General features: G+C 37.3%; 2 protein-coding genes across 2 annotated transcripts; both read left to right on the forward strand.

The window, feature by feature from the left end:
• Nucleotides 1-35729: 35729 nt before the first annotated feature.
• Nucleotides 35730-71301, forward strand: LOC113111667 (protoheme IX farnesyltransferase, mitochondrial-like). The gene is made up of 7 exons (XM_026276639.1): nt 35730-35850; nt 36550-36692; nt 37159-37435; nt 37934-38058; nt 61926-61996; nt 67670-67902; nt 70013-71301. The coding sequence occupies exons 1-7, from the start codon at nt 35793-35795 to the stop codon at nt 70414-70416; spliced, it is 1311 nt and encodes a 436-aa protein (XP_026132424.1). The 5' UTR covers nt 35730-35792; the 3' UTR covers nt 70417-71301.
• Nucleotides 71302-75702: 4401 nt separating this feature from the next.
• LOC113111668 (heparan sulfate glucosamine 3-O-sulfotransferase 3B1-like) lies at nt 75703-94430 on the forward strand. Its single transcript, XM_026276640.1, has 2 exons — nt 75703-76642; nt 92185-94430. The coding sequence occupies exons 1-2, from the start codon at nt 76065-76067 to the stop codon at nt 92801-92803; spliced, it is 1197 nt and encodes a 398-aa protein (XP_026132425.1). The 5' UTR covers nt 75703-76064; the 3' UTR covers nt 92804-94430.
• The last annotated feature ends 26112 nt before the right edge of the window (nt 94431-120542 follow it).

The raw sequence follows: 120542 nt of genomic DNA on the forward strand, positions 1-120542 counted from the left end.
TTTTTTTTTGTTTTTTTTTGTTTTCCTAATAAAACTTGTTTGTTCCACAGCCAAACCTTTTTGGTTTGCAGAACCCTCCAGTGGCATGTGTTTCTTGCCTGATCTGCAGTACAGCACTTGTTTTTGGTCTTATAACTCTTTGGCAAATGTGAGAAACGTGGCATTTGAAATAATGAAAAGCAAAAACCAATGCTGAATTGTGAATTTAACAGAGCATAAATCATGATATGAAAGGAAATTAAAAGACCCATACCTAACAATGCCAACTAAAGCACAAACAGTGACAGGGACACTTTGTTCTGTGGGTTTGGGAAAGTTATGATCACCATGCGTATTAAAGACATATGTGGTTACTGTAAAGGGCTTCTTACGATTGTTAAGCAGGCTGCAGAGAGAAGGGCTTAAATTAGCCTTAAACAGCCATTTTGGGTGATTTCCACTAGTCTATGCATTGAACATTAGAACATTTCTTGACATCCTATTTAATACACCCACACCTATGTTTACATTTGCAATGTGTCTGTTGATATGGCTTGAATGAATGAGGTCATAGATTGATGTATTTGTGTTTGAACTAAGCTTGTTTGTTCTCTTTTATCCTAGTGTTTGTATGAAGGGCTGGAACATTGTATGTTTTAGATTTGGACGTCTTGTGAACTCAGTCGTGTTGGTGTGTGCTCCTTATGTGGGTTGGGTTTTGTCTACATTGTGGAGGCCAAATGCACCCAGAAAGATAAAACCTGCAATCACCTACATGGGAAAGACCAACAGATGATTTTGATGAAAATGACATAGTAAACATAATTTCTTAATGAAAATCTTAAAATGCAGAAAGGTTTCTTTGAGAGTTTTTGGTGCGGTTAGGGGATGGGAAAAAAAAGTAGCTCACTATAAAAAAGAAAAAAAAAGTCCTCACTGGTGTACTTGTGTGTCCTGAATGTATACTTTAGTAAAGCCCTGTGAAGAAAATGGTCAATTTTTGTGCCCATCCTTATCTCCAGTCTCCCTGTAGAATCTTTATGCACAAAAAGCATTGCACTCAGGCAAAAACCACTCCACCTCTTGTGGCACAGAAATGCTCCGAAGATGTCAGCTCTCCCTAAACAATCGTAAAAGCTTTTCCATCAAAGCTGCTTTGTGTTGGGTCCAGCTTTCCCCCATCACTGTCAGCGATAGGGATGCATTATCTGTCTTCAGAGACTGTAAGGCATTTCTATTTCATTCATTGAAGTGTTAGAAACCTTTTTTTGTGCACTACAATTATTATATTTTTTCAGTTGGAAACTTACAAAACTTAAACCAAGGTCCTAAGTGGATAAACATTAGCTCATCAGCCCATTATCCCAGTATTTAAATGGGATAACAATTCATGGACATTTCATGCATTCATTTCATCTAATGATGTGCATGTTTGCCATTACATAGTGCCAGATTGTGACCAAAAAGCATTGGTGTACATTTTGTCAAGTCCTTAAGTAGGCCCACCAAACATCTTGTCAGTTGGCTATATATAAGATATTTAGAGCTGTAATAAGCTTTAATCCATCTAAATTTGCTTTTAGGAATAAGAAACTTTGGCCAGGACATGTGGAGCCTTTGGTTGATGTCTCCAAGACCTTAGGTGAATTATATGAAATCCTTCTGAACCAGACAGTGGCCAAGAAGAACAGAGATGACTGTCTACATTACTGATCCATTCTTGTGTAGTAAATTACATTCCTACGTCTTGTTCAAGCCAGCTAATCTCTTACATTTTGAATTAGTACACGTGTCGCTGACCTTTTGATCTGGCCAGTCAGGATGCAAGCAGCTCTCTGGTTACATTTGGAGGCCTTATGAGGGGCAACAACATGGTGTTTCAATCACAGCTTACCATTTTCAGGGTCTCCTTCCACTACAGTATGTGGTTTGTCTGAAAAGCTGTCAAGGAGTTAAAATGGAAAAGTGAAAAGGATTAGTGGCAGAGAAAAAAATGGACATTCGTCTGGATGAAGGAGGGACTGAACTGGAAATCACTGCACGCATTCGTCTTCTGATCTCATGAAACTTCCAGAGTGATTTCACAGTGTCCTGGTGCTGTTTTTGGACAGCAGTTGGAGCTTAGTGTCACATGGCAATTTTATTATGTACAGTATGGGAGCCTTTTGTTTTTAGAATATTGTTGATGGACAAATAACATGATAATTGTCTTTTTTTATTTTATTTTGTTGTACATGTCCTGATGAAAAGGTCTGTATAATGAATTTATATACTCCAGCCTGGTTTTTTTTCTGGTTTAGCTAGTGAACGATAGCCACCGGAGTAAGGCTCATAGGGCCACTGCTTTTCACGTTTACATGTTACCCTGAAGAGGATCATCAGGAAACATGGTGTTAGCTTCCACTTTTATTCTAATGATCCTCAGCTCTATATTTCTTTGTTGCGTGATGAAATATGTCAATCAAAAACTGGATGACTAGTTATTTCCTATTGCTAAATTCTGGAAAAAAAAAAATAATAATAATAAGAAAATAATAATAAATCTTGCTAGTTGAGACATTTTGTAGCCTGGTGGAGACACCAGCAGTCTTTGATATTGGTGATTATTTGTAATGAAAGCAAAAACTAATCTAAAACTAAATGTAAAAATAAAAATAAATGAGCATACATAATTAAAAATCTAATATCTTCAGCATATTGTACATCCCAAATATTTTCAGCACAGTTTCTTATTTAGCTTTCCATAAACTGGTTTATTTATCATGCATGGTCCAATTCTGCACAGCAATCTTTGGCACACACTGGCATATCTGGTCGTCATAGAGGAGATGAGAATAATTTATAAATGGCTGATGAATATGGAGGAGGACGAAAGGCCTGTCTTAGGAGGATAAATGTTCAGCAGTGGCTCAGTCAGAAGGACAGAGATGGCAATATGAAACCTCTTGAACCCTCTGTTCAGAACAACAAACTACCTTCAACCAGGCAAATGCTTAGAGATTAACATATGCACCGCAGATCCAAAGGAGCAATTTCATTTCATAAACTCAATCCGCCAGCTTGAGGATTTGCATGGCTAATTAGCCACACTGGCACTCTTTTTTTCTTCTATTCTTCTTTCCTTCTCTCTGCTTCTTCATCTATCCTAGTAAGAGTTATCCTCTGTTGTGATGGAAAAAGGAAAGAGCCGTACACTAAATTAAGCTTTCCTGTTATGTTAAAGATCCCATTACATATATGTTCACCCACTTATTTTCTGTATGTATTAATGTATAAGTGATGTGAATTGTCACAGTAGTTATAATTTCAATTTAATAGATTAATGATAGGTTAATGCAGATCGACTTCATCGAGTCATTTAGCTCACACTAGAACTCAATTATTATGAATTCATTATGAGGCATATGGATGCTAATTTCCAGTTAAATAGGCTGGAATATTACCTTTATAATGTATATTCCATTCAAAAAACCTTCAGAATATATATATATATATATATATATATATATATATATATATATATATATATAAGCAATAAGAAGTGGATACTTTGCTGAACCTAAGGCATTTCTAAGAGCTATTAAAGAAGCTTTATTTGTAGGAGTACTGGTCTGAAATGTACTCCACTTACAATCTCTTGATCTTCTCCATTTTCTCTTTTTTTCTCTCTCTTTTTTCAGATACAGAGATACAGAGTGAGCTGAAATGAGATGGAGAACATACCCATAATTACAAGTGAGGTTCATTTGAGTGCAGTATGCATTTACAGTATATGTATATCGCTCTGTAGATGGGATTACCCTCATAGCCCTGCATCCAATTAGATAAACTGCCTTTAATAATTCAACCTAACCCACCGTTCCAGAATAATGAGTGAGATAATGCTGCAGTATCTCAGACACAGATGTAATTTATTGCTGAGAGAGCAGCATTTATGGAGAATGTGATTTTCTACAGGCATAATGAGCATTCGGGAGTTCACCGCAAATGTTATGGACTTTATTCCTTTCGATGTGCAAAATGTTGCAGTGAGCTTCGTAAGTGCATTTAGATTAGATTGTTTTTAAAATTGGTTTATTGCAATAAGGTAATTGCTCAGATGAATCTGGTTGATAAAAAAAAACTTTTTTTCCCCTTGCTATTATTATTATTCTGTTGGACCAAACATTTATGATCATGATTGTAACCGAAGTAAATTACCCTGCCTATAAGGTCTTGCACAAAATATTTTGGCTTGACAAAGGAAACAATATTGGCTAGTTTGGTAGTGATAAAATGAGTAGTGAGAGAGCATTTTAATATCAGCAAAACTTTTAATTTACTTTTTTTCATGTCTTTTCATCTCTTTCTCTCGCTTTCCATGTCCTTGACTGTCTGGCTCCTCCTGTAAACAGCACAGGAATCACATTTTGGCATTCCTGAAACAACACTGGATTTGATTTTACAACCCAATTAAAGTCGAGCTGTAAATCAGTGGGGCAGTAGAGCCTTTTCCCCTTCATTCTCTTTTCCTTCCCCCCTCCTTTCGCTTAGCACCTCAGCAGAATTTAGTATCCCTGAAGGCTGTGAACCAATATCAGGACAGCTTATAAAAGCAACAGGACTGAGAACAGAGGCAGGACTGATGAGGGCGTTTACAGGGCAGCCAAGGATGCCACCCTTGAGGTTCCTAAATCACAAAGCTGTGATGGCTAGCAAGTGGCTGCATGGCTTTCGTCCATGGAGACTAGAACTCTAAATCTTGGATGAGACTATGTGCTTTCAGCTGCATCTAGAACTTTATAAGCAACATCAGTAGTTGTAGAGGTCATTTTAAATATCACTGTATGATAATTCCCTTCTGGATGAATACTATAAAATAGTCATATGTTGTATAACGCCAATGATTGCACTGCACTGTTTCCATGAGAATTATGCTTTTGATTTCTGTCCTACATACGACATGAATACTACTTACCAACTACTACTACTTACATTACAGAACATTATTTTTTGTCGTATATTTTGTACATTTGCATTCATTACAAGACATGATTTTAACTCTTGAACTGCACATTGTGTTAACATCCAGTTGGTAGAGAATTCAGATGGAATGATTGTAATTCAGATGAGTAATTGGTATATAAAATAAAGGTAATTGCAACTTTTTATCTCACAAAATGAATTGCTTGATATAAATTGATATAAATTTTGAGAGAAACAAAAGTTTTAATTTTGAAATAAAAAGTCACAATTATTTTTATTGTTATTATTATTAATATTATTATTTATTTATTTATTTTTATTTAATATTCTCTGGCAGAAATAAGCTTTACATAGTTTGTACTTTTCAAAATTACTTGTGGTACTTGAGTCTTTATTTATTCATTTTTATAATTATTATTTTATCAGAATCATTTTATTTTCAACAATTCTTTTTTTTTTTTTTTTTTTTGTAATTAACTGGTAATGAGGAATTTTTCTTGAGCACCAAGTTATCATATTAAAATGATTTCTAAAGAATCACATGATGCTTAAAATTCAGCTTTGGCGCTGCAAGAATAAATGATGTTTTAAAGGTCCAGTTTTTCCATGCTTTTTTGAAGCTTTGATTGTGTTTACAGTGTGCAATATAACATGTTCATATTTCGCGTGTAAAAAAACACAGTATTTTTCACACAATTCACCTATCTGTATACCGATGTCATAAAAACGGGCTGATGTCTTCCTTGTTCTATGAAGTCGGAAACCGAGTTAAACATAACTTGTAACCATTAATCTCCAAGTACAGTGTCCCTGGGAAGCCCAAACAAAGGTGATTGGACTCTGAAATGATAATAACAGAGTTTCGACGACATGGCGACAAACATAAACGCAACTCTTCCTCTTCTCCGTCGGAGCGCAACAAGACCACACCCCCTTTTTTGTGTATTCATGTGGGCAGAGGTTAGTCAAAAAACTGTTCTAGTGATGTCATTAATGGAGGAAGTAGAGGGCTGTAGTCCAAACTGGTCGTTTCGATGTCTGCGAATTCTGTTTGCTTGGCATTGAACTTTGAACTTTAGAATTTTACAGATATTATTTATATTCTAACAACAACATTACATACTAACTAAAGTTTGAAACGTGGGATCACAAAGAATGGGACCTTTAAAATATATAAAAATAGAAAAAGGTTATTTTATTTTGCCAAAATATTCCACAAGATTACCGTTTAACCAAACCCTGATTGGTACGTCAACTACTGCTAAACTTGACACTGGTAGAGCAATATTTTATCAAGCTTTTGGCTACAGAATCACATCCTATTTGGGGCAAGACCTGGACAGGAATCTCTATCAGTCTCGCCATGTGGGATTCAGCAGCCATGAATACTCCTGTGGCTTACTGATGTACAGTTTCCTCCAGCACACATCCGCTGCTAGATTAAACCATCTCGCTGTGTGGCGGTTGTTTTTTTTAACACAACACCCGTTGCTAAGACAGTAATTGCCTACTGTAATAAATCAAAGTCAATACAAGCGATTGTCATTTTTCATTAGCGCGACAACAGGTCAATGCGGGCTCACAGCTATTAGTCAGAAATGTTCTCTAATGGCATATCAATAACTCTGTGACACCTAGCGCACTGACTGACTGCATGATCTAAATTCCCTTTTCGTTTATAAAAGCCAGAATGAGCCTCATTTCATTTTAAGAAGAGGCGTGATGTGCATTAAAGCATTTGAAGTGAAAATCTCACCCTGGCATTCACTTAATTGCTTAGTTTATATAACAGAAACAGCGGGTGGAATTTAAATAGCTTGAACTCTATTTGGGAACACTGTCTTTTATACAAAAAGACAGCATATTCAACTGAAATTTGCTTATTTTCTTGTGGCCATTAATCTTTTACTTGTCATACACACACTCATATGCACAAACACTCATTATGAATACGCATCTGGCAATATGCTGTTCGTGACAAATGCGAGGAACACCTCGGATAGACAGTACGACAAAGTCAATTTGCCTGTATGAGACGTTTGAGAGGAATTAGGCCAATGCAGTCATTCTGCCCAGAGTGTTTGTCTTTAGACCCCAATGAATGAAGCCTCACAGCTCTTTTTGTTCTGGGTCTTTGTCATGTCATTAGAAGCTTTACAGATGGAGTAATGAGGAAAGGCAGCCCTTCAGTCCAATTCACAGTGCCAAGAAATTGCTTTTAGCCTTGGCGAATGATGTATACAGGCCTAAGATATCAAATCAGGTCTATGTTGTTGCTTAGTTAGGCGTTTTGTTGTAAATGACATGACTGGTAGCGATTAACTTGCTAATTATGCACTGGGAGGCTGCTAAACATCACATATGATGCCATCCGCTATGGAAAGTTTTTTTTTTTTTTTCTGTGTAATACCTTCATCTTGAAATATTTTTATGTGAGTTGCGTTCTGGCATTCGCTTGTCTTAATTTAACTCTTGATTTAATGTCTTTCGCAGACTTTGGGGCCGAGTATGACCATCAGGTCTTATGTGTAAAGCTCTGAGATCGGCACATTTGATGACTGTTACTTCTGACTTAAGCGGACACCAATTGATTGAGGTCTTTTGGGAATGGGAAGAATAACATTGTTTTTTACCCACCGCAGCTTAGGCCTCAATCAAGCAACAATTTGCACTTGGCACACCAGGTGAGCTGATCTTACAGACAAATAATGACGACTGTGATTAGGACCGAAGTTGAATTTAAAGCAGGCTGTCTCCATGACCTCTCGGTCTGAATATGACTCCACATTCCTCAGGCTGGAGGTTTGAAGAGCTCCTCTCTGTCCGTAGCTCTGCAGCAGTGAGATCTCTACACCTGGGTGCTGCGTACTTGTGACATGTTGACGCAGCTGTGGTTTCGGCTGAGAGTTTTAGATGGCAGGCACACCACAGTGAACTTGCACCTGTGAGATTCTGAGTAGATGTACAGTCTGAGTTCAGATCCTTTGACAGCTGGTCCATTCTATATTCGATTCCTGGTTACAGTGTCAAAAGCTGTTGTTGTCAAAGGCCAGGGTTTGTACTCGTATAGCACGTTTTACAATATATAAACGTTATATATATATATATATATATATATATATATATATATATATATATATATATATATATATATATATAGAACTTAAAGACAGTTGTAACACAACTGAAAAATAAAATAATCTTTTAAACGGCTGGAACATATGTAAACTTAATCATCAACAATCCCAATGCTATATTAAAGCACAGTAAAAGCTAAGCTAAGAATATTCCTCAAAAAAGAGATGGAGAGAGAATAAAAGTGATCCAAAGGGATCGCTCAGGACTAAAACTGAGCATCAACAAGTGCTCAGTGATTCAGAGGCACATCTCCCTGTGCAAAACCTATTAAGTAAAACATTTTCTGATCTCAGAACAGTAATAAATAAGTGGAAGAGTAGTGGAGGTCAGCCCTGAACCCAATAGGAACTACACTGATAATGCAGGAACATAAATCAGCGGAGCTTTCTCCAGGCTCTCTCATTCAACACATATGCCTCTAGTCAGTGAGGTCTCCTGGGACATCATGATTCGTTCCTCAGCTGTGGCCCCTCACCTGCTGGGTGGCAAGGCTCTTTAGTAAATCGTGTCGGCACGATGAGTCATTAGTGGGTGCTTTTCCTCTGTTGTCGGCATTATGGGATATTAAACATAGCTACTGGCCTCGGTGGGCGGAGACGCTGGGCACAACACATTACATTGGCCTGTCGTTATAGCTGTAATGACCATGGAGTTTTATGGTGCGGTGATATGAGGCAGTCAAGCCAGTAATGCTGGTAGCTTGATGTGGGCAAAAATGCTGAGATATAAAGTGTTTTCCAGATATTGAGAATAAAACTGAGAAGGTTATTCTACTATAACTGGGGGAAATACACACACACACACACACAGTATGTTGTCAAGAAATTAAATTAATTTATTCATTAATTAATGTTCTGTACATAAATTTGGGCTGAGAAATAACTCCCCAAAGGATGAAATCATTATTGTGTTACATGAGAAAAGTATTTCATAGAAAAAAAAAAAAAGTAGCTTATTAAATATTTAAGTATTTATTTAAATATTTATTTATTTTGAAAATGAAATTAAACTAAATGCACCAATAGGTGGCAGCAAGTCACAAAGTTAATGAGTGAATCATTCATTCAACCATTCAAATGATTCATTTAAATAGCTGATTCATTTAGAAGCACTGCAAATTACTGTCTTTATGAATGAGTCACTGAATCATTAGCTCACTCAGTTCATTTAAAAATGTGGATTTACGGCTGTGTTCCTCTGAGATGCACAACAGTTCCCCTGTGGCTTTGTTTGGAACTATGTTTATTTGTGAAATTGAACATAGACAAAGAAAAACAACACTCTTGATTGGGAGACATTACTTAACTACATTTCATATGAAATAAATATACAACAAAAACCCATACAATGGCATATTATTGTCCTCATATCTTGAATGTTATTGCATATAACCGCCTTCTAATAGGCTAATAGGAGAGAGAAAGTGTCACCCTTCATTGTAAAGAATAGGGATGCCATCTGTTAGCAGGACTCCTCTATGACAGGGCATTGTGTTTACAGCAATACAGAACAAAAGTGTTTATGCACTCGTCAATAATGCAAATCTGGGGTCAAGGAGTAATTGGCCTCTAATAAACCAGATGACTATCTTTTATTCCCCTCTGAGGATTAAACAAGCATTTTGCAGACTTTATAGCACAGCTGTGGCACGTCAGTTTGGGAATGCTTCTGGTTAAATTACGTAAGTTTGAGAAGCCTTTCCAATGTTTATAAAATGCAAAAAAATATAAATTGTGCATGAAATATCTGCCCTGGAGCAAGAATTATATATTCTTTGCTCTTTGCTAATTTTGTTTTATTGCTGTTATTTTTGATGACACGGCAAATTCCATCCACCTCAAACTTAATTAACTCCTATTGTGCCAGCCTTCCCAGGACAACAGGAGGAAATTAAACAAAACAACAGTAAAAGTCTCTGTATGCTTTATTTTTAGGCAGTGCCATTTCTGTTTGGACAAAACAGAATTCCTTCTCTCTGAACTTTACCACAGATGCCAGTCTGAAGCACAGCAGAGAGGTCGGATACAAAAATTACAAAACCATGTGGTAACAAACATATTATTTTCTATAATATGTGTTTTGGTGTAACAAGTGTCTGTTTATAATAACCAACAGCTTTTTTTTAACCATTAAATGATGGTATGGTCACTTGTAGTATTGCTTTATGCATATGAGAGACGGAGAGTGAATTTGTTTTAACCATGGGAAAGAACGATCTCAAATGAGATTTCTTTATTGTCTTGCAGAGAAAGACGTTTACTGATGTTTCCTGCTTCGCAAGGAAATTAACAGTAATTTGTGCCAGTATAATTTAATATTTTTCATATGAGTATGTGCTTTTGTCATTTGTTTTTGGATTTGTTTTTTAAATTTAGCTACTATAAATAAAAATGACATTTTACTTTACATTTATGACAGTTTTAGCAATTTTAGTACTTCATAGTTAACTTCACCCAAGGCAAGATTTCTACTTCTCATTTTTAAATGGAAGTTTTTCTTGTAATATTTATTTATATATTTTAAATTCAGCTTTATTTCAATTTATGGAAATGTTTTCCTTGTATCTAACATTAACAATGTTAAACGTCCTACTTTAATCTAATAGCTGTACTCTTAGAAAATTGTATTATAACCATATCTGAGACAAAGTTGACATTTTCAAACAGATGTTTTTTTGTAAATTATCATTTAAAAATCTCCTATGCTATAACTGAGCAATAGAATTTTCAAAAACGTTGTATTTTTAAAGGAAGTAAGTGTGTGTTAGTGACAGGCATCAACACCTTCCAACACCACAGTCAACTGTTCTTATTCCTGGAGGTAAATACAAATTCCCACAGGGGACATTTTAACCCCCGCTCTGTTGCTGGGACGTTTGCCAGCACTATCACACACAAAAGCCAGAGCTGTCCTCCTTGACCACACCATCCTCTTTAATGCATCTTCCCAAGGACACATGTTCAAAATCACAAAAACAACATGATTTTTTCCTTCTTCTCTGAATTTGTCTTTGTGCAGCTCCCATTCTCTCTTTATCTCCTCTGGTATTGTGCTCCTCAAAGGCAGCGAATGAAGATTAATGTGTTTGCTTTAATTAATATGTGCTAGCTGATTAGGAACAGGGAGGTACAGTCTTGTTCTTGGGCCGGGGTTTGAGGGAAGACGAGGTATGTGTGTGTGTGTGTGTGTGTTATAGAGGCAGACAGGTGGTGTTGATGGGGATGCCTGATTCAGTGTGCACCTTATTTGCATACACTTGCAGACAACCATCTGTGCTAATAGTCTCTGAGATGTCTCTATTAGGCTCTATGCCATGTGTCAGTGCCAGGAGAACCGCATCCATGCTATGCCAGTGTTGAACCGGCACTGGAGTCATTGTAGGCTCAAGCTGATGCCATCTAGTGATTGGTGGAGCTATGCGAAAGAAAATCTGATAATATTTCAAGAAAGTAGGGCAGTGGAATTAAAATCAATTCTCAAACCTATCGCTGAATCCCAGTTTGCAAGTTTATACTTAGTGTGCAAGGTATGATGGTAGAGTACATCCTTCTAAGTGCTTTTAATTTTTAGAAAAATACCCAATTGGGGTGCCATCCAGGCATATATTTTCAATAAATTATCATTTAAGGTACGCTTATCCTTGAGCTTGAAATGAACCTGTACTAAGTTCTGTAATGTGCTGTTCATGGTACCAGGAATCGGATATATATATAATTTATATATATATATATATATATATATATATATATATATATATATATATATATATATATATATATATATATATATATATATATATATATATATTTTTTTTTTTTTTTTATTTTTATTTTTATTTTTTTATTTTGGTGTGCGTGCAATGAATCATTTTAGGAAATAAACTAAAATCTATATAATAAAATGAAAACAAATATGTAAAAATAGCAAATTACACAATATTAATTCTCTCTCTCTCTCTCTCTCTCTCTCTCTCTCTCTATATATATATATATATATATATATATATATATATGTGTGTGTGTGTGTGTGTGTGTGTGTGTGTGTGTGTGTGATTAGTTACTCACCCAACACAATTACAGTTACGGAGAGAAAAAAAGTGTAATTAAATTAGTTACTCATGAAAATGTTAATGATTACAAAGGGGGTTACATCTGAAATTTATTGTATTGATATTTACTATTTCTTGTAATGCTTCTAAATCTGTACAGTATTTAAACTCAGAATGAGGTTCAGTAAAAGAGGTGCTAAAGTATGATTTTGTGGTGGCTATGCTTTGAAATTAGTATAATAACAATTCAAGTTGAAGGATTTTGAAATTCTGACAATAATAAGCATTACTGTAAAGTTAACCCTGCCTGCTTTAAATGTCTGAAAAGAATTAACAGTTGAAAACATATGTTAGAAATTAAGAAAAATGTATCAAAAAGTGTAGTTACAGTAATAAAGTAATTGAAATAGTTACACTACTTACTACTTTTTTAAAAGGATAACTTGTAATCTGTAACATTGCTTTCCAAAGTTACCTTTACAACACCCAGTTACCTTTACACTGGGAGGGGTGGAGGTACGGGTCTCCTTATATCCAAAGAATGGAAATTTGAACTTCAGCCATCATCTACAGGTACTGGTTCATTTGAATCACATGCCATTACTGTAACCCACCCTGTTAAAATTCACTTTGTGGTCATTTATCGGCCTCCAGGTCCACTGGGAAACTTCTTGGAGGAGTTGGATGTGCTGCTATCAAACTTTCCTGAAGATGGTACTCCTCTGGTACTGCTTGGTGACTTCAACATCCACTTAGATAAACCCCAGGCTGCTGACTTCAAAACTCTGCTCACCTCATTTGATCTCAAGCTAGTGTCCACTACAGCGACTCACAAATCGGGCAACCAACTTGACCTCATCTACACGCGCTGTTGCTCTGTGGACACCACTTCAGTTACTCCACTGCACACATCTGATCACTTCCTCATTACTGCTAACCTAGCACTTACTCCTGAAGTGGCACACACTCCAACGCAGGTCACCTTTCGACGGAACCTACGCTCACTCTCTCCATCTCACCTATCTGCTGTGGTTTCATCCTCTCTTCCACCATTCTCTCAGTTTTCTGCTCTGGACATTAACAGTGCTACGGACACTCTTTGCTCCACTTTAACATCCTGCTTGGACAACTTTTGCCCACTGTTGTCTAGACCAGCACGCACTGCCCCATCTGCCCCCTGGCTGTCCGAGGTTCTCCGTGAACATCGCTCTAAACTCAGGGCTGCAGAGAGGAAATGGCAGAAATCAAAAAACTCTATGGACCTCAGTGTGTATCAATCTCTCCTCTCTTCCTTCTCTGCAAATGTCTTCACAGCTAAAACATCCTACTACCACAACAAAATTAACAGCTGCTGGGATGCTCGGACACTCTTCAAGACTTTCTCTTCTCTTCTTAATCCGCCGCCTCCACCTCCTCCATCGACTCTTACAGCGGACGACTTTGCAGCTTTCTTCACAAATAAGACAAGATCCATCAGTGACCAATTCTCCACACCGCAGACTGAGGAAAACTTCACAATGACCGATGCACACTCTTTATCCTCCTTCTCCCCACTCTCAGAGATGGACGTCTCCAAAATTCTCATGTCCAATCATCCTACTACTTGTCCACTTGATCCTATCCCCACTCACCTCCTTCAAGCGATCTCTTCTTCAGTCATACCTTCACTTACTCACATTATCAACTCTTCTCTTCAATCTGGAACATTTCCCTTAGCATTCAAGCAGGCTCGGGTAAGCCCACTGCTCAAGAAACCATCTCTAAATCCAGCGCTTCTTGAAAACTACAGACCGGTATCCCTGCTTCCATTCATTGCAAAGACACTTGAGCGGGCTGTGTTCAACCAGCTTTCTATGTTCCTTGGACAGAACAACCTCCTGGACAGCAACCAATCTGGCTTCAAAAGTGGCCACTCAACTGAGACTGCTCTGCTCTCGGTTACTGAAGCCCTGCGACTAGCAAGAGCAGCTTCAAAATCCTCGGTACTCATCTTACTGGACCTGTCTGCTGCTTTTGACACTGTTAATCACAAGATTCTCCTGTCCACCCTCAGAAAGATGGGAATCTCTGGAACTGCTCTCCTGTGGGTTAAGTCCTACCTCTCTGACAGATCATTCAGTGTGTCTTGGAGGGGTGATGTTTCAAAGTCACACCACCTTGCTACTGGGGTTCCTCAAGGCTCAGTACTTGGACCACTTCTCTTCTCCATCTACATGACATCTTTAGGATCTGTCATTCAGAAGCATGGCTTTTCTTATCACTGCTATGCTGATGACACCCAACTCTACTTCTCATTCCAGCCTGATGACCCGACGGTAGCTGCTCGCATTTCAGCCTGTCTGAGTGACATTTCTAGCTGGATGAATGACCATCACCTTCAGCTTAACCTTACAAAGACTGAACTACTGGTGATTCCAGCTAACCAATTGATTCATCACAACTTCTCTATACAGCTAGGCTCGTCAACCATAACTCCTTCGAGGACAGCCAGAAACCTAGGAGTTGTGATGGATCATCAATTAAGCTTCACTGACCACATTGCTACAACGACCCGGTCCTGCAGGTTTGCCTTATACAACATTAGGAAGATTAGACCCTTCCTGTCAGAGCAAGCAACCCAACTTCTTGTCCAAGCTCTTGTTCTCTCTAGACTGGACTATTGTAATGCTCTCTTGGCGGGCCTTCCTGCATGTACTGTCAAGCCCCTGCAAATGATCCAGAATGCAGCAGCGAGGGTTGTCTTCAATGAGCCAAAAAAAGCTCATGTTACTCCTCTCCTCATCAGGTTACACTGGCTACCAGTAGCTGCTCGCATCAAATTCAAGGTACTGATGCTTGCCTACAAGACGACCACTGGCACGGCACCAACTTACCTAAACTCACTGGTTAAATCCTATGTGCCCTCAAGAAGTTTGCGTTCTGCAAGTGAACAACGCCTTGTGGTGCCATCCCAAAGAAATTCAAAATCACTCTCACGGACCTTTTCCTGGACTGTGCCCAGCTGGTGGAATGACCTCCCAATCTCAATTCGTACAGCTGAGTCTTTACTCATTTTCAAGAAACATCTAAAAACTCATCTTTTTCGCCTGCACCTAACCTACTAACACCAGTACTTTTCCTTTTCTTGTCTCTTTTTTCATTTAATAAAAGAAAAAAAAAAAAAAAAAAAAAAAAAAATTATTTATACCTGGCTATGCGTTCTATACTAGACTAACTGAGACTTGTCATGGCACTTGTATTCTGTTGTTGTTCTCTTGTTGACCTGACTGCTTCTATTGTTCTCATTTGTAAGTCGCTTTGGATAAAAGCGTCTGCTAAATGATTAAATGTAATGTAAATGTAAACACTGTATATGTACTGTATACATAGATCAGGGAATCATTTCCACTGCATTCTAACTTTGATCTATATTATGCAAATTGGAATATTTCTCATTTTAGATTTTTTTTTTCTTTCTTTTTTTTATAGTTGTGTTGGACTAGACAGGAAGCCTCTGGCAGACCTCAAGTAGGCCCTAATCCTTTGCTTCGGGCTAAACATGGAAAAAATACCAGTTTCACCACAAAGTTCTTTGTTTCAGTTCATCAAACAGTAATTAAATAACATTCATTTTCAGAGCTCATAGTATGCATGTCCGTTTTGGTCAAATGCATTTCACAACAACGCAGTCAGGCCAATTGGACATTCTCCAAGCCACACCAAACTCCAGCAAATGATTCTTATATTCTACACAAATTCCTCGAGCTTCACAAGCAGTCATCAACAGTGACATGCTGACGGCTTATGTGAACCCATTCAAAGGTTGCATCTGAGTGTTTGCGTTCCCAGCTGTGCACTGACAGGCGTTTTTCACCTGCGCAAAATCATAGAAATTGTCCAATTAGGTCCAATTATCAACCTGTAAAAATAGAATAAACTATGAATAAACACCCAAATAAATAATGAATCCTGCTGCAGGAAATGAAGGTTATTAGCTGTAATGATGTTCTGAACGCACTAGGAGTCCATCCATGAATGACAAGGAGAAGTGTTGTTTTGAAAGAAAAAAAAAAAACTGTATTAGTCAGATGTTCTGGGATGGGGATTAACTCTAGAAGGATGTTCAAAGACATTTGGGTTTCAAAAGACATTTTGTGGAGATTCTCTACAAACTCTTAAAGGAACAGGTCACCCAGAAATGATTTTATTTATTTTTTTCTCTCTAGAGCAAATTTTTTTTATTACTTTGAAAAAAAAAAAATGTCTCAGTATTTGTCTCCACAATCAAAGTCAGTGGTGTCCAGTGTCATTTTGGACCCTACCGTATGGACAAAAAACTGTTTTTGACAAAAACATTCTTTGTGTTTCACAGATGAAATTCATAAAGGTTTTGATACTTTTGCAATCCGCGTACATTTTCAAGCTCTGTATTCTTTCTATATGCAAACAATTGTCTCATTTGTTTGTTTTTTTTGTTTTTTGTTTTATATTGAAATTTAGGAGAAACATCTGAACCAAAACTTGATACATTAAAATAACATATGCTGTGAAAGAGCAACCCCTGAGAAACAGTGTACTGCAGCAAAGATATATCAGTCTTTTATGACTTCACTCTTAAGGTTTCCAAAAGTTTATTTTTTAATTTTTTAGTTTTCAGTGATGCCATAGAAGAGCCATTTCTGGTTCCCTAAAGAACCTTTCAGTCAGCAGTTCATAAAGAACCATTTTAATAACCAGAACAGCTTATTTCCACTATAAAAAAAAACCTTTGTCCCATTGAAAGTTTCAATGGATGTTCTTTGACCATCATTGCCAATAATGGACCTTTATTTTTAAGAGTGTACTTGCGACATCCAGCATATCTCGGTTCATCTTAGACAGATATGATGTATGACCTCCAGGAATGTCTCAGTGACTCTCGTTTTGTCAAAACAGCACTCACATTGTTTGACATTCCTCATTCACAGTAATGTTCATGCCCATATTCCACACGATTACATCAGGTTTCCTGCAGATGGACACTACTCCACCCATATCAGACCGATAAACATATAACCGCACAGTGCACGAAACATACTGTGTTGAAAACAAAAACGGGTGAGTTAAGCCATTATGTAAGCCATTAGACAAAATATAGATAAGTAGAGAAATGTACATGAGGGACGCCTGCCAATTTCATCCTTTGCACTTACTCTCAGATTTCCATCAGCTTTGTGAAAAACTACTTTTCTGCTGGAGCAACGTTAGTGTTTTAATACTTTGGAAATCGAGAAGGAATCTACAGTTGGGCCTAATCCTGAACCTTGGGGAGCAACGTAACAATGACTCCTAACTTTTGCGAGAAGATGACTGGAGGGCTGCATAAAAAAACTAGTCCATCTGAGATCAGCATTAAACATGGCATTGGGACCTGTGACTGTGTCCGCCAATCTAACACATCTCGGGGGTGAACATTTTTAAAGGACGGACACAACTTGACTGACTCATTGTTTTGATAGGGATTCTGGGGAGAGTTACATTGATTAAGAATTTGAAACACTGTACTTTGACTTAGCCAGTCCTGTGATTGGTAACAGTATGTGTCCGAAGAGAATATCGAAGCCAGTGTTTGTTATGCTAAATGTGAATCTTATCAGACCATCATATGAAATTAATTGTGAAAATATTTCTCTTCTGGATCAGTTTCATTTCTCACTGTAATATTAAGGAAACTGGGGAATTAGTGAATGTTTGTGGTGAGATATATATATACCTGTGGACCACCAAATGATAATCACTAGAGCAGTGTTATTTTAATATTATTTACATCCTGTTATAGTTTGTATTAATATTTTGGATTAGCTTTTGTTTTCATTTATGCTTTTCATTTTAATTTGTCAATTTGTTAAGCGTGTTTTTGTTGATTTGGATATTACCAATGTGATATCATTCTTCTCAGTCCCATTTTTATTTCAAACAACTGAAGCTTAAAGTGTCACATTTAAATAACTGACTATGTGATTAAATAAGTCTTGGTTGGCAATGCTGCTTTGTATTTGGTCATTTTGTCATTTCGTGGTGTTACGGGACAATGAGAGAGAATAGAGAAGATATCAAGAGCCCAATGGAAAGTATGGGTCATATTCATAACGCCAGAGTTATGGATTGTGTATGGCTGCAAATGCAACTCTGGGATCATTATCAGTGACTGAAAAAAATGTCTTATGATCCAATCAATCTCTCTCTCTCCTTCCAGCAAAACAGTTTGAATGCAATCAATGCTGTAACTCAAACTTCAGGACATGATTTTTAGCCCCCTTATTTGCTTGATTTGATTTATTAGAAAGCATAACATACTGTAATTCCTTTATAGTGAATCAAGCTTGAAAATAAATGAGGAGCCAGTGGCATTATGAAAATAAGGCTGCAAGATGTTATTTAAATCTTTTTTAAAAGAACAAGCAACAGTCTGTTTCCCGCCAGACGATTAAGATTCACCAACCCTAAAAATTAGGGTTATTTATATCATTAGGTCTTTCTTGATGATTTCTCCCCTGTTTCTCTTCCTTCTTTCCATCATTTTTGGAAATATCCCCTTCTTTCCTTCTCTCTTTGTCTACCACTTTCATTTGCAGGGGACAGAATGAAAAATGATGGTCAGACGCAGAGAGGACACAGGAGAGACAGTCAGCTAAAAGCAATTTCCTGTCAAAATCTGTCTGTCAGTTACAGTCAGCTGAAGGGCAAGTCGACAATAAATCATTAACATTAAACAGACAAGTGGCACTCTGATTAATCCTTCCATCCTCTTCACAGCAAGAACGAAAAGCACCAACAAAGCCATTCAGTCTTCTCCAAATTGCAAAGAGGAATTTCAAGAAGATTCAGCGATATATTGCAAATGAAGGTACGTATGTTGTGTATTGTAGGAAGGCAACCTATGTTGCATAACATGCTGGGATTGATTGAATAAAGGCACCAAACCTATATTATTTGAAATCAGATAATTTTAGTCTTCTATTGGACATAAATTTTACCTAGCATAAAAAGTAGCTTGTGATGTCTTTGTCTCACCCGTAAAATGGTGATTTTGGCTTGTCCCACCGTAGAGGTCATGAAATTATCAATTGTATGTTATCATAACAATAATATTATATGTGCAATAAATTTAGTTTTATTTCATTTTATTTTGTTAATTATGTTTAAACATATAGGTTGACGTATACACATAATTTTTCGGTTGTGTTTTGAGTGTTCATGCATAACAATGTTGTCTAGATAGGCGGCTTCCTAGGTTTTGAGAGCCAAAATCTGTACTATTTTCTCTCTCTCTCTCTCTCTCTCTCTCGCTCTCTCTCTGTGTGTGTGTTTGAATGAGAAACTTCAGAGGCACTTGAATTCCTTTGTCCGTTCCCCAGCCTCTGAGGTCTATAATGAGAGAGAATAAACACGGCTTTATCGCCAGGGAGGATTTAAACAGACAAGCACGGGAGGAGAGCTTAACGCTTCCAAGGACAAGAGGTGTTTCATTTTTCAGCTGATAATCATCCACCCATTTAGCATGTGTCACACAGCACACTAATCATCAATCACCTTTTAATGAACTGCACTGATCAATCGTTGTTTGTTTCAGAAAGCTTCCTTTATAATGGCCATCTCTTGATTTCTTTTGCGAATCATTTAGTAAGAGTGTGTCTGAATACGTGCATGTGTATATGTGTGCGTTTTGTGATTTTTCACATGAAAGCCCAAGGAGAATAGGCTTACCAAGTCTTCAGATTAATTGGACATTGTGGTCTTCCGGTGTCCTCCAAGAGGACGTTTTCTATCTCTATAACTGTCTACCAAAGAAGAATAAGCAATTTGCTTTCACAATAAAACGAGGGCTTATTTTTTCTCTCTCACCTAGACCACACACTAGAGCAAAAGCAAATAAGCATGATTGAATAATTACAGAGAGAGAGAGAGAGAGATGAGGGGGGAAAAATTAAATTATCATCTTAATTCCTTTACCCATGTGCTGACATTTTTCTCTGGCCAAAGGTCAGATAGTAATAAAAATGTCTGCTGACCTTCTGATGTGTCCAAATAACCATATGGCACCATAATAAACGTATCCACTTTATGGTGTCCAGACCCATAGAGGAGCAACAGAGGATTTTAAAAAGCAAAATCCTCCTCTCCACGCCAACCCATATGGTGCTCATCTATTTTATTTGCCTGCTCACTTCTTGATATATGAGAGGTATTAAACGTGACACCTGTGCTGAATGAGTAGTCCTCCATGGTCACGTTTAACCAAAGTTAAACACATTTCAGTTTATTCCCTGTTGTTGTTTGTAGCAGATGTGAGGCTGAGATTATCTTGAGGTTCAAGCCCACCCAGGCAGAACAATATCTGCACATTAGCCACGTCTTTCAGTCCAACCTAAACTCTGACAAACCAGCAACAATTAATAATGAAAACAGAAGAAGAACAACGACACTCGAGAGGTGTTCTTCTAAAATAGAAAGATAAGAAAGTGTAATTTTACAGTGAGATGAGTGTTTTTAGGTTTTTCTAAATGTGTTAATGTTTTGCATTGTTTAGTAACAAGTTTTTTTTTTATATTATATATATACATATTTTTGTTCTTTTGCAGGTGAGACCCCCAACCACCTGATTCCACCTGCTTTACTCAAGTTAATCAAGATTCATCCAGCATTTTTATTTTTACATTGTTTTATTTATTGAATATTCTGTTTTACTGATAAATACTGAAGAAAAATAATTGCAAATGCCATTTTAAAATGAAGAATTGACCAGTTTTATGGTTCAGATTTCTGTTGGCTCGGTGATCTAGCTAGTAAACCAGCAAACCCATATATGTATATATATATGTGTGTGTGTGTGTGTGTGTGCGCGCACTGATTTGGTGCCCCAGAATCATTTCTTATCAATGTTGAAAACATTTCTTTAATATTCTGTGCAAAACTTTTTTTCAGGGTTCTTTGAAAGTTCAAAAGAACATTATTTATTCAAAGAAGTCTTCTGTAATATTCTAACTGGCATCCTTGATCAATTCAATGCATCAACGCTGAATAAAAGTATTAATTTCTTTAAAATAATTTAATTTATCTTAATTAATTAAAATCCATATTTTGAGCGGTAGTGTACGGTATATATATTGTTAAATCTACATTAATATTTAGCTTTTTCGAAATAAAAAGTTCATACAGTATGTTCATCTTCGAAAAAAAAAAAAAAAAAAATACAATGAAAAAATGACATAACGTGTAGCAGAGATGGTATTGTTTCTGACAGTGGTTGAGGCGCCCTCTTTAAACCAGAGACTGATGTAAGAAGCAGTGAATCTCCTGTGGAGAATCTGACACAGGTCTTCCCTGAGGCCTCTCTTGGATTTCTATGGGAACTCTAGCTGTCAGAACTCGAAATTTGAAGTGCCTCAGTGCCACAGATGAGTTTCTCACATGCTGCTGTCAACAGAAATCCACCCTCACTCTCCACAATATCTCTACCATAGCCCTAACAAACTAGGGCTTCCTCTGATATCGGCTGAATGCCTTGAAAATTAAATTCACTCTTGTCACACAAGGCACTTAAGGCACTTTTTTTTTTTTTTAACACCCAAAGCTCTCTGCCAGATGCTTGCAGTCTCTGGTTTCATTGTAAAGAGTCTCAACATAAGGAGAGAATCACCTCAATGTACACCTTCGGCCATGGCAATGCCATTGAGAATGACAGCTCTTCCACAATGAGCTTGATAATACTCAAAGGAAGCGATTGTTTTCTAGGCTTCAGACAAGATGTTCCAGTACATGATGCATTGTGTCAGGATGCATAGAAATGGGGCAAACCGCTTTAGGGTTTGCTTAGGCACCGTGCCACGTTCTCAGTCTGCATCTTAAAAAGCAGGACACACTATCAATGTTATTCATTCATTCTCCCATCCTCTTGAAAAGCTTTTAAGGAGAAGGAAGCCAGTTTGGAAGACAGCCTGCCCGCACAATACTTAGAGGATTCCAGCTCGTCTTTGGAGGAAAGGTTCAGGGGCCGGTGTGGAGGGCTTCCGCTACGATTTTCAACCGCAGCAATGTAAGTTTCTCCATTTCCTTTTCACCAGCCCCACGCTAACCTTTTAATTAGCTCTGTGATTGGACCGTGGTAGATTCACTTGGATCAATGTAAAGAAGGGGCCACATTTTGGTTACATAAGCTATTAAAAAGGTTCAGGTAATTAGAAGAGTAGTAAAAGGTATATTGTCAATACTTGGAGAAGTGCAAAATAACATAATCAATCTGATTTCTATCTGCATTGTCAAAAATGCATAGAGTATGTTTACATTTCGATCAGCAGTTTGAGGAACTGGAATATGCAACCTTGGGTGAAGATTTCTGTGGCTTTTTCCGTCAATTTGGGTCAGGGAGTACGTCTCCAGGAATGATTGATACCATCACTCAAGGCAAAGGCAAAAAATACAAACTTTGGTAGCGTGAGAAAAGCATTCCTGGAGCTGGATAAATCAAACGGAGACATGCGGATGACAGATAGACCTTGTGCAGCAGGCAGAAGCTGAATCAGAGGCATGAAGCACGCACAAAACTGCTCGAACTCTTGTGTTGCGTGGAGCTCTGTCCTCTGGGAAGAGAGAGATGCGGCCCTTGGAGAGTGATTTCCTATACACACCAGTGGTGTGTGTCCATGTGGACCACACAGACAGCTAAAAAACTTGGTTGGTTCAGAGGCCCCTATGGTATAATATTCTTATTTCAGTGTAGAACAATGACTTTATAAGCATAGGTGTAGATTTGGGGTGAAACAGTTTTACAGTAATGTTTGTAAAATGTTCTGTTATTAAACTAAAACGAATAGACAAAAATTTGTTAAAAGAATGTGGAGATTTTTTAAATCGTGGAATAAAGTCCTTAATGCTCACCAAGGCTGTGTTTATTTGAAAAAAAATAAAGTAAAACAGCAATATTGTGAAATATTATTACAATGTACAGTTTCTTATTTTAATATATTTTAACATATAAATTACTTCTATGATGCAAAGCTAAATTTTCAACAGCCAATGCCCCATTCTCATTATACTTCAGACATTACTTTAAAGGGTTAGTTCACCCGAAAATTTAATCCTGTTATCATTTTATCATTTACTGTTGAACCCAAAAGAAGATATTTTGATTACCCATATTCTTCAAAATATCTTCTTTTGTGTTCAACAGAAAAAAAAGAAACTCCTTTAAGTTTGAAATAATCGGTGAGTAAATGATGACAATCATTTAATTTATGGGTGAACAATGCTCAACCCATTCATTATAATTATACAGGAAATGTTTTTTTATTTAATTTATTTTTTAGCTTTTTTTCTAAATAAATAAAAAAACAGCATATATTTTGATCCAGAATTTTTTAAATAACACCACAGATGTCATTATTGCTTTTGATCTATTCCATACAAGGTTTTTTCATGCTACCACCACCACTTCTTTTAAAACATTTCACCCTGACAGAGAATGATTGCATTACATTATTCAGACAATTAAAATAAAACATGGATAGGACATTTCAGTGCACAGATGTCCACAGGTGTCTACCAGGCCCGGCTGCCAGCCGTTTGTAATTTAAGGGCCACAGCATGTTTCAATTTCTGTTTAAATCAAATTAACCCAACATCTATTTTTAGCAGCCTTTATGAACATGCTGGTGGATCCACCAATTTCATTTTTTCTATTTCTTCCTCTCTTTAAGAATTTTAAGAGACGAATCTGAGATGAAGTCGATACTTTAATGAAACAAAACTGGGAAATCCATTACGTCTCCTGAGCAATGAAAGACCACCATTTGAGTGATAAAATGTTCCTCTGGGTAGGTCTAAGATGGAAAATAAGAAGTATGATTGTAGATGGCATGCAGATTAAGACAGAAAAGAATGAAAGATGCTAATGTTGACCTCAATCCTCAAGACTACTACCGATGCCAGAATGTGCTATATCACTTCAAAGACTTGTGCAGAAGTGCTTCGTCCAACAATTATCCCTCTCACTCAACGTCTATCTTTTGGTGTCATCATTGTTATTCCAGCTCAGTCTTGGAATGCAATGGTTTTTGTGGATGAACGATTTTACTACTGATCAAACTTTGCCAGAAACATCTGGGCCAGCGTAGCAAAACTGCCTCAATGGCAAACGGCTTTTGAGGATATGAAACAATATTTTGACTCTTCACATCATACTGTTTTATTTGACTCTAAAGTACTTAGTTTGAGCATGTAAATGCCTCAGAGATGGTCCTATTTAACAAACGATAATGATTATTCCAACCAGAACGAGGTAGGTTACGGCCAAGGCCTTATAAGTAAGGGCACCTATTCATTCAAATAGCTGAGCTCTTACAACTTCTGTGTTCACACGTTTTCTTCAGGCTTGTTTAATATTCTTAAGTTGTAGATAAACACTTGGCATAAGGAAGCTTTTCACTTCACTTGAGCAAGTAGCACCTAATTCCGAACAAACAGACAGTTATGTTCTCCCAGGTTGAGTTTCAAATGTTGACCTTTGACCTCTCGCTCTCTCTGACCTACAAGTAAATGTGTAGGCACACATGGGCTGTTTGAGTCCTGCGACAGGCTAGTTTTCTGACTGCTTGTGTTTATTATAACAAGTGCTGGAATTCAGCCTAATGAAGGTTTTTATTATCTATAAATAAGGTCAACTGGAGCCAAAGCGCAATGAGTGGAGCGTTTAAGAAGGACAACCAGCAGATGATTGACAAGAGCTGCTGGCACTTCTGACTGTTGTTCTAACATCTTAAAGTGATGGTAAGATGACAATGTTCTTTCACAGTTTACTTGTAGATTAGCATAGTGTGATTGGGAATAGATTTTTGACAGTTTGCTTGATACATCAACTGTTGTCCATATGTTTGCATGACTCATTGTTTGGAAATTTATATCAGCATGAATAGTGCTTTATACTTTAGAAAATTGTCCCAATCAACCAAATACAGACACATGGATAAAGGAGTTGTGTAAATAATATGACAAGACTGGGTCCAAAAGTCTGAATATCAGACTTTTAAAGTCTCATTCAAATGTGAAAAAGAACAACGCTTTAGAAATTAGACAATTTCACGAAAAATAAATTAAACATACACACACTATATATATATATATATATATATATATATAAACACTTAAAACTGAAAAAAGTTAAAGATTTTTTTGCATCAAAGAAAAATACATTAAATACTTTGCACTCAAATGTTATATTAAAACACGTACGCACGCACACACACACACACACACACACACACACACATACACACACACACACACACATTATATATATATATTAATAAAACTAATCATATGATTATATATATATATATATATATATATATATATATATATATATATATATATATATAGATAGATAGATAGATAGATAGATAGATAGATAGATAATTTCAATCTAAGTTGAATCTAATCTAATATATATGTATGTGTGTATGTATGTAGAATGAATATAAACCTATGAATATAAAACTAAACAAATATATTATACTTTTTAATGCTAATAAACAATTCTAGATGTCTCTGACAGAATATGTACATAAATCATAACTATACCTAAAATTGGGGATTTAGAACATTTCCTACATGTTTTTATAATGTCATATTTGGGTATACAAATCTCCAAACAACTTTCCCACCTTGACATGCAAACATATGGGCGACAGACGCACATCACATTAGAGCTTAATATAATGGGTAGCTGTAACCAAGTCTTTATAGAGGCATTGACTCCAGAGTCTTTCTAGATAGATGAAATCTGGTCCACAGCATTATTCATTCTTCAAAGAGACTGTAGCAACACCAGCTTTAGTCCTCTAGTCATGAACACCAGGGAGTAACCATGCTGCCACACTGATATCCATTATAGTTGAAGAGAGAGATAGTTAGCACATGGGAGAAACGGAAAGGGAGAGTGAGAAGGCAACACAGTGAGCCATAAAGTCTGATTCCAGCCACCTGTGCTCTTGTGCTCAGCTCATTCTTTCTGTGTGACACGCTGTGCGCAGATAATTTCGCTTATGCAAATGTTTTTTGTTAAAAGAAAATTATTGGGCATGCTTCAGAGAAATGAGCTGAAGAACAAAACAAAGGAGAAAAGAATGTAGAGAAGTTTAAATGAGAAAAAGTTGGAAGAATTATTGAAGTCTTTTGCATATCCACCTTTTCCCCATTATGCCAAACTGATGGCCTGGTAATTCAAGTCATGCACTGATGGGATTGGTGCGTTCTGTGCCACCGTGCTCCTTTATTGCACTCTGTCATTTTGGCACTTTTTAGTCAGGAAGGGGGTTGTGAAAGCAAACTGGAAAATTTGCATATAGGTCTAACAAAATCGAGGGCAGTAAATAACGTAGACCACCTACGGTTCAGTTAGAACCTTGTCTGTAATGACAATTTTTAGGCATTTCAGTCAATTGTTTTTTTGTTTGCTTTTTTATCTTTGGAATGTTAATATTACAGGATAGAGGGATGTTTGCTTTGTGCTTTGATATTGGTATAAGATTTATATAGTGACCCAACCAGTCTACACTAAACTATCCAGCCTTAAAATCTTTTCCATGCAACTTATTGTCCAAACTGGCCTAGACTGCAATAACTAAGCTGCTTGGTTTCCATTTCTGCATCTATATTCTGTGTAGCCCCATCCCTACTAAAATATCATTGGTCCAAAATCTTTCTCCATTCTACATAATATATGTCCTGATTGGTTGTGATTTTTCGTCATGCAGAATCTTCACTTTCTTACAAATTACTAGCCTGAATCTTCATCAAAACCTGACTTATACAGAACATGTTCCGTGATGAAAATCGTTTGCTGGTCCTAGAGCAACACTATCCAAAATCTTAAGCAAAACAACTCTCCTCAACTCTACAATCTGATTGCTTGGACTGTTATTCCAAGTTAAAAGTATACTCCATGGTTAAATCATGTTATTTCAAGCTAGTGTCATTTAAAAAGGTTACAGTTAAACATGTAGGGTATAGCAAGAGATATTAGCCAGAAAGGTCTGTTTAATATGCCTGCAAACCATCAGTGTAAGACACCATGTCTTTAATGTATCACAGCTGCTGGGAATCAGTCCTCACACACGACAGACAGTGACCTTGGTGTCTCATTAGTACGTTCGTTTAGTGTGTGCAATGATTAACAGTCCTGCTGGGGCCCTCCTGCCCATTGTGTCCGGCAGCCAAACTGCCTGAAGGATCTGACAAACACCAGGGACAGTGAGATCAACCGTCCCAATGTGACACTAACACACCTTCAAATATTAAAGCAATTTACACAATAATTACTATTCTGCCATTATTCACTAAACCTTCATGCCATTCCAAACCTGTATGATGTTATTTCTTCTTTGTAACAAAAAAAGTCAGATTTTGTAAAGTGAATTTCGGTTTGTTCATCACACAAAGCTATTAAATGACTTCAAAGGACTTAGCAAATATTGGTACAAGTCATTTGAACTACTTTTATGATACTTTTATGGTGCTTTTTTTGTCATTTTGGAGCTTGACAGTCTCCGTTTTTATTCACTTTCATTATATTTAAAAGAGGATGTTATTCACACATCTGTGCTTTTGTGTTCCACAGAATATGAGTTTGGAACAACATGAGGGTGAGTAAAAGATGACAGAAAAATAATATATTTAACATTATCTCTTTGATCTTTGATTTGGCCCATCATGCCATATCGCAAAAGACATCCCAAAAAACATGCCACTGGAGCATATCTTCATTTCTAATTTATTCTGTTTGTGCATTGAAATGTAAAGAATATAAGTGAATTTGATTTGACTTTTTTTATTTTATTTTTTACTTTTCATAGTGAAAAGTTTGGGCACCTCTGCTCTTGCATTGTATTTTCAGACCAAAGATGTCATGTTAGTGGACTTTGGAAAGACGATATTATTCACCACATGACTTGTGCTGGTTTCAATCTGGCACACAGACCTGAAACATCTGCTTGTTTTTGATATTGAAATTCTTAAGCGAAAAAGGCTGCACAACATCTACACAATCGAGTTGAATTTCACATCCCAAATCAATATAAAGTGCTTCAGATGCCTGACTGTGAAAGATATACAGTTACGGAGATGAAAACAGATGTCTCCATCAGCCAGACTGAGATAAGAATTAGTTTCTTGTCTGTTTTTATTGATAGGAAATTCGACAATTGCCTTATGTTTTAAAAACAGCAATAAATGTCAGAAAGGTTTGGACTTGCGTTTGAGTGCTTTTCAATGTGCTTCCCATCCCTTTAACTTCATTCATGACTAGCAGCATATTTTTTCCTGTCTACTATATGCATAATATATTTCTGTTTCCATTCACGTGTCTGTCACTCTATGTGTCCTAGGCTTAACAACAGGTCATATCCCAGGACGAGGCACAGGAAGAAGCCCCTTTCCTGTAACATAAACAGGATTATTTTAAATCAAATTTCACAGTTTTCTGAAGCAGAAAAGCATACTTGAAAAGCAGCTCTGCCTCAATAGGAAAGGAGAATGAAAGCGATATTGAAAAGAGTAAGAGGGAGAACTGTACTTTCATATCCACACAGAAATATGATGCGCCCCACTTTACAAATTGACTTCGAAGGCCACAGTTCTGCAGTATTTCTGAAGCCACCCGCCCCTCACTTTGAGGAATATACAGCTGAAATCCAGTTCTGCAAGGATGCTTCCTGATTTACGACGTGGAGGGATGGGATGGGTTCTCATCTGGGACTCCAGCCACTGCCGGACAGGAGATTTACGGGCACAATGACACCCCTGATTACTCTTGGACGCCGAGGAGAAATGGACACAGTTTGTTTTTCACCCCTTTCCGTCTTTAAGACCTGGACTGAGCATGGGCTTAGATTCGAGTCTCTGTCCCAAAGCAGCAGCTCCGGGGTTCGCTTATGGACACACACAGGCTAACTTGGACGAGCCCAAGTCGATAAATAACATATGCAGACTGATGGGAAACCCATACTGTATCTCCATCGACGAGAAATGCAGAGACATTGTCATGACCCCAGAAACCACACTTGCTCTAGGAGCCGTTCGACTCCATCCCTCTCGTTTTGACAAATTTGTGAGTCTTCCTGTGCGTTCTGTGGAGGCCAAACCGTGGACATCTAGAGTTCAGCCAAACCCAATACAGTCTGAAAACAAATGCTAGGGTTCAGCTGACCTCACGCTGGACTAAATGGCTTGATAGCTTTGTAAATACGGCTTCCGGCAAATGGATTCCCTTCTTTTTCTTTTACCAACAGCAAGAGCCCCACATCCATTAAGAAAGAAAAACGCAAAATTAAAGACAACGCTGCCTAACACTCTAACCCAGTCAATAAATCAGACAGAAACAATAAGTTGAAACCATAAATGCGGACTGGATTGAAGTCATTTTTCTTCACGTGGAAATTCTCAAGACATTTTCAATTTCATGCACGGCACAGAAACCATACAAAAGACATTTGTGTAATATAAGCAGGGAGGAACTCTTTTGATGACTGCGACAGGTCTGCGTTCCACCCAGCCCTATCCAAACAATGTGCCTGCCTGTCTGTCTGCTTGCCATGCGTCCTCAAAGGGACATGAAGTGTCTCATATACATTTGACACAAAGAACGGGTTATGTGACATAAACCAGATGGACTCTTCAGTAGGACCGACATTGTGGTTTCTCCAAGACCGCAGACTTGCTTGATCGCTCCACCCAGGGCCTGCTTGCTGGCAACTCACTTTCATTCGTCTTCTCACAAGTTTGGGTGAAAAGCTTTTGGGAAGCTTTGTAAGATTGATGATCCATGGCCAATTACTGGCTTAGCCACTGAGTCTCGCAAAGAAAGCATGAGCTCGGACGTAAACACATAGGACCAAGACATAGGGGCTGGGAATACCTGTGGCTCCACAATATGTAAGCCTTTCCCTAAAAAAAAAACTGTCTGGAATGTTCATCGCTCTTTTATAAAATCAAAGTATTATTCAAAGAATGTATACACAAAATTTAAATATGAACGATATTTTGATTTGAGAATGAGCGAATGCTTCAATATCAGTCAATACCAGGTAAGTCAATTTTACACATTTCTTAAAAAAAAAAAAAAGAATACTTTTATTCACTAAGGATGTGTTAAATTGATTAAAAGTGATGGTAAAGACGTATAATATTACAAAAGATTTCTTTTTCATATACATGTTGGTATTATAAACTTTATTAAGACTCCTTGGGGGAAAAAAATTATCACAATTGTCACAAAAATATTAAGTAGCACAACTATTAAGTGATTTCTGAAGGACACTGAACACTGGAGTAATGGCCGCTGAAAATTCGTTATAAATTCTAATAACATTTCATAGTATTCCTGTTTTTACTGTAATTTTGATCCAGCAATTGTAGCCTTAAGGGGCTTCGTGCATAAGAGACTTGTTTAAAAAAAACAACAACAACTTATGAACAGTGTATTATTTATTACTATTTTACGTTTTGGGTTACATTGACATAAAAAAAAAAAAAAAAAAAAAAAAAAAAAAAAAACTGTTTAGCAAAAAAAAAAAAAAAGTAAATGATAGCAATTTGTTATTTTTGGATGCACTACCCCTTTAACACTGCCTCTTTTTATCTATAGATGAGACTTCAAGACTATCTCTTAAAATAATCTCATTCCACAGCCTGATCCTGGTATTTCTGGATGGTGCCATCCCGAGTGAAGAAAGGAGGGGCGGCGCATCTGACGCCCCGTGGTTGACGAGCACCAGGGCGCCAGGCGAAAGCTTGTTAGACAAACTCTGACAACAAGACGCTGCCCTTGAAAATCAATTATAAACACAGGAGCTTCCCTGCATCTGTTTCTGCTCGCAGTTTTGTGGGGCTGTCTGTCTTGGATTTCGGTTTTATCCTCCCTCTCTTTGGGCAGCTTCCACGGCGGTTCAAACGGCCATCCCTGAAGGATTACTGCGAGTTTTAAACCCACAGGGACAGAGTGTGTAAATCATGAATGGGTGAGCAAGAGTGATGACAGGTCATGGCACCCGCTGCTTATTGGGATGAGCAGTTTATGGGAGCAGTTGGGGTGTTTCTCATTGCATCTGCTTTGCCCGGCCTCCTGTTTCCAGCAAGTAAACAATCATAAAAAATGGCTTTGACTGGTTAAAAAGGGGTGCAGACAAGTTTGTGAAGAGAAGTTATGGGTTCCCAATCTTTGAGGGTCCACTAATGACACTACCTGGGGTCCAGGTTACTTACAATTGTTTTAGCATGCCACCATTCAGTTGCACCAACTCATACCAAATCCTGTGCTGATTAACAGAAAAGAGTGAGTTTAGTTCAAAGCTACATAATTGAAATAAAGTAACCCAGGGAGGGTCTAAAGTAATTGTTCACAAATCTTTTACATTTACATTTAGACATTTAGCAGACACTTTTATCCAAAGCGACTTACAAATGAGGAGAGTGGAAGCAATCAAAATCAACAAAAGAGCAATGATATGCAAGTGCTATAATAAGCCTCAGTTAGCTTAACACAGAACACGTAGCAAGTTTTTTAATTATATAATAAATAAAATACAGAATAAAATAAAAACAGAGAATATAAAAAGAATAGAGCAAGCTAGTGTTAGAGGCCTTTTTTGCTTTTGTTAATTGTATAATAAATAAAAAGAAAACAGATAGAATACAAAAAGATTAGAAAACTTTAAAACAAAATTAAGAAAATAAACAGTAAATGGATAAAGTGCAAGTCAAAAATTGGTACTTTTTAAAAAAAAAATTATTTTAATTTTTTTGAATAGAATTAGAAAAGTAGTGAATTTGCAAAAAGCGGTGCAGAGTCAGTGGTAGATTTGTAGGCAAACATTAATGGCCTGAATTTTATGCGAGCAGCTTTGTAGCCAGTGCATATTGATAAACTGTGTGATGTGCATTCCTTTTGGCTCATTAAAAATTAATCTTGCTGCCACGTTCTGGATTAATTGTAAAGATTTTATAGAACTGGAAGACCTGCCAAGACAGCATAGCAATAATCCAGCCTGGACAGAACAAGAGCTTGAAAAAGGAGTTTTGAAGCATGTTCCGAAAGAAAAGGCCTGATCTTCTTGATGTTGAATAAAGCAAATCTGCAGGACCAGGCAGTTTTAGCAATGTGGTCTGAAAAGGCAGCTGAGCATCATTCATAACTCTGTTTTTGAAGGCATTATGGTTGATGCTGGATGGTGAACTTGTGATGAAACGATGGGTTCGATGGAACCACAAGAAAGAACCACCCTTTTAAACCCATATGACTATTTTCGAGTCGATGAAGGACAAAAAGAAGAATTTGTGTTAATTCAAATACGATGCTTTTAGACATCAAGTCTGGCATCAATGACATCAAATGTTTTCTTGTGCCTCATCATTGAGGTCAAACCTTATGTGACATCTTGAAAAATTATGTTACCCTGGACCACAAAACCAATCATAAGGGTCAATTTTTCAAAATTGAGATTTATACATCATGTGAACGCTGCATGAATAAGCTTTCTATTGATGTATGGGTAGTTAAAATAGAACCTAATTTTGCCAAATGGTCCAAATGAAGTTCTTAGCAATTCATAGTAGTTTCGATATCGGTTGGAAATTTTCAAAATATCTTCATAGAATGTGATCTTTACTTAATATCCTAATGATTTTTGGCATAAAATAAAAATCAATAATTTTGACCCATACAATGTATTTTTGGCTATTACTACTACTTTTTATGTATGTAATGTAAAGACCACTTTTATAATGGTTTATGCAGAGCTGTTATAGTTAACTAAAACTGCAACAATTAAAAATCTATTTTATTTAAATAAAGCAAAAAATATAAATCTAAATAGTAGATAAAAAAAAAAAACAAAAAAAAAAAAAAAACAATAACTTACCAACTTTGAAGACGCAACTGGGGGAAAAAATGTTATGGCTTACCGAAATAAAAGTAAATACAAATTGAAAACTAAAATTAAAATAATAAAAAAATGTTTATTTAAAATATTAATAGCATATATAAAGCCAAAATAGCATTCATTTTGTTAGTATGGACAAAACTAACCTTTTTTATGTTGTTTTGTGCTAAACAAATACATAACTGTGTTAGAAAGAGTTTGAAACAACAATGTAAAACATTAATAATGTAAAATATTAATAATGTGGTGATTTTACAAATCAAATAAGGCAAAATAAGTATAAAAATTGTCAATTAAAACTAAAATGTTTGGAAAAAAATATAATGAAGTAAAAATAATAAAATAGTGCATGACCCCGACAGAAACCCTTTAGGAAATTTCAGTCACAGTTCCTTTGTTCATGTGTCTTCTTTTCTCTCTCCTTGCCCTGAAAGAATGCTTACAGTCTATCTCAAGATGCTACATACTGACATGATGAAAGACCACCACAGTGGATGAGACCTCTGTCTGTGTGCTCTGAAAAGCGCCGTGTGTTAAGCAGATCCACCCAATCAGGCTGCATTGTTCTGAAGTCCTCCACACCATCTGCCTCTCAGGTTGGTCAAAGCTGAAAACCTTGTGCTGAGCAGGATGTGGAGGCATGTCTAGCTTTATGACTTCCCCATATCTATAGTCTTTACCCTATGGAGCATCTAATTCAATTATCACACACTTCTATATGACAATAGTCATTGTAGGTGTCTATTCTGAAGGCTGAGGGCAGCACTATAGAAGAACAAAGAGTGTGAGCATTCTTGATTAGCATCCTTGGTTACAAATGGCATTGGGGACACAGTGAGAACCATTACCACATGTTTACCATATTGTCTTTGCGAAGGCAGGTCACAGTCAACTCGAGTTGAATGTATAAAAGGAATAATGTCAGTTTTAAAATACATTCTGCAGTCTCTTCTCATAAATGATGAATATTTCTTGCTGATAATTGCAAGTGTCCAATCAGATTTGTCACTGCATGTGGAAATCTATTATAATAAACAAACAATTTTCTGATCTTATTTCCTCATACTCATTTTTTTTTCCATTCAATGCATTGTCAACAAGCACACAAATGATGTTATTCTTGGGGAATCAGATTACATGGATTGCTGCAAATCGTGGAGAAAAACAACAATGAATCCAACTGAATTACCCTGCTTTTTTTTCTGTACTTCATCACGAAAGGTCAAACAGTTTATTGTTATTAGTTCAGTTATAATAAAAAAAGATTTATTATTTATTTTAGTAATTCAATTACAGGCTATAATGAACTTATATCTTACCACAGTGAATATTTTAAACTTATTTTGATTATGTAAGCCAACCAAACCTGATATTTTTATATACTTGTATTTTTTTATTAGTTTTATTAGTATATATATATATATATATATATATATATATATATATATATATATATATATATATATAGCAGGACATTTTTGTCTGTTATTTAGTTATGATTGTATAGTCAAATCTAATTATTCAAAAACCCTGGCAATATCTACAAATTAAACTTCAAATTGTTTTTTGTATGATTGTGTCATACTGTGTTCAACTTTTTAGGGCACTGGTTTGAGCATATTGGGTCAAGATATATATTGTATGTACACATATGCACAACATTAAATAATTACATTAATAGAAAACCAAACTACACAAAAACAGTACATGTACACAAAAATGAGCTGCACTATTGTAAAGTGCTGCATTGTGATTTAGTATTTTCTTATAGTGTGATTTCAAGTCAGACAAAACCCACCAACACAACAGCATGCACCTCGAATCAAACCACTCTCAAAAAAGTTCACAGGGTCAAAGCTGCAATCTTGTTGCACAACTCCTGTCTGTGGGAGCCGAATGGAGCTGTTAGAACGTACCGCTGGGCATTGCTGACATTCATCAGAGCTCTGGATAGGGGAGCGAGATTAGATCATGTAATCTGCTAGGAGAAGATGGGAGGGCTGGCCAGGAAGTGGTCGTAATGAATGAGATGAATCAGGGAAATGGGTTTGGATAGCGGGTTTCAATCATCAGGCCTTTAATACTGGAGGAAGATGTTCAAGATCATCAAGAAATGTGTAGTTACTGATAAAATGGAAATTGATCTTATTAGGAGATCTTTAACAAACAATATGAACATCATCTGTGTTGCTTTTACAAAGTAGACTGAATCATCTTTCCATTTTTTTAAAAGGGTAATCAGATGTCGCAAACTACTCTGTATTGGAAATCATGAATCACATACAAGACATGCATTAAAATAGAAGAGCATTGCAGGTCTTGGTAGCTCATCTGTAGCCCATCTCCCAAAAAATTTATTTTTAGATTTTACATTATACATTTTTACATTTACATTTACAAAAAGTTTTTTTTTTTTTTTTCATAATTTTAAAGTTATTTAAGACACATACAGTAGAGTCTTGACTGAAATAAAGCTTTTGCACATTTTTATTGTTACTTTACAATAATATTTCTGAAAAAGGTTACAATAAGAATCTGTTAAATCAGAAAGCAATCCAATGTAACTCAAAATGCTCACACTGTGTGCTTTGCTTCGTGCGCGTGCTCGAGCGTTCCAGCAGGATATACGTCACAGGAAACACTTCTGTTCCCACAGCGAGATAAAGATGGCGCGCTGCAGTACGTGAAGGGGACTCAGCCGCAGCCGGTCGAACATGTACAAAACATCATGTAGTAGACTGACGGGAGTCTGGAAATGCCTTCCATGCGATGGTATTAATAACTATATCATGTTAATGAGGCATATGTGTGCTTTCGCTCGAGCCGTGCTGTTATTTTGTCATTTTGCTAGCCGGTTAGCCTAGCCAATGGAGCTCTACTGCTGCAGCATGACCTTAAAATAACATAACAACACAGTTTTCACGACGTGATCCGGTTTTAAAATGAATCCCGTAAATACATGCATTAACATAGATATACAGTTTATCTACTCTGATTTCTGCATATTGCTTGCGACAAATCATTTGACTTAAATTTCTCATTGTATGATCATGTAACGTTATATACATACGTGTGTGAGTGTCAGAGAGAGATTGATGTGCAAATATTGTTTATATTATTAAAAAAAAAAAAAAAAAATGTTGTATTGTGTCCATTGCAGGTGTCAGTTATGATATTGATGTCACTATGAAGTTGTCAGATATCTAGTAAATTGAGTGGAGTTTGCATAGTGATAGTGAAGCAGTTGTTATTTCTAATCGAACACTTTCAGATTCATGTAAATCCACGGTCTGACTTCAAAACTATTTTTTTATCGCTTTAAAAAATTACTCCAAAATGTATGTTGCTATACACATATATAACTTTAAAAGGCAGGTATGACCAGCTTTGACCTTTTTTTATGGCACCTCTTCTGTTTTTTTATCCTCTTCTGTTTTTCTCGGTATGAATTAATGTATTGTGTTGTTGAAGGTTTGGTTGGTGTCAGCGTGCAGCAGAAGCTTATTGCAAATGCGGCTAGGAGTCTGACGAGTGCCAGGAGTCTCATTCAGCTCTGCAGGAAAAATCAAGCAGAATGGATCACGTTCCAGCATCTCTGCTTTCTGAAGAGACAGGTATAAGAGGCTGAGAAGTGCTGCCTTTATGGATGCATAACCAGCATTACTGGCCAAGGCGATTCAGATCTAAAATGAGCTATATGTAGACATTATTGATATACTAATTATTATCTAGCATTTTTTTCTTATAATACTTTTGCAGGGGAATACTATTTCTATATTCATATTCTTTTAATCAGTTATTCCTTAGATTATTGCAAATTGCATTATGCAAATTCAAATTCCCTGTATCTTCCCATTTTAACTAGGGCTGCACGATAAATGGCATGCAATATTTAATGCGCATCTTGTCAGTAATTAGTGGTAAATCTCCATCACCTGCAGGCTTCCACATGGAGCAGCATTAACTACACAGAGCTGTTGTCCATGCGTTTTTATCGTGCAGCCCTAATTTTAACAGAATGAACTGATTAAATTGAAATCCATCAAATGTCATTGCCATATTTCTTCCCTCTTCCCCCAGTATGTGAAGAGCAGCAGCGGTCTTTGCCAGAGAGCGAGACCCAAGCAGGAGCATGTTGTCTCTGTGCTGGACGTTCGAGATGATTCGGTGGTCAGTCAGGTTCAGCAGATACCAGCCTTAAAGCCTGAACCAGGTACTGTGGTGCCACCATCTGACCCCACTGAACCAGAAGCGGCCAGGGCAGCCTGCTTGGAAGCCCGGCAATGGAAAGAGTTAAAGGTTGAATACAGTGATTTACCAGGGATTTACGCACGGCTCTCCAAACTTAAATTAACAGGTATATGTTTTATGTATTTTGTATAAATGAAAGTCATATTGTCATATTGACAATCATGAAGTTCATGGAAATTTAAATGTGATGCTTACTCTAAAAAAAAACACTGACTAATGATTAGATGATAATCATTTTAAAAAATAGTCTCTGCTCATTAAGTACGTAGTTTTAATCCTTTTAAATTTTCTTTAGCTTTTTCAGGAAAAAATTATATTGTATGTGATAAGCATTTCACTTATTGGTTCTGCATAATTAACTTGCATAATATGCTGGAAGTTATACTTTTGACTTTTAGTGATATGATAGCATAGTATTTATTGATGTCTAATAGCCTAATGACATGATAGGATGAATAACAGACACTCTTCTTTTTTCACTTTTATTTATTTGTTCATTCTTTTTAATATACTTGTGGCATTACATTTTTGCAGAAACTGCAGTTACCCTTTTAACGAAATCAATAAGCTAGTTTGTAACCTTGCGCTTTCTTTTTGTCCATAGCTCTTGTGGTTACGACGGCAGCTGCTGGCTTTGCAATGGCTCCGGTGCCCTTTGACCCTGTCACTTTTTTGATGGCTTCAGTCGGAACGTGTCTCTCCTCCTGTACAGCCAATTCCATCAATCAGGTCAGTCACCCCATGCACATTCATAAAATAACAGCACACTCAGCAGATCGTGACTGGACCAAACACATCAAATGAAGCCGAGTGACCTGACATCCAGATGGAACAAGCTAGCAAGTGTTAGACCACTTCATCGCCCGCACATGGGTGCATGTGTATATTAAAAAGCTGTGCATGTCTGATGTTGTGTACCTTTAGATCTGTGTGTAGATGTAGTTTTCTTTTGTATCGCAGACTTAATTTTAGGATAATAATTTCCCTGCTTCTTGACGATAAAGCATATTTTACCTATTTATTTTTAAATATTTTGTTTTTGTTAACGTTTAGTTTTCAATGCTAATTACAACATTATTCATTTATTTATATTTTTCTGTTACTGTAACAAAAACTGTTAAAACTAAAAAAGTATTTATAAAATATTTTTATATATTGTAGTATTACATTTTTTAAATAAAGAAATTAACTCTTTATTTTTTTTTTTGTAATTAACTTTTTGTTACTATGATAAAAGAATACTGTTGTAATGAATCATAATAAAAAATAAATGAGCCAGCTATAGAAGCATTATAGTAAGAAGGATTTGGAGGTAAAATGTGCTTTATCATCCTTAAAAGTTGCAGCTTCTAATAGACTTAATTCTAAAATGTATCAGTAATTTCTGAAAAAAATCTACTGAATTTTATAAAATTTGAGTTAGTGGTGTGTAGAATTGTTTATTTTTTATTTTTTGTAATCTAGATATTTGGCTAGAAGTGACCTTTACTTGCACACTAATAAAAATGTACTTGCATTGAAGCTTTTACCATGGTTTAAAAGTCATGATTGCACAAGTAGACATCTGACATCTAAAAAATGCGATGACCAGAGTTTGGCTAGATGTGTTGATGCAGGCCCAGGGCAGACCACACAGATCCAGTTGTAGATGGTTAGAAATGTATTACCCGCTAGTTTTGGTACTTAACCTCGACTCTGAACAAGCATTCCAGTCAGAGTAATTGCCTTCTTGGCGGTCTGTTGATTTTTCTATTGTTTTGGTTGTGTACAGCTAGATGGATGAAGTCTCATTGCAGTGTTGGCTTGACTTCAGTGAGTCCCGCAATGCCCAGCAGAGTTTCATTGTGTGTTACACAAACCCGGGACACAAACACTCGATATGTGCTCTCACTGTGTACTTTGTCGTTAGTTTAGAGGGAAAGAAAAGAAATCAGCACTTAAGTGAGCCAATTGTAGAGTCTTTTGCATTCCACTCCTGCTGTGTATCTAAAAAATACATTAGGCCAGATTAGCTGTGCCGCTCTGATGTTTTTCAAATGAAGACATTTGCCAAGCTAGAATGAGAAGAAATAGAGAGCGAGAGGCACGCGTTGCTACACTCTGGTTTGCTCCATTTTTAATCAGTTTTCTGCTCCAAGCGGAGTACGTTCTGTGCAGTTATGCTCTTCGTGACTCAGGAGTATTAGCCAAATTGAAGATTGTTACATCAGTTTGTTTTAAGGCCTGTGGCTTCTTGACCAATACCCAGACGCGGCCTGCAGTTTGTTGAAGTTGTGTTTGGTCATAATCACTCACACCACTGGGCTGAGTTCACCTGATGACCTGTTTTTAACATCAAGATCATATCATCGTACGCTTGGACCTTTTTCCTCTTTATTGGCATCTCTGCAGTGCTTTTACTCACTGCGTTGTTCTATTTTCTCGACCTCAATGTGTCTCATGCTGGTCGCCGTTTTTTTTTTTTTTTTAACATGAGGGCCTAGATGGTACAGAAACGAACAAGCAAATATTTGCTTCTCAGGTTGGGCATAAATGCCTTCAAACATTCAGATTATCTCATAGCCATTTCATGATTTATTTCTAACCTTTTTCTGATATGCCTGCATCAATAGAGGCGCGTATAGTTCACGTTTATGACTAGATTTGATCCACTTCTGCTTGATATATTTGATCATAAGTACAGTAAAATATTAAAATATGATTACAATTTAACTATAAATACAAGCTAAAATGCAACTTATACCTTTTATGAAAAAGCTTAATTTTAGCAGTCTTTCCAGTGTTGTCCCAATCCTTCAGAAAAAATGCTGGAAACATGTGCTGCGTAATTGTTTTATTAATTCATTCATTTATATTTTTATTTTCAGGATTTTTTTTATTGAATAAAAAGTTCAGTAGCATTTGTTTGAAATCAAATAATGAATTTTCAAGTTTTGATAATTCAGTTATTACAAGGTGCCAGAAGCATCTTGATGATTAGCATGCTGATTAACAGACTGTGCACCTTTGAATTGATGCTAAATTAGTAGTGCATTGATGACTTGGGGAAAACATGAGGGAAGAACTTATGCAATGTTTAAAGAAATCTTAGAGTTAAGAAGCCAACTCATTCTCCAAGTCATTTTTGAAGTTATAGAAATGGAGAAAAGGTTAAGTAGCTATAATTGGCATCTTTGCGCAAGTTAAAATCAGGGCTCTTAGAGTGCATTTAACAATGAAATGGATACAAGGTCTAAGAGGCTGAGGTAGCGGTTGAACGCGGTGCGAGTGAAGGCGGACAGATGGGCGCTCTGTAAATTTATTGCGTTTGATGTGCCGTCTTTGAAGTTTTAATTGAGCAGGAACAGTGAGCAGGGATGGAGTACTTAGAACAGGTTCATCAATCACGTGTGCTTTTCTATGCCAGAAAGCATGTTGAAACACGGGTATCAGATGCTAGTTTTGTTTAAGTGGAATTTGGATATTTCTAATGCATACTGTTAACTTCGCTCTGTACTGTTTAGATGGCCTTCTGAATTCTGCGAGTGTTTCTGAATGTTCAGTCTGAGACTAATAGGCTTTCTGTGGCTTCAGAGGACATTTAACCCATAGACAGTGGAGCTGTCTTTCTTGTGGCAAGCGGTTGGCATTTGCACGAAGTCTTCACTCCACACGTTACAGTAGGGACAGAGCCTGTGTCTGGATTCTCTGTCTCGCCTCCTACTCTGAGTTGTAGCTTGGTTTTGCGTGGTGGATGTGTACACATTTAACTTCAGCCATAGTAGTGCGTCATAGTAACCAGCAGGGGTGTGTGGGATGACCAAAATCATAATATGACTGTAACTGTATATATAGCAAGTATTTTTGCTGGATTTTTTTAAAATTATTGTTGCTAAAAATAGACATACTGTAATTTTTGATTATTAAGTGAATTACTTAATTTAATCTTATTTTTTTCCCCTCTTTTTGTGGAACATGGACTTCATGGACTATTATATTATATTATATTATATTATATTATATTATATTATATTATATTATATTATATTATATTATATTATATTATATTATTAACAAAGTTAAAAGCATTTGATCATTTATTTTATAATATATATATATTATTTTAATGTGTATATTTTATTATAATAACACAGTTAAAAATGAGAGACACAATACTTCTAATAATAAAATTTCTAAAGATACATCTTCTTTCTTGTCTTGGTTGTGATGACTCCCACTTTGTATTTTCTTAAAGGCTACTCAGTACATTTTACTTGGATTTAAAGTCCGGTCTACTTATTACAGGTCAGAAATATTGATGTTTTAGCAACACTTTTACCAGCTTTTATGTGCATTTATACGATCACACTGGCCAAAAATCATATGCATTCAATCTCGTAAATCAGATTGCCACCAAAATCATGAGTTTTAATCTAAAAGTCAACAGTGGTAAAATGTCACTTTGGATCTGCCTCAAGAAATAAATGTAATGCAGAGTTTATTGTTGTATTTGAAAGGGTGGTTTAAAATCCAAGTGTTGGATGTAAATTACTCTGGGTACCTGAGGGCAGATTTGTTTATGCTGTGCAAATAGAGTGCAACAGAATAACACAGATATTGTTTACAATCTTTCTCTTTGTTCCTGAAGCCTCAAGCGCTTTTTGAAGTCTTAGCTCTGTGTGCACGCAGAAACTGTGACGTGATTGTCATCGTATCCGCTAGCAGCTTGTACAAAGACAAATTCCTGGTGCGTGTACCCTTCTGACAGAGTTCTGCGTTACACATGGCTAATGAAAGCCATCCTGATTGGTGCCGTCTATGTGATGAACGCTGTTCTTTCTTAGTTAAGAGCAGCTTTGTTTTGGTTGTTTTCGTAGTAAACCCCGAGCAGCTGGTAGAACGCCGCCACAAATCACGAGCCATGTGGTCATTGTAGTTACTCTCTGATCTCATTCTTCAAGTCCTGACTCATCTTGTGTAATGTGACAGGTCTTGGGCACACCTATACCTGGCGGTGACTGATCTCCGCTCTTAACTCATCCTTTGGGTTTTTATAACTCTAGAGAGGAAAATAAAAGGATGATGTCCTTAGATGTGGTGCCAGTTTTTTTCTTCTCCCATTCTAAAGCATCCCTGCCACCCCCGTGCGGTTTTTCATGATCAAAGATGATGGTTTTAAACTGGTAGAGTCCACTAAACAAACAACAAACAAATCAAAGTTAAGGTGGATCCCTTTAAGCTTTGCTGCCTGTGGATTTGAACATCAAAGACCAAGCAGTTGATTTTTGGTACCTCAGGAGCCAGCCGAGTTCGTCTCTGTTTGTGTTTTCTTGTGACAGTGATGAGATTTACTTTGAGATGTGAACGACAGGCCTGGGATTCAGTGGCTGTAGCTTTTAGCCTTTGGTTCCTTTGAGTATTTCCTGAAGTCACATTGCAATTTTGTGGTTTCTTATTTCAGTGTAACCTTGTTTGGAAACTGTCAGGAATGCTGTAAAACCCCCGAATCCCCTAACAATGGCCAGCCAAAGTTGATACTGCATTCCGCCAAGGGACAGAATGTTCAGTTGTATATCTATATGTCACACAGTTACGTCTTTTGTAAGTTTGGATTTGGATCTTTCAAAACATTTACATTTTTAAAGGTACAGGGATTTCTGCACCACTAGTGGCACTAAAGAGAATTGCAGTAATAACTAACTTTTTTCTGAAGAAAATGGTTTGTGTTTGTCAAAGTGCTTGTCTAGTGGATGGACTGACAGGATGAGTTCCTTTATAATTACCTTAATTATCTTAATACTACCTTTCTAAAGTTTGGGGTTGGTAAAATTTGTAAAATGTTTTTTTTTTTTTTTTTTTTAAGTCTCTTATACTCATCAAGGAAGCATTCATTAAATTAACATTATATTAAAATAGTAATATTGTGAAATACCACATTTTAAAATAGCTAAATTTCTGTTTATTTATATATAGTTTTATTAAGGTGATAGCAAAGCAATATTTTTTTTTGACACATTATCCTTCAGAAATCATTCTTAAATCCTAATTTGCTGGTCAGGAAGCATTTATTATTATCATCAATGTTATAAACCATGACTTTTAATTTTTTTATTTTTTTTTATAGGTACATAACTTACTGATTCCAGACTTTTGAACAGTAGCATAAGAAAAAACGTTCATTTAAAATGACTTGCATTTCAGTCTATGTGTTTCAATCTAGGAATTGAACCCATGAACTTATTGTTACTTTGTACTGTTTTATATACAGTAATGCAGTCATTTCTTCCCCACATAGCATTAGCTGTGTCAGTGATTTTAACTCTATTTTCTACCACTGGTGTTCCAGAAGTTTCATACTTCACCATTTGAACAATGCTGCTTCAGTTTATGATAAAAACTTTAACCCAGCACACTCTGTAATGTCTTAATCTGCTGTTGTGATGATGTAGCATTGAGGTCAGCCTAAGTAGAGCTTCATGGGCGTTCTGTTGATCGCTATGAAAACTTTACTCTAAATTCCACTTCATTTGATAATTGACTCCAAAGAGGCTTTTTTCTCAAGCTAAAGGTTAGAAATCATCAGTCGGGTGAAGGGGCCACAGCAAAGAAAATAGTTCTTGTGCAGCCTCTTGCCAACAAGGACATTTTCCCACTGCCTTTTTTGTGAGGTGTCAGTGTTGTTTTTTGTAAATCCAGTCTTGGTATTTCAGGGGCGGTTTTGTGTCATATCTCCTGTTGGGATGGACGGGTGTGAGTGTGCGGTGGGTCGTCAGAGGATGACAAGCATCTGACAAGCCGAAGCAAAACACACCTAGCTCCTTGACCTCGTCTCTATGCCTCACCTCACTTTTGTTACCTGTCTTTTTTTATTACATGTTTTTGTCAACTAGTGGGTGGGTTGTCTGAGAGACAAGACAACTAGACAGTCTTAAGAAACCTTTTTTAAAGACTTATGGTGTGTTCACACCAGACATGAATGAAGCGTTCAATGAAACAAAATATTATATCAAACGGCATTGCCTCTTTTTTAATTTTAACATATTAATATATTATTTGAATAAAGACCAAAGATTATCTGTTAGATTTACCCAAAAACGAATTATCATTTGTTTAACCACTAGAACACTGTAGGGCAACCGGCAAATGTCAGAAGGACTAAGCCGAGTTGAGTGTGCTCTCGTTGATAACACGAGAACCGTGTTCCCACTGATAGTCTCCGAAATCTGCGAAAAACATTTTTAAATAGGCGCTGTCGTTATAAATAAACAGCATATTTGAGTTTAAAACAACTACATTCTCACCTGTTATACTTAAACTACATTTCAACATCTTTGTTTTGACATGATAACGGTAATATTTTAAATTATAAAAATAAATGGTGGTTGACATCACAATGCTGCATGAACTCAACTGGCAGAGGCCCCTCCCATGATGTGAATTCGCGACTTTTGTGAAGTTTATTTCACGCATGAATGCAGCAAATAAACTCAATGTTTAAGTGTCCACGTGCGAATAGCATAATTTACTTTTTTTATATTACTGTTAATATTATTACACTCCAATATTTTTAGAGTGCATGTTTATCAGATTTAATGTAAGTTTTGTTCATCATTTATAAGGGTAGGACAATTAATTCTTACCCAAAATATATAAATATATACTTAGACCAACAGAAGAAAGATGAAACATGTCAGGATTGTTAAGAATTATTCTGATGCTTTACAATAACGATTTTTAATCATCCTCTCTCTTTCTTGAACAAGTTTTAAGATCCAAGCAGAATAAAACCTGAGCATGATTCTTCTTGATTATTTAATCTTCTTAATAGCACTATCCCATCTCAGTAGATTAAATGTTGCTTTTGGACATTTTTGCAGTAATAATAATTATCTCTAAAACATTTAAACATGTTCATAGTCAATTCTGGAGTTTCCATGTTGAAATTATCTTGGATATTCGCTGCTGATATAAAATGATCTAAACCTCCAGGAGGTTCTGCACCTTCTACTTCATCTGAGGAGCTCTCTCTCGAGATATTCAGATGCAAATTTAAAAGCGTGACTTCGAGAAGCAGCATATCAAATCACCCTTTGAAGTAATTTATTGCTCTGGAAAACATTAATTCCTGTTGTGTTCTGCGTTTGATCAGGGATGTACAAGTGCTCAACATCTTTGTTTCTGCTTCCCGTAATAATGTTAATTGTAATAGTTCTCTGATTTTGTTAAAAAGATGATTTAAATTGGCTTGTCATTGTGTTTTTGTACCTATTCAGACCGATTCTCTTTTCTCTAATGAGGCCTGCTATGAAATTTTAATGCCTAATCTATAAAAAAAAAACGTCCTGGTTTGGGGACGACTTAACGTCATCAGATCAACAAGAGCAGGAGCCATCACATTGAAGCCAAGTAATCAAATCTCCATATCCGAAGAATGTTTTTCCACATAGTGTTGTCTGCAGATAGAGGAACTTAAAGGCCTCCGCTATCCCATGAGGCTTCTTGTTCTGACTGCAGGCATCTCGCCCTTAATCTTGGGTGACATAGACAGAAGAGTGATTGTCGCCTGCTTGTAGTTTCCATGCATTTTTAAAATCCATATTTGCATGCGTAGGGTGGCTGCTTCAGAAGCAATGTACTGTAACCGAGTGAGAGCGAGAGAGAAAATTGGAGAGAAATATTGGAACATAAAACTTGATCTCTGAGAGGAATGAACAGCTTTGTTTATGTCTTGATGACTATCATTAAAATCTAACGTTGATGTAGTCTCAAAATTGTTTTGCATATTGAAATTACCCTCTCAGAAACACATCTTGTATATCAGAATGCATTCCTTTCATAGCTTAAGGTTGCAACGCAACATTAAAAATAAAAAGTTGTGTGTGTGTGTGTGTATATGTTTTATTCCTGTGAAGGCAAAGCTGAATTTTCAGCTGCCATTACTCCAGACCCTAATCTTTTGGATCATAGTGTATATATTTGTGATTATATAAATGTGTGCAATCACATATTTATTTTATACCCACTACAGTTCACTTCTAGTTGAAGTCTAATCTCATATTAGCTGACAGCATCTTTTGAATCTTAACTTGGGCCACATTTCTAAAGTTTTGAGTTGTAATTCCTACCTCACTGGACACATCTGTTAAAGCTCTGGCGTTCTCGACAGCTCTTTTTGTCCCTCACGACCTTTGTTACCATCGTTCTTCACATTAGGGGTCCCACGCTGCTGTGCAGAACCTCTGGAGGAGACATAAGTTGTAACCAGATGCCCCCAAAGACATCGCTCCAGCCAGTCTCGTTTTAAAGCACCCCATCCTGTAGTTTTATCTGTTGTCCCATGAGATGCAGTGACAGATGATACATTTTCAAACAGGTTGCAAATTCCACTGGCATGACGACATTGTGGTCTGTAGTTTAATGCCATTGCATCCTCAAAGCAAGACCGGGTGGTACTTGAGAAACTCTTTAAAGATGTCCTGATTAGTTCTTTTTTGTTTTTGACATTTTGGAGTCTTAGCATGCACAAAAATTGACAGCTCTGTTTAGATTGCCCATGGTGTTCTCTTAGGGGTTCATGCTGTATTATATCAATTATTTATGAATCTTTTATTTCCGTCTGTAATCACATTAGTTCCACTGTACAATGTGACCAGCTCCTTGAAAGTGCATTCTTGCCATCACGACGAATGAGCGCTCGAAGCGAGACCACCTTTTTCGGAGATGAAAACGTGTCTAAGGAAGGAATTAACACCAAGGTGATCCTTGCATTTAATAGATGCTTAAATTGAGAGCCTGTTTAACACTCCTTCCTTAACAATAGGGATGAGTCACCTCGGCTTTCATTTCTGCCGTAAGCTTTGAATCCGTCGGGGAGGGTGGCGTGAAAAGACAGACTCTTAATCAGTGGGCGATCTCTGATCAGATGGCACGGTGGCACACAGGCTGTTCAATGGCCTATTTCACGGTGTTCAGGATAAGAATGAATATTTAAACAGAGGCTGGCGTTTAATAGTTAATTTTCCCCGGTCTCGGCGATCCGCAGGGTGTCAATCTATGTCAAACCCTTCACTATGGGAGGATATTATGCTTCAGGCTCTATACGAACACATGTGCTTGAGCTGTGGTATTGTTCTAGTAAATGTCAACCCCAAAACATGGTTTAGTCACAGGAAATTTAATACCGTAATTTGTTCACTAGTGAGGTTGGGTTTCATTTTCTTTTGCATATTGAAATTAGAGAAGCATATTAGGGATAGTCTACTGCAATTTGATGAAGATTATGAAGGTTGCGCATCATTTTTTACCTTTGCATGTCTTTTATTCTCTGAAGAAACACTCATTAGGGTGTATCGATATTACAGTTCTCTCCAAAAGGCCGATGCTCATTTTCATGATATTTCCAATATTACAAGTCAGTACCGGTACCTTTTTTTTTTCAAGAATAATTTTTCTCTCGCCAGGAAGCATGTGAATAAAATAACACATAATGTTACGGATCACGCCCTTGGCAATATCAACATTGCATGTCGTGTACTGCGGTGTGTTTATGGTGGCTTGTTGAAAGTGGGGTTGCTCAAAGTTTTCGCAGATGCCAAATTAATGTCCTGTCACAGTGATATGATTTTGGTGAGGTCTTTAGTATAGCACAGTTATTCTCTGGGACAGGGTAATCTGCTCTACCAGTGTCAGTATTGATATCCCTTGACCTTTTAAGTCAAAAGTCGTGGTTAAGCCATAAAACAATCCTCTACATTTTTTCTTTTGGCTTGTATTGTGCAATAACTATTGCCTTTCACCTTCAGGCATGTTACATTTATACAGGGTTAGTCTTGCATTCTGATGAAGTGCTAGTCATAGTGGGTTTTGTTGTCTTGAGCAATGGACAATTTGTGGTGCTTTTGGTCAGCCTTGGGCTACCTTATATTTATTCAGACTTTCAAGCATGTGTGGGTCCGCTGGTGCTATTGTGGTTTGTCTTTTCTCGTGGTCCTTGTGTTTGTGGTTTAGGCATTCACCCATGTGCGACTTGTTTGCATGTCTGTGAGGCTTCATTGGCTTCACATGTCACCAGCCACACAGGTAGAGTCAAAACCAGACGGGATCTTGACAAGGGAAAGACAACAAACCTTCCCCAGTGGATTCACTCCTTCAGGTGCAGCCGTACATCGTCTGCACGTTTGATCAAAGGGGTTTTCACAAAGCGCTGGCACCCTTGCATGCAAGATGTCTCACCCCGCTCTCATCACTTTATCATCCTTTTATTTACCACAATCCTCTGCGGAGAGTACACATCAACACAAGAGAAGAGTTTGGCATGTGGTTCATGTTAGCAGAGGTTACAGGTCTAGACATGGTGCTGCTGCTATTGCATGGTCTTTGTTGACCAATTAATCAGCATTCAGTGGATTTTTAGTAAATTGGTGGGGAAACTCCCATGTTAAGGCAGTCTCTGCTGACTAGGAATACCACAAATGCAGAGGCAGATCTGATTCCTTGGGAAATTCTGTCCATTAGGATCATGCAATTCATACTAAGGAGAGCTTTGGCCATCTTAGATCAATTAGAATTTTGTGTTATGCACTTTTGAGGTTAAAGTTCATGAATCCTGTATGTCGTAATAACATTTCAAGGCTGGATTAAACTTCACCACTTCCAAACAGATTTGTAAAAGTGTAGGAATCATACGCTTGCTGACTTTGGAAATGGCTACAGAGAAAAACTCTGTATCATGCATTAAACAACTGAGGATTGCATTTTATCAGACTTTGAAGCTGTTCTTAATGCAACATACACAAACATTTTTGATATGCTCTTGGTGGAATTCTGATGCTGAAATACATCGACTCAAGACAGCCCAAAATCTGCAGACTGGCTCTGACTTTCGCCAATTATTGTTGACTTTTCCAGACTGTGCTATTTTAGTGATTTCCATTTGGTCCCAATGTTCTTTCTTAGAACGAAATGATTTAAAAAATGAGACATTTCATTTGTAGCCCGTATGCTGGTCCGAGCACCTAAACAACACTGTAATTGAATGTAATAGTGGGCAGCGAAAAATAGGAGGAAATTGAAATTAAGGCTAGTGACGTCTGTCATTTGAGAAATAATGCGTTATCTTAGCATCCCTTTTCTTGTTTACCTCACAGGAGTATTTAGATGATTTCAGTATGCTAGTGTTGAGTAGTGGTGTGAGAGATCAATTTATAAATTTCTACCCATTTCAAAGGAGTTATCCAATGTTAGCTGCTTAAAACTAGGTGTTTACTAAGTCTACTTTTCTTTGTTTTGAATGAAGGTATCAGCCAACAGCAATAGGAACACTTTGTTTAGTACTGAGATGAGTAACTAATTAACAAAAGCAGCCTTGTTAGCACCGAACTCACAAGCTTGTGTTGAATGCTAATTTTAACTCAAGAGTTTGTTACCTATGCCACAAAATCATAAGTACGCTTAGGAATCTTCAGTTAAATTGTTGAGATTGCACCTTGCTCCATTAGCAAAACTTACTTTGTAGAGCGGTTTTGTGATGAGCTATTTAAAATGGTTCTGTTCTTGAAGTCCAAGGTGGCACTCAACTTGCGTTTAGTAATAATTGCACACTTTGTTGTCAATTTAAGTTGCTGGTTTGTTATTTTGCATGTTTTTACAAAAGCAAGCTTTTTAACTAATAGTTGCTCTGAACATAAAGGAGTAGCTGTTCCTTCTAATCATCTTTTTTTTTCTTTTTCTCTCTTCGGTGCCAAACCATTGAATTATCCAGCATTCTTTTAATCCTGTGAATATATTTAACCTATTTTAAGAGTTTGCAAATGCGCATTCTTAGGGTTTGAACTGATCAAAAACCACCTGTATGAATCTGTCTACCTCATCAGCTTGACATCCGATCTTAAAGCTCACTTTGGTTTTTGTGCAGGTGATTTGTTGACTGACTTGAGTGGTATAATTGTTGATTACTGTCTGTGTAAGTGGTTTAAAAGGTGTGGTAGTGATTTTTATTTTATTTTTTTTAAGCGGAAGAAGCCATTGGTAGACTGTGTTTTTAGCGCATGACTCACCTGTGGGCCCGAATTTGTGGTGATACTTTGTGATTTCAGACAGCCTTTTTTTCCCTTTTATTATCAAATTCAGATCGGTTCTTTGTGGGCTGTGCATATAACTTGACTGTTCTATTATCTAGAAATTTGAAAGGAATATGTTCTCACCTCCTGCTTTATTTTTCAGCTCTTAGCTAACTTGTGCATGTGCTAATTCCTTCCTGTGATCTTTGCATACATGTCTTCATGAAGCTTCTTGATTAAAGAATGACAGTGAGCAGGGTCGACTTTAATTTACAGAGTTTGGTGGAGGTTTTTCCAGTTCCCTGTCAAATGCAGATGTATTCACCCACTTTAGTGTGATACATTGGCAGTTGCATTTTCAGTGTCCTGTTTTTCATTCGAAGTTAAAGCAGTGTTCTTGTATTTATCATCTTTTTGCCTCTTATTCAGATTTATGGCACTTATGAACTTAACATCTTTTTACCATATTTTTCTTTTTCATGTTTTACATCTATGAATTCATTTGGCAACTGTTTCTTTGAGTTCAATTCTTTGAAATCCTTCCACCTCTTTCTTCTTTACAATGCCGAGAGGCTTTAGAGTGTCGAGCCATTTCTTTTATTTGCTCGTTTTGAAGGGTTTTCTGTCTTTTATCTGTTGTTTCACTTAATCCAGGGAACACAAAAAGCACTAAACAGCCAGCTGCCGTTAGTTTCAGGACACTGCTCTCATTACAGGCAGGTGATGAAAGCGATTTCTGTTTCTCCATCCATCTAGGGGATCGGCCGTGCTGTTCTTTTTTTCTTTACATCTCCTGAATCTTCCCACTGGCATTTCTTCAACATGTTCCTCATTGATTTCATGGCATGGGTGCACTTAGAAAAAAGCCTGTTTGATGAATATCACGTCATTACATCAGATTACAGGAAATGCAAGTGCTACAAGACTGGAATCAAGAAATAAATCAGATTTCTAGGGTGCATCGACTGGCTAACCATCGGAAGAGGTCTCTTTTGGGGCCTGACTCTGTGTGATTATGATGCCTGTTCTGCTTATGATTTGCTGATTGGCCATATCCTGTGTGTGGTTGAGCTTTAGAGGTTTATGGAGCATGAATTCCTGTCGCTTAACCACTAAACCTATCAATTGAGTCCCAAAATTTGCGTCAAAGGTGGCTAACCTCAGAACGTGTGGGAGTGTTGAGCATATCCGATTTGAATCCATTGTTGCTGTACATGATGCCACGAAGCTTCTGGCAGCTGTTTTTCTATCAAACACCAACTGACTATTGCTATTCGTACTGTACACTGTCCTATAGCTGGTTTCGTTGCCTTTCATCGTTCCATAGCGAAGCATCATTCTGTCGTCCTCGCTAATCTGCTTTGACTCTGACAGGAAGCATTTTGCTTTTTTTAATGGCGACAGATGGTTGACGACTTACTCAGAGGACCTGACAGCAGAGCTAACAGCCTGACATTGCTTTCGACAAGCCTGACTAGGGGACAAGAAGAAGAGCGAAAGGGTCTCGGGGGCCGAAGGCATGAAGCAAGAGTGGACAGAGGTTGACAGAAATTCTTTGCACGTAGTCAAGCTCTTCAACACCATCCTGCTTCCATCTGTTAGCTTGGATGGCACTGTTCTTCAGGCATGAATAATTCAAACTCTTCTCCAGTGGCTCCTTGATGGTTTCGGAATTGGTCAGAAGAGATGAGCTCCCCTTTTTTATTTTTTTTTATAAAGGGGTTAATGTAAGGCCCCTATTAAAACAAGACTTGCATCTTTAACTCAATCCATACCCCATCTGTCAGAAGCCTTCGGGCTAATAACAGGCTTGGTTTCCATGGATGCTGCTGCTCGGCACCCTGTTATATGGGTTTGAAAAACCACAATTAGTGTCTGCTTTGTAATTACCAACTTTAATGCTGGAGAGGATGGTGATCAAATCCAAGTATGTTAAGCTAGAGCCCTTCAGACAATCTTCCAATGCTTAGACCTCCAGTTTCTTGGATATTTACTTTTGTGCAGACCAGTTTTGACAGAATACATATGTTCTTTTCTCATTATTTGGTCTTCAATGTGTTCTTGTCGTCTTTCCATGTCTACATGCATTAAGTGAGATTGGAATGGCTCAGCTGTCAAACTATCCCTGCAAATCATAGTGTAAACCTTAAATTCAATGTACTGAGTATCTTGGATAGTTTTTATAATTTGGAAAGTTCATTTTAGTGCTGTCAATTGATAAAAAAAAAAAAAAAAAACTTATCACTTTATTTTCTGAAATTGAACGCGATTAATCCCGCCTAATAATTGGGTTGATGCCATTTTAATCTATCAAACTCTAAATTCTAAATTAAATATGAATGAATCCTTAAAGCTATAAAAGTTTTTGATTTCCTCTTTTTTTTTCTTTCTTTCTCCGATATAACAAGACGTCACAGCAGCTAGGTTTTTGGCTGCTATTTCTTTAAGAACTACTGCTGCTGAACATGATGCAGATCTGACACGCATCATATTTTCTCTCAACTCTCTTTTCCACAACATTGCATGCACATAGTTTATTTCCGCTTTGATATGAAAAGATACAGGGTATAGTGCACGCCGGTGTCTTTGGGCATATAATGAAAGCGCATGCACTACTAGCGCCTGGCTCTGAAGTGAAGTTGGAGCACCTGTCAGCAAAGTTTCCAGTTTGATGTGGTCGTAAAGACGTTCTGTGACACTTCTTTTCGAGAGAAAATTAAACTGAAACATTAGTTGTGAGTGGGGTGGCCAACCTTAGCTCAGCCCCTGCATTAAATATTCTAAATGCGTTAAACTACGAAAAATCATGCAAGTTTAGCATTGCTAATTTAAGTGTGTGTGTGTGTATTTATACAGTACAGACCAAAAGTTTGGACACACCTTCTCATTCAAAGAGTTTTGTTTATTTTCATGACTATGAAAATTGTAGATTCACCCTGAAGGCATCAATTCAACTATGAATTAACACATTAATTAACACATGTGGAATTATATATGGAATTATATACATAACACAAAATGCCAAAGTAGCCACCTTTTACTTTGATGACTGCTTTGCACACTCTTGGCATTCTCTTGATGAGCTTCAAGATGTAGTCACCTGAAATGGTCTTCCAACAGTCTTGAAGGAGTTCCCCGAGAGATGCTTAGCACTTGTCGGCCCTTTTGCCTTCTGTCTGCCGTCCAGCTCACTCCTAAACCATCTCGATTGGGTTCAGGTCCGGTGACTGTGGAGGCCAGGTCATCTGGCGCAGCACCCCATCACTCTCCTTCTTGGTCAAATAGCCCTTGATGCCTTCAGTGTGACTCTACAATTTTCATAGTCATGAAAATAAAAAAAACTCTTTGAATGAGAAGGTGTGTCCAAAATAAAAATACTTTTAGAATTTAAAACCTTTTGTTTTTATTATTTTTTATTTTTTTTATTGGTGTTTAGACTAATTAGTACAGAATTTTAATATCAGACACTTGTTGGTTTTTACCATAGTTTTATTTTCTGCACATCCTCATTGGATACCTTTATTTCTTCCTTCTTTTAGAATTTTAAAATTCTATTTCCGATCTAATCAATAGAACTTCTTGCTTGTCAACTCAATCCTTCATCTACCCTTCCTGGTGTCCTACCCACAGCTTGCAGGCAGTGAAGAGATGTGAAAAGGAGTCCTAATTATGGAATGCAAGCACCGTTTGGGGTCTTGGTGTTAACGGCAGCCTGTGGTTTCACAAAAAAGAAAAAATAGATCTTCTGACCCATGTCTAGACATGTCTAAGCGCTTACCGTAAACTTCTGATAAAGAATAAAAAAAAGAAGAACTGGCAGATTAGACATTAAAAGGGTTTCTATAGGTGAAATAGCACTAGGAATGTGTTTAAGCTTTGCATGTTATGCCTGAATATTTTTCACACAAAAAACACTTCTGCTCAAAATCTGACATGCTTGCTTCATGGATCATGTAGATGGAGAGGGTGCTGACATGAAAGTTTTGATAAGAAAACAACTTCTTAAAGATCTCCATTTGTGAGGTGGCTTAATGATGAATGTTTAGTCTTATGTCACATCTTTGTCCACTTATTTTTGAGGTGGAATGTTAAAAGTTCAAGCAAACCGTGTCCATTTGATGTGAGCCAGCCTCTCGGGAAGTAAACGTAGACATCCGTTGGCAAAAATGTTTGGAAGAAAAGTGCATTTTCACCACAAGATGTTGATGGCGACCAATTCAACACAAGGGAATTGGGTTGGTAGAGAATGGAGTTCAACCTCAGGGAAGATATAAACTGTAGGTCTGTATGTAAACACTTGAGCATGTACATGAGCATTTAAGGGACAGACCTTTGCACAAGGCTGCTTTTCTCATGAGGCTTGTGCTGTCACACACAGCTGGAGGCTCCCAGATATAATCTAAACACACACTCATGCGTTCTTGCATAAACGCATGCTTACTTGACATCCTCGCAAACGCTAATACTAAATGACCCCGTTTCACAAACAGTTCATGGGCTTAATAGTAATCTGGGAATGTCAACATTTAATCTTAACCAATGTGTCACAGGTAAAACAGACTTATGGCTAGCCCATCCTATCAAAGCGAAACAAGGACTTTTGGCACACTGAGTATGTTTACGTCCTCAGCTAAAATAATTGTGACTCAAATGTGTCTTTGTTTCGTTTGCCAGAGACTTAAAATGAGCTTTGATAATCAGGGGCATGATTAATGAGGGTTCTTAGTAGAGCGCTCTTTTCATAAACATGCCTACGCATGGCTGTTACTTTAGAGAAGTTCCTTCGTTTAACATCATGACCGAAGTACATGGTGTAACTCCGCTCAAATCACCGAATCACTAAAATTTTTATACCGGTTATTATTTTGATTGTTCCATATGTGCCAGATCTTTTGAAGTAAGGCTTGTTTTGGCTTGCTTGTGAATGACTTGATTAACTTATAATTGCCTCATTTTTTTTTTTTTTTCGAGGAGGTCTTGTTGTTTTTGTTGTAACACAAAATAGATGACCAATAATGAAACTCTTTAACTTTCAATCCATCACAGTTGTTTTACTTCGCCGCAACCAGTACTGTCAGCTATTTGGACTCTTTCAATGAAAATATAGGGACAGGAGGCGCTGTGGTGTGGGATCACGATGGCAAACAACAGGCTTACCTTAGTGATGATCTAGGTTATGTGAACTGACATCGGGCCAAAGATGATGAACTAGCTCGTCTTTCCCACAGGAGGTTCTCGGCTTCTCAAACCACCGGCTTCAACTCCCAGCCGACCTAGACAGCGCTCATCCATCTTATGTCAACGCCATGAAATACCTTTTAATGTTGTCGTAATAACTGGAACAACCGTTGCAAAAACATCTGCAAATGGTAGTGCTGGAACCAAACCAAGATGCCTTGGAAAAAGGAGGAAGATCATGGCGCCTTTGTCTTTTCCTGGGTGTGTCTGGCTAACAAGACCAAAATGTAAGTCTTAGTTTGGTTAAACTGATGATGCACAGATTTCCATATGCTATTTTATCCTTACTACTTCAGGACAGCAACCTAAGAATTCCCAGCCTCACTATCTTCTCTGGTGCCCGCTGGCAAAAGAACTAAATACATTGATTTGCACTGAGGCAGCGTTGGTGTAGAGCAGAACATTCGTAATTGGCTGATTAGCATGTGGACGGTTTTGCACGGGCCATTAATCAAGCCTGTCACTGTGCCAGCTGACTTACTGCCAGGATACTTGCATTGCTCCAAGCTGGAGAGGCCAAATGATCACAGCTTGGATACCAGGCTGGGGCAGAAGGACCTGCATCATAACTTTGTATGGAGATAGCAGGGAGAAGGGATATTAAATAGTGCTCAGAATGAACCTAGACTAAATGGACTCTGAAGTATCTGAATCTAAATGGAACTCCATTCAATCAGGATATGTACATCCAGCAACTTTTTTGGTTGGTTGGCTAAATTTGAAGTCATTTTTTTTATTACTACGGGTCATATTTACTTTATTAATAGATGCTATTTGTCTTATTCTGATGATTTATAGTGCACACTATTCCAAAAATGGGGATGCACAATCTATCAGCACCATACCGGGTTATGTCAGTTTTTTTTTTTGGTTTCGGAGCATCATGAACATGCCTGTGTGCAGGTTTCATTAGTTTACATTGTTTCTTCAGATATGTAAGTGAGGTAAAATGCAACTAAGTCTGTGCAGCTGTCTTGTCAAATAATTGTATTCACAAATCACAGTACAGAAGAATACTTTCTTATTGAGATTGTTTATTTGCCAACCAACTTTTTTCTCCTTCACTGATTTTCACAAAATGGGGAAGTACATGTTCGTATATACATTCATAATTCATCACATTCATATATACATTTATAATTGTGATTCAGTGGAGCGTGATCCAGTCGTGCACTTTTAAAGCATAACCGTAGTGCAGGCTTTTTCATATAATTGCTACATGGTGAGCATAGCAATCTGGCAAACCGTTTCTGCAGGTCTGCAGCGCAGGGTTCCAGCAAAACTCACGTAGCTCAGATTGAACTTGAACCGCAGTGATTCAGCGGCCGCTGTCACTAAAGAGGAATTTGTCTTTCATAAGTGCTTGAGATGATTCGCAGCTGATAGTTTCTGCTGCTGTTCTTTAGAAATTTGGCAGGTAATTTTGTTAAATCGATGGAGTATTATACCTCTTCAACTCCTGAACTCTGGTTCTGCACCTGGACTTTGACAGCATGAGGAATTGTCACTAAAATGCATGTACTTACAATGTGCACAGCGCTGATTGAAAATTTGGATTGTGCTTTTTGTTTGCAGAGGTGGAAGAAAAAAGTTTCTGAGTAGGTATTTGAGCAGGTGGTGTTTGCTTTAACCCATTTCTACTGATCGACGCCGATGTCTTTCTCATATACTTGCAGCTGTGTTGTAAATGTCTATTTACACAGACTCCATGCACGTGTGTTTCTCTCCGTGAGAATATTTAGCCTGAATTTTGTGTGTTTGTTTGCGTGTTTATGTAAGTGCATTTGCCCTCGGATGCACTTATCTTCAGTAAACACTGTCAGTGTTACAGTTAGTTTCTCATCAGTGTTAGTATGGTCTCATAGTCCAGCCAGCGTTTGTTTGCTGTGCCTGTCACTTTGTCCCGTCATGCTGCTGCAGTCACAGTGATTTTCACTGTGAGTGAACCCAGAGCCCTGTCACTGCAAGTACAGTGAACTCAGCAGTATCACTCTTGTGCTGATCTAGCATTTTATAAATAAACTGAGACTCTGTGGTGTCGATAAGAACGGAATGAGGATTAAAGTTAGAGGTTTCTTGATACGCACACAAAATGTAGTGGAACTTTGCTAGCAGCAAAGACTCAATATTTTGACTAGTGAATGGTTTGGACATACTTTTATGTTGACGGCAGAAAAGAAAGATATTTTATGAATCAGTGCAAGATGAAAACACTGAAAGGGTTTCTTTGATACTGTCTATACTGTACATAAATGTCCTGTTGCTCGAAGGCTTTTTCAGATTCGAGCAGCCTCTGTCATGTTCAGGCCTCTGATCACATAGTCAGAAATAATGGTTCAGACTTCATTCTTTTGACAGAAGTTCGCTGGCTTCTGATACCCACTTCTTTGACCTCTCTGATGGACCTCTTGTCCAAAGAATCATTGATTGGTTGCTCTCCTTGGCCGTCTGTCTGCTCTATGCTGACACTGCAAATGATCACTCACACACTTTTATTATTTATTAATATTTTTTTTTTTTTTAACTGAAAGGTGCAATAGGTGATTGTCTTCAGAAACTTTTGTTATGCTGGTTGAAAGTCTCTTCACATCCATATAGCAATCATTAAGCAATCATTAAGTTAAGTTAAACGTGTTTACATGTATGTATGTATACTATGTATATATTCTGTGGAAGGCGTAGGACCAAGAAATGTACGTCCAATCAAAACGCTAGGTCTGAGCTTTTAATTTTAAACTGCATACCTCTGTTGACCAGACAGAAAACGCCATCAGCGCGTTCACGCATGCTGTGCAGACAGAGCTAGAATTGCAGACAAACAACACGGTCTTCCTTCCTGGTGTTGTAGTACTTTTAAAGTTTTCTCACCAGTGAATGACACATGATGTAGCCCAGCGGTTCCCGATTCCAGTCCCACTCTGCATATTTTGTATGTTTCACTTATTCAACACACCCCATTCAGATAACCAGCTTGTTAGAAGTGAGCTATTTGCATGAACTGTGTTCCGATCGATGTGATCCCTACACAGTGTTCATTGCTCCCTCCTCCCTGAGCAGTGGGAAATCTGTTTAAGTTTAGGAATTGGGAACCACTGATGTAGTAATGTTATCTCTGGTGTTCTGGTCTGTGAGTGTATATGCATTCAGGGGGTGTAGCGTTGGAAGGCGATTGCAGGGAGGGTGGGACCTTCGCTATCAGGATAAAGTTAGCATTTTCCAAGATGTCCTACTGTACCTTTAATCTTAGTTTTGCACTATTTTAATTTGCATTTATTTAGTTTTTTACCCATATGTATATTACTTTTCAGTAGGGTTTTATTTTTTTAAAGCTATTTAATATTTTTTATAAAGGATGCATTAAATTGATCAAAAGTGACAGTAAAAGACATTTAAAATGTTGCAAAAGAAAGTGTCCTTTTATGGTTTCTATTCATTTAAAAACATATTAAGTGGCTCAACGGGTTTCAACATAAGAATAATGTTTCTTGAGCACCAAATCAGCATATTAGAATGTTTTCTTTAATGATCATGTGACCCTGAACACTGGTGTAATGGCTGAAAATTCGGCTTTGCAATAACAGGAGTAAATTGTATTTTAAAGCATACTGAACTAGAATTTGTTTTTATTTTGAATTGTAATAATTATTCACAAAATTACTGTTTTTCCTATATATTTTTAACATACAAGTGCAGCCTTGAGACTTCTTTTAAAGATGTCACAACTTCTTACCAACCCCAATTGTTTTAACTTTTATTTTTTTTGTGCATGCATATAGTGTCTATGCGCTTTTCTAGTTTTCTATGTCAGTAAGATCTAGTCATACTGTCTTTTTTCCCCTCTTCAATATGATAACAATATAGAGCCTTTTCATTGTTGAATTGTTAACACATTCTGATAAGCGCAGATTCACAGAAGAAACAAAGAATCTGATTATACAGGACTTTAGATATGCAGATTTGACAGCCTGTAATCTCATGCACCCACTTCTTGTTCATTTACGCTTTCACATTCTTTCCGTTTTTACAAACACGATCTTCACCAGCAATAAACGCAGAAAAAGAATTGTCAGGAGTCTGGGGGTGTTGATATGGACCAGATGATATACGAGAGAAAAAAACTGTATAAAGATGAATTGTGAAATAAGACAATGCCCAAGAACTAACTGGTTCAGACAGGCACAAAAAACCATCATGAGAACACTCAAAACTTTCTTAGTGTGGCGCAAAATACAGTTTTGTCAGTCTACGTATTCGTATTCTTGCTCCAAGACCATATTTATATTTACTATTGGGAGTCTTTTAATGTAAACTTTGTCCTTTTGCAGGTTAACAAGGCTTTTGAAATCTCCCAGGTCTAAAATGTGCAGTTGTAGCCAAGATACACTCTGGAATGGTCATGTTAGCATCCGGCTAATACTTCAGAGACTATTCAAGCACCAGAAATTCGCTCCGGTTCTCTCTTCGCGGTGACCCTCTGACGCGCTTCCTGACCCAGGAAATAGAATTAACACCTCGGCCCAAAAACTGCAGGGGCCTCAGCTCCGGCCACATCTGTGCCCTGCCCCGTCCAGGATCTCGAGTGCAATAACACTGATGGCCCAGAGAATAAATTTGAGACTCAGCAGACCCTCCACTCAACTTTATACAACACACTTTGGGCTTCAACTTCCTCTGCACTGTATCAGGCTACTTTATCACTTCGGATGACATTGGTCCGAGTTTGAAAACGCTGCCAAAAATAGCTGAAACTAAATGAAAAAGCATCAATCTCCCATGACAGCTTTTAGACACGTTTGTCAGAGCGTTTTTTTTTTTTTTTATAACCTCCTTGAGATGTTTTATTGTCCTGTCCATTTGTTGTGCATTAGTCTAAATGTTTCTTCATTTTTTTTTTTTTGTCCTTATCCTTATGTAAAAGAGCATGCTGGGAAGGATCATGTAATTGATGGATGTTATCATTTGTTAGCAAATAGCACTAGCGGTCGTCTCCTTTAAACTCGAGGGGACTCTTAGAAAGGCCAAACAGACACGCACCGTCACAGATAATGTGTATTCCCCCCCGGTTCCCCTTCGCAGTGGGATGGTCCCGTTCTCGGAGGTATCTAGCAAAATATAAATGTAGTCTGTGTGAAATGTATTACCTACCACAAGAGCATTTTTAAGCGCCGATGTCAAACGGACAGTAAATTAAGAGAGGAAAAGAGAAATGGATTATCTGTTTATTAGTTATTTTATGGAGGTCATATTTTAGGAGAAATGGATCCTGAAATTCTTCAGCTGAAAAGTGAGCTATCTGTTTCCTTCATTAGGTGCATGTGCTGTCTCTCACAGACTGAATAACCGGTTCCTGGCTTTAAATGCCCCATGTGTTTGTGTTTTAGTCTCACACTGTAGATTCCCCGAGGTGAGGTTTGTGCAGACTCCCCAGCAGAAGGCCATAAAACACAAAAACTTTTTTTTTTTTTTACCTTAATCGTCCCCGTTGCACCTAAGCAACCCCTATCTTTCGGTCTCTAACACATGCATTTATATCCATCCATTTACGGGGTTGAATTTCATGCATTTATTGGATAACTTCAGCAGATGTTTCAGAGCAAATAACTGAGAAACTGAGTCCATCTTTGATGTTTTTTTGCATGCTACAAAGAAAAAAAGTGAAAACAATCATTAGCTGTGCTATTACTTGTAGTATAATTGCTATACTTCAAAAACAAAATTTATTATTACTTTTATTTAGCAAGGATGCTTTAATTTGATCAGTGAAGACAATTTTGTCAAGAGATTTCTATTTCAAATAAATGCTCTTTAACTTTCTATTAATCAAATAACCATTGGAAAATGTGCATAACAGTTCACAAAGTGTAATGTTATGTAATACTTAAGTCAAAATGTATTCAATATTATGAATATTTGAGTCAAAATGTAATATTGTGATTCATTCTTTAGTGTGTTATGATTCAAAAACGTGAGATCATGTTTTAATTCAACTTTTTTCTTTTCGCCTTCTGTATTGGACTGTGATGTGTTGCATAATTTATATATTTGAAGTGATTCTGAGTTTGGATTGATTTAAAAAAGAAATGATCAAGTGTGTGTTCTCATAATTCCACAGTAACTTTCACCATAACACCAAAATATTCATGTGAAAAATATAACCAAACAATTGGGTTCTGTCTATTATTAGATTGAAAGAATATTTGATTTGAGACTGGAAAGGTTCTAGATTGGAAAAGAGAGGGATATGCACAATTACCATTTTTTTTTTTTGGGTTATTAATGTGCCTTGTGTATTCATTTTCATATTTTTTTTTCTCCCCACAGTACTTTGAGGTGCCCTTTGACTCGAATATGAATCGTACCAAAAACCGACCTCTGGTTCGAGGACAAATCAGGTAAGGTCCTTCAAAACCTGTATCTCTCTCTTGGGCTCGGTTTAAAAACCTAGCCAGCATCTAACCTAGACTACATTTTTGAGCATCTCATGTAGATTCACACATACTTATATCATAAATATATGTGTATATATTATTATATATCATAAAAAACATATCTTGTATACTTGTCTAAAAATGTTGTCTAGGTAGACAACTCACTTGGTTTTGAAACGCATCCTAGATCTGTGTAAATTAGTCATTGCAGAATAAAAATGTTTTCCTTAGCCTCATTATGTACAGCGTTTACTCTCTACATTGTTCTCAAGTAGCCCGGTGTTTGTGTGTAGCCGAGCCTGCCAGTATCAGAAACTTTATGCCATTGTCTAATATCTGTAGTGCTGGCCAGCCGCTCACGCACCTGTCCAGCGTAACCTGATCCAGGTGTGTGTAGGTGTGCCTCTCTCTGTTCTTCCCATCTCACTCCACTTCTGACAGAGGATGGGTCAGGATGCTCTTCCGCCAACAGACTAGTTGATTAGTAGTGAAGTGGAGTAATTTGTGTTTTAGCTTTAGAAGCTTTAAAGTGAAGGCATTTACAGTTGTGACTTATAAGAAAGGGTGTTAGCATGCAAAGCTGTTAGACTAGCATGCAGTTTTTTTCATATTGGGTTAAAAGAGCAGGAATATAATGACTTTCAATGTTTCAATGACAAAAACCCAAAATGATTTCCCGCCAGCTTTTGAATTCTTGCAAGGCATAAAATCTTTGACCAACAAAAGTTTGATTTTTATGTTTTATAATATTGATAATCTTGTGTGTGTGCAGCATTAATACATTTTGAAGCCTGAATACAATTGCCATAAGTGTCAACAAAATGTAGGCTACACCAGAGTCACATAACCTGGATGTCATGAAAATTATAGTAGTTCACTTCCAGAATGAACATTTCCTGATTATTTACGGACCCCGTGTCATCCAAGATGTTCATGTCTTTCTCTCTTCAGTCAAAATGAAATGGAGGTTTTTGAGGAAAACATTCCAGGACTTTCCTCCATATAGTGGACTTCAAAATTGCAGTTTTAATCCAGCTTCAAAGGGTTCTATGTGATCCCAGCTGAGGAATAAGGGTCTTATCTAGCGAAACGATCTGTCATTTTCGTCCTAAGAAAAATAAAAATTTATATAATTTTTAAGTACAAAAGGTCATTTTGCACTAGCTTGACCTCACACATTACATAATCACATAGGCATATAAACTGACTGACTGTTTGACTGAACAATAAAATGCCCTGAACTGAAACTAACCATGCGTGGCTTTTCCAACATGATTACACAATGCGTGGAAACATGCATGCTCATCACAGAGCTTTTGCAAGGTGAGCATTAGTGGTTAAAAAAATATATAAATTGTATTTTTCTTAATTTTTTTAGAAAATGACCAATCTTTTCACTAGACCCTGATTCCTCAGCTGGGATCATGTAGAGCCGTCCGAAGCTGCACTGACGTTGGCCACCACAGAAGTCCATCATATGGAGAAAATTCCTGAAATGTTTTCCTAAAAAAATAACTTAATTTCTTTATGACTGAAGAAAGAAAGATCTTGTATGATATGGGGGTGAGTAAATTAACAGGACATTTTCATTTTGGAAGTGGACTACTCCTTTAAGCACAAAAATGCATCATCAGCACTCTATGAGTAATGTTGCAGACTGGGCTCAATCCCACATTACCCAAATAAGCACCATAGCACGAAATCTGGAACACCCACACTAGAGCTCTGTGTAAAATAGATGATTTAAACAGTCAAGAAGTATTCTGGATCCATCTCTGGCATCTTTTCATAGGTGTTTGAGTGCAATACCATACCTAACACCACCACACATTTGACAGCCATTACTTTTTGCTAACTGGGTGTGTTAAGGGAATTTAGCTGAACGGGACCCCTGCCCTCTCTCACTCCCTCGAGGGTCACCTTCCAACAACAAAAGGGGCAGATCTGTTGACGTGAGAGTTTAAGAAATGACTCAAGCAGTCACAGTAATCCAAACAGCCCAAACCAAACACCCAGGCTTATCCTGTTGTGTGTATCAAACACACATTCACAAACGAAGACATCATGAGCAACGTGTACGTTTCGTAAAATCACTGTCAGCTATGTTGACCCATTCCTGCTTATTCTACACACTAGTGTCCTTTTATTTTAAATTGTGAAAAGTAGTCGGCCAACAGTTCAGTATCAAACTGAAAAGCTTTGAATTTCGAATATTTGTTGAATTAAAAAAAAAAAAGTCTTTGTCAGCAAAATTGAAACAAAAATAGTTGTGTAATTTTACAGGCAGATTAGATTGTTTGTTTTAAGTCACAATAAATTTATAAATGTAAATAAATGTATGCTTTTAGCAGACACTTTTATCCAAAGTGACTTACCGACTTCCCGGGGAATCGAACCCCCAACCTTGCGCTTGATAGCAAAATGCTCTACCAATTGAGCTACAGAAACACTAAATAAATTGCTTAGTATATTTATGTATTTTTAAATATTGAATAAATTTATTAACCTGCAACAATAAACTACAGTGAGCGAAAAAAAGACCTGACTAAAATTTTTATAAAAAATATATATATATATATATATATATATATATATATATATATATATATATATATATATATATATATATATATATATATATAATTTTTTTTTTTTTTTTTTTTTTTTTTTTGCCCTGCAATTATTTACGGTAGTGACAGTCTGAGTAGTGAAAGGGAATATAGGAAATCAAGTGGGAATGCATGCACACTTATTTTTTTTTTATTTATTTTTTTTTTAAAGCTGTTCTTGTGTGATCGATGTTTGCTGGCCATTGTCATGTCACACGTTATCTTCATTTGGAAAATGTATGGCTGTGCAATTAACTCCCTTTCGAACACACAACATTCCTCACAGCCTAAATCCCAGCACGTTTTCTAAAACCGTTTCGGAGCAAAAGATAAAGAGGTGAGCAGATAAATCGAGCGGTATTTCAGACTTCTGGAAACATCCCCCAGAGCGGTTTAATTACTGTGTTTTTTAAGCTTGCAGTAGCACGGCACTAATTCAGCCGCGCTGTAGGAGGTCTGTGCAGGTGGATTAAAGAGCAGTGTTTATATGAAAGCAGACGAATGTGATTTAACAGCTATCATATGCATTCCAGTTCTGTCACTCCCAACAGATAAATTGCTGATCCAGACTGTCAATGACAGGAGGAATGCATCAGTGTCGTAACTACATATCTTCACCTGACACCGTTGCAGACACTCTAGACCCGTACACAAATGCACAAGATGCTAACAGTAGAGTCAACTAACAAAACATGTCATTACACACATTAGATGTGTCCTAGCGCAACCTGTTTATGCCTGAACATGCATTTGTGTGTCTGTCAGTATGCTATTATGTAGACTTGAGATGACGCGGTCCTCTTTGATGTTTGTGTGTGTGTGTGTGACTATCACATTCTTATGATGTAAGTCTGAAGACAGAGATGAGCATGAGAGCATCTCTCAGCTGTGAAACCTTTCTTTCTCAAGATCGCGGTGTACTTCTTTTTTGTACTTCCTTCATGTTTATTTATCCAATGGCTTCTTCATTTTTAATTTGTGTAGTTTGGGGTTTGTGAGATTTTTTAAATATATTTTTTCTGTAGAAATTATGGTGAAATATTACAAAAAATACTATAAAAGGTTTACAATTACAATTTAAAATCTTTTTTATATATTTTAAAATATATATTTTAATATTTTAATATATTGATGCCATATTTTTTTATATTTTGTGGAAACAATGAAATATGTTTTTGGATTATTTGATAGAAAATTGAAAAGAAAAGCATTTATTTAAAATGAAGGCACAGACACCCTATGAAATAAATTTAGTTTTCCCCAAATTCCATTATATATATATTTTTTCAATCTAAAATTCTTTTTATTTTTCCATTTACACTTTTCTGGATTCCCCCAACCCCCCCATTGTATTGTTTCTAGAGTCTTTTTTAATGATTAGGTTTTATTAATCAAAAGGCATGTCTAGAAATCATAAAACTTACACAATTTAACTGCAATTTATTAAAAGTTTAATAAAAAAAAAAAAATTAGGGCCTTATTATTATTATTATTATTAATGAATTATTATTAATAAACAAGTTATCTCTAATTAACTGATTTTATTTTAAAATTGATTCATTTATTTATTTATTTTTCCCGAAATGCTGTTTTGGGTATTCCATTTATTTTCTGGTAAATAAAGGAAGCTAATGAAAATACAACAAATACAACCCAACTGAGGTTTATGCTTAAAACTTATTCAATACTTAATATATATATATATATATATATATATATATATATATATATATATATATATATATATATTTTTTTTTTTTAATAAGAAAGTTCTTATTAATAGTAGTGGTACAATTTTACATTAAGACATATATACATGGGAATATCTTGATAATGTCAGTGTAAGTAAACTATTCCATGTAACCGATTTATTTCCCACGAAGACTCATCATGATTTTAGCTTCATTTGGGATTCTTTTTTGGATTCCTGGGAAAATCTGCCGCATGAGACCATGACGTCAGATAGATCTGAATGATCAACTCAGAGTGCTTGTTTTATATGCTCCATCAGATGAACAAAACCTTAGTAACCCTAGATAAATTCAGTAATGAATAAACTTGAAAATTAGAATAGCCCATTTATTCATGTAGTGAAGGAAATGCCAGTGGCTTTGCTCCTAAAGTTATTCAGCCTTATCCCTCTAACAACTCATCTCACCCGTTAACTTATGGGACTCATATAGACTCTAAACCCCTCCACCACATAAAACAGCCATAACAATGATAAGAACATTAAAATGGAATCTCCTGCTGTTGGGCGGAAAATGTGCCCTCTTTTCCTCTCCGCTTTGGTCTCCGTCTCAATCCTCTCTAATTTATGGAGCAGTTAGCTGTGAATTTGAACCAGACGCCTCTGCAGGATTGCAACTGACTGCTTTTAATAAACCTTAGAGGAAGTGGTTGTCCAATGGAGCACAGAGAATAGCGTCTGTGGCCAGGAGAGTTTAATCTATAGCAGAGACCCACAAGCCTTTGTTTTGATGTGACTCAAAAAACCACACTAAAGCTTATCTCAGAAACTAATGTTATGTATGCGCTTTATCCCTGCTTTTCTTTCGGATGTGTTGCACAGAATTTCTTGGTTTGATGAAGTTTGTCGCATTTGGTGGTGGTTTCAGATTTGTAAGCCAACGTTATGTATGTGTTCTGGGCCAGTGCATGCTGGTTTGTTTTAAAGAATTAAGAATAAAACCATTTCTTTGTCTTTTGAAATAAGAGTTCAGTGTACTCTTCAGGAAACCAAAATTGTCCTGAAACTTGCTGACATCAACATTAACAGTCGACTAGATGTGCTGTCCAATAGCCATTTTACTTTGTAATCTGCCATATTTTTAAGCAAAGCAAGATATTCAACAAGAAGGAGGCCTAATTTAAATCCGATCAAATTCTATTTTTCTAAAACAAGTCTGTTTGGTTCTGAAAAATTGAATTGACTGTATTTGACACAATGGCCTCAGTAACCCTATAAGTATGATCCATTTAAGCTGCACACAGGAATCATGTTTTTGTTGTTCTGTGTTTCTCTCAGTCCTCTGCATGCCGTGTCATTCGCTCTGGCGTGTGGGATCCCAGGTGTGACCCTGTTGACCCTGGGTGCAAATCCCCTGACTGGCTTCCTGGGCGCCCTGAACATCTTCCTCTACACCTGCTGCTACACTCCCCTGAAACGCCTCAGCATCACCAACACCTGGGTGGGTGCCGTGGTGGGCGCCATCCCACCTGTAATGGGCTGGACAGCAGCCACTGGCTCTCTCGATCCAGGTACAAACTCCTCTTACGAGCACATCATTGACTACAGTTCCTGCGGATTGACTTAAAACATATTTACTCCTATTCAAATAATTCGTCTAAAAATTAAAGTTTTAGCTTAAAAGGTCCACATTCATCAATTCGCATAGACTTTTTTTTATATATTTTTTTTTACCTCTAGAGCTTTAGAGGTTCTTCTCATATCAGGCTCACACCGATATGTGTCTTTAGTCTTAAAAGCCCTCTTTGTGATTGTTCCAGTGCTATCAAGGTTTATCTCCCAGTTCAGAGAAGTGAAGCTTGATGTGCGTGCTCCACATGGCACTGTTGCCTTTTACAGACTCTTCTCTCAGACCTGAGGTCACTGTCCACTTATGAGTGTTGTAGTTACATATACCCCCAGCATCCTGTGTTTTTTTCCGAGGACGTCTCTCGTCTGAGATTAAGTGGTTGTGGAAGAAAGCAGGGGGTCTTTAGCCTTTTTTGCAAACTATTAAAAGTGTGCTGTTGTGGCAACCATGAGATCAGGAGCGAAAGACTGAAGTGTTTGTGTGCATATTTACAAGTTTTTCCCCTGCGCTTGCATCTGTTTTTTTATAGTAGTTGTTTCAGTGCCCTTCCAAAGCATCTGTTTATTAGGATGTGCAAACCTAAATATTGTTACGACCCCATCTAGAGTGAGGTCACAACATGAAGTAGATCGAAACAGCTATAACTTTCCTCAATGTTTAATTTATTTTATATCGTAGATTTAGTAGAACTTTCTGAGAAACTGCATCTTTAATATATTTTGTGGAAGTGCTAAAGAGGGGTCAGTTTAAAGTTAAGAAAAATCGTTTTAGCTTGTTAATCAACCGGAGAACTTGCCAACAATCCTAATTGCATAAGGGCCCAATAAAATCAGTTTTATTTGGGCCAAATTCAATTCACCCCCCATGAATTGTTTTTCAATTAAAGTTTTTTTTTTTTTTTTTTTTTTTTTTCTTAAATTTTAATAATTGGAAATGATTATCTAATAAATTGAATTCATTAAATTTAAACAATTCTATAATTTATTATACTTTTTTTTAGTCAGATTTTTCTGAATTCTGTTTTGTGATACAGTTATCAGTGGTGATAATCAAATTCCTTTCATTTCTGTGCAAACGAAGTGCTGTATAAAAGTTTACAGTTACATTTTACAAAGTTACATCTTTGTGATTATTTCATGATATTTAAAAAAGATAATTATCTGTTATGATTATTATTGTTAATATTATTTTATGTAATGTAAAGAATATCTTAAATCAACCAGCCTTTTATTTTGGCATGCTGTTGTTGTAGTGAAGATCTTTGACTCTGTGTGTATCTGACCCTAGTTTTAGCTGATGTAATTTTCTTAATGTAATCAAATCAATGATTTTAATTTATTCACCCAGATAAGCCAGTTTTCCTTGACATGCTGTTATACACAATACATTATATTTTTATTAATTGTTCTGCATCGTGTTAATCATAGGGCCCTACTTTACATGGTATGTTAATCATTTCCCTTTTTTAAACTCAAGTTGTTTTTTCAATTAATTGAATAAATGTGCTTGTTTATTTATTGGAATTACTTCACTTGGTGACACCAAACTGAATAAAAAGTGTTTTAACTCGGACAGAATTATATTGAGTGCATAGTCCCATTCAACCGTGCACTGATCTTATATTTGTAGACTCTGGTGTCAACTGGACTGTTTTCTCAAAGTAAGTTCAAGAACACACAAAGCATAAAAAGATGACCCGAGTGTTTGAGGTCTCGGTCATGTTGCCCTGTGCAGTGTTTCCCAGAGGATTTGTGTTTCTAAGATCTCACACACAAAGGCAGCGCTGCGTCACGCTCTGCTACCCCTGCACGGGCCACTGTTTGTGCGGTGTCACCTTTCCACTTCTCCAGCTTCTGAACGCGGGAGAATAGTGTTTGTTTCCTCCACAGCAGGATGTGAAGGAACTGGGACGTCTTTTCAAGTGTTCTGTCATAGTGACTCTGCACACTCTCATTTCCTGCTTGCACACATGCACTTCCCATGGTGTTTAAATGATCTGGGAGATCTTGTTTGTGTATTCACTTCTTCTCTTCCTCTCTCTGTCTCTCTAGGAGCACTCTTACTGGGAGGTTTCCTGTTCTCCTGGCAGTTTCCTCACTTTAATGCACTAAGCTGGAATCTAAGGGAGGACTATTCACGCGGCGGGTACCGAATGATGTCCGTCACCCATCCTGACCTTTGTAAACGCGTGGCCCTCCGCCACAGCGTGGGCCTGATTGGCCTCTCAGCCTTGGGCCCCGTGCTGGACGTTACCACCTGGACGTTCCCCTTAGTTTCTCTGCCCATTAACCTTTACATCAGCTACCTGGCTTTCAGGTTCTATCACTGTGGCGACAGGCAGAACGCCCGGAAGCTGTTTTTCTGTAGTCTTTGGCACCTGCCCATGCTGCTGCTGCTGGCCCTCACCTGCAAGAAGAGCCGCATGCCTCAGGACGAGGCATCTGTGGCTCTGTAGAGCAAACTCAGTCCCCTGCCGTATCCATACTTGCTAGATAACTGCGATCAGCCCTAAAATGAATCATCTTGGAGCTAAAAAGACACCAAAAGTTGTGTACCTTGGAGAGGGAAGATACGACCTCTTTCTATTGTCGTAAAAGTTTCCGTCAGGGAAGAATAACAATATAAAAATCCCTGAATTCGCTCAGGTAACTTGTACACAAATCAGTGCTCTGTGTGTGTAAATAGATTCTATATTTATTTGACGCAGCCCTCTGTTGTCTGTAAACTCGTAGACTGATTTGTGTCTATGTGGATCATTGAAATTAAGACGAAACATTTTGCTAAGAATTTGCAATTTATGCCCCCATTACTGTGGATATTCTGGTTAGATGCGATGTAGGCTCGATAATGGAGAACGGTTTGTTTTAATGCACCTATCAAGTCATTTCCAAGTTTGTTGTCATCTAATTACTTGCTAATTGACATTTCCCAAGTTTTCACTTCGGCAATAAATGAGTCATTAAAGAAACTCCTGAGTCTCACAGCAGGCCCAGAAGTCTTTATTCTGTGTGAAACTCCGTCCCTCTGAGTCTGAGTTGAGATGTTGAAAGGATGATCGTTTTGGAGAGCCCTCGGGTATTAGCTCCATCAAAGATCCTCGCTAGTCAAATAAACTCAGTCAACTCATCTGAACTCCCCAGAACTGAATTACTGTTGATTCATTGAATTTAACAGTGCTGAATATGACTGACTGCAGCCCTGCATTGTTCGTTACTGTTTGCTCTTTCCTAACAGCTACATTCAGCGCCTCTACGGTTTACCTTTATCTGCCATCACTGTACCAGTGATTTGTGCAAGACACAAAACAATAAAAGTTCTTATTAAAATGTGTTGTGATCAAGATTGTGTCCGCTTGTTTTTTGATTTGAAATCTTGCTAATGCAATGGAATATCACAGTGCACTTCTATGCTATTTGCTTTAATTTTCTTCATTTAATTATTTGACTTTGATTATTTTTAATGTATGGGAAAGCTGATATTTTATGCCAATTGAAAAAAAAATGATGATAAAAAAGAAAAATTATATATATATATATATATATATATATATATATATATATATATTTTGAAAGTTTTATGCTTTCTTTCAAAATACAGTAAAATAACAAATATATTAAAATATTACAATTTAAAGTAACTTTTCTATTTAAATTTTTAAAAATATAATTTATTCTCGAGTCTTCAATGACCTTTATAAATTTATAAATGATTTATTTTAGGGATTTATTTATTTATTTATTTTACAATTTGACAAGTAGTCAAAGTAGTCCAGGACTGTTTACAAAATATATGATAAAGTGTAGTTAGTAACATAATCTTTTAATGTAGTCTAACCACTTTTAAGTACTTTTATATTACTTTTGACCTTTTTAGATTACTTTTGAACTCTTATCACGTAGACTTCAATGGGGTTATTAAAAAATAAGAATTCTTTACTAACATTATGAAATGCGTTAAACGTTACATTACAGCAGGTTTTGCTTCCCAAAACTGTGTAAATGCTATGTTCATTTAGAGAGGAAATTGCAAATAATAATAAAGAAAAAAAACTAAAATTCTGAATAATTTACTGCAATTGTTAATAATGTTTAATCATGTAGTCCATAAAAATGTAAATAATCCGATTATCAGACTTCAAAATGTTATATACTCCAATTACAAGTATTTTTGGAATCTGATTATATAACCCAGAGTACATGTAATACAACATATTTATTTATTGCATATTATAGTATTTTTGTCAATAATATTTGTATTGTTCATTTTCGTGGCAGGTAGTTTACCAAGCAGTGGTTGTTGTATCTCCAGACAGGCCTGGAAATAATGTCTGACTGCTCTGGACACATTTGGCTAAAATATCAGCTCATATAATCTCCTAAGTATCGACCTCTGCACCTGTCCGGCTACAACACTCGATACCACTCCGCTGTTTCTTTCCCAGTTGTCCTCTATGGTTCCACTTCTCTCAGCACCTCCATTAGATGCCCACATATACTGTATGCTGAGCTTTAGTCAGGGCGGAAGGGCGAGGCATTCCACCCCTCGTAAAGATCTGCTCTGGATGCAGCCAGTGCCTTTCACATCAGAGAGGCAGTGAAGGCATGGAAGGGGGAGAAACAGCTGTTCCCAACATGTCAATAGATTAAATAGCAGTTCCAGCCCTCCTGGGGTCCGTCGACTCTCCCACCATGATTTTTACAGCTTCCGCTCTGTAGGGTTTTTGTGGTGGACAGCCTGTGTGGGACGAAGGGCACAGACCTTCCAGTACAAGAGCATTGGATGGGACGTCCTGCACTCTTTTATAGGGTATTGCTATGGTCATATGCATCAGTTTACAAGTGCTGCATGTGAAAATTGCTTGCTTTTCCCGTTTAAGTGCCTTTTTCCCTCCTTTATCAGGTCAGGCTTGACGAATGCATCTTAAATGGAGTAATCCTCTTCTCAGGAAAAATATTGTTTGACTGAGTGTCACGGAGCGAGTTTCTCACAGTGCGTTCATTCATTATGAGCTGTGAACCCTGAGGAGGTGAGCACATTTCCCATAATGATCTTTGGCTCTCTGCATTTTTTTTTTTTTTTTTCTCATCCAGCTTGGATTCTCATTACAGTTTTAACAGCCTCCCAGACCTTGATTTGTTACAACAGCAACAGGTGGATTTCTCCTCTCTTTTCATTTACAGGCAACAAAATGCTTTGAAATCTTACACTGAAATGCAGGATGATTTCAGTTATGGTTGTTAAAGCAAATGTTTACTTGGTTTAGTTTATAAACAAACCCCGATTTCAATTAAGAATAAATCTTTCTGGACTCTCAACGCTGAGTGACGGCTATAAACAGTATTTTTCTAAAATGCTCTTTAACTGCCGTATAAGCATGTTAGGCAGGATGACAAACAATTCTGGCATACGTCGAGCAGCAGTGCATCAAATATTCCTGGCACAAAGTGTGTAAGGAAAACAGTATAGCAAAAGGCTTTAGAAACTGATTTATACATACTCGCCACTTGCTTGAAATCAGTCATGAGGTGGACGAATGTTTCTTGGGCAAAGTATTCCCTAAACTTCTTTAAACTCGCACACATATATTTGCCTTAAGGGAGTCACTTATTTTTGAACCCGCACAGTGACATCAATCTCAGAAATGTGGTCTAGTTCATACAGTACTTTATAGTGGTGAAAGGTGACAAGAGTCGAAGATCTGTGCCAGAGTCAATAATGATGTAAAAATAATACATTGTAACATAAAAAGATCTGTGCTGATTTTTTAAAATGTTGCTTTTCTTTCATCATTCAGTATGTTTTGGAGGGAACTTTTTGTCATTTGTTTCATCTGATATAAATGTATGCACATTTAGGCAGAAACTTTTATCCAGTGAGATTCAGGGTAGGTATTTTGAAGGAAGCATATGACTGGTGATACTAGCAGTGTGCTATTGTTTACAATTTTTGGAGACTTAAATTGAATTAAATGTATGCATTTAGCCGACTCTTTTATCCAAAGCGACTTACAGTGCATTCAGGCTATCAATATTTACTTATCATAAAATCAACAATAATTTTAGTATTTTGTTGGCACTTACATTTATGGTGAATCACTATACAAAAAAGATTTATATATATATATATATATATATATATATATATATATATATATATATATATATATATATATATATATATATACTTTTTTTTTTCTTCTGACCCCCCTCTTTTCTCTGAGAAGATATTGAATATATTTTATAAATAAATTGGATATATTTCTTTACTTCTAAATTAATTAATTAATGTCCATGCAGGGCCTAAGTCGTAAATTAGACTTTGCTTGATTCAAAAAAGATTTTTTCAAATGTTTCAAACAAAATGTGAAATATTGACTCGATTTGATGAAGTTACTAACGCTTTTTAGAAACTTGAATGAACAACGCTATTAGTCTATTTATAATGTTTAATATGTGTCTCGTATGTATAGTTGGTCATGAGAGTGAAGTATGAAGTGCAGGCTTCCCGAAGTCCATAAACTTAATTACAAAAATCTGTAATTCTGAGGTCCGTGTTTCTTATAAGATAATTATTAATGTTTCTATTTATGTTCGAAATAATTAATCAGCTAGAAATGTTGTACAATGTATTTATCCAATAATCAGAACAAGTCATGGAAATGCATTGGCCAGATGATGTGGGACTGCGGAAAGTGCTTCTTTTTCACTTTTTAGGCAGTGTAAATAATAAGCGTCATGTTTATAATAGCGAGCTGAAGAGCCGCTTGTTTTGTTTTTCAAAACTGCACAAAAACTCCATCAGCATGACTGAAAAATATGTACTGCAGCGAAGAACAACTTTCGGATTTAAAAGTGGTTTTAAAGTATATATATATATTTTTTTAACATCTTAAATATATATTTGCAAAAAAAAAAAAAAAAAGACAATGAAAATAGCCTACCTAATAAATTACAAAACAATAATATGGTAAGATAATTTGCTAGTTTAATGAGGTTGTATTGTTTATTCAGTGATTTAAAAAAAAAAATCATAAAAAAAATATTTACTTTTTAAAACTGTTTTATTATTATTTTTGGGGAATCTATGTATATATGATTTTTTTTCTGCTTTCATTAGTTGACACGTCTTTGTGTATATAAAGATTTACCGTGCCTTTTAAATTTCTGATTTTCTGACAAAATGCGACTGAGTATAGCAGATTTTCTTATTGCATTGCACGTTTGTGTAGATGTCCTCCGATTCTTCAGCTATTTCGGACTTATGGATAGCTATAAATGAACATTGCACTTAAAATGAAAAGAAAATTCAACATTGTTCATTTTACGTTTGTTTAATCCAGAATAATAGGCTACTCTTAAAAACTGACTTAGTTTAGGCTATTAACGGCTATTCATTACTTTGAGTTGGCTAGAAGTGAATGTGCTTCTATACAAATATTTGTATGCTGAGATTTATTAAATATACTAGGCTTATAGTTTCTACGAGAACTTTGCTGAACTTCCCAAATCCTGATTCTTTTCTATACCGTTCATCTGCGTTAAATTTGTAACACTTTGGAAACTCCCAGAAAACGTTATAAAAGGATTCCGATGGTTCTCTATCCAATAAGAGCGTTTAATCGCATCTGCGACCAAGTGCCTTGTCTAAAATTCCCGCCTATATTGCTCTCTGATTGGCAGGCGTCTTGAAACAGCCCCGCCTTTATTCAAATGAGCGCTCAGCGGTAGGCTGGCCCTGTTGTCAATCAAACGCATCAACGCTGTATAAGGTCTTCTCTCTGGAAAGCGCTCAGACACTCGAGGATGCGGCCGGGAGCAGCTTCTGCGGCTGGGGATCAAGTGCACCGGTCGGTCTCGATAGTTTTCTCGTTTCCTCCCGCAGATATGAGCAAGAACAGCTGACTGAACTCGCATTCCAAGACGTCCCGTTCACTTTGGGTTTGAAATGAAATACTTTGGGTTATTTCACGTCTGAGGATTTTATTGTGCACTCCAATGGCTTTTAAAGACTCCTGAGGAGGGGATTCGACCTGGACAGAACTGTACCTGATGTCACTTGTCAATATGTCCAGCTGGAGTGTGATGGTCTGCATGCACAGGGCTTATGGAATATAGCCTGTTCTGTCACCATTTTTACGCACTCTCTGTCAGTCCCGTGAAGAAGAAACTCGGGCTCCTCTTCGTTATGCTGCTCCTCTGGGTCTACATGCTGTACTCCTGCGTGGGCTACTGTGCCACTATGCCACCAAGTTTAGTTGTGGACAATAATAATAACAACCGAGCGAAGGAGACGGATTTCCTCGGGAAACATGCCGAGGCAGAAAGTGGCCGGCCGGACCTGATGATGTCCAAGCTCCTGTCCAGACCGCAGAGCTCGTGGACGGAGGTAGAGTCAGATTATGACGAGCCCTCGATCCGGAGAGCTCCCAGAGACTTCTCTAAAGATGAAGCGGACGCGGACCGGGCTGAGGAGTGGGACGACGGCAGGAGAGTTTCTCCGCTGTCGAGTTTCTCCAACGGCTCGGGCAGTAAGAAGCTGCCTCAGGCGATCATCATCGGGGTGAAAAAGGGCGGAACGCGCGCGCTGCTGGAGTTTCTGCGCGTGCATCCAGATATTCGCGCGGTCGGAGCCGAACCTCACTTCTTCGACCGTAACTATGACAACGGAATGGACTGGTACAGGTAAGAACGTTAATAATAAATATGCTAATTTACACGTCATGTAGCCTACTTCTGTTCGCCTATATTGTTCTAAAATGAAGTAGATCCTACCCTTTCCAAAATAGCTTTTTTTTTTTTTTTTTTTTTTATTTATTATTTAAATATTTTTAATTTAATGTTTAATTAGTTTGATCCTCAGAAGTTTAACAATGTGTTGGAATTCTTTTCAACGATAGTTAAATTGTAAATTTAATCCCGACTTAAATTTTACGCGTTTAATTGCCACATTTACATAATAGCCTAATTCATATTGACTAACGAATAACTTCGTTGTACTTTTACGACCACTTTGAGTTTAATTAATAGCCTACTACCCTAAAATTCACAGTTGTAAGATCGTAAATTAATCGTAAATTTAAGCTTTAATTGGAATGAATGGACTCCTGCAACTTTTTTAAAATTATTTTTATACAGTAAGAAATACGCCTACGATATATTCAAAATGAGAGAACACGGAAAATATAATGTAGTCTACACTGCTTTTGAATTCAGCTAGGCTACTCCCTTTTTAATTAATAATTTATCTGTGCTTTAATAGTTTGACTGCTGCGTGTTTTTTTTTTTTGTTTTTTTTTTTTTTTTTAATAAGCACTGTGTTATAAAATAACACTATTTTATAGTCAGTTTTTAACTTTTTTCTTTTTCTTTTTTTTCAAGAGCGAACCTTGTCTTCCCTCATGCATTGGTCTTTTTTGTGTTATCTGTCATTCATTATGTAATTTTACCCTTTGGCTCGATCTCAAACCTTTCTAGGCAAACGAATGTAATTATTATTATGTAAATGGCATGTTCTGTATGGTTTCCATTCAGTCTAGAAACGCATAGTTGTAGAAGCGGTCGTTTTCAGATTCCAGTTTAAACATTTACTTTGGTATCGCTGTTCCTGCTACTGTCCAGCTATCAGACTCGGCGCTGAATAGTTGAGCGAGCACAGTGCTACAAATACACATTAATTCAGAGGGATATAATTCAAATAAACACAATAGGTCGGCAATGACACAGGTTTTTTGTGATTGTAATATCTTCGGAGGTGACTCGTGTCCGACCGCAGATGACGCAGTGGTCTCTGTTGGACACACTGATCATTGCAGGTTAACGGACCTCTGCTTTTGCGCTCACTTTTAAAACTTGTAAAATATACGTTCTGCATTTGTATTTATTTTTTATTCCTTTTTGGCACAGACCTCAGTTTTACTCTACAATTATCTTAAACACGAATGCAACATGATAAGAGAAAAAAAAAGTAGAAATGACAGAAATTACTGTCGATTCATAAAGTTGGATGACAATGATGCGAGCATTTCAGAAGTGTGACTGACCTTAATTTTCGGTCTCTTAATCAAGAGAAATAGACTAAATGGATAATAATAATCATACATGAAAGTAATTAGTAAACATAATGGGACCAATAAAATTAGAAGCTTGTGAAAATTGTACTATATTTGTTTATAATGTCTTGAATATAAGTTTAGCTCAGCACAGCTGTTTTTTTTTTTTTTTTTTTTTTTTTTTTTTGTGTTCTGACAACCCGTAAAATTTCATGTTAAACATTTCGGCTTTTATTTGAAATTTTATTTACAGTTACGCATAGCAGTTTCCTTTGAGCTTGTTTTGGACATTACTAATCGGTCTTTTCCATTTTATTTACTAATGTGCCAGAGCACAGTATGAGAGCTCATAAATTCACACTCGCTTAAAGAACTCCAGACTTTTGTTTCAAATTAACTTTCGGAGTAGATTTAGGATTTTTTTTAGTTAGCCTACTTAAAGGCCTGTGTTGCAGTATTTAAATGTGATGACATTTTGATGAACTATTTGTTAACATTATTAATGTTGTACTGTAAAATGTATTGAAACAAATGTATAGCTTGTATGAAATGAAGCTGAAGAAAGAAAGGGGGATGTTTTTTTTTTTCCTTCCTTTTTGCCCCAGAGTCTGTCTCTGCTTACCCCAGACACAGAGCGGAAAGAAACACTCACTAAGTTGATAAAACAGTACTGGACTGCACACCTGTCTCTCTAAACAGATTTGCAAAGGTTTGAGGGGGTGAAAGCCCAGTGCTTTTAAATATATGCGACGTATCAGGGCCCCTATAACAAAAAACAGGACGGGCGAAAGAATGGGCGTTGTAGTGAATGCTCGGTAGTCCAGCTTAGATGAAAAGGGAGTTATATTCATGGATGTTGCGAAAGAAGAAAAAAAAACAAAGATTTATTTGATTAATTATTTAAATGTTGGGGCCTCACTTCAGCCTAATGCAAATTTAGGCTTGTACAGCAAAATCAGTCAAGATTGTTCAAAAATTGTTCAGATTCTTACATGTCCTTCATTTGCTAAATTAAATTAATTGATCACATGGATTATCCTATCTTTTAAAACACACACATATAATGAGAAAACCGCCAGAAGTGTTAAATGGAATTTAATTTATTTCAATTAAAGTTGTACTGAAAAGAAACCTGAAACAATTTATTTTTAAAATCACCAGGGCAGGGTTTTTTTTTTTTTTTTTTTTTTTTTTAAATCAAGTAACTTTTTTTTTTCTTTCTGGAAAAAGTGAAGTTGTCTGGTCAGTGGATGTGGGATGTAAAACCAGGGATTTCCTCTAAAATGTCTTTTTATTCAAAATTGTCCTTCATATTAAAAAAGGAAAATGCTCCAAATGAAGAGCAGATCCTTTCCCAAGTTACATAGTTGATTGAAAGTAACTCTGTCGAGTAAACACCAGATAAATTACATGTACAAATCCAGTAGATGAAAACACTGGGCGTTGAAGGGTATAATGCTTGTTTTCTACTCTTATGAGAAAGTTTTCTGTCTCAAGTTTTACAGGATTCACATGCCATCGCAGCTGGTTTGAGTTGGACATTCGATGCTACAGCGAAATTCTATATCTGGCCACTGCTGTTTGGTTTGAAGATACGGGGCACAAACAAATACAGACTTTTTTTTTTCTTTTGCTCTTACTTCTCTCTCTCTCTCTCTTTTATTTCTCCGACGTCTCTGTGTGACCTGGTCTAAAACGGCATTGGAGAGTGTGTAAACCCTCTGTGCTGACATGACCGTTTGGTCCCTTCTTGTCTTTTTAAAGAAATGGAATGGCCAAAGTATTTTTTTTTTTTTTTAATTTCTCTCTCAGGACTGAAAATGACTCTCAATCTTAAGTTTTAAGAGTGTCCCATATTCAGTAAAAGTGATTTTCTGTGTAATGGAAGAGTTCATAGTGCAGAAACGATGCATTTTTAAATAATCCCAGCGCATGGAAAGCATGCAAGTCATTTTTAATAAGGTGTTTTACTGTGGATCTGTTAACTCTGTTTATCAGAAAGTAGTGATTAACCTTTTTGTGCTACAGTGAGCTATAGAAAGAAATATGGCAGATGATCTTTTGTTCCTCAGTACTGGTTAGACCTGTTCAGGCTGTTTTAGATACTGTAAGTCTGGTGTATGATTCATAGACATTCAAACATTATCTGCAGGCACTTCACATTTTGTTATGATCTTCTCCCAAGAATGTCTGGTCAATGTAAAGTTTATAACAACTGCCAGTTTATTTGTTAGAGATATTACAGTGAATAGCTTAAGTCGTAGTGGATTGAATTGTTGAGTAATAACTTTGGCAATTCTCCTTTCGCAGTTTTCAGTTTCAACTACATTTCTGATTTGTGAGACCTTGCAAAATCTCTGCTGGTTTTGCTGCTTTTTCGCGGAGACTCTGATGATTTAATAAGCAGTTGAGTTGGCTTCTCAAAAATCCCACACACCCACCCAGACAGTCAGGGTCCCAGCTGGAACGGAAAACGTTGTGGAGGCCCTGGTGCTGCGTTTGACTTAATATTACATAATTTTCAACTCTGCCAAAGCAGTTTTTTAGTCGACTCCTCCTTGCTGGTTTTCAACCATACTGTAAACAGATACTCATCTGGTTACTTTTAGTCTGTGTATCTTTCTCCAGCGAGTGTTTGAATGTCAGGTATCTAGTAGCACAATGCAATCCCCGACTCCATCCTGAGATTAAGGGTGTGTTTTCTGAATAGCAGCCATTAAACAACACGGTCTGTAACCGCAGGCCAACAAAGGGACAAGCGGAGCATTGTTCCGAAAGAGGGAAGTGCTCCGCAAAAAATCCCGTTCCGCTATCGGACCAGAGAACGCTCTTGAAAGCATGTCACTTGAAAGTTGAAAGTGTTTGGAGGGCTGTAACCCCCCTGCCACCTTGTCCAGATAAGCACTTCCATCCATGGAATGGCTAGTTTTGGATGGATGCCTCTGCTTTTGTACCTACACTCCATGGGGTGTTCAAACAATCATGTAGGTGACCCATACGGACACTGGGGCCAGTAACCCCCTCCTCCCCGCTTGTACAAAGCAGGGGCCACATATGAAAAAGTTTCAACTGTTGTTGTAAGTTATTCAGGGAAGCTACTAATTTGGCACATTACAAAATAAAAGTAAATAGTAATTTAAAAATGAACATCAGGACATATGATATTATATTGCTTTATTATTGTTAGTATATTTAATTTAAATATTTTATCACTGAAAGTAATAACTTGATTTGGTGACTGCTCTGATGGATTCAGGGAGTTGGTGACATTTCTAAAAGCAACGTACCCACACTCGCACAGATAGCTAAGACTCTTTGGGACTACATGTATTGATTAGTTTACGCTGTGGCGGGCTCTGTGTGGTGTTGGGTTAAAGGTCTTTGTGGCTTGAGTTATCTGTGAATCAGTTGAGCAACGTTATCTCTGTAAAGACCATCTGCACTGCAGGTGAGACGCGATCAAGCCCCATCCTGCCTGAACACACACATTTAGTTATTAAACTCCAAAATTGATGGGAATTAAATGGAAATGTGTACAGTATACATATATTTATATTATATATATATATATATATATATATATATATATATATAAATTGGTTCAGTACTTTCTTTTTTGATTGAGATACTTTGCCTTCAGTCACTTTGGTAATTGGTGTAATTTAAAACTATAAACTGATCCCAGGTCAGGATTAAGGAGCAGCATCCATGAAAGCAGTTCGGTCTCATAGTCGAATAGACTTCCTCTACTCAGCTGGATCTGAACCTTGACCGGTCATCCATTCAGCAGTCAGCAGGTTGACATCCTCTATTGAAAGCGTGAGCAGAGCTGACTGAGGACATTCAAAGGATTGCCTCCAAATGATGCTTTAGTGTTGGCAAAACTGCTCAGCATCCTTTAGACCAAAGGATTACTCTGCTTTTGTGTTCAATCTCAGCTCTGTTTCTGCTTTCTCCTCTTGTGGAACTCATCTCTCACACTTCTGAGAAGAGAATCTCGGTCCATCTTATCTTCTCCATCTCCTCTTTGTTTTTTTTTCTGCTAAACCTCACATTTTGACTTATATATGATGTGTAATTGTAGAAGAACATAGATAAAGACCCTCTCGTACGTGTCTTCTCTCCTTGTATCTTATATTAGAGTCAGGCCCCACATCGACCTCTAGTTCCCCCATCAGAGGCGGGGCTTTTGTAGGCCTCAGTGCCCACATAAGGCCACCCCCAACCGGGCACATTGGTCAGAGAGAAAGTGGGCCCCTACTTGAGCTGGCATGGGTTTACCAGTGGGGTAGACCAAGCAAGGAGGGTCTTAGTCTAGAGAAAGGGGCTTTCATTCGCCAAATTACCACCGGCTAATTGTAAAAGGGATGGCATGGGGAGAGGCGGACAGTAGAGGCCCACTGTGGTGGTCTGCCATTGAGAAACTACAGTCTCCTCCAGAGAAAAGCAAAATAACATGGCCGCCCTCAGCAGGAACCTCCTGTTGGAGGATAAAATAAAGGCAGACAGGAACTTGATGTCAAAAGCTCGTGTTTCTAACCTTCCTACTGGAATATTATCTCTCATACACACATTCAAACACCCAGCATATGCAACCAGTGACAAACAGAAGATGAGGGATTGTTTATAACTGATCATTCAACTTTTTTCTTCCTAGTATTGGGAAATAATTTACGTATAAACTCTCTCTGGTTGATTGGACAGTTTAAAACCAGCTATATGCAAATATGCAAGATAAAACCCAGCCCCTTCCACCTTTTTCACATTTCAGTGGCCTGTTGTGTACGGACCCTCCCTCTGAGCTTGCAGTGAATTGGGCTCTTTTTAAACGAGGCGATAATTTGGATGTCGGATGTTAGAATAATGCTCTCTTTCTTCAACAAGTAAATGCTCATTCATTATAGCTAAATAAACAGCATTTACAGGAGCCTGGGGGCTTCAGCACGCGGTCCGGTAATTGTTGGCCCATTTCTCCTTCCAGGTCTGTCTCCTCCCAAGTGTGTGATCATCAGAGTTCATTTTCTGAAAGTTTTACGCCCTAAGGAGGATTATTAGCAGAAGCAGTGAGAAGTGAGAAGAAGCTTGAAGTGATACTATATAACCGCTGACTGCAGATTATTTTTTTAGAGGCACAATGTTTGTTTGTGCGTGTGTGTGACTGTCTGTCTATCTGTGAAGAAAGTGAAAAGCAGAGGATCAGGGAGAAGTAGAGACCCCCTGAGGTTTCCATTAACCCCAGCGAGAAAAGTGCAGATAATTAAAGGAACACACACACACACACACACACACACACACACACACACACACTGCTGATGTGCCCAGAGGAGCACAGCATGAGCTGAGCTCCAGGGCAACAAAGCCAGTGTCTCCCTGTAGCCCAGGAACTGTCACCACTTTTGTCCTCTCACTTTCTCTTTTTAGCTTTTTGCATTGTTTTCTTTCTTTCTTGCTCTTCTAGGAAAAGAACCAGCCATTAGAAAATAAGTAAAAACATATGCAAAGTCTGTATGTCATCTTTGTTTATAGTGAGAATTTTACTTTTTTACATTGTCAATAATGCACAGATTTACTCTGTTACTTTCTACTTCATAGTCTCATATTATATATTATATTGTATATGTTTCATTGCATTTAATGATGCACAATAAATAGATACTGAATTGTTTATGTCCCACTATTTTTAATATGTTAGTGCATGTTCATTTTCCCTGTTGTTCCTTATTTTTAAGTTTAGATTAACTTGTAAAAAAAAATGCTTTTAACAGTTAATAAAATATTTAATACACTTAAATCATTTGCATAAGTTCATTTATATTATAATTTACAATACAGCTAAAACCCATTATAATGCTGTGGTGCCTTTTTTTGTTTCAGAATGCAATTTTAAAATTGCCCTTTTTTACTTGTTAGCTATAACATGACAATAAGTACAATTATACATGAGTCAGAATTTAAATATTAGTGCATACTTAATTGCATGCATACTCTGTAGTACTGTATGTTTTCACTTCAGCAACCAATAGGAATATCATTAGCTGAAGTCATATCAGGAATGAAAAGACTTGAAAACAAACCAAGCTAGCACGTTATTAGTTGACTGCTTTTTCTTGGTTTCATAGCCCATTTCTCAAATGTCTCTTCAAATCTGCATTATGTGGTTGAATGGCTTGTCCTCTTGGCACCAAGACTTCAGATCTTGTTTCTTGTGAGGCCGTAAGGCCTTCTGGAACACGGACAGCAGAGAGAAAGGAAAGCAAAAACATTTGTCATCGTACTCGCAATACATCAACATGCCTGCTGAAATAGCAACCCCTGAAATCAAATTACACCTGTGACATCCGCACTCGGCTGATTACTTTCAGCAGAAGCATTTGACAGTGATCTCTTTGTGTTTCATGCCAGTTACATTGTCTTCAACTGGTGCTGATATACCAAAGTGGACTGTAGCTAGGCTACCGGCCAAAAATACATTTGTGGAGTTGCCTTAGGAGAGATCTGTACACTCTTGTTAGTCGTCTTGTCTTATACCTGTAGTTTAATTGTCATTTCTGGTGCTATCACCACTTAATTTAGCTACTTATGGGTAAACAATGAAGAATACTAGTCTGGAAGGATTTGTAAACCATTATCCTGCAGCGTCAAAGTAGTGCAGCTGTGCTGGAAGCCTCTGATGTAACCAGTTGACAGACTTGGAGGAAATTCCCAGCTCTTTAAAGCTCACCTGTCTTCAAAAGCTCCTCAGCTGGAGCAGATCTTGTGCCAAGCAAAACAGGATGTAATACGTGCATGCATGTGTGTTCTTGTGTTTGAGTGTGATGGCTTTGAACATTGAAAAATTTATTGAAATCTTGAAAGTCTTGTTGCCAATTTTACAACAATCTAGCGAGGTATCCTACTGTCCGATGAGATTTTACTATTTTACTATTTTACTTTCCAGCGTCAATAGTATGTGTAAAAAAAATACAAGGCAACATTTAGACTCAAAGCAAAACTGCACACTGGCTTTGTAGCTTTGCTAATAGCCTTAGTAAAGAAGTTAAAATCTCATCAAGTCTAGTTACACTAAACACCGCTAACAGTCTAGAGACTCGTTGTGTCACTCAGTGGGAATGTAAATGAAGTGTGGGACTGAGTCCGTTAAAACCCTCTACAAACACCCAAAGTAAACAAGCTTATCACTGCGGATTAGCAAGAGCAAGATAAACACTGGGGTACTGGCTTGATCACTGCTAATAACTCAAGTAGATTCAATGGAAAGGCTATTGTTTGTGGAATTACTGTGAGTGAACATGGGGCAGTCAATACTTAATATAGGATACAAAATTATATGCATTGGGGGATTTGTTATAATGAAGTGTGTGTGTGTATATATATATATATATATATATATATATATATATATATATATATAATTTTTTTTTTTTTTTTTTTTTTTTTTTTTTTTAATAGAGTTGCATTCAACAAACTGAATTTTTTATTTAATTTACTTTTTATTTACCTTTTCAGGTTATCCATTTACCACCTAAATGTTTGGAAATACCCTAGACAAAACTGAATTTTGGTTACTATCAGCATAAATCATTTATTTTTGCTAATAAAGTAGCTTGCGATTGTCAAGGACAGGTAATAATGATTTTAAATGCCTGCAATGCCTACTGGATTAAATATGAGACAATTTTTATTTATTTTTTATTTATTTTTTACGCATTTTTGGGTCAACGTACCTTAATCGTAAACATCAAAACATAGTTCTAGTACTTTTGTTCTAGTATGTTCTGAATTAAAACTTTTATCAAATGTGTTGTTTTTTTATCAGTGCAAAGTCATTTATGTACAAAATAATGATTTGTGCTGATTTTGTCCAAAACCTCACTTTTTACAGGGCATAGTATGCAAAATATTAAAATGTTAATTTATCAGACCTTTAATTTTCAGACAAAAGACACACACACAAAAAAAAGTCAAAAATAGACATATTCAGAGACCACAATGGTCAGGTGGGTCAGATGAGCAGTGACAAATTCATCCTACTTACTTTTTTAAACAGAAGCACCTCTCCAATAGAGTCAAAGTTGCCACCCTACAAACAGATCTTAAGTACATGCTACAGCACTGTAAAATGCATGCCTGATTGAGAGAAAAGTGCACTTTATTACCATCCCATTCCTCCATCTTTTATTCAGAGCTGATGGCAGCCTCTTCTTGCGCAGCCTTGTTGCTACGCTAACACACAGTAATTCCACTCAGTTGGCACAACTGTAGGGGACGTAACTCAATGTGTTCTTCAGACAGCAGAAAACACACCCTTCTCTTGTTTTAAAGAGATTTTGGTAGGTGTTGAATGGCAGCAAATAAAGCTGAAACAGAGTCTGGGCAGATTGCAATGTACAGAGCCCGAGGTCTCAGTGATTTATGTGTGTTCTGTCCTTCTCAGAGGCTGCTGTGGTTTCAAATGAGTTTGAGAGTGAGAGAGGGAAAGAAAAGAAGAAAGAAAATGGGCCTGAAATTGTGGTTGGCACAAGTCAAGCCTAGACCTCAGTATGATTGCTGAGTAGATACCCTCTCTCACGATACTCACTTTATGTCCAATGTCTTTCTATATACAGCACTACAGGGAGACCTAAATATATTTTTCTGCCCTTGACACCCTAAAGCAGACCAGTCTTGATCCCAAAACCAAAGCCCCCTGCTCTGAGAGAGAAAATATACAGATTAAACAACTCAATGTTTCTCTTTAGTGTTGAGGGCCAACCGTTCACAGTTTCAAGCAGATGTTTTTAGCCCTTAAGACACCGATAAAGTAGTTTTCAGAAAGCCTGAGTCTGGCTGCTAGCTCAGCAATAATAATTTAATGAGAAACTAGATCAGCATTAAGGTATAACCCTCTTTAGAGACGACTCTAAAGGAAGAGTGTGTCTATTTTCAGAGAAAGGCAGGTCGGAAATGTCTACAATCCTTCTGTTCTTTCATTATTTATCAATGAGATAAGTCGAACCACGTGAGAGAGGCTTTCTCCGTCCATCGGATGCAGATCCAGTGACGAGATCCATCAGCGAGAATGTCAGAAACTGAAGCTTAGACACACCAACACCTTAGACGGGCCCGACGGAGATGGCCGTTTACACCTCTTTATGTTCACGCCAGGGTTGCATGGCAAAGATCAGAGGCTGAGGAGAAACCCGAGGAAGAGCTAGACGTGAAACGAGAAAGGTTATGCAAGGAAAAGGTAAAATATAGCCATTAGAATTTGGGATATTCATAAAACACTCGTGCTAGTACAATCTACTGTCTTGGCTCCAGCTTTGCAGGTTAAGAGGAGATCTCTGGCAATTCTCACTCAGGAAACCAACCGTCAGGAAGCTCTAAGTGGCTGCGTACCTTTCAAAATACAGCGGTAACTTAAAGCTGCTGCACACATGCTCATCCTGGCTCTGTCACTCGCTATTTTTCTCTTTCTTTTCTCCCCTCGCCACCCCATTACCATTCTCCTGGTGCTTGTGCTATAAAATCCAGCTTTCCTCCATAGATTTACGGCTGCAGTTTTGCTCTGCGGTTAAATATATTGTCAAGGCTCCAGACTCCGCGGGGTGTATTTCAAAACTACAGCCTAGCTAAGGTCTCTATGACGACAAAGAGCAGAAAATATTGTCTGTATGGAGCGGCATGGGAGGTGCCTGGATTTACCAGATGTAGCCACACGGCCTCCGTCCCGGCAGGCTTTCCAGACAGTAAAGAAGTGGTCACTTGAAGTCATGCTTCAAACTAGAACTTTAAATGATTTAGCCCAGAGAGAGACGGTCCGTTATCAGCTCACTCTCACCCGTACATGACGTGGCAGCGGACTTTCTCCTGAACAAGCCCTCTGTTTCTAGTATTGGCCATCGTCTTTTCATGCATGAATGTCACATCTGTTTATTTCCATCCTCCATTTCTGACAGTCTAAAGTGCAAGGGGTAAAAGTGCCAGCCTTTGGTAGGGTGAAGTGTCACTCAAACACTCTGATCCTCGTGACACTGGTAGTCTGGGGTTAGAACACTTTAATCAATAGTCTGATTATGGAACCGAGGCTATAGTGTGTGAACCACTGGTTGCAGATGTATAAGACTATTTTTTATTATTATTTTATTTACTCACTAAAATGAGTTTCAAATCTTTTGTTATTTGTTATTTTTCATTTATTATATATATTGTATTATCAAATGATTTTATTTAACAGATTTTATTAAAGTATATATATATATATATATATACTTTGAGACAAAATGATGGAGAATCAATGATGAAAACATTAATTTATGAGTGAACGAGCACCTAATGATTATGACACACTTTCACTCTCATGCACAGGCAAACTCTCAAACTACCATTCTGGAACAAGGACTGCCATTTCACATAACTGTTCTGCTGCTCTGCTCTTTATCTTACTAGTGTACCAAGCCCAAGCAGCTGAGCTGTTAAACTCATTGGCAATTAGTTTAAGTTTATTTGACTGCTGAGACTTTATTGCACTGCAGTTTACTCAGACAGCTCGTCAGCTTGCCGCTACTGCAGCAGCGGTGAGTTCTTATGCTTAGGAGATGTCTATCAAAGACACACACACACAGGTGTTCCAAAGTTGTGTCTGTTTTGACTTGCTCTTCAGAAACAAAGTGCAGATATGTCTGTGTTTCTCTGATCCCTCCAAGACTCAAAGCGGTAGATATAAAACATGCTTCTAGTCCCAATCAGCTGGCATGAATATAACCATAATAATTCCCGAGTTGAAAGACAGATATACTATAATCCTTGTCACTTGAAAGCATTGAGATCATAGACAAAGCAAGCTTGGGGGCTACTGTGTCTATCTCAAGCAAAACATGCTCTTCTTAATAAAACAAATTCGACAGAGGACAAAAACATTGTTATAAAAACTCCCTTCTGTGTCTTTTGTTCTCTGTTGTGCTTTGGTCTGTCATTTTCTCCTTTGTTGATTTATCTCTACTGGATAGAAAGCCTTTCAACATGCCCCTCAGGGTCATGGAGTAAAATATATTGGAGTGAAAAAAAAGTTAACTTTCTGATGTTCTCTCCAGTTTAAACAAGGTGCACTAAACACACATCCAGAGTTGATCCAGAACAGCTATGATTATGGGCAGAATTGCATTATGAATGAATTAGACAGAAAACCCAAGAGGCGAGGGCAGTCTTTGACCTTGCCTTATCATTTGAGAGGAGTGACCCTTTTTATCAGTAGAATCATTTCGAGCACTCATATCCACTTTCTAATCCCCATTTTAATAATTAATACACAGAGTATCTTTACCTGCTCCAGTGGCAGCGTGCGCCTGTATGCCGACGAGGCACACGTTCGGCTCAAGAGCTCTCCACAGCCTCCTCTCGCCCAGCCCTGAGAGAGCTGGAGAAGTGTTTTCCACTCATCCTTCAATGGACACCCTCCCCCTTTTCTCTATGGCCTCTCCACGGCCCTTGCGCTTTCAGATCATTGAAGGACAATGCTCGGTTTTCAAAGAAAAGAGGGGAAAAAAGAGGGCCCCGGTGTCAAAGCTTTGCCTGTGTGCTGACGGAATGTCTAAAAAGAAGCACCTCATAAATCAAAACCGGCAAGAAAGGCTATTGTTTTTCCGAGAGCATGCCTACTTGTCTTCCTCAACCCCTTTCCTCCCTCCCTAACTTTTCTTTTGCCCTCTGCCAAAGTAAAAGAAGTGAGGTGAGAGAATCGTTGGAGGCTTTTACGTTTTTTAGTGTCTTGTAATCTATCCATCTATCTATCCTTTCATCCATTCATTTTCCCTTGTTTTTCTATTAGCAATTTTAATCCTTTATATACAGGGATATATCTGTGTTTTGTATCTGCAGTTTGTGTGTGTGTGTGTGTGTGTGTGTGTTTCTTTACTCCCCAGCACAGTAGGTGTGGGTGGTTCATTTAACAGTAAAAGCCTGCATTATCTCTTCACCTCATTAGCACCACACATGCACACATACAACTGGTTTGCTCCTATTGTGCAATAGTTAGTAAATATCCTTTTTTTTTCTAAAACCACACACTAAGAGGCTAAATATTAGTAAGCCAACACATTTATATTTCTTCCAGACTAGAGATAAACAGTTAAACCGTGCAGATGATGGTACGAGAGTGCGTCACTGCATAAAAAGGCACTAACATAATCTGTTTTCATTTCACAGAGATTAATGAGGATTTTTTCCCCTTGTGTTCTTTCCCTCAAACTCTCACTCCAGTGTTCTGACAGAGCAGTAATCAAACTGATATAATCATAATTGGATCTGTGGCCAGCTCTTTAGAGAAGCCATGTAACCACACAAATCTGCCAACAGTTTTCCATCAAATAAATCAACACGTTACCTCCTGCAGCCTTAGGCTGTTCTCGCTTTCTGAATCCAGCGCTGCCTGATTTTCAATTGCAAAATGGGGATTTTTTCACACATAGTTTTAGCTGTGTGATCTTGAAAAATCCTTTAGTCTAGTAAAATCCTAAGGCTGAGAGTTAGTGCACTGCAGTTGCTGTATAGCAAAAAATAATAATAATAATAAAAAAAAAAATAGCAAAGTGCAGCAAAAATCTAGGTCTACAGCAGCACCTGGTATATAGTTTTGAAATTTATGTCCGCATTGAAACACTCTCCACTGGTTTTGTTTATGATAACACCTCTCACTGCTTTGGTGCTGAGGGTCTCTCACCTCTAACTAGAGAACACCAGTGGTAAAAATAGTCCGGCTTTTACTGAAGACTGTTTGGAGAGTTGGAATAAACTGATCCACTGAAGTGTGTGTGTGATATCCTTCAACAAATTGTTTGCAGACTCTTGAATTGCCCGTAGCCTCGTTTCCGCAGGGTGTAAATACGCAAAGCAGGATTACACCAGACGCTGACAGCGCACTTCACAATGCGGCAGTAAATTAGCCCTGGTGCGAACAACAAGGCTCGATACTCCAGAGACAACAGGCCAACAAGAGCTTTATCTGTTTGCCCACTGATACCCCAAGGAGGCTCATTCTAGGTCTGTTGACGTCTGAGCATGGTTGAAATTCACACTATGTTATCTATACTTATCTCCATCCCTTAAATTTGGTGTTCTGTTATTTTCTTTGGTTGATTTCTCATTATATATCATCTTCAATGCCTTGAAATTTTCAGTCAGCAGAAGCTAAACTTTCTTCAGATGTGTTTCCGCACTTTTTAACACGTCAAAGTTTCTAAGCGTGTGTGCCAATGAAATGGGATCCATACCCCCATGTGTCCATCAACGTCCTCTGTTATCACCTCTTCCACCATAATCCACTCTTCCTGATTGGACAGAGTTGTGAAACCAAAGCTTGCTTGGCGTTAACATGCGTGTTCACTTTTCATTTAAAAATGTCCCTTGATTGCAGTCCTGTACGTACCCTATCCATTTCACCCTGTAACTGCCTTAAAGCGGATCGCTGTCTTTAAACAAGGCTGAACAACTTTCATGTGGAATCCACATATGTTTTGAAGGCCTTTGCTAAGTGTGGTCATTTGTGTCGGCCTCTTTGAAGTATAAGTCTTTGTTTAGATTTGGGTGGTCAGTAGTGTAAGACCCTTGTTGAGGTCATACTTTGGAACATTATTGGAATCATATTCAGAATCCGCTATATATATTTGGACGTTAAAATAATGAAGCATAAACCTTAATTGTTGAATATTGGGACTTCTAAAATAAACTTTATAATGTTATGTCTATTAATGTAATTATGATTATAATACTAATTATAATCATATACTAACATTATATATGATTATAATACTAATTGTCAATACTCAATATTCATAATGCATATGTTTTTATGTAGTAGTCTGTATGAACAGACTTGAAAAATGCAATATTGGTTGATCTAGGCATGATTTTTAGGAAACAAAGGAGCAAATAACACTTCTCCAATGCTTCTGTATTTCATTAGAAAACCCTTACTCTAAAGTAGCAGCCATGCCATTTAACATGGTTTATGCATCTGTGTCATAGTATGCATGTTTCGCAACCGATGCAAATCACATTTAACCCAGAATCAAGGCCTTGAAATCGGCTCATTGATTGAGGAGTGCCACATGCTCCATCTGTTTGATTGCATTATGAAAAGTTTTGTTTTCATTAAACCTCCATCTTTATCCCATTTCGTTTCTCTCTCTTTCTCCATAGGGACCTAATGCCTAAGACTCTTGATGGCCAGATCACCATGGAGAAAACACCAAGCTACTTTGTGACCCGCGAGGCTCCGGCCCGGATCTATGCTATGTCCCGCGACACCAAGGTGATCGTGGTGGTCCGGGACCCTGTCACTCGAGCCATCTCTGACTACACACAGACACTGTCCAAGAAGCCTGACATTCCTACTTTTGAGAGCCTGACGTTCAAAAACAGGACTACAGGGTTGATCGACACCTCGTGGAGCGCCATTCAGATCGGCATCTACGCCAAACACCTGGACAACTGGCTGCAGTTCTTCCCCATGAGCCAGATCCTGTTCGTGAGTGGAGAGCGGCTGATCAGTGACCCGGCCGGAGAGCTGGGCCGCGTGCAGGACTTCTTGGGGCTCAAGAGGATCATCACAGACAAACACTTCTACTTCAACCAGACCAAGGGCTTCCCTTGTCTCAAAAAGGCAGAGGGCAGCAGCAAGCCCCATTGCCTTGGTAAAACCAAAGGCCGGACCCATCCAAACATTCACCCTGAGGTCGTGCAGAGACTTAGAGACTTCTACAGGCCTTTCAACATGAAGTTCTACCAGATGACTGGGCATAACTTTGGTTGGGATTAACCGTAAATGGAAGACTCATTGTTTTCTTTCTTTTTCTGTGTATTTGAAATGGCAAAAAGACATTGAGATGATTGCTATATATATGTAAAATGTACAGAAATCTATTTTATAATAATTTATTTTTAATTTCTAAGCAATTAATTCACTAAGCTGCCTAAACATACTGTACATAACGTCCGGCCCAACTCTAGTCTCACCACCGACATTCCACATTTTTGATTTGCTGTGCGTATTTCCATTCACAATTAATTTAATGGTGCTTCCGAAATTCAAAGACAGACAAAAAAGTTTGTTACGGGTATTGTGCATTTACAAACCAACAGCGAATTTATACAGTTCTACTTGTCTAGTGATGTGTATCTTTGGGAATGGACTATATTTCACTCTCTGACCGCATTTCGTGTTTCATTACACTCCATATTGGCCTTCTACATTCGGCCGATAAGCAACAGAGCTGATCCGATGTGTTTCTTTACTCAATAGCATGACGTTCAATAGCCCTAATTGCTACTTACAGTGTCACTCATGTTTAGAGTCGACCGCTGGCCTTTCCTGTAATGAATGACCAATCTGCCGATGGCTCAATCGTATCTCAGACAACAGCAAGGCAGCATGTCGACATTATGCTAATCGCGTAACATATCTGAACTGATCGATTAGCTTTTCTCCCACCTCAGAAACGGCCTGCTGTCCTGTCTGAAAGGTTCAAAGGTCAAGATAGCATTGAAAGGAACTGGATTTGTTTAAAAAGCAAGAGCCAAATGATGACATATAAGCCTCATAGATGGCAGGCCCCTATGTTTATGAAGAAGCTTTACTCATACTAGAATATAAAACCCCTAGCGTGAAGGAGTAGCGTTTCTCATTCACCCCATCAAAACACGTTTTCCGGCACATCTCAGTTCTCTTCTTCTTGCCAAATTTTAACAAGCTTGAATCGAGATGCCTCATTGTTCATCTTTTTCTCATGCAAGCCTTTCTGTGCTTTTGTCTATGTTTCTACTTGAAAGCACGGAAGACAGTCGGTCGCTCTTTATCTGTGAAATTCATCCTGTGACCACTGAGATGCCGGCTGTCTCGAAGGCAAGATGAATGACTGGGCTTCATGCAGCTCTGGTTACTGTTCACTCAGAGCACCTGATTCAGGATCAGCTCACAAGGTGTAGAGTCTGAAGGGTGCATGGAGCCAACATGTCACTTTTTATGCCAACATCATGCTAAGATGCTGTTCCTGGGGCAGAATTGAAGGGGTGAGGTCACAGGGAGGTTTTAAGGCAGAATATAGCATTACGAATGTACGAGTCTTCGCCTTTTTCACCCCTGTTTAATTTACTGGAAAATGAAATGCAGAGGGAAGTGTTTATCTAATTGTTTGTTTTTGGATGGATGCATTTAAAGAAAAAAAAAAAAAACTAAATGAAAAAGTTCTGTATCAGCTGATGCAACATGCTGTGCCTCAGACCAGTCCTGTGCTAAGCCAACTTCCTTTCATTTAGAGAGGAGATTGTAATATTTATCAGCTGTGAAGACACAGCCGTACGATTCTTGTTGGCCTTCTAGTCTGAATTAAGGTACATTTCCCAGGGCATTTTCCCTACTTTATTCAATTCATCAAGTAATGTTCTGAGGAGGCAAAGGAGAAACAATGTGAACTGTAAACAAATCATCAAAGCTTATTTCTTGCATTCACATTGCATTTAAAAGCAAATCAGTTGGATGATGGCAGTGAAATAGGGTCAAGCAAATTGTCATCAAATGCTCACCCATGGGCCTCCTGCGATTTTTACCAGTGCAATTGAGATTTTGGGTTCAGAAACAACTGTCCCGGGATGTTGAAGAGGAGCTTTATTGCTCAGGCATTTTCTGGGTAAAGTTTGTCCCTCACTGATTACATGTGAACTGCATATGAATTCTGATCTGTCAAAAGTTGGTATGAGCAACGTTTCATATCTTTGCTCACGGTCAGGCAGTGTGTGCTGATGCATCTGTTTAATGGTTGAGTTTTAATCAACCTCATAGAGATATCCAGATGTTAGAAATGTTTGTCTTACTCGGAGTATAACACAAATACATAGACTAGAAATGATCTTTATGTACAAATGATGAGGAAGGCATGTAAACCAAGTATTTTGTGGTATCAAAAATTAATTTTACACCATGAAAGAGAAAATGGAACGGATGTTTCTAGATAATTAAATACTCAACATTCATACTTTTGCTTTGTATGAAGAATAAAATAAAATATATATTTTACCAAACTACTCGACTCTGTCTTGTCTCTGGTCACAATTAATGTGCCGCCTTGTAGTATAAGACATGATAGATAAACAGTCATTGACTATTAAGTTTGAAATGTGTTTCTGAATTTTAATTTGGTATCATTCTAAAGAAAAATCTAATTTGGAATCGGTTCAGTTCTCCCATTAAAGCTTTAATTTGCATCTTGATATAAAATAAATTCTAAGACCAGTTACAACTCCTCAGTGAAAAAGTAAAACAGCATTGTGTACATTTCAGTAGAATCTTTGTTTGAACTTTTTTTTTTTTTTTTTTTTTTTTTTTTATATATACCTATACAAGTATGCATTTTACATGTAGTTTCTTGACTTTGAAATCTTTTAAAGGTCAAGCAAGTTCACTATATTTGAACATGACCCTTCTGAGCTCCCCTATACCATATATAGGATAATATGCATTAAACATTTTTAAATATAAGCTAGATTTTGATACAGTCATCACTGAAAATTGTTATAACATGGTCTGAAAGTGAAAGGAAGGAATTCACGTTCACAACTCATGATTTATTTTGCTATAAAGCTTAAGATTTATTAATGCGCCCCACCATTTGTAGTGTTTTGTATATATTTACAGTTTAAGCGCTTGTTTTGTGATTCATTTTACTGTGTGACTTCATTTTCCCGTGTTGCTGCCAAATCACTGTACTCGTTTATTTAAAGGCAGATTTAGGTTATGGCAGCTATTGATCATGTTGTCACAAATAGCTGGGTTGTGCTTTAGTGAACTCTACCTTTTTCACAGCAATAACTGGGTTTTTAGAATAGTTTTCTAGACCGTACGGTTTTCTCTAAGGTAGCAACAACACTTAAATACCCATCCCAACATGATACAAACACTCTACAAGAAGCTCAGGAAGTTACCAGCCTGTGACACTTGAAATGAACACTGAATGTCTTTGTAGTTTCTTTACAAATGATTCAGAGAAGGATTTGTGCAGCATCTACATCAGCACCTACTGTAGTACACCTTCTTTCTCCACATTGCCTCATATAGAGGAGACAGTCGGTGGATACATTCCTGCAGCCCACCCACTGACCCTCTAATGAAAGAACATCTCTGTCCATGTACCTGTGGTGAGATCCACCAAACACACTGGTGTACTTATTGCTGGTCAGAGCCGCTGGCTATCAAACAAGACTGCAGTTCTTCTTTTTCGGGCAGTGCAGTCTCTGGGGACAGGTGATTTGCACCTGGGTTAGAAAGTGTGGTGGAGCAGCATCTGCCATGGACACTAAAACCTTACACCTTACAAAGCCCTATATGGGTCACCTGGGGATGTATGAGGGATCTTTTGTGTTCTGCTGGTTGCGCAAGTTGCTTCAAACTACTTTATTTCCCCCCCAAAAAGTTTTTTTTTTCTTTTTTTTTTCTTCTGTAAGTGTATGTGTGCCATAAATGCAGATTGGACAGTTTAAAAGTAGGAAATACTGTTGTATTTATATTACTGGCCTGCTCTTGAAATCAGTAGTTGTTTCCATCCAACTGAAAATGTAATGTTTGTATTAATCAGCATTTATTTGCTCAAGAACACAGCAAAACTATCACATTCAGACAGTTCTGGGAGTTCATAGTAATCATAATAATTTCAGCACATTATTCAGTCACATGACTTTTGAACAAAATCAAATAACTTTGATGCATTTGTTGAGTAAATGTGCATTCATGCATATTCCTGTGTTTGTACTGAATACAGTATCCACCTCATGCAAGCATATCTTTTTTTTCATAATGCATTCTGGAAATATTAGTGTCTCGATTCCATTCCAAATCCCCACCCACCCCCACCCACCCCCACCCCCAAAATGCAATATTGCACAAAATTTGCTGTTGTCACAACAAAAGGTCAAAATGCTTTTGCAGTATTGTATCTTTCCTGAGCAGTTTTGTTTGCAATTTCCTGTGTCAATTTTCAGTTTTTTCCTCCTGAGTATCTGAGATGATAAAGGTCAAAGTAGTGAATCACATAAATATTATTATTTTTTTGATATCTCAAAAAATGCATAAAATATCTGTAAGGAAACCTACCTTTGGATACATAAATGCTAGTATGAAATTTTTAAATCAATTGAATATTAATTCATTCTTAAATCAAATCAAATACTACCCTATTTCTATAGTGACTATTGCCACTTTCATCTGTGTTTCCAGCTCTTTTTTTTCCACTCTAAGGGCCGGCTGACATTCTGTAGGGTTGACATGTACTAAAAACACAGCTGGCTCTGGAGAACCCCCTATGGGGCTGAGGTGTTACCCGATCTTAGAGATCCTTGGCTGGAATAGAGCAAAGCCGAGCTTTGGGTGACTCCTCTGTCCTCCAGGGGAGCAAAGCATTCTAGGGAATAGAGATGAGGGCAAGAGCCATAAGCTCTGCTGTAAACAACAGGGAGTCTGCTGCCCACACGGCAACACTTCCATGTTGTTTGTGTGCAGCTACAATAATTGTAAATTAATCCCAAAACCGCCAGTCTACTTATTGTTTTGGTAATTGCTGATTGGAAGGATTTAGAAGATTTAACTCAAATCATTCCTGCTGGAATTTGTCACATATTTAGCTAACTGACATACCCTGTTAGAGATAGCTGAAAATAATGCCATGAGAGAACAAACTTGGCCTCGTGAAGAGTGAGACATGTCTCAGTTTTCCATTTTTCTGCGTCATACCATAATTGTTTTCCTTTCATCAAGATAACAGTCAACACCGGCATGTCTGAGACTAGATAATTGCTCACCATAAGCCAAAGTGTAGACTTCATTCCGGTTAGCCTGTTTACATCATTCCGACTTTACTGGCCTCCATCCAAATCCTCATTCTGCTGGCATGACCCAAACCGACAAATGATGAACCTGATTTGGCGGTTTACAGGTGAATGACATGTCTCTTCCTTAAAGACACGAGGGCTCGGATCCAGGACACCTTCAGAGGAAGTGTTTTTGCTGCTGCTGTTAAGCTCTGGGCACTGAATGGTATCCAGTAATTGCTATTTACTCCTAACCGATGACTTGCTGTCGTCGCAGCCGCCGCAGGGATGTTGTGGGTACCGCTGCTATTGTTTTTGAGGTTTGGATGGGTGCAGACACCTGGCCCTTTCTTGACACGCAAAGCCCTCATGCCCCAGTATTTATCCCCCCCACCACCCATGACTGTGAATGCTTTGTAGCATATTTGATCCAACTGGATTTAACCAGCAAAACTATTCCTGAAGGCCTACCATGGAGAAAAATATGTCTGGCAGTAAAGAAGGTAGGAATCAATAATTCAGCGTGCTCAGACCCCATGATACCACATTCATTTGTGAACTACATGATGCTGCTTTCCATTAAAAAGTGGCACATAGTGTGCAGTAGAAGCACTTTCATGACAAAGCACTCCTTCATTTTTTGTTATAGTTGGGAATGTAACCAACTTTGTTTTTCTCTTGTTGCACATTTGTCAAGGATGGAGGAAAGAGAACTGGCAGTAAATTATGGGTCATTTACAAAAGAGTGTGTCAATCAGAACTGGATTGAGAATTCCTTTGGAATTCCGAATAAATTCCTACATTTTAGTTGAATTTGAATTGAGGTAAAAAAACTCATTTTGAATGCAAAGAAGTAATAATTAAAATTAATATAATTATTTTATTATTATTTTTCATCTTGGAAAGCAATGTTCTTCCAAATTTTGACTATTAGCTTGGCTTGTTTGAAACAACAACAACAACAACAAAAACATTCAGTTCTAAAAGTAAAAGACTGATAGATATGGTGTTGCAACTGGGAAGTTTGTATTTATGAGTTGAGAAATCAGAATTTTGACATCAGGTATGTTCAAATCACTTTGGTTGGAGCAAGACAACAATGTACCTTTTTTACCAAAAAAAAAAAAAAAAAAAAAAAAAATATATATATATATATATATATATATATATATATATATATATATATATATATATATATATACATATATACATATATATATAAAATATATTATTTTTTTAACTACTTCTAGAAATAATAAATAAAAAATGCACATCAGTTATGTTATTGTTATATGTTATTATTTTTTCTTCAATCCATGTAGGTGATGTAAAAATGTTATAAGTACTGTCATATTTTGTACATGCATCTTAGCTAGTTTTACTGTAAATTAATTGAATTCCAACAAATTTACTAATAATGCAGTTGCTGCATCAATGGCGTCCTCTTTCTCGTCTCCAACTTGAAAACTTGAGGCTCAAATAAAATCCAGTTTCCCACTCAGAATTACAACTTTGTGGTGGTTTTCACATGCATTCAATATGTTTTTGACATGTTTTCACCTCTGTTTTGAATTACGGTTCAACAAATTCATTTTTCTCCCATTCAAATCCAATTCAGCTTCCTGTGAGGTGTGGCCATTTCAGTTCAAGAACTTGTGGCTGCTTTTGCCAGAGTTTGTGCTGTGGTCTTGAGTCTTTGAAGGAAATCCAAGAGCATTGTTTTAGACATTGAAAATCAACAAGTTATAAACAAGTTATCCTGGCGCATTTCTCATGCTCTTTAAATGTCTGGAAAATTCCACTACTCTACAAGTTCGTGTTTGCTGTGAATCACGTTCAGGGTGTAAAGGAACTGTCCATTCTGTGTGACATACAACACTCTCACAGGTGTTTCCTTCAGTTTGGTTTTCTCAGAGTGTGTGTTACTCCATTGAATATGCTTGTGTGCTTCCTTTCAGTTGATAATCTACACTCATGCCAACCAGATTAAACATTTTCCATCACTTACTATTATAAAAATATCAAATTTTGATCATCACACTACTGAGGAGCATTTGGCCAACAGACTGACAGGAAACACCACAGGTTACCTGTGCAGGATCTCACTGAGGTTTAAGATGGGATAACTATTGCAGGAAGCAGCATGCCTGATCATGCAGCTGTCTTTTTATGATGGTGTTGGCTTAGTGTAGACATAGAAGAGGAAATGTAAATAAATGCCATGGTATGTACGCAGGTGGGGATAGACATACAAAGAAAACAGAGGGTTTGGAAAAAGTTGTGGCTGGATGAAGGTGTGTGGTGTTTAATAGAGAGCTGGATTGAATCTTACGGGCACTGTAGATACGTGCGTCCTTTTCTGCAGCTTAGAATTTGAATGAAAGAACTTTGTTTCTAATATACTATTACTGTTTACATTATACATTATTTGATCTGTGTACAGTTTGTGAATCTTCTATGTGCATTGAATACCTAGAAGACATACTAGGTTACAAAATGTGAGGTATTCTAGCATTCAGTTAACTATAAAGAACACTGCTATACAATGCATTGCGCTTAACTACCATTCTTCTATATTTTTTGTGACAGAAATATTAAGAGTAGTATGCACTGATGAATTCACCCACTATCTCTTTTCTTGACAATTTTTTGATTAGACAGCTATTTATCACATAGCCAAAAAACTAAACAAAAAGTTCATACATTTATTTTTATTTATTTATTTTGAATTTTGCACAGTAAACTTAACAATAGTACAATATACAATAATATGTACTAGCATACTACATTTTGTGTGTCTGCAGAATATAGGATGAATTAATAATTTGACGCCACTCACATGAGCTCATATGACAACAATCAAATATACTACAGAAGCATTTATTATTGCATAGTGCCTAACTACCGTTAAAAAAACACAGTATAAGCAGTGTACAGTGTTAACGGAGTGTATTCAGCTAGTGATAATTCAGCACATAGCTGGAGAGATTCTGTATATGTGCATGCATGATTATCTCAGATTAAGTTGGCATAAGGACATGTCAAATACTAGTTTAATTGTGTGTCCTATTAGCGAACATCAATAGCAACGAGTGGCGTGGCGTCATAACAAAAGACAACTGATGAAGATACGAAACGACCAGCTGTGCTCATGCTCGTGCTCATGTGTGTTTTGATTGCTTTTGGACCCCCCGTGGAAACACTTAAATGTGGTCAGACACACTGACTGAAGTCCATCAATAATTCAGAGAGCAGGAACATTTTGGTTGTGTGTGAGCACGGCAATGGGACAATTGACTCGTGTCCCTTCAGGAAGTCTCTCCCGCACAGACGAAAGGATGATTCTAATTTGCTGTCTGATGAGACTCTAGTCATTCTCAAAGGCTGGAGGCTCAGCAAAGCCCTAATGAACAGATCGAGTGGACTGTGTTCTTCACATTTGTGTGTGTGTGTGTGGTTGTGTGTTTAATGGTAAAAACATTTATAGGTATTAGACAGTCTATCGAGCACATTATCAGCTGCTGATGCCTTTCTGTCTGTGCGTGTGTGATAGGCAAGGAAACCCTGCAGTTCCATTCGTTTATTATCCATTATTGTTTCTGTTTTCACTAGTTCTCATTCTCAGTGATGGTATCACCGATGTAATTGACCTTAACAGTTTTTGAAGAAAATTTAATTATATCTATCTACACTGAACAAAATTATAAAGCAACACTTTAGTTTGTGCCCCCATTTCTCATGAGCTGAACTCAACGATCGAAGACTTTTCTAAGTACACAAAAGGACTATTTCTCTCAAATATTGTTCTTAAATTTGTCTAAATCTGTGTTAGTGAGCACTTCTCATTTGCTGAGATCCACCTTACAGTTGTGGCATATCAAGATGCTGATTAGACAGCATGATTATTGCACAAGTGTGCCTTAGGCTGGCTACAATAAAAGGCCACTCTGAAATGTGCAGTTTTACTCTATTTTGGGGATGGGTGTTTGTGTGTGTCTGTGTGTGTGTGGTGGTGGTGGTGGGGGGGGTCTGAAAAACAGTAAATCTATCTATCAGTTCAGAATGTGATGCATTGTTAAAATTGCTCTTTTTTTCTGGTCAAATTATAGGGTTTTAAAAAATAGCGATAACATTATTCACCTGTATTAGTTCAATAGAACATCTAAGACTGAAATCTTAATAATAGTGTTTAGCATGAATTTTTTGGTTCACATTCATAGCATAAATGCAAAGGGAATAATGGTTGTGAACAATCATCTGTCTCTCTCCTTTATGTTCACTATCATATGACTCTTTCTGTAGTTTAATGCAGATCATCCCCCAATACTTGTAGGATAGAAACAAATGTGTACAGATTTGCCATGTGATATTTACTGCAATGATTTGCAGATTCCTTTCATTTTTTTCCACTTATAACTATTACAACATGGTTGAGAGTGTGAATGCCTCTCACAGTTTTAAGGTCATTGCATTAGTGTAATAATGTATTCATATATTCCTGTGACCACAGGGCTGGTTAATAACTTAATAAGCTACCGGCATTGGACTTCTGGGATTGCCAGACAAAAAGTTTCACTAGCAAATTTCACTGATGCAATTGGGGTCCAAAAACCTCTGTGTGTGCGTAGGTGTGATTGTGTATGTCTGGGTGTGTGTGTGTCTCTAAACACCCCTCATCCTGGGACCATCGCATGGCTGTGTGGCATTTCAGGACAGAATGAAGTCAATAAATTTACCTCCAGCCATTTAACATCTGCATCTCCCACCTGGCAGATTGACCGAATCCCCTATAGCAATACGGGGACAGTTGCTGATATTTACAGGTCGGGTGAGATTGTGCATTCAGTCATGTGTATGTATGTGAATATTACAGAAATGGCATGTCATCACTCAACCAAAACTAGTTCAGGCATGCATCATTACATATCTGCCATAACTACAGCACATGGCCAAAGTCACTTTAGATATGCATAAACATTTATGATAGAAGTCCATGCTGGCAGGCTTCCATTCATGCAATTGTTTTTTTTTACATTTTTTAAAATCTTCTTAGCATAAATACCATTGAATACAAAATTAAATTTGTTTAACAGAATTAATAGCTGACAAAATAAAATTTTGATCTGGCTGATGCAAGGCGTTCTGTTGAAGTATTGGAATTATTTTTTCAGGGCTTATGGGATATTTCTATATTTTTCTGTGTTATGTTTTTTTTTTTGATGATAATGATATTCATGTCTTAAAAAATCACCTAGGTCCACAGTATGTGTTTAATCTTGAGGTCCTGTTTTTTACAAGTGTTACAGGTTTCAAACACACTAATGATCAAAAATTTAGAATAATTATGATTTGATATATATATATATATATATATATATATATATGTTGAATCATGTAATATATCATATTATGATACAAGAATTTGGTTTAGATTTATATATACCAAATATATGATTAATATATGATTAATAACATCCACAATAAATGTTTTTGTTTACATAATATATATGCATGTACTGTGTAGTTTTATTATGGTCTGAAAGTTATTTACCACTTGACAAGCCAGCAACATGAAAATATTCTTTTGAGAAAAAGTGAGATGTTAAAGTGGCTAGTAAAAAAAGGCTGTTATAGAGTTCATGAGGCTTTGAGATAGCAACATGTAGAGAAAAAACCTGATGGGTGATTTGAAGAAGAGTGTGTAGAGGATCTGGGTGGCCTCATCCCTCATGTTGTGTGTCTCACTGAGGGATTAGTCTCTCCAGGAACCATGTGGTGTGTGTGTATGCGCTCCGACAGCTGGAATCATACTGCAAACTTCGATCAGACACTAACGCAGGGAGTTAGTAAACACCATGCATCATTTAGCATCAGTTAGATGCTGCTTAGTTCCTGTTAGTGACTGTTTACATACACAGATTTAATATGCACCACACAAAATATCAGACCATGCCTGTACTCCTCTTAAAGTCAGCAAAATTTGAGATCATCATTATTTCCCTATTGAGACATATATGAATAAAGTTGCTTCTAAAATGAGAAAAACAAATGTTGGTGCATGACTTGGAATTGATTAGATTGGTGGATACTAATGAGGTGTACATACAAATAACATAATAAACAAACTTAATCATCAATTTTGATTTCATACTGATTTTAACACTATCATTTAAAGGGAGAGTTCACCCCCACAAAAAAAAAAAAAAAATTACTCTCAAGTTCAACTTGTAAGAGCTTCATCAAAAATGAAGTTTATTGTTAATGTTAAAGTAAAAGTTCAACCAAAAAAAATGCATCATTTACTCAATTAAAGCTGGTCTAAACCTGTATGAGTTGAGCTGCATGAAATAATATATTCTAAAGAATATAACATCCATTTTTTTTTGTTGCATGAAATTAGTCAGATTCAGAGGTTTACAAAACTATTCTAAAGCTAAATTGTTCATTTAAGATCATCTTTTCGATCACATATACATCTCATTCCAATCAAACTCAGATCTTTTTTTTTTTTCTAACTGAATGTTATTCCTTTTTCATGGAAGTCTGAATTTGAACACATTTGTGGCTAGTGTGTGGGGTACAGTATTCCCATTTTCATTGTTTTCCCTGTCGGTAGCATTTGTGGCTCACTTTCACATCATAACCCGAGGTGGTTTCTTAAACAGGTGAAGTCATGAAGATGTGACAGTAGATGCACTAAATCGAGGTTCATAAAGCACATCTTAGGTGAAGACCTGACATGCTTTTACACCTACCATTTTAAATAAGAAAACAGAGGCTTAATGGGTCTCTTCTCTCAAAAGAGGGGACCACAGGGAGAGAGGTTAGTTTTCTTCTGTGTTGCGGAGTGCAATATAAACCTGCATAAAATGTGGCCTATAAAACCAGCCATAAAAAAATGCTTGACCATGCATACTTAACTCTGTCGGTAGGGTTCAGCAGAATGGACTCACAGGCTTCAGGACTTCTGGGAAACGGGAACAAACAGCTCAAATACACCCTCAAAAACTTGTTCTTTACCCAACTGGGTTCAAATGAGACAAATGTGACTTTATAAACTTGTTTTCGCTTAAAAGCCCTCACATTTTAAATTGTATATAAATGAAATATGAAATTGTTCATGAAAATAACCATGTACAGAAGTAAAAAAAAAAGGGTCTCTGTTCCAAAAAACGTCCTAGACTGACCCATTTTTATGACTTTTCAATTTTTATTATTAAAGAATAAAGAGTTATTTATTTACTTTTGAAAGATTAACTCACAATTCACAATTCTTGTTGATTCATTATTTCTCAGGATGTTTCTATGACTCTTTTAAGATCTCATTAATTTCCAAGACGTTAAACTCTTAAATTCCCTGATATTTCCATGATTTCCCTGATATTTCCATGATGTTTTTACAGATTATGTTGCAGTGGAGTGGGTGGTCTAATGATGAACAGAACTGATGATGAGGAAGGTAGACGAAGATTTGTCTTGTAATTAGAAAGACTCATTGTAAGTTATCGGCCTTGTCTTTCTCCCACGCAATCATTTACACTGAGATAACGGGAGAAACGTTAATATTGAAAGTGAAAGTGAAGTGACATTCAGCCAAGTATGGTGACCCATACTCAGAATTTGTGCTCTGCATTTAACCCATCCGAAATGCACACACACAGAGCAGTGAACACACACACACACACACACACACACACACTGTGAGCACACACCCAGAGCAGTGGGCAGCCATTTATGCTGCGGCGCCCGGGGAGCAGTTGGGGGTTCGATGCCTTGCTCAAGGACACCTAAGTCGTGGTATTGAAGGTGGAGGACTGTACATGCACTCCCCCCACCCACAATTCCGTCCAGCCCGAGACTAGAACCCACAACCCTTCGATTGGGAGTCCAACCCTCTAACCATTAGGCCACGACTTCCCGTGGCCTAACATTTGCTACGCTAATATTGCCATCACCCAGGAATTAATGTCAGATAATTTGCAGTGAAAACTTACTGGCCTGTCTGTAGGAGTGCTTTTAACTTTTTTTATTTTATTTTTATTTATTTATTCATTAATTTATTTTTTTCTACAACAAATATATTTTTTAACTAACAAGCTAATTCACCAAAACTTATTTACTTTTTTTTTTTTTTTTTTGGTTTGCTTGGCTGTTGCAAAATTGCAGAAATTCTACAAAATGGCAAAAACATGATCCATAGCTGCGTGTGGTAATAAACAATCATGGTACTGTAGAATGTCACTACTTTTAGTTAGTTGCTTCACAAATCTGGTCTCCATAAGTACATTTTCTCTTGTAATCAATGTCTTTTGTTGAAAGGGAATGCATAAAGAGTGAAAATTGGGATTTGGTTTTTAGAAAGACACTGAAAATGAGTGTAATGAGGGAAAAGCAGCGGGTTTGTCTGGGTTTGATTTAGAGTTTCATGTTAAAAGCAAAAATGAGCTGCACTTCTAAATCATAAAAATGATCTCCATGTACAGTAAGTGCTCAGTTGGAGCCATTTTCAGTATGATAAATGATGTATTTATGATTTGTCAAGAGATGGTGGCGAGGGAGTTGGGGGAGATTTCTTTGCTCTTGGGTTCAGGAAAATTAACAAAGAGCGCTTTCTGTCTTTCTGTGTAAAAAGAAAAGATTAAGATAGGAGATATATGGCCGATACAGGTGCAAACCCTTCCATTAAACCTGAAGAATCAACCCTTTGATCCATAGGAAATTTATTGCGCAACCTAAACCTATACCATGATTTTTTCCCCCCTCTCTCTTATTTGATGAGTTGGAGAACAGGAAGCAGATGTCTTCATGACAGAAAAAAAGCTAAACCGAATGATTCTTGTTAGCACAGTAAACTGCTGCCATATAACCATTTGGCGAGATCTTGATGATCTGATATTTTGCTGCTTCTACGCCTGAGGAAAGACAGAAGCAGAAAACAACATCCTACAGTGCAGTTACACAAACACACATGCACAGTGACTGATAGTGTAGTACATCTTTTATGACTAGTGGAAAGCCTTAATTCAGTTTCTGTCCTATGTGAGAAATTAAACATTTGAATATTCACTATATAGTTTGGGTATAGTGTATAATTGTTTGGATTAAAGGGCTAGTTCACCCAAAAATGAAAATTCTGTTATCAATTATTGGTTTAGACCTGTATAAATTTCTTATCAAGAGAAACTAAACAAACCCAGATGTGTTTCAGTGTCCTGGTTGATTTGCCTCAGGGCTCAAGGCCTTGTCCATCATCAGTGCAGAGAGAAGTGTAAGGTGTGCAAGTGTGTGTGTGTGTGTGTGTGTGTGTGTTTCTGACAGACAGAGAGAGTGAGAGGAGAATATGAAACCGTAAAGCAGACTGTTGTGTGTGGAGTGAGAGAAAAGTGTACAGCAGAGATGTGAAAAGATGGAGAAAGAGCCTCTCTCTTAACCATGAAAATTTCATGATGCTAAATCTAGACAGACTTTTAGTGTCGGCCAGGATTACAGCGGAGCGCTGAGCACACATGAATAATTGAGCCCAGAGTCTCTGAATCTCTAAAATGTGAATGCAAAAGACATAAAGGAACAACGATTTGAAATAAACCATTAAATGCAAACAACACTGTAAAAATAATAAAAAAAATAAATAAAAAAAAAATCTTTGAAAATACATCGCAATATACTATAATAATTAGAAGGAATTTTCAGTATTTGGTTTTTACAGGTGTTTTTATATATTTTTTTATTAAGTGCTAGAGCGGGCACCATTACTCACAAAGATAGTCTCGGTCAAAGTTTAATTTTAAAGTCAGATTTTGGGTTTGGGGAACCGTTCTTACACTTCTGCAGTAAAATATATATATTTTTTAATTGCAATATAAACTGGAACATTGTTGCTGTGTGGCTTGTTTGGCAATGTCTGAGCCGTCGTATTCAACATTTTCAGCATCACATCTTACTCGACTTGGAGGTAAGCTACATGTTACATTGTGCTCACTTTTAAAGGGTTAGTTCACCCAGTAATCAAAATGATGTAATTAATAACTCACCCTCTGTTGTTCCAAACCAGGGAGACCTCCGTTTATCTGCGGTACACAGTTTAAGATATTTTAGATTTAGTCTGAGAGCTCTCAGTCCCTCCATTGAAACTGTGTGTACGGTCTATTGTCCATGTCCAGAAAGGTAAGAATTACTTTTGGGTGAACTAACTAATTATTGGGTGAACTAACCCTTTAATTGTTTATTATTGTTGTTGATGCGGTGTAATTGTTACTGAGTGTGTGTAAAGCATCTGTTAATTCGGTAACTGAACAATGTTGAATGGAAGATGAATGAAGGTCTTACAGGTTTGGGTGTACTATCCCTTTAAATATATCATAAAACGTTGACAACATTACATGACAGATGCAATTGGAGACCCCTGGAAATCCAAGTTTAGCATTTTATAAACAATGTTTGAACTGGAAATGATTTGGAATAGCCGTTGATAATTACATCTTAACCTTTTCTCCATGTTACTCTGTATTTCAGTTTCACTCATTTCATTTCTTGTCATTTGTAGTCTTCCTGTGAAGAAATCCTGAACGAGGGTCAAAGGTTCAGATGAAGGGAACCAAATGGCTGCGCTTCCAAGACTCATGAATGAACAACTTCAAGAATCCATATAGTGTTTTTTTTTATTTTTCAATCTCAACGTGGAACTTGGACTGAACATACAAAAAAAAAAAAAAAAAAGTAGTTTCTTCAAATTGGCACATGGCAAGGCATACTAAAAACACACAAACACTTGGAGCCCTGCTCTTAATTACGATTGAAACATGAGGCATGCGTGCATGCAACTTTGTTCCATATTTTTGGAGAACCATCTCAATTGTAGATGCAGATCATTTAGCATGAATTAGAGGTTAGTAATCTTACTTAAAGTGTTATTTCACCCAAAACATTACTTGAAAAATCTCATTCCAATCCTGTTAGACTTTGGTGTATTTTTGGAATGCTAATGAAGATCCTTTTTACTGAAATCTGAGAGCTTTACCTGATTGGACCTTGAAATAGTAGTTGCATGTGCTGTCAATGGAGGGACATAAATCACAGAGATTTCAAATTCACATTTGAACTGTCCTTTTTAATAATAGGAAAATGGTGTCAACACAGGAACATTTAACTTAAGTTTTAACTTTAAGTCCATAGCAGTTATTAATGACAGCCATGTCTGTATTAATTTTTTAATCTTGACAGTTTCACGTTGAAGTTTATATTTGTGACTGCTATTTGGTGCAACACCTGTATTGTAAAAGTTCCTGCTCATGTTTTCTTTCTTTTTTTTTTTTTTTGTCTGCTGCTGTTTATAACTAAAAAGTGTTCAACAATACAAGCATTTTAATGGAGCTTTACACATTATTTAATTAATAATGTCATAATATTTTAAAGCAAACAAAAGCTGCTGAATGCTCTTTTAAGAATGTTTGAATGAGGTAAAAATAAACCATGCTCAATTTGTATATATTGTGCTGCATTTATTTACTATTAAAAATAAGGATGTGTAGTGTAAATCTACAGAATTTTCCTATTTTAAAGTTGAAGGAAATATTCATAATTTCACAGAAAATCTCCTTTTCTGCCAGTACATAACCCCCCCCCCCCCCTTTTTTTTGAGTGAATTCAATACTTATTTATTATTTGAAAAGGATACTTTACAAAAAGGAAAATTGTCATCATGTAGGCACCCACATGTCTTTTGAAATTTGTATGACTTTTTGTTGTTAAGGGGTTATTTATAGAAGAATGCCCAAGAGCTCTTTTCCATGCAGTGAAAGTGAATGGTGACAATGGCTGTCAAGTGAGATTTTCAAGGCAAAATGTAAATTTTCATTTCTCCAAAAAAACAAACAAAACGGTTTTAGAGGAAGAGAGCTGTATGGGCAACTTTTCTGTTGGTGATTTTCTTTAATGGTGCTTTTTTAAGTCTTCCTAGGCCCTGGTCACCATCCACTGTCATTGAATAGAGAAGAGCAGAATGGCTTTTGTTTTACACACACACACACACACACACACACACAAACACACACACACACACACACACACACACACACACACACACACATATATATACATGGATATCCTCAGCCTATATTTTTGCAGCTTTATTTGTATTTTCTGTTTTGAAAAGAAGAAAACCGGGTTGCATTCACTCCATGCTGGCAGACTGAAGCACTCTCTAACTGTGTAACAACATAACTGATGGCTAAATGAAATCACTGCTAATGACTTTAACAGCTAAGCTAATATTTAACATGCCACAAACGTTACCTCAACCCTGGGCCACCTCACTGAAAAAGGTGAAACTCTCTCTGTCTCTCACACACACACACACATACACACACACACACACACAGTCCTGCCTGCTGTCAGTAACGTGAGGGATGTTGACCCAGCCATAGCTGTCATTTAAGGTTTAGAATTCCACTGGCCTTCCCAGCCCCCCTCAGATACTGGCCAGTGCTGTCCAGCGATCGGTCTGGACCACAGCAGTGTGTGACAACAGGTGCAGAGACACCAGCTTTCTCTCTCCTCTCACACAGTCCTCTCCTCCATGTTTTACAAAGACATTCATTCTTTGTTTCAACTCCCACTGGCCTTGGAGATAATGTTGTCTTCTCTGGAATCACGAGAAGAAGTCAGGGAGGATGGGGATAGCAACAAACTCCACAGTTGGATTTGTTATAATGTTTGAATTTTCCACATTCATTATCTGAAGACCTTGGTATAAAAATGAAGCTATTGTAAGTCCAGCACTCGGCATGCAGGGTTTTGATACTCCTGTACAGTATGTCAGATTTTAGTTTCTTGATCATTTCTGGTCCTGTGTCTGCAAAACTCACAGCCACAGTTCATCAAATTTATTTATTTATTTATTTGAAACTTCAAATTGAGCTTTTTTTCAACAATTACTTTGCAATTTACATTACTGAATAAAAATACATAAAGTATTTTACTTATATAAAATACAAAATAAATAGAAATATCTATAAAAAAAAAAAATAAAAAAAATATATAAAAAAATATATATATAGTATTTATTTACCAGTCCACATATGTAAAGGTCATATAACATTATAACACAGACCCAGTCATGGCATGAGCTCATGTCTGTAGTCCTTACCATCTGTTTGTGTGATTTCACTAATTTCCAACTGATTGTGAAGGGAGCTAGTTGTTTTAGCATGTCTTCTTTTCATCTCCTTTTGATTTCCATGAGACTTAATTTCACAGCGGTATGAAAGTCATTTGAGACCTTTTGTTTTTCAGGGCCCCTTAAGACGGGGGAGGCATTTATGACAAAACTCGGGCCTTCTCCTCAGCGATGGGGCCGTCTGAGGTCAGATGGTTCTCATTTGTGATATGTGCTCATGTGAGCAGGGGGGCGTGTTTTCCGCTGTGCTTATTTGCATGTAATTGACTTTTTTCCATTTGTTGTAAAATGCATGAAATTTGCTCTGTGATTTCTCAAATTGTTATATGTAATAGCGTGACACTGTGACAGGGGAAATCATGTTCTCTCTCTCATAAATGACCTGTTTGCATGGAAATCGATTATTCTATTAATGTAAACCGAATCACCCTTCTAATCTAGTATGATATGCTTGACATACACAATTACAAAGTACTGCACATCTAGGGACTGTAGTCTGCAGCCTTCATAGCCTACAACCTTCTAGGGTCACATTCAGTCTTATATTGGAACATATATTATTTTTTATTTTGTATGTTGTATGTTGAGACAGGTGAGGCAGGCTGAATAAACATTGCAGAGACGTTTTCAGTCTGTCTTGAGTCTGTCTAGTTGCTCACCGTCTCTGGAGTCTCGCCGGGTTTATTGGTGTTAACTGATCAATTCCCAAAAGGAGCCCTGCTGTGTGTGAGACGCAGTCTGTTCTCTGCATGGTCTAATGCAAACACACTCTCACTCTGTTTACAGGCTCGCTCACACTTGTGCGCTCAATCACCCACTTACAAACACATGCAGACTTGTACACGTTGTTGCATCACGGCTTGCCCGATAGCTGATATCAGTGCCCATCCTGACCCCAAGGGGTGGTGAGACCCGTGCCCTGCGTGCCCCATCAGGCCCCGAACAGCTTGAAGGGGTAAATGACTGATCAATAGATTATTTATCATTTGCATATGAGACAAAAACAATGGCACAAGAAGAGGCGTGTGTGGAGAATGCCTGCATTTACATAATCATTCTTAAGGAGCTCAAGGGGTCTGAACGGCCTGTCAGCATCACACATGACATCTTCTGTTTGGATGTATATAGCTTTTGTATAGGAAACACGTTTGGGTCATATGATACAAACCATCCATCTGCAGAACATGCATTGTTCATGTGGAGAACTGGTTTAATAATTAATATCCTTTCTCCAATTTGGTATCAGTTGAGAATGTTTTTTTGTTTTTTCGCTGGAAGTTAATTCTTTGACTGGAAGGCTGGTTTTGAAATATTTACTGTTGAGATTCATTGAGATTGTTTACTGAAGTCATATTAACCACATGCAGTTGGACAGAAGAAGTTTGTAGCGGAACTGATTAGACGACCAACTGGTATTTATAATTATGTTTCTGGGCCTGGGAACGTTTCAATTGCATTGCTGTCTGTGCAGGGTCAGACAGCTTTCAGATTTCATCTAAAATATCTTAATTTGTATTCCAAAGATCTTACGGGGTTTAGAAGGACACAAGATGAGTAACTAATGACAGAACTGTAATTTCTGTGTGAACTATCCCTTTTATTTTTATACAGTGTTTTATAGCAGCTCTTTCAGATTTGTTTTGCAGCGTATTGCTTACATAAAAAAAAAAAAAGTACAGCAAAATAAATAGGAACAAGCCTAAAATCTAGCAAAGCATGGCAGAATAAGTGTTCATGCATTGAGCTAACTGCTTACAGTGACTGTGATGACTGTGTGTCATCTAAAACACCATATGCTGAATATGTTTCCCACTTCATCAGTCCACAGCCCTGCCCGCATGGTGTGAACGCTGTGAAGAGCTCTCCAGAGAGAAACAGAGAGGACAGCTTGATGTCTCTCTTCTGACACTCTGGGAAAACTGTCTAATGGATAGAAGAGATAAGCAGAAGAAAGATGGACCAAAGTACCAAAGAATCTCAGAGAGGAAGAGACGCTCTTGAAAGTTAGTGTTGATTCTGATTATTTATTTTATTTTATTTTATTTTATTAATCAAAAAAAAAAAAAAAAAAAGTTTGTTTGAAGGAGATTTCACATTAATGCATTATTTTACAGTAGTGTTAATTGTGGTTGTGATGGCTCACTAGGCTCAGTAAAATGAATACAACTGACCATTTTCATCCTTCTTCCTGTGCATACCCTTACACCCAGAGCCAACATAAAAAGTGTAAATCATGAAGACCAGCCCCTGCACTTCTGCTATGAGAGCATGATGTAGTTTGGAGCGTGGGAGGGCCGTGACTTTGGGCTGTCAGGGGACTAATCCTGCCTAATTACAGAAGCTGCCCCGGCATCAGGGTACACATTCAACCCCTGCCGGGGTCACACAGCATCAGTCATGTCCTAGCCACACAAAGCTCTGCCTCCTCCAGAGGACCGGACAATGGCCTCTCAACGGCCTCAACACTGACCACCAGAGCAGACAGAGGTCAGAGGTCAGCATCTCTTCACGGACACTGGTCAGCAAAGAGCAGGCGGAAGGGGGTTGTGGGATGTATTAAGCATACATATTATGCATATATATTGGGGGTTGGGGGGGGGGGGTTGTTGAAATATGTAAGATAAAAATCTTTGACCAAAAGAAGAATCAAGATATAATATTAGCTAACTTTTGTGCTAATTTAGTGTTCCTGGTCCAAAATCACAGGCCTTTAAAAATTGTTTTTAAATCTGTCATTATGTCATTTGTCATTATTTGGTAATAGTATGGAGTAGCAATACATTTATGAGCTATTTGTGGTGGCCAGGCATTTGGGAGCTCCATAAGTAACAATGTGGGTGAGGAGTTGATATTCCCTGTGAGAGAATAGTCAGTAAGTTTTAGTCCAATACGATCACACAAACTAGCATTTTCAGGGGAAATAAAATCCTCTCTGGGGTCAAATTAACCGGAACATAATATGAAGGTTAAGTAATTTCTTCAAATCTCTTCAATTTTTTGTCTTTTTCTTGAGCAGGCATTTCAGTTTCTCAGCAGACGTGATAGAAAGGCATGAACTCTGGGAAAGGCCAGAATGTTTTGGCTGAGAATTGATGTTTTTCGTTTAATCACAGAGCCAATATTTTGTTCTCAGCACTTTTCATTATTTAGTACGCCTGCAGGAACCACCAGACCATGTACTGAAAGCATCAGCTGAATTTGAGACATGCATCCTTTAAAATCATGTTCATTTGGATTTTAATGGCTGAAAGTCTTTTTCTGAATACACTGAGGTTCATTTTCCTCTCCTAGTGCTAAGATGATGGAAAAAACAAGTGTCATGAAGTGTCATGCTTTAATTCAAGTTCATCCCTCCATTCTTAGTGTCTTCCTCAGTAATGTCTTAAACAACTGCCTGGTTTCTGTCTCTTGGGTTAGTTTCTCCCCCTTCGCTGTTCTGGTCTCGGTTCGAAACAGCAGCACCAGCTCTATGGTTTTTACTGAACCTCTACTGTTCATCTTCCTCACTACTAAACTGCTTCCCAGAATCACTTCCTCAATCGAATCCACACATTGCTATTGGCATACTTCTGCTCTCACCGTAGTTCCTCTTTCAGTTGTTTGCCATGTTTCATTCATTCCCTGTGCTCCAGTGATGGATGGTTCACTGATGCCCATGAATGTACACATCCCATGAAAACAGCATGGAGACCTTTTCTGGAATGCCGGATGTATGGACGTTCTGTTCTAATAGTTATCCATGATTAATACTGACATAAATGTCTGTATAATATGATATATTGAAATTTGCTGTGATATAGCCAAAGCTTCCAAGCCCAAGGCTTCTTTCCACTGTTCTTTATGTCTCTATTCTGGAATATTTCACATAACAAGGTTGGTTTTCATTGCAAACCCATGCATATAGTTTCAAACTGCCTAGTATTATCAGCATGGAAGAGGGTTTCCTCTTTGTGTCGATTATTAAATCTAGATCTAAGATTAAATCATTCACATGAAATCTGTAAATAGTTATTATTAACACAATTTAAGGAAATTGAGTTAATACGGTGGTTCTTAACTAGTGAGTTTTTATAATAAGAAAATTATTTTGCATATAATTTGGCTTTATTGTTTGGCAAACAGTTCATTGCAATATTATATAAATATCAATATATTTAGTTTTTCTGTTTTTTTTAATTATTATTATTATCACAGGTTCCTTAAAAATATTAAGCAGCACAACTGTTTTCATTAATAAGAAATATTACAGATCAGCATATTAGAATGATTTCTAAAGGATTGTGTGACACTAAGATCACACAGAGAAAAAAAAAAAAAACATTGTAAAATATTTTATATTAATAATTATTTATTAAATTGTAATTTTATTAATTATGGCTATTTTAATTTCTAAGTTATTTTAAATTGCAATAATAGTGTATGTTTAGGACATTTTTAACAACATTTATAGCTATTTACACAATAAACATTTTTGATGTCCAAAGTAAAATCTGAATCGGAAAACAAACCAGTTGAGAACCACTTATCTGGATGTTTGGGCTATTGGATGTGTAATTCGATCAGTGAAGCTGTCAATCTTTTGTATATTTACTATAATATCCGATTCTGTCCATTATGCTTTAAATTCTGCTTGTTTGACAAAACTCTGACATTTTACCCAAACGCTTTAAATCTAATGTTGCTTTCATTACCTCCATATCGACTCTGCATTAAGTCAGTTCTTCGCTGTGCCGATATGCGCTTGCAAGTGCACTCCATCCTTCACGTTAAATAAGTCATGTCAACACAAAGATTTTTTTTCTTTTTTCTGTGGTTTCATGCTTGCAGATGCTCAATATTGCTGAATCTGGAGTGGAATCCCTGGAGGCCCTTTCATGTCTGAAAGAGCAGCACACAAAAGGCACACTCATCCTACTTGGATTTTCCATTCCTCCACATGGGAAGTCTAAACACCGCTGTGCAAGCCTCAGATTCACTATAAATATCATAGATCTTTAATTCTACTATTGTTTGGTTTATGATCACATTACTGTCAGTATACTCACAGGCCACTTCATTTAGATGTTTTGACATCACTTAAGCTTTTCCATTTTGAACGTGGTTTTTCCAATTGGTTCGGAAGAGAAGGCCGGCAGTCTGTGATGAATTACATTTCTTTTATTCATTCTCAATTTTTCTCCTGGTATGAAGATTGTGCTAAAGCAACTTCCTTTAGTTAAGTTTTACAAAGTTTTGTATTTACTTTACGCCAAAATGTAGTGCTAAGCTGGACATGTGTTCATAAATATATGAATGTTTAATGCACAGAGCATGTCTTCCCTGGATTTGTCAAAACCGTAGCCTACACCCTGTCCGTGAATCCCATTTCTTTCTTTTTCCTTAATCTACCATACATTTGGCTGGAGCGTTTGGTAAATCAGTTGGCTAATACAAACCATACTGTCGCTCTCAATGCTTCAGGCCTTTTCAAATAAGATTAGTGGACTTCACATATGGTTGTTGATCCTCCGGATTTAAAGAGCAGTTAAAATATTTCCCTTTAATATGTCTCCATATCCGGCTTGATAAGAGCATAATACCCAAAAACATTAAATACATGCCTTGTAATGTCTTGGGGGCTTACAAGCTTCAGTGAACAGCAAAACACATGAGCGTAGAAAATAATGATACAAAAGCCTTAACAGCATGGAAAATGACCACACAATCACTCCCCCTCACTTTTTTTTTTCATTTACAGAAGGACAAATAAGCAAGCTGTTGCCTGTCTGTAGCCATGTCTCCTGGCACCATGTCTCCAGACCTGATCAAGATTCAAGATGGCACATCAGTGTCTGTGGCGTGCCGTTGGTCTTGTGGTGTAATCTTCAGTTAGTTTGTTTTAGTTAGTTTTATGTCTTATTTTATATAGTGCGTCTTGTCATTATTTGTCTATGACAAATCAATGCTTTTAAGCCTACAACCTAGCGCAAATGCACGACATGGTCCATACCACTTACTTCCTCCATTATTGATGTCAATACATGGCTACCTTCGCAGTTGGCCAAGTTCCCTAACGGCGAGGAGGCATCGGAAATGGTGTGGAAGATGCGGTGGTCTTGCTTTGAAGCACTTTCTGGCTCAACAACGTGAGTCGCGGCCTTTTCAGGCTGTCCATGGGAAGGGTTTGGCCAGCGATTTCTTTATTCGCTGGCACTCCCTGGATCCAGTGAGAAAATTTGAATATTTCACTGACTCTGGTTGCGGATGCTCTGCTTCCTGTCTACGGGTCGCCCCGAGTCCACCATGGAGGAGTGTGCTTGCACCATCTTCGTGCTTTTCCCCAGACACCATAGTCTGAGGTATTGTCTGAAATTTTCGCCTTGGTTTAGAATGGCATTGTTAAATGTCAGATCAGTGGTAAATAAGACTATTTATTATAAACAATTTTTCTCTTCATCAGCTAGATTTTTTACTCATTACAGAATCTAGGCTTACTACTGGCGATCTTAGCCCATTATCTGAACTTTTACTTCCAAAATGTTTGTTTTCTTAACTCACCTCGTAAATCTGGTGGAGAATTTAATATACATGTATGCTGCACAGTGCCAAATAATTTGTTGCTCTACTAAATGTATTTGATCTAGAACAACATGTGAATGTCCTCACTCACAAACTTGGACATACACTTGATCTTATGCTATCAGATGACTTGTTTTCTGTTCTTTGGGTTTCAGATATTCCTAAAGTCACTCAGTGTACCCGTAAATCTTGATTAATTAAGTCTACGACCAGCAAAGCCTTTTCATTAGCATTCTGTGATGTTATTAAATCATTAGATGTCAATCAATGTGACTTGAGTGCAGAGGATCTCTTGTCCAGGCTGAACTCCACATGTGTGGATCCTGTAGCATCCTCTAAACTTAAACCTAGATCTGAGCCTTGGATTGATGAAAACATATGGTCTCTGAGGCAGTTCTGTAGGAGAGTGGGAGCATAAGTGCAAAAAGGACCGGCTCCAAATTTCCCTTGAAATTTTAAGATACTCATTATCAAAATGAGTTTGGATACTAGTATTGTACCTGATGTGTTAAAACATGCCACAGTCTATCCCTTGCTTAAGAGGCCAAACTTAGATCCTTCGGTTTTAGCTAACTATAGACCCTTTTCAATTTTTTCTTTTATTTCAAAGATCTTTGAAAAAGTAGTTCTGCAACAACTACAAAGTTTTCTAAATGAAAATAAATATCTGAGGTTTTTCTATCAGGTTTTAGAAAACACCACCCGAATGAGACCGCAAATTATTTAAATTATATTTTATTAACTGGTGACTCTGGGGATCATGCTGTGCTAGTGCTCCTGGACCTGAGTGCTGCTTTTGACACGGGGGACCATGTCACCCTGCTTGCTTACTTGGAACACTGTGTAGGAACAATAAAATTAACTGTAAAAGAAATTGCTCTTGAATTGTTTAACTCTTATCAAATTGAGGTTTCAGAGTTAACATTGGTGAACACTCTTCTGATGTAGATTCTTTGTCGTGTGGTGTTCCCCAAGGCTCCATTCTAGCTCCTATTATTTTCTCACTATATATGTTCCCTTTGGGTTCTATTTTTAGGAAGCATGGTCTGTCATGCCATTGCTATGCAGACGATACTCAAATCTATCTGCCCTTAAAACAGAATTCAAATGGTTTGGAAGCACGTATGTCTTTCCTGTCTGATGTGAAAGCCTGGTTGTCTTTAAATTTTTAACATTTTAATGAGAGTAAAATTGAAATAAGTGTGTTTGGTCCATCGGATTCTCTTAGTGCACCTAAAGTAACCCTTGGCGATATAACCTTATCTGTGAAGTAAAAAAATATTGGTGTTATCTTTGATGATGGTCTAAAATTTGACAAACAGATAAATTCAGTCATTAAATCCTGTTTCTATCAGCTTTGACTACTAGTGAAAGTTAAACCAATTCTATCTAGTAGAAATTTCCAAAAAGTAATTCATGCTTTTATTACATCGAGATTGGACTACTGCAATTCACTGTATGCAGGGATTAGTCAGCAGCTCTATCTCGCTTGCAGATAGTTCAAAATGCAGTTGCTATGCTTTTAATGTACTCCAAAAAACGGTGGCATATAACACCGGTTTTACATTCTCTACACTGACTACCCTTGCGCTAATGAGTTAATTTCAAAATTCTTCTCTTAGTTTTTAAATCATTAAACAGTCTGACCCCTACCTATCTTTCTGATTTATTGACTGAACATCGGCCCCTCTTGTCTCTCCGGTTGTCCAACCAGAGATTATTATGCATCCCTAAGTTGAGGCTGAAATGCAGGAGTGACCACACATTCTCGATAGATTGTGGAATGCCCTGCCTCTCTGTATCATATCTGCACCTTCAATATCTGTTTTTAAATCTATGTTAAAATCTCCCCTTTTTGATTTGGCGTTTTGAAACAGAATTTTCTACTGTACTGTTTTATAGTATTATTTTATGCAATAAGGATTCAAGTACAGATCTTATCAATTAGGGTAGAGACAAATTGAAATGTCCAAAATTGTTTTCAAGATCATGTTTCAATGATATATTCCAAATCAGCATTAAAATATTCAAAAAGAATATATTGTGCATTTTATAGAGTAAAAAAACACTCATGTTTGTACAGAAAAGCTGAAAGGCTTCTTATTGAGTTCGTACAGAAACGCTGAATGGCTTCTTAATGAGACTTGACTTGCATTTCTAAAGCAGCCATATTGAAAAAATAAATTCTCATTTTTTAATGCGCATGTGATATTAACTCCTGTTCTGACTGGCCAAACTTTTTTTAAGAATCTGTCATTTAAATAGAAATATACAGGTACATCTCAATAAATTTGAATGTCGTGGAAAAGTTAATTTATTTCAGTAATTCAACTCACATTGTGAAACTTGTGTATTAAATAGACCCAATGCACACAGACTGAAGTAGTTTAAGTCTTTGGATCTTTTAATTGTGATGATTTTGGCTCACATTTAACAAAAACCCACCAATTCAATTAAATCTAAACAAATTAGAATATGGTGACATGTCAATCAGCTAATCGACTCAAAACACCTGCAAAGGTTTCCTGAGCCTTCAAAATGGTCTCTCAGTTTGGTTCACTAGGCTACACAATCATGGGGTAGACTGATGCCACAAACATTCATTGCCAAAGAAGCTGGCTGTTCACAGAGTGCTGTATCCAAGCATGTTAAAAGAGAGTTGAGTGGAAGGAAAATGAGTGGAAGAAAAAGATGCACAACCAACCAAGAGTACCACATCCTTATGAGGATTGTCAAGCAAAATCGATTCAAGAATTTGAGTGAACTTCACAAGGAATAGACTGAGGCTGGGGTCAACGCATACAGACGTGTCAATGAATTTGGCTACAGTTGTCGTATACTTGTCAAAAAGAAATTGAGAGACAAGAAACCCCCCCAAAAAAAAAATGCAGATGAGCTTCCATACCAAAATCATCACAATTAAAAGAACCAAAGACTTTAACTACTTCAGCCTTTGTGCATTTAATTTATT

This window comes from Carassius auratus, chromosome 12 (genome assembly GCF_003368295.1).
Source record: "Carassius auratus strain Wakin chromosome 12, ASM336829v1, whole genome shotgun sequence".
Classification (NCBI taxonomy): Eukaryota; Metazoa; Chordata; class Actinopteri; order Cypriniformes; family Cyprinidae; genus Carassius; species Carassius auratus.

Bases quoted from the DNA above. Each gene is read 5' to 3' on its own strand.
- LOC113111668 (XM_026276640.1), top strand. From the start codon at position 76,065: ATGGAATATAGCCTGTTCTGTCACCATTTTTACGCACTCTCTGTCAGT. The intron at 76,643-92,184 runs GTAAGAACGTTA...CTTTCTCCATAG, and splicing joins AACGGAATGGACTGGTACAG to GGACCTAATGCCTAAGACTC.
- LOC113111667 (XM_026276639.1), top strand. From the start codon at position 35,793: ATGTACAAAACATCATGTAGTAGACTGACGGGAGTCTGGAAATGCCTT. The intron at 38,059-61,925 runs GTCAGTCACCCC...TTCTCCCCACAG, and splicing joins CAGCCAATTCCATCAATCAG to TACTTTGAGGTGCCCTTTGA. The intron at 67,903-70,012 runs GTACAAACTCCT...CTGTCTCTCTAG, and splicing joins CACTGGCTCTCTCGATCCAG to GAGCACTCTTACTGGGAGGT.